At 35.6% G+C, this 113,237-nt stretch overlaps 2 protein-coding genes and 5 pseudogenes across 2 annotated transcripts; 4 read left to right on the top strand and 3 right to left on the bottom strand.

Moving 5' to 3' along the window:
• Nucleotides 1–4,516: 4,516 nt before the first annotated feature.
• Nucleotides 4,517–7,177, bottom strand: LOC143565217 (uncharacterized). The gene has a single exon (XM_077052253.1). The coding sequence runs from the start codon at nt 7,175–7,177 to the stop codon at nt 4,556–4,558; it is 2,622 nt and encodes an 873-aa protein (XP_076908368.1). The 3' UTR covers nt 4,517–4,555.
• Nucleotides 7,178–26,063: 18,886 nt separating this feature from the next.
• Nucleotides 26,064–36,565, bottom strand: LOC143565216 (uncharacterized; annotated as a pseudogene).
• Nucleotides 36,566–43,432: 6,867 nt separating this feature from the next.
• LOC143565233 (uncharacterized) lies at nt 43,433–46,383 on the top strand (annotated as a pseudogene).
• Nucleotides 46,384–60,101: 13,718 nt separating this feature from the next.
• LOC143565252 (uncharacterized) lies at nt 60,102–62,724 on the top strand (annotated as a pseudogene).
• A 12,464-nt stretch (nt 62,725–75,188) lies between these two features.
• LOC143565254 (receptor-like protein 46) lies at nt 75,189–76,084 on the top strand (annotated as a pseudogene).
• A 723-nt stretch (nt 76,085–76,807) lies between these two features.
• On the top strand, nt 76,808–78,052 carry LOC143565253 (uncharacterized). Its single transcript, XM_077052276.1, has one exon. The coding sequence runs from the start codon at nt 76,808–76,810 to the stop codon at nt 78,050–78,052; it is 1,245 nt and encodes a 414-aa protein (XP_076908391.1).
• Nucleotides 78,053–84,899: 6,847 nt separating this feature from the next.
• LOC143565251 (uncharacterized) lies at nt 84,900–88,034 on the bottom strand (annotated as a pseudogene).
• Nucleotides 88,035–113,237: the final 25,203 nt, after the last annotated feature.

The raw sequence follows: 113,237 nt of genomic DNA, 5'->3' as shown, positions 1-113,237 counted from the left end.
CAAATTCAAAAATAAGACATTAATATTTTGAGTTTTTTTCCTAACACACGCGGGTTTACTTTGACTTACGAGACATGGCGCTTGAGATGGAGCCCAGAGGTAGTTGAAATTATTGTGGTCTTAAATGTGGATTTGAAGTTGTCAATGGAAATAGAGTAAAAACTACAAGTTTGAATTTTTCTTTTTATTCATCCGTAGGTTGTTTTAGGCTTTTCACTCATTTTAATTGTATTTGTGGTTTATATGGATCGTTTCAACTAGTTTAAACTGATGGCATTCAAAATATCTTTTTATCAGTTGTTTAAATGATTTCAAAGAAGTAGTTCAAATAACCAACAAACACAGAGAAACGATACATAGAGGAATTAGAAAATTGATTAAGGGGTAACGCTCCAATGAATCGTTTGCATTAAATTTGTTTGTAAAAAAGCCATGAACACCTAATGATATTCATGTTATCGGGTCTTGATACAAGTTCCCATGCGTGACTATCTATTAGAGCTTGACATTCTTCGGGCATGGGTCGTAAGCTGATTAGTATCGAGTAAAGCTTTCAAGAGTGATACGAGAAGTGGTGAGATAGAGGTTGTGTGGATTGTTTAAAACTTGAAGTTACTAGTAAATATCTCAAATGACAAGGGTAAAGAGAGAAAGTTTTTAAAAATCTAATTGTCCGCCTTTTCCTGCTATGTTTTTCCGGCGAAAATATTCCGTCCAAGAGTTAAACACCAAATCGAGATAATTAAAGAACACCAATCTGTTTGTATCTGAATTCTAAATAAAAGCCCCATCTCCAGGTATCTCTCCGTGCATATAATTGAATGAGATACCAAGTACTTTCAGTGACCTGATACGAAAAAGTGGAGCCAAGATATAAGAAAATACGGGTGCCGGATCATCGACATCAGGAAGAGGAACGACTAAGCCGTCAAGGTGGAGCTCGGTCACAGTTTTGGTTCCGGTGCAATTTGAAGTTGGATTCCATGAATTTAGTTGTACCAACTGAAAAGAAGTATTAGAATTGGTGATGGTGGTGAGGGTGGATTTGAAATGAAGAAGTGCTTGCTTTTGATGGGAAGGGCAAGAGAATGATGGGATTGGAATGCAAGTGAGTATAAACAAGATTGATAAGGTTAGCAATGGTGTCCTTAAGGTGGTGGCCATTGTTGTTTTTGTTTTGATTCATTTGTACCATAAGGGAACGTGACGTGGGATTATTTTTCTTTCTATTTTCTTAATCTAGAATAATATACATTCTTGGATCAAGCACAAATATTTAAAAAGCATCACTATATAAAAGAAACTTAGAAAAATGATTGTGTCGTCGTGTTCCAAGTCAAGTCAACCGGTGGTGGAAACTTTAGTTCAACTTTTTGTTGTTCACGCTTCGTAACATATCTACACGATCTCTCTTTTCATCCTCCATTAACTAACCGAAAGATTAAAAACTCAATTATGTAAAAGATAACAATTTATATAATTGATTAGCAGGGTCGGCCCTAGGGTAGTGCGAGCCAGACAACCGACCGCGGCACATAAATTTTGGGGGCTTGATTTCATTTATATATATTTTTTAATTTTATTATAGTGGTAGAAGTGTTTCCGGAGGAGAGGAGTTGCAGAGACAAACCGAAGAAGATGGCTGTTGGAGAAAAATAATACCTTTTTGTTTAATCTTTGTATTCTCTTTTCTATACTGACACCAGCAGCAGTGAACAATCAATCACTTTAAATGCATACTTTTTGGGCCCGTGCTTCTTTCCCTTTAATTCAAAGTCTAAATTTATTTTAAGTTTTTATTACATACTAAGATGTAAATTTATTTTTAGTTTATATATATTATGAAATGGAGTAAATGATTTGATTGACTAATAGTTTTTTATTTTTATTTTTTTTCTAATTCTATATGATTATTTATATTTTCTATATCAAGCTATTAACTTTACCGACTATAAATTTATGCAACTTACTCTATTTTTTATTTAAAAATACATCTTTACTTCTTTGAAAATATTTCTATATGTTAAGAAAAACCCTAAACAAAAGTTGGGTTCTGTACTCCCTTTTAAACACCAATGAAATCAATACTCAAAGAAGTTAGAAAAACTTTTTAAAGAAAAAATTATTGGTGATCTTGTTTTTGCGTAAACCGGATAACGATTATTAACGCCTAATAAACAAGAGAAAGTAAGAAAGAAATACCTAATCATATCGCATCGATGTTTACATGTAGATGCAAAGAGCATTGTTGTGTTCGTGACCCTCTAGTTAACATGCTCTAGTTCCGACACTTGCCTAAATTTTAGACCATGTAGTTTCAGTATTATTATGTGTATTTAGTTGCCCAATTAGGCCTCTCATAAATCCAGAATTGAACTTGATTTTTTTTCTTTTTGGAGTTATGCTATTTATTCAGTGAATATTTTTTTATGTGCAATATTTTTCAGCCCCCTCAATTCAAATGTTCAAGTTCTGTCACAATAGGTATGGATGTTAATTATTTTAAATATATTCACCCTAAAATTTTTTTTATATCCAAACCCCTTTAAGCTATATGGGCCTTTTTTTAGCCCGGCCGGGATACATAAATCCTCGGGGCAGGCCCTGTTGATTAGTGACGATTAATACATAGCTATAACTTATATTTCATCGTCATCGGTTTACCCTACAATCCAAACAAAGTCTCTTTTGATGTTCATTTAAATGCAAGCATACACGTTTATTTTATTTTAGATCAAATACAAATTAAGTTCGTGTGCTAACTGTGAGAATCAAGTAGTATAATTATACATACATCATAGTGTAATTACACTACTTGATTCTCACAGTTAACATGTTAATTTAATTTATACGTTAACTTACCATTTCTTAGACTATTTAAATATTTCGGCTTTTTTTGTAACTTGGTATTTAATATTATAATTATAATTTGTTTACATAAAAAGGCAAACTTTCTAGAAAATTGGTACTCTCATATTTTTTGTAAACCATAAATTATGACACTTTATTATTTTTACCAACAAATGGTGGGACAATGATAAAACCCACTAAATGAAAATTAAATACAATATTCTATCTCACGTATCTTATTTTTTATTATAATTCTGATTCTTTTCAGAGGCACTCGAGTTTACTTTGACTTAGATCAAGATTTAAAGTGAATATAACAGTTTTTATTATATACCGGTATGATGTTGATATATATCGGTTGGGTTTGTCACAAAGTTTATACTAAAAGGCCGACATAGAAAAAACAAACATGCGTATGTAGCTTTTTCGAAAGTTAGTTAAACATGAAAAATGAAAATCATACTAATTTTAAATAAAAACACACATTGTTAATATTTAGCTAAACTTGCAAGTTCAAAATTGTTGTGGTCAACTCATAAAAAAAAATGAAAACTAACTAGTTTAAATAAAAAAAAAAAGAAAACAAAATCTTTGTGACCACACTTTATAACGCAAAATTTTGTGTTCAATTTCGATTTTAACAAAAAAAAAAGAGAAAAAAGAAAAAAAAAAGCCCGAAAACTTTACTTTTTATACACAAATTTCCAGTCTTCGGCCCAAGTCTTAAGTGCATCAAAACATTAAGGTTCCTTCATTTGTTGTAGGGTCTTTTTAAAGGAGACTTACATTAAAACTTTTTAAGCTTGTTGAAGGAATCCGGTCCAAAAGATGAGAAAAGTGCCGGCCAGGACCCGATCCAAAAAATGAAACACGCAAATTCGGCTTCAATTCTGAAAACCCAAAAATCTGTGGCTGAGACTTAAGAGTTGAAGATGATGCATGTCTGATTTGTATTAGTATGCAATTGTTTTTTCAACGTCCACTGTTCACTGCGTATATGATTTGTTGATTTATTGTTGCTGTTGGATTACTATATATAGTCTGCAATTATGTTTTGTGTTTAATCAGCACTTCTTTCCTACTTAGAAATCAAATTGTTTGATTATCAAGATTCTAGATTAGAGACTTGTATTTGACCACTTTCTTTGAGAGTTTATAAATATTTATATGTCATTTTTTCATTATTATTTATAAGCATTTTTATATAAAAACATCTCCGTAAGTGAAGCACTAATCTTGGTTTTCAAGTAAATGGCTGCTAATTTGGATTTCTGAAATTATTATTAACAGTTCACAAGTGTTAGCTTCTATATAACCAACACTGAATTTGGTTTATTGATAAGAGAGTTTGAGTGAGCAACACAAAGTTCCTTTTGGTTTGAAACAGCAATTTATAGGTTGAGGTTGTGGGTTACACTTGTAAAATGAATCCAATCATCAGGTAAATGCATTTAGAAATGAATCTGGACAGCTGATTTTGTGTTGACCAACTGATTAAGTACCTAACTGTTTGCAATGTTTGAACCTAATATTCTTCTTTACTAGTAATTAATAATTTATACTTTATGAACTGATAACAACTTTTTATTGATAGTGTACAATAACGTTGTATGATTACAAAAGTAACAACCTATATTGTAGGAATAATAACATGATTCTTCTGGAGAACATATTGCGAAGAATCAGACATTGAGACTAGAGGTTTTCACCAAATTTTGAAGAGTCGAAGAAAATCAAGAAAGTAGTCCATGATCAAGATAGACAAGAAGAACCCAACTGGGAAACCGACCCAAGTTCCCTCCCATAAAAACCATGATTGATTTTCATCATCATCGTTTGTTTCTTCTACCTGCTGCATATCAGGAGGACAAGTGACTCGGATCTGCATACCACATAGCCCGCTATTGTTTTCATAATAATTCAACTCAGCCATAGAGTCCATCTTCTCACCAACGGGAATCTTACCTGTCAGCCTATTGTTGCTCACATCTAAAACCGTAAGTTGGCTGAGCTTCACTAGTGATTGAGGAATCGAACCCGAGATTTCATTGTGTGACAAATCCAAGCCTTCTATGTTCTCTAGGTCACCCAAAGACATTGGAATATGCCCAGAGATCTTGTTGTAGGAAATAGTGAGCTGTTTTAGGGATCTAAGTTTTCCCAATGATGGGGGGATTTCACCAGATATATTGTTGTGTGACAAATCCAACAAAGTGTGGATGCCATAGTTACGGACTGCTAGGCCTTGAAAACATCCCTTCCAACTCACAACCAAGTCCCGGTCCCAAGAATAGATATTAGTTTGGAGACTAAAATAGCGAAATGAAAGGGTAAAGTGTGTTGCTGTGTTGAAAGTTTCCGTCATTCCTAAAAGACTTGCTATCTCTTGTGGTATACTTTGAGCTAGGTGATTATGGGAGAGATCAAGAATTCTGAGAGAACTGAGGTTAGAGATATTTCTAGGGATATATCCTTCAAGAGAATTGTTTCTCAAGACAAGAACTTCAAGTGTTGGGATTAGTGGAAGGGTCTCATGAAAATTTCCGCTAATATTATTATCATGGATATCAAGAATTTTGAGATTGACCAAATTAGTTAATTTCCAAGGCAAATTTCCACTAAACTTATTCCCCTCTAGATAAAGAAATTTGATTCCTTTAGGAAAATACATAGGGATATGGCCGGAGAAATTGTTGTAGGACAAATCTAGATAAATTAGCTCATCTCCCGCAAAAGGAAAATTGTCGTCTGGAAGATTTTGTAAGTTATCAATCTTGGATATGGACATCGGAATTTGTCCCGAAAAAATATTTTTTGACAAACAAAGAAAGTTCAGTCTTACAGCTTTTTCTATATTTTTAGGCAATTCCCCGGTAAACTTGTTCTCGGACAAATCAAGAAAATATATATACACACTTTCAAATAGATGAGGTGGGATTGGACCGACGAGATTGTTTTCTGATAGATTTATTATTTGAAGTTTCCCCTCCGTGAGAAAATCTGGGAATTTTCCTTCCAATTTGTTCTTGCTCAAATCAAGCAAAATCAACTCTTTCTGTGTTGAAAGCCATTTGGGAATTTGACCGGAAATATTACAAGAAACCAAAGAGATCATGCTTAGACTGCATGTCGGAACAATTTTAGTTTCGTTGTTCCAAAATAAGCTGTTTCCACCAATGAACAGTTTATCGAGAGTCGTGATTTTGAATAGCCAGGCTGGGATCTCCCCGGTGAGCATGGTGTTATGGACCCCAAGCGTTGCTAACTTGCTCAAGTTTTGCATTGTTAATGGAAATGGTCCAGTAAATTCATTGTAGCTCAGGTACACTCTCTCTAGTTTCTTGAGGTTAGCAAATGAAGATGGGATCTCGTTGGAGAAATAATTATTAAATAAAGAGAATTCTCTTAAGTTGGTTAAGTTTCCAATCTCTTCAGGGATTTTACCAGAAAGAAAATCAGCGGCCAAGAAAAGTGATTCAAGATTTCGAAGCTTACCAACATCAGGGCTTAAACCTCCCTTTAGATTATTATAACTCAGAGCAAGATATTGAAGATACATAAGTTCGAAAATTTGAGGAGGAATCGTACCATGGAAATTATTGTTATCTAAACAGAGTGCTGTCAAATTCCAAAGAGCCCCTAGTTCGGGCCCTAGTTTCCCATCCAGATTGTTACCACTTAGATCAAGAACTTGAAGAGAATGGAGTTTGAAAATCTGAGAAGGAATCTGACCATGGAAATGATTGCCATTTAAGCGTAATGTAGTCAAGTTTTGAAAAGACGCAATTTCTGGCCCTATTTCCTCCTCAAGCAAATTGTAGCTCATGTCCAAGTAGTGTAAATTCATCAACATAAAAAGTTGGCTGGGAATGGAGCCGTTGAAATAGTTTTGTTGCATGTCAAGGTGAACCAGTGAGGTGAGATTCCCAAACCCGTCTCCAGGGATGCCTCCATGCAAATAATTGTATGAGATATCAAGTAGTATCAGTGACCCAATATGAAAAAGCGGAGCCAAGATATCCGAATATACTGGAGCCGGATATATATCTGGAAGCGGAACAACTAAGCCATGTAGGTGGAGCTCGGTGACAGTTTTGGTTCTGGTGCAATTAACACGCTCCCAAGAACAACAATCGGAAGTCGAGTTCCATGATTTTAGTAGTATGGGCAGAAAAGAAGTAGAATTGGTGATGGTGGTGAGGGTGGATTTGAAGTGAAGAAGTGCTTGTTTTTGATATGCAGGACAGGAGAGTGATGGGATTGGAATGGAAATGAGTATGAAGAGGATTGATAACTTTAGCAGTAGTATGCTTACAGTGGAGGCCATGTTGGTTTCGAGTCGTTTTCATTTGCTTCTTTTGTACCAGCACTGATGACTATATATAAGAAATGAGATCATGCGGGGTTACATTCTCTATGAACTAAGGTAGTGTTTGGTATGTGGTAATGAAGAAAGGAATGACATGACTCATTCAAAAGTAATGAAAATAAATGTGTTTGGTTGGAGAATGGAAAGAAATCCCCCATTACCAAATGGAATCAATCACCCTCAAAAGATATGGATTTCATTCTACCGCTCCCCCCCCCCTTTTTTTTTCATTCCGCCCATAGTTATATGCGTTTCTCCATTTTTCCCTCCCACAGCGATTTCAATCCATTGTTCCTTTCTTCAATTTCTTTGTTTCAATCTAACACGGAACCGTATCAATATCAGAAAATCGATCGTCATAACTCAATCTTTGGCTCCATTGAACTTTTCACCTCATACGATGCCTTTTTTCTTCCTCACCTTCATTCCCAAATCCAAACACTCTGAATTCGTTCCAGAATTAGAAAAATAATGGAATCGAATCACAGCTCCTAGATGATATCTTGAAACAAAAATTGATTGGGTTTCTAATTGGATTGGAAACTGCACCGCCTCGGCGTTTTGCATCAATTTCAGCACCTCTCATCGCGAATTTGATGGAGATGATGATGAAGAGACCAAACTTTAAAGATCGTCCACTCAATTTCAGCACCTCTCATGACGAATTTGATGATATGAATTTGCTTCTATTTTTGGCTTTTCTTTGTACTGTATCGAACTCATGAGTCATTGATGTTTTGACAATATCAAAGTCTTGATTTTGAGATTAGTGCAACAGTTTTCATATGTCTTTTTCAATTAGCACTCATGTGGGAGAATTAAGATTTTGCAGAGACCTATATATGCATACAAGATTCATGTTGGGAATGTGTATAAAGCTGTTGAGAGGAGGTATTTGTAGCGATCTGTGTGTTCATAGAGTTTAATTTGAGAAAACAAGAGGTCACTGCAACATCTTCTGTACAATGGGGCTGTGTAAAGTAAACTGGACAATGTTATGAAAATTGGTAGTTTTTATTTGTGAAAAGTAAAAAGGTAAAAGTAATTTTATATAGTAAACTGGACAATGTTATGAAAATTGGTAGTTTTTCTTTATTTTGAGACAAGGGTATTTTTGTCATTTTAAATAACTTGTATTCCATTCACTTATAGAATGGTAATGATCTATTTCATTCTTCCGTCCATTCCATTCCCTCGTTCATTCCATTTCCACATACCAAACAGACCCTAAGTACATGTAATAATTAAAGCATTGACTAGGCTGTTTTGATTGTTTGTTTCGTCAAGGATTGGAAATAAGTACAACGTATTTTCAAATGTGCAATGTCATTATAACTAGCTGGTAGTTACTTTATTCACTTAAATGCAGGTTAAATTAATTAAATCCAATATATATGTAGCTTATGAGAGTGAACTAATAAAATATGTTTTAACCATCATCTCCATGTGAGATTGAATCAAAATCAAAATCAGTAATTTTAGCACCATGAAGTATTTATCTTAAAAGTAATGTACAATATCTGACATCATATATGTGATTTTTTTTGTGACGACTGTAGTGAAACAAAATTCGTTTATAACAATATTTTGTGTACAGTTCCAAATTTTCTTTCTAAAGCATCCGAATTTACTTGACTTAAAACTTCAAAGACACGTCGCATTAGATTGAGAACTTTGGTATTAATCGACAACTAACCCGTGTGTTTTTTAGCTTGATTGGAATTAATGTCATTTCAAGTATGTGTGGAGGACTGGAGTCTTGAGTAAACGATATTGTTTTATTATTATATAGCAAGTGGCTTTAATTAGTCCATTACGTATATCATTTTGTTTGTGTATATATGGTTCGAATAATTTGTTTTGGCTAGTTATAAGTGATCTTGTTTTATTCATCAACTAGTTGGTTTGGTCTATTCACTCATTTCCTTTGTATATGCAATCCAAATAGTTTTTTTAGTTGAATTAATTGGTTGACACTCTTTATATAAAATGTCTCTTAATTTTCTAGCAAAATTTGTGTTTCTTTAATGGACTTAATATATATTATATATAAAGTATCTAAGGTTGTCTATGGAAATAAGTAGGGGTGTTCACGGTTTGTTTCGAAACCGTGAAACCATCCAAACCAGTCATCGGTTCGGTTTTACAGTCGGTTTTTTTTTTTCAAGTTTCGGCCTGTCGGATTCATTAATTCCAAACCGTAGCGAACTGTTTGGTTTATGGTTTGTATAGAAAACCAACCGTATAAAACCGGACCGGACCGTATAATTTAATTATATTAATTTTTGGTTTGAAGGTTTCTCCAAAATGCCTTCTCGGTTGGGAGTCCGTTTCTTTACGCTTCCCTTTCGCCCTATGGCGAGGGTTTGCGTCGGTGTCGGATTCCTCCCGATCATCGTCCGAGGACTCACACTCACTGCTCATGTTGAGCCGTTGAGTGCTTCCAAATTCGTCAGCCTGTTGGACGGAACGCAAGCGTTCGTCCAACTCAGCTTGGAATTCCTTCTGACGTGCCTCCGCCCAGGCTTTAACTTGTTCAAGTGTTTGGCGGGGGAGTCTCGTCTGTTGTCTTTCCGCCTGGGTATTATTGAATCCCAGGGGATGGTTGTTTACTGCACTTGCCCCAGCTTGGGTAACTGGGGTAGTGTTCGTAAAATTTACTGCACTTGCCCCGGCTTGGGTAACCGGGGTAGTGTTCGTAAAAACTGTGTAGTCGCCGGTATTCCCCCCAGTAGCTGGGGTTGTGGTTACCGGAGTTGTTTAACCATCTTTCCAAAAGTTTGAAAAAACTGAAAAGAAATGAAGTTCTAGCTTTTATGCACGGATGGCGCCAATGAAGAAACACTTATCGGACCCCGGACAGATTACGGATAACCTGGGGGTTAAATAGATGTTTCCCACGAGGGGTTAGACCCGGCAAAGATGGTTCTTCTGATAACCTGCAAAACAGACACCGTGAGCTCGTCACTGAGAAGGGGGGGGGGGGGGGTTCCTCCTTGTGACCACCCTCCGGCGTGAGAATCAGACTAGATTGCTCTTGAATATAAATGTATATTAAGAGATTGCTAGAGCAGATATCAGGTATAATATGTAATACGAGATAGTATATGATAAGATGAGATGATCATACCATTTGGGGTATTTATAGCCGAAGGTAGGTTTCAAGAAGGTGTAGCCGGCTGAATAGTATTCATGTTCTTCCAACTGTGGCCTACGCACGTGCCATGCTGGTAGTTGGTGGGTAGGCAGCGGCTGACAGTGACCAGGCCTGCTGTGTACTATTCCTTTTCCACCAACTGCCGGCTGTGCACTTGGTATGACAGGAGTTGGTGAGTAGGCAGCGGCTAATAGTGACATACAGTACAAGAGCATGCTGCTCGCCATACTGTTGTCAATGAGCTGTCGTATCTCTGGTCAGATCTTTTGCCCATACCTCGTCAGGTACAATACAAAAGATCTTCCCGTATCGTACGGACTGGCTTATTTGGGCGGGAGTATTCCCCCTCCCGCCTTTGTGCGGGATTGTTCCCGGCTTTGCTCATTCCTTCAGGTGACAACTGAATTATTGAGAGCTAAGTGCCTTGTGCGTGTAGCCTTGCTGCGCGGGTGGCCTTCCCTGATGGCTTGTATCCGCAGCTGCGGGAACAGGCGGAGTACTTCACCATTGGGAGGCATTTCCTGCGGGAACAGCTTGCGTACTGCGCGTAAGGACGTCACGTCTCTGAGCATGGTGGGTCATGCGGATCCAGTTGGTTTCTGCGCAGACGTCTCTCTTCAAGGTGAGTCCTGCGGGTCCAACTGGGCTCTGCTGGGACCTACCTCTTCAGAGTGGTAGATGATAAATCCATTGACAGAGATAGTTTGGAAACCTCGTCGGTGACATCTGGGTCATTGTTCATCAATCATCATAAACGTTTATGATTTTCCCCTTAGACTCTACCATCAACGATTTTATGTTCTTCGACCTTAATTTTGTGTTCAGGGGAGCCTGAACACTTCGATTAAGAAATATACAAAAGGGTTGCTACCTCCTCGTCTGAAAATTAGGGGATTTGAGGTTGAAGACTTGAAGCCCTAAATTGCCGCTGTGTTTCTTTGTGAAATAAGGTGTAGAACCCTTGTCTGAAACTCGTAAAAGCATCATCGCAGCCGTCAGGTTCAATACCACCATCGTCTTCGGGTAACATACCACACCGCCAAGCACGGTAGGCGGCCGTGGTCATGGTCAGCGGTGACCGTGCGCCCGTGGTGGTGGTCGGCGGTGTTGTACTTGTGGGTAGTTGGTGATAGTTCCAGCGATTTTTCAATTAAGGTTGAAGTGGTGGAGAAGACGAAGGGGGCCATGTAAAAAGACAGAAATGCCATCGAGTTAACGGTGGAAATTAATGGAGTTAGTGATTTCGATGATATTGGCAATAAGTGAAAAACTCAATGGCCCAGTTGCAAAAAATAAATTTTTTGAACTAAAGTCGCACGTTTGACCAAACCTCAAGGACGATTTTGGCATTTTACTCAAGCCATTTAGTGGCACACATTTTTATGGCATTTAGCTTTTGTGCCACTAATTTAATTTTAATGGCACTTTGCATATGCCATTTTTGCTGATAACACATTTTTCGTGGCACTTAGTTTTAATGCCACTATTTTGTATTTTAGAGGCACTTTGCATGTGCCACTAAAGATCTAGTATCACACGGTTTTAATGACATTTAGATTTTGTGCCACTAGTTTAGGTTTTTAATGACACCTTACGTATGCATCATTGCTTATAACATATTTTTAGTGGCACTTAGTTTTAATGTCACCAACTTTTGTGTTTTAGTGGCACATTGCTTATGCCACTAGAGGTCTAATGTCATACATTTTCAATGACATTTAGCTTTTGTGCCGCTATTTTAGGTTTTTAGTGGCACTTTGCGTATCTCATCTTTGGCGATAACACATTTGTAGTGGCACTTAGTTTTGATGCCACTAATTTTGTATTTGATAGGCACTTTGCGTTAGAGGTGCACACTGTAACCGGTTACTAACCGGTCGGATCCTAACCGGTTACTAACCGATCCTAACCGCCGGTTAGTAACCGGTTTATATTCTTGATTTCAAAACCGGTTACTAACCGGTTAACCGAACCGGTTAACCGATTTTTTAAAATTTTTTTTATTAAAAACCGGTTAATAACCGACCGGTTAACCGATTTTCTTTTATTAATTTTCCAAAACCGGTTAGTACCCGACCTGATTAAGCGGTCTAACCAGTTATTTTGCGCCAAAAAAAAAACCGGTTAGAAAAAAAACCGGTTTTCGGTTAACCGGAATGTGCACCTCTACTTTGCGTATGCCACTAAAGATTAGTGTCACACGTTTTTAATGGCATTAGATTTTGTGCCACTAGTTTAGGATTTTAATGGCATTTTATGTATTTCATATTAGCTTAGCACAAAATTTTAATGGCACTTGGTTTTAGTGCCACTAATTTCATATTATAGTGGCACCTTAATGCAAAGAATGCATTGAGTAATATTTAATTCTTCAAATTTAGGTAATTGAAAAAAAAGTTAGTAATATTCTAGAGGTTATTTAACAGATTATGTTTTGTTCTGTTGTATCTGGTTATTTTTGTTGTACCGGAAATAAATAAGTGAAGACAAATCAGCCGGCAAAGTTAACTCTTTTTTTCTCAGATAAATCATTAATATCCAATTATAATAAAAGATTCCAATTACAATAGAGAAGCGGGTAAGCCGGCAACAAGTTATGCCGCCACCCCTTTTAAATGGCTAACTCTTTGACCAGAAAATTGAGGCTTCTGCTTTCATATCAATCAAAATTAATAATTTTCCAAAGTTAACCAGTAATATTCCTTTATATACTGACTAAACCTGATTAGTGGTTTAAGTTTTTCAGAATGTTTACAACATTTTTATTGATAGCTTACAACATGTTTACAACATTTCTTCAATTTATTCCCTTTTTTTTTTTCCTTTTTTCTAACGATTTGTGAAGCACAAGGGTTACTTTGCTTCAACAACACCTCATGAGATTGCGACTTGAAGTGATTAATAACCACACTCGTATCTCTTTAGAGGAATGAAAATAATGTTGTTGTAAGCATCTAAAATTTTCTACGAAAATAAGAGTTAACAACAAGTTTGGTATTGTTTTATTATTGGAAAGTTGTTCAAGTCAATTGTCTTCGTTACTTTGTATTTGTGGTTCTAATCAACCGTATCTAGTAGTGTTGAGACTAATAGTTTTAGATGCACTTAAATTAAAGTTAATTACACAAACTGTCCATCTTGTTTGGTCATACTGCAGATTAGTCCCCATTTACAAAGTTACAATTATAGTCTTTAATGTTCATTTAAACGTAACGTAAATGATACTTGTAGTAGATGAAGGTTAACTTTTGTGTCGGGCTAAATTAACAACAAAAGTTAACGGAGTTAGTTGGGTCAAGTTTAATTGTAAGTGAAAACAAAACTATTGGACAAAAACCGTAAATTTAAAACTATTGGATTAAAACCACATATTTGGTCAAACTAAAAGGACGAAAACCACAGTTCTCTCAAAAAATAGAAGAAAGAAAAAAAAAACTTAACTTTTTTTAAACCCCAATTCGGATTATTGACAATTTGGATTGTTTACGGGCAACTAACTCACCCGATCATCTCCATTCCACCCTTAGGAGGAAACCTACCAGTAGGTGAGAAAACCCCTAGCTTGACTTGAGCATCCTATTTTTTATCTCAAGTCTTTGGGTACTGTCTCAAGTGGGACTCCCAAGCCCCCTATACTTTTCATACGCAAGTTTTCATTAACCAGTATTGTAAGGCCAAAGGTTGTGACTTGCGATATCATTGTGGCGAAATCGATAATATATGTTAGGTCCCGTTTTGTATATTTAGTCTTTTGTATTGGGCTGCTTATGTATTTGGGCCTATTGGTCATTTTGTATGTATTGGCCCAAGGGAAATTGTAAAGAAGCCCATTGGGCATTAGTGAATATAAATACTTCTCATGCATGCTTCCCTATAAATAGGAAGCATGGCATGAGAAGAACAAGCTTTTGTCAATTTGTTCTTTACATTTCCTTGTTCTCTCTCTCTCACTCTTACTTTCCCTTAGCCAAAAATAAATAATTCTTAAGATCCGAGACCACAAAGGTGATTCGGTGTGATATTCCGCTAGCACCGGGTTTGGTTGATCCAAAGATAGTTGTTAGATCCACCCGCGGGGCAAACTGGTGTAGTTGTCATTTAAAGGTGGAGGTACATCAGTGTAATGTTAACCCAGCCCCGCTTTCAGCTATAATACTTCTCCCGAGGAAGAAATGGCATACGGGGTTGGTAGAATACTAAAAACTGTAACAATTGTTCCTGCTGGATCTCAAAATGCTGCTCCAGTCTCATCATCTAATAAATCTAACATCAATGTGTCTTGTGTAGCAGGTGATGTAAATGATGGTGATTGTGGGAAAGTAAACTTGGGTTGTAAGCTAAAAGGAGAGTTAGAACCACGTTTTGAATCATGTGTGGATCTAACCAAATCTATTAACAATCCAGTTTGTAATAAAGTTTGTGAATCCATGTTGGGAAGTTTAAGATCTAGGAAAAATCTTGTATTTTGTGAAAGTTCAAGTGATGATAATTGTAAAAACGATTGCAATGAAAATGAATGTTCTTCTTCTGACTCAGATTGTGAACTGTTTATGACGAAACAGTCAAAAACCAGGTTGATGAACAGATGAGTCCTAGCAGCTCATCAACTGATCATCATATTGAGAACTTGAGAAAAGAGAAAACTAGTTTTAAAAATAAAAAACCAAGCACTTCCTGTAAATATGTGCCACCGAGGAAAACTGCTTTCTCTCAAAATACAAATTTTAACAACAGTTCTCAACATCATGATCAATTTGATAGTGCCTATTACTATTCTAGACAAAAACCTAGGCATTCAAATCATTTTGTTGCTCAATGTTCAAATGGTCTTAATTATCAAACTGATAGAGATTACAGATGAGTTAAACCACCCACATCTGCCTACATATCACATCACACATATTTAAGTGATCATGATGTCTATAAATGCAACCAACAAAAGTGTTGCTAAATCCATCTCATCTTGCGAGACATTGCAAGAACTGGCACAAGTAACAAAGAGATTTACATAGTAAGTTTGGTCAGACATTTTCTAAGTTTCCTGCTAAAACTAAGGAAATGCCTCACCAAACTCACTCTTATGCCAGTGAGTCGGATTTCAAACCCAAAAGAAGCGAGAAACCAAAGAAACCTTTTTGGCTAACCCAGAGGGAAAGGAAAAGGTTAGCAAACGGTTCTGAAGTTGAAAAGCCTAAGAATCCTTCAAAAGTGTTCACAAAAGAAAATCCAGTGGATTTTGTTGTCAAGTCCAAACCGAAACGAAGGCAATCCAAAAATCTTTCAAAATCCGAGGAAGCTATAACTCAAGTTCCTCGAGGGATTGCTCTTCTGATTCCGATTCACCAAAAGATTATATTTTCAAGAATCATAAAATTAAGCTTGGTGATTTTCTGTTTAATTTTCCCGAGACAAGTGTGTCTCGGGGCCCTCTACTAACTAGTTGTTCATGTGTGTAGGGTCAGCCTGGAAGGCCTGTCAACAGTATTTGGTACTTAGACAGTGGCTGCACCGGACACATAACAGGGGATGAGTCATTGCTGTTTGACGTCAAACCTTTCAACGGCAGACATGTCTCCTTTGTTGGTGACGTAGGAGGAGAGATCACGAAACAAGGGAAGGTCTCAAATGGTACTCTAACATTTGAAGAAGTCAATCTGGTGGAACAGCTCAACCATAACCTTCTCAGCGTGTCACAGATTTGTGATAAGCATTTCTCAACCCTGTTCACAGAAAATGAATGTCTTATTCTCAAACCAGGTTATAAAGTCCTTGAAGAGTGGATTTTGATGCGTACTCCGAGACACAATGATGCTTACATTCTGGACATGAAAAGTAATTATTCAATGAGAACAGCTTCTTGTTTGATGTCCAAGGCCTCGGAGAACGATTCATCTCTATGGCATCGACGTTTGGGTAACGTGAACTTTAAGAACTTGAATAAGTTGGTTAAAGGTGACCATTTGAGGGGTTTGCATGTTAAATCCTTTCATTGTGCTAAAAAATGTTTATCTTGCTCAAAATGCAAACAGCATAAACTTCCTCACAGACCCAAGACTGTCAATTCCATAAAATCCACTCTCCAACTGTTACACATGGACCTCTTTGGTCCAATTCAACCATTGGCAAAAGTCGAAAAGCCTATTGTCTGGTTATTACTGACGATTTTTCATGTTTCAGTTGGACATTTCTTTTAGGGCACAAGGATGAGACATCTCAGTTTTCGCTAAGGTTCATTGTTTTGGTGGAGAATCAAACTGATAAGAGGGTGAAGTGTCTCAGAACTGATAACGGAACAGAATTCTGTAACAAAGTAATCAATGAATTCTGTCACAACAAGGGGATCCTTCATCAACTCAGTGCACCCTACACTCCTGAACAAAATGGGGTGGCTGAAAGGCGTAACCGTACATTGATTGAAGCTGCAAGAACAATGTTGTCATTCTCCAAACTTCCACTGATTTTCCGGGGTGAAGCCATCAACGCTGCCTGCTTTACACAGAACTGTGTGCTGTTGAAAAAAAGATTGAATAAGACTCCTTATGAAGTCTTTTACAGTACAAAGCCGAGGGTTAACTTCTTCCGAACGTTTGGATGTCCCTGCACTGTGCTCCAGAAAAATGCCGGTACAACTTCCAAGTTTGTAGAAAAGGCTGATGAGTGCTACTTTGTGGGCTATGCCGCCGAAAAAAGTGCTTATCGGGTCTACAACAAGAAAACAAGAGTGATCTTGGAATCGTTCAATATTGAATGGCAAGAGTTAAACCCTACAGACGCACACAACGGTCCTGATTGGATGTTTGACTATGAAAGTTTGTTCAAGCAGTTTCGAGGAATGTACGTAGCACCAATTGCACCACCGGTTTCCAATGTGGTTCCTGCTCCTCTTCAACCTGATAATGAGAAATCAATCTTGATGCAAGCTGTGATGAGAGGTCTGGAAGATGTTCGTGTAGTTGTTCGTGCACCTGTACTGAATGCACCACTCGTGGCTAATCAACCAGCCCCGGTAAATGAAGTACAGCCAGCTACAATCACCACCGACATGCCCACTGTCGAAGATACGCCAGATTCGGATACAGATTCTTATGTGTCAGCTGACAATGTGGAGAATGACCAGACCGATCATGTTGAGAACCCTCCAGTAGAACCTAGTGTGGTGGAATCTGTTCCCACACCTCCCTCTAAAGAAGAAAATTAAGGTATTGCTGAGGAGATTAACACAGAGGCTACTCAGGTTGAACAAGCAAACAATGAAGCTTCTGACAACACCAACTCAACATCAGTTCCCGCCATCGTTGTGCCGTTTTATGAGAACCTATGGGATGGCCCCATTGATCAAGAACATTTGGTTGATGAACCTGAAGCAACTGCTGGTCAAACAAATGTTCCTGTTAATGTGACTGATGTCTTTCATCCCATAGAGAGCTTAACAGTGGAGCTGCAAGCAATACCAGTCGAGCATGTCAGGAAAATTCCTCAATTGCCAATCCATCGACGACATCCGACTGAGAATATAATTGGAGATCCATCTACTGGCATTCAAACACGCAATACTTCTGGTAACATTAACAGTTGTCTTTTTTGCTTGTTTTATTTCACAGGTCGAGCCCAATGACTACAAGGTTGCGTTGAAAGAGAATTCTTGGGTGGAAGCCATGCAAGAGGAGTTGTTACAGTTCAAGAAGCTGAATGTTTGGAGGCTAGTAAAGAAACCAGAAAATAAAAGACCGATCGGAACGAAGTGGGTCATTCCAGAATAAAAAAGAACGACAAGGCGGTGATCATCAGAAATAAAGACCGGCTTGTTGTACAAGGTTTTTGGCAGAGAGAAGGAGTTGATTACGATGAAGTTAACTTTAACTCACCAAAAAGATTTTAAAATTTAGATTCCATTTTATATATAATATTAATTTCATCTTTACTCTTATTTAAGAAAAATCTCAGAAAATTCAAAAAGTATTATCCCGCTTAGAGGGAGCTCCTTCGTAGAGGGATTCGGATATTTAAAATTTTCAATCAAGAGCTGATCCGACCATGTGGAAAATGATAGTACATTGATATGCAATGATCTTAGTGCATGAAAAGAGTAGATCAAAAGTCTACAAATTTATTCACAGATGTGTAGATAGGCTTGACAAACAAGTAAGTATCGGGTGATATAAACCTAAATTCTTGCCGGTACTAGCGGATATAAAATTATGAAGCGGTTGTATGATTCTGTGAAGTCATATTCATGATGGCAGAAATGTAATTAAACATGTCATACCCAAGCCTCTCTTTACCTGATCACAGTTATCTTATGAAATCAATGTCAATTTTTAATTTTCATTGCGTCAAGAAAAGCGTCAAAAAGCAAGAAAAAGATAAACAAAAGAGTCAGAAAAGAAAAAGAAAAAGGGTCAGAAAAAGAGTCAGTTATTGGAATTTAAACTTCTGCTTTATTTCTTCATTTATTTTATGATTCAAGCCTTGGAATTTCTCCTGCGCGATAATATGGTATTATCTGACCTGATTGTTAAGACCCTGAGTCTTCTGCTTTGTTTTATTTTCTTTCTTTTGTTCAAGCCTTGGACTTTCTCTGCGCGATAAGATGGTATTATCCGACCTGATTGTTATGGCCTGAACTTCTGCTTTATTTTAAGTGTCTAGTGTACAAAGTACAAAGTGTCAAGTATGTCAATAAGAGTACTGTGATCAAATAAGAAAGGTTTAAGTCAAGTGGAGGTGATATGTTAACACAAAGTAGGCCCGAGATATGATGACATCAGTAACATGTCTAATTAAGTGGGAACCACATAAGCACCGTGCCTAATTGTACCTAAATTGTATCACTTTGGCATCAAAACACTTGTCAAGTTAAACAAATAGACAATATCTACCGTCGGTGATGAGTTTGTGCCACAATAATATCAAAATGGAAACGCGATCTAGGGCTTTGCAAACCAATATGATTCCATGTTGCGATCGTTCTTTGTAAATTAATCAAAGAAAAGAGCTTATGTAAATTAGTTCAACATTATCTTTAATTTTAAATATGTTTTAATTTTATTTTCTTCTATTTTGTTTTGTTTTGTTTTTATTTTCTAAAATATTATTTACTTTGGTATTTTAAATATTTTAGGTTCTATTTTTAATTTTATTTCTATTTTTATTTTTATTTTTATTTTATTTTATTCTTATTTTTATTTTTTCTGTAGCTTATTTTATTTTTATTTTAAGTTTAAATTTTATTTTAATATTATCAAGTTATTTTATTTTATTTAGTTAAAATTATAACTTATTTTTATGTTATTTTTGTTTTAGTTTAGTTTAAACTTTGTCTTATTTCATTTTGTTAAAGAGATCTTGCTTGCAAACGTTAACAGTTGCGAACCAACAAAAGAAAATTTAGAAAAATAAATAAGTGCTTGGATTAGGTGGGTAAATGTTTTTCGGGTTCGAATGTGCAAATATTTTTAAAAACCGAGGGCTGAGAGAGTATTTTCGGTGAATACTCGCGATGTTTTGACCTTATCGCGAGATAGGCTGACCCTATATATATGGGTTTCCAAAATATCTTTCGCTATTCACATAAACTTTCCACCTTCCACACACACTCTCTCTCTCTTCCCTATCCTCTCAAACCCTAACTTCATCTTTCTTTCTTCAAAATCCGGCCCTCATAACCACGTTTTGATCATGAATCCAGAACCCACACCCATGGTATAACATCACAAACATCATGAATCATCTGTTCTTCTTGTTTCTAGGTTCACATGGATCGAGACGGCGGTTCTAATGAACCGTCAGCTAGATTTGTAGATAGATCTTCAAGTACTTGTTGATTATCATGCTTGGAAACCATTATTAGGCATCTAGATCTTGATTATCATCATTAATTCTTAGTTTTAGGTTGATTTTATAAAGTTTGTAGATTTAGGGTCATAACTTCTGGGTTCGATTGACCATGTAAACCAAAAGGGTTTTATCCTAAACTCTCTAGATCATCAATTGGGGTCTAGACGACCATGTGGAAAGCAACAGGGATCAAAAATAGGGCTAAGGAATTTTTTTCGCATAGAAAGGGGTTTCGATTCGCATAACCATGCGAAGCGAAATGCTTTTCTGTTTCGCTTCGCCTGGTCATGCGAAGCGAAATGCTTTTCTGTTTCTCTTCGCCTGGTCATGCGAAGCGAAATGCGTTTCTATTTCGCTTCGCCTAGTCATGCGAAGCGAAATGCTTTTCTATTTCTCTTTGCATCCCACGCGAAGCGAAATAAGTACCTTGCGAAATTTTCCTACTTAGCAAAATTTTCAAGTTTTTGGACTAAATAGCTATTGGACTGTTTTAGGAATGATGGACTGTTTTACCCCTGGACTGTTTTGAATATATAAACCTTGTATTAATTGGTCTTATTGACTCTTTAATAGACTAAAAATTAACTTTTAATTTGTTAAAACTAAAATTTGCATAATTAATTAATCATTTATATTCAATTAAGTTAAGTAACTTGTAAATACTTAAAGACATATGTATATAACTTATCTTGTTTTAATTTTGTTTAATGATGACTCTCACAATCTTAAGGTTTGATTTCAGGGTCATAATCTTTATTGTACTCTCGAGATACCAAAGGATAAAGATGACAAGGTGTTTACATCTATGGTCAAGGGGCTCAAGCTGTCACCCCTTGAGTATGCCATAACTGCCAACCCGGCCATCTACTCTAAATGGGTCATAGACTTTTGGGGCTTTGCAAAACCTGCCGATGATGCCCTTTGTATTACAACAAAGGTTGCTGGAAAGGAGTTGATTATCATAGAAGGAGATATCAGGCGTGCTTTAAAGATAAAGGACAAGCCTAACTACACATATGAGAAAGGTGACAGGGCGAAGTTGAGCGAGTTTGTGACGAATATGGGTTACGATACAGAATGGAAGAGTCTGGAGAAGAAACACTTGCCCCCGTACTGGAGATTTATCTTTCATATTGTGACTCACTGCTTATCAGATTTGAGGGGCGGCTTTGACAGCATGAGGGTTGACTGGGTTCGTATTATGTTTTCATTGACAACTCGAGAGGAGTTCAACTATTCAAGGAGAATATTTTTGTGCATGATGGCAAACGCAAAGAATGAGTCCGCCTGGCTCATGTACCCAAGGTGATTTTGCAGGTATGATGGATGATTTCATTGAAGCTGGGAAGTGCTTGGAGCTCTTCCTTGCACCGAGTATAGAGGACGCAGTAGACAACGATGATATCAACTACTCGGCGAATCCTGACACGCCACTAGCTCAAGCTCAAGCTACTTCAGATGCCCAGCCCGAGATCCCGTTGCTGATCCAACCGCCGACTTGTCACAAGCAACACCAAAGAAGAAAAGAAAGACCCACATTGTGTCAAGTCGTGCCAGCATGCGCTATCTCAACTACCCATATCACGATGACTCACTGATCGTGTATGCAAAATACAATCAGGAGAACAGTTGTTGGGCGATCAGAAGATACAGCGGAGATCTCATCTACCTGACCCATCACGAGTTGAAGTCATTGCTAGAACTCGACATCAACTATCTAAGAAAAGCTATGGGCCGAGGAGAATATGATGATTAATTGGAAGGCTGGGTCACCACTCATCTACATCATTAATCAAAGGTGGGCTACAAAGACTTTGAAGTGAATAAAGGTCAAAAGTACAAGAACCCGAAAGAAATCGACCTAGCCATTGGAGAGCCACGAACTATGTGGAGATATAGGGCACCAAAGAACTGTCACATCATCTATCATGGTGAGCCTACATCCCTAACACTCTCCGAGACTTCATCGGTTGGGAATTCGATAACAACACTAGTGAGGCCGTCATCCACTGCAGAGACATGCATGAGATACGTGTGTTTAACGAGCATGAGCTAATGGGATTACACATGAAGGACGTGTTAAAGCTCTACCACTCACCGTTGGGAACCGTCGAGGATCCTGGTCGTCAGAACACCGAACGAATAGTTAAATCCTTCAACAAGTTCGTCAGAAGACTTGTTGAACTTCCACTATCCAAGAACGAATGCCTGGTGTACGACACCGACGGGTTCCAATACTAAAGACTAGAGGGAGATTGTTAGGTCCCGTTTTGTATATTTAGTCTTTTGTATTGGGTTACTTATGTATTTGGGCCTATTGGTCATTTTGTATGTATTGGCCCAAGGGAAATTGTAAAGAAGCCCATTGGGCATTAGTGAATGTAAACACTTCTCATGCATGCTTCCCTATAAATAGGAAGCATGGCATGAGAAGAACAAGCTTTTGTTAATTTGTTCTTTCTACATTTCCTTTTTCTCTCTATCTCTCACTCTTACTTTCCCTTAGCCGAAAATAAATAACTCAAGATCCGAGACCAAAAGGTTATTTAGTGTGATTTCCGCTAGCACCGGGTTTGGTTGATCCAAAGATAGTTGTTAGATCCACCCGCGTCGGAACCTACAATATATATTATGGTCAAGCTATTGATTAAAGTGGAAGAGAAATATGGATACGAGACGAGAGCTTCAGTCCACGTGTTTAGATTCAATGGGGAGAAAACTTCTAGATTATGTGTATTATTTTGCTATAAATTGGGACTTCATTGTATTTCATATGCGTATGTTTATCGATGGTGTAATCAACCACCCAAGGGGAGCTCTCCTTGGGTAGGATCGGTTCGTTTATTTTTACCAATATTTTAAACCGATTACAGAGTCGTTCATTATCCTTTATCTTATCTTTACATTATATGTTCAATCGTTTGATTTCATCGCACCCCGTCTCGATCGCTTATCAAGAAATGAATCCGCTTGTTTGTCGAATCCGACATTAGGGGACCTACAAGTATTAGTATAGATATAAAATATATAACTAAAAATTTATGAGCTAAATTATTCCTAGGCCAAAGTGTTAGAGGCATCAAAATATTATGGTTCATTTTGTGGGTTTGGTTATCGATTTTTTAAGAGTAAAGTGCCATTTTCATCTTTGTGGTTTGACAAATAATACGAATTTAGTCCAAAAAGTTTATTTTTTGCATATGGACCATCCACGTTTCCCAATTATTGCTAATTACATCCAAATCACTAACTCCGTTAAATTGAATTGTTAACTCAGGGGTAGACATGTCTTTTCACTCTTTCTTTATTACATGAGTACAGTTCCAAAATCGTCCCTAAAGTTTGGTCACATTTGCTAATTTCGTCCAAAATATTTTTCTTCGCAATTAGACCCTCGATGTTTCCCAACTGTTGCCAATTTCGTCCAATTTGTTAACTCGGTCTAATTTAACGTTAACTCAGAGGTGTTACTGTCCTTTTACATATTTGTTTACATTCTTATTATTATTACGCTGAGCTAAACCCCTTATATGACTAAAAATAAAGAAGAATAAACAAATGGATAATATATTGGATTCAAACATAGGAATCATGAAATGTTATATATGTTAGGGATGAGCAAAATCGGTATCGGTACCGATTGGTACCGGTACCGAAATTGGTACCGATTTGGTACCGTCGGTACAGAATTGGTACCAAGGTTTTGAGTTTTCGGGGCCGGTACGGTACCGGTATTTTCCAAATTTTACCTCAAATACCGGTACCATCCCGGTATGGGTACCGAACCCGACATTTCGGTACCGGTACCGGTGCCAAACATTTGCGATTTTTGGGATCGGGATTTTCGGTATCGGTACGGTACCAAGCTCATCCCTAATATATATCATCAAACAAACACATAATAACAATAATGTAAACAAACATGTAAAATGACAGTAACACCCATAAGTTAACGTTGAATTTAGACCGAGTTAACAATTTGGACGAAATTGGCAACGGTTGGGAAAAATCAAGGGTCTACTTGAAAAAAATTATTTTTGGACGAAATTCGCAAATATGACCAAACCTCAGGGACGATTTTGGCACTTTACTCATATAATAAAGAAATAGTGAAAAGACATATCTACCCCTGACTTAACGATTAAGGTGCTGTTTGTTTTTGAAGATAAAAACTGTCTGCAATGTGATTTCATCTGATTTCATGTCTGCAACTGAAGATGTGGTCTGAAGGTCTGCAATCTGAAAATATAATACTGTTTGTTTTATAAACCGGGTATCGTCTACATAAGCTGAAAATTAGTTACCTATTATATATATCACAGTAGATAGAAGTCATTTAACATCTGTAGACTAGTAACATAGTTGGTGGTGGGCGGTGGACAGTGGTGGTGGCGGACGGTGGGTGGTGGTGGTGATGGACGGTGATGGTGGTGGGTGGTGGACGGTGGGTGGTGGTATTGGACGATGGTTGTGGCCAACCGGTGGGTGGTAGTGGTGATGGATGGTGGTGGTGGTGGGTGGTGGTGGTGGTGATGGACGGTGGTGGTGGTGGTGGTGGGTGGTGGTGGTGGTGATGGACGATGGTGGTGGTGGGTGGTGGTGGTAGTGGACGGTGGGTGGTGGTGGTGATGGACGGTGGTGGTGGCAGACGGTGGCGGACGATGACGGTGGTGGTGGTGACGGACGGTGGGTGGTGGTGGTGGCGGCGGCGCACAATGGGTGGTGGTGGTGTTGGACATTGGGTGTTGGTAGAATGTTAAGTAGTGTGAAGATGTGTGTAAAAGTTAAACAATAGCTTCTTTTTTAGGACTATAAAAACAGTTTGCAGACCTTATTTAAAAAAAACAAATAGTCTTCAGAAGCTTATGTCTGCGCGCCTGCATACATAAACATCTTGCAGATGTTTTAAGGAGAAACAAACACTACCTAAATTTAACGAGGTTAGTGATTTGGATGTAATTGACAAAAATTGAGAAACGTGGAGGGTCCATATGCAAAAAATAAACTTTTTAGACTAAATTCGCATTATTTGCCAAACCACAAGGACGAAAATGGCACTTTACTCATTTTTAAAGGTTAGTTATATTAATTTTTTAAGCCCATTGAAGAATTCCTAAGCCCATGCGCCAGCCCTGTAAAAGATTTTTTAAGCCCAACGAACTCATCTGCAAATTGTCGAATGCTTCAGCTAATTACTTTTCCAGAATTCCAAGTCACCAAAGTTCTTGATCTGGACATCATGATCACTCTTTGACTTTACTAGCCTTGTCAATAACTATTTTCCTGTTTCTAAAAGTTATTATTATGCAGATGGGAGCTTCTTGGGCTGGAAGGCATTGTCTAACCATGAGTTCTCCCTCGGTGTCAAAGGCGTCATACCCGTATAGACAAGGAAACCGCAGTCCATAATGGTCAGCTCTCAATGAGCATAGTGGTAAATATTAAAATTATTAAGAAGAGATACAGTGACATTTTTTTTAACTGTAAAGAAAAAAAAATTGCATGTTTTTTATATGTAGTTTATAAAACCTTGGAGAAATTATTGATGGTACAGGACACAATCACACGGTTTAGAATTTAGATAAAGAACAAAAACAGAAGCATGGCTGGATGCTTTTTTTTCTTTATTATGAAAATTGCATATGAGCAAACAAGTACAGAAGCTTAAATAGAAGAAACAACAAAAGAGAAAACCATAGGTATGACAACAGAGGCATCATTTACAAACTGGATGATAAGATTTATTCAAAATAAAATGACTAAAAGTCGAGCAACTACGTGCATGTAGAAGCTTCCAAAGCCGTCCAAGAATACATGCATCTCACAGGATCGAATCATCCTCATTAATTTTCACCAAACCTTGAAGAGCCGAAGAAAATCAAGAAAGTGACCCATGACCAAAATTGATGAGAAGAACCCAACTGGATAACCAACCGAAATCCCTTCCCATGAAAACCAAGAATGTTTCTCATCTTCCTCGTATCTTCCTTCATCTCTTCCTTTGGGCCGTAGGATATCCTCAGGACACGTGACCCTAATTTGCATACCACATAACCCACTATTGTTCTCAAAATAACTCAACTCATTCATAGTGGTCATTTGCCCACCAACAGGAATCCTACCGGTCAACTATTTGTTGCTCACATCTAGAACTGAAAGTTCGCCAAGCTTCACTAGCGATTGGGGAATCGTACCTGAGATTTCATTGTGTGACAAGTCCAAGCTTTCTATGTTCTCTAGATTGCCGAAAGATGTTGGAATGTGACCAGAAATCATGTTGTGTGAAATATCAAGCTGTTTTAAGGCTTTTAGATTGCCCAACAATGGTGGGATTTCACCATATATTTTGTTGTGTGACAAATCCAACAAAGAATAGGCATCAAGGTTTCCATATGCTAGGCCTTGAAAAGATTTCTTCCAATTTACCATCAACTCCGTAGTCTCAAAAGTGACAAGATTATTGTAATGCAAAACGTTAAATGTCGTTGGAATGTTTACAATTCGGATCATCCCTTGGATTTTTGATATCTCTCTTGGAATACTTCCAGAAATGTTGTTATAATAAAGATCAAGAATTTGAAGATAACTTAAGTTGGAGATATTGCTGGGGATATGTCCTTCAAGGGAATTGTTTCTTAACACAAGAGCTTCAAGAGTAGGGATTAAAGGGAGAGTATCATGAAAATTCCCAGTAACATTGTTATCATGAATATCAAGAAGTTTAAGGTTCACCAATTTAGTCAAATTCCAAGGTAGATTGCCAGAAAACTTATTCCCACCTAAACAAAGATACTGTATTCCTTTTGGAAAACTTGTCGGTATCTTACCAGAGATATTGTTATATGACAAATCTAGTAACGCCAAATCAGATTCATCTCCAAAAACATGTAAATTGTCACCTAAAAAATTATTTCTTGACAGCTCCAAAAATACTAGACTATTAATCATGGAGATCGACATTGGAATTTGACCTGAAAGTTTATTTTCTGACAAAAAAAGAATATTGAGACTTTTGGAGTTGCCTATATTTTGTGGCAACTCCCCATAAAAATTGTTTTGGGACATATCAAGAAATCTTAAATGCACATTGTCAAATATACGTGATGGGATTGGTCCACTTAGGTTGTTTCCAGAAAGGGATAATGCTTGAATGTTCCTCTCGGCGAGCCAAACTGGAAATTTTCCTTCCAATTTATTCCCATTCAAATCAAGAAAAACTAAATCTATATGAGTTGAAACCCATTCAGGAATTTGACCTGAAATTCCACAATAAGGCATTATGATTTCTTTTAGACTACATCTTGGAACAATCTCAGCTTTGTTATTCTAGGTCAAATTACTTCCTTTTCCACCTATATGTAATGCCTTAAGAGTTCTGAATTTCAATAGCCAAGTAGGGATTTCTCCACTTAGCGTGTTCTCGAGTAGCAGAATGGCCACTAAGTTGCTCAAGTTTTGCATCGATGATGGTATTTGACCTGTAAACTTGTTGTAGCTCATGTCAAGTATCGTCATGTTAGGAAATGTTCCTGTGGATGTTGGAATTTGCATTTGAGAAAGCATTTTCAGACAAATCTAGTTCTTATTTCTAAAAGTTTACTTAGATTCTACAAGGTATAACCGAGTCAGGCTATTAAGGAGATACTTTGCTAATATCTCTAATAGGCATGGCTAGCTTAAAACATTTCGAGAATATTTAGCAAAAGAGTTAGAAGAGCTTGAGTAGGCTCGCAATTCTAAACAAGCCATATATATATATATATATAGAGAGAGAGAGAGAGAGAGAGGAGGGATATTGAGAACCATGTTGAGTTGTAAGAACTTAAAAACTTCATTTTATGCCACACATTTAATTAAATTGATTGGAATATGTGATTGAGATTAAATCTGGCAAAAAGGTCAAAGTAGGAGAGAGAATAAAGATGTAAGTGGTTACACTAACTTTTACTTCCGTTACACATGTGTAAAAAGTCGACTCGGTGCGTAAAAAATTCTGTAATTTTTTTACGTATATGTAACCTATATATATTACGCATGTGTACAAAAAATTCGAAAAAAAAATCGTTACACTGAGTTCTTAAAACTCAAAGGGGTTCTCATTTGAAATCTCCCATATATATATATATATATATATATATATATATATATATATAATCAGAATCATGTGAGAACTTTTTGAGAATTGAGAAGAATAAGAACCATTTTAGACCACAAAACACCCAAAAATAATTAAAAAAATCATAAAACAAAAAATAACAAAAAAGTAAAAAAAAAACCAAAATTCTTCTTTATCATCTCGGTTTTGTAAAAAAAATTTCTCGGTTTAGCTAAATTATACATATATGTACACACATATTTTTTTATACATATATGTTGTTATAATTTAAGGTAAATGATAATATACATATGTGTACTTACGTAACTAGCTAGATATTAAATGAAACTATACACATGTGTATATGTATAATACGAATTAAATTTTTTTTTTTGTGTTTTTTTATGAATCCGGAATGAAATATAAGAATTTTGGTTTTTTTTACTTTTTTAAAATTTTTGTTTTTTTTGTTTTTATAATTTTTTAAATATTTTTTAGAGGTTTTTTTAGTGGTTCAAAATATTTATCAAAGTTCTTAATTTGCAAAAGGTTCTCTTAGTATCCTTACCATATATATATATATATATATATATATATATATATATATATATATATATATATATATAGGATTTGGTTTATTTCAGAAGTGTTTTCAAGGAGAGAAGTACGAGAAGTCATTATAACCAATCACAATTTTTCTTTTAATTTTATCTTTAATTTATATAAAAAGGTATAGTTGTAATCTCCACAAATTTGTGTATATGGTAACTAGTAAATGTTGTAGGAAGTTTCAAATAAAAATTATTTTTATTTTCCTTAAATATTTGCAAGAGGATACTCATTAAAAAATGAAATTATTTATAAATGTTGTACATGAAAACCAACATTTTAAAATAAGTATAATACTTATCAAACTTATGCGAATCATGAAAAGTAACATAAAACGAATTTTTAATGCGAATCATGATAAGTAACATAAAACGATTAAAGTAACATAAGTATAATTTAAAACTTTTGCATCTGATATAACCTCATTGTGTTCTAACCCCTCACACATTAGATAAAACACATATCTAACATAAATCAACTTACAAATCTATGTTTTTATTACTTTTTTGTTTTTATAACAAACAAACAATCATTTTTTTAATTTCGAATTTAACCATGTTTTATTATAATATATTCATAATTCAAATTCTCATAATCGATATTGATCTATTTATAGATTATTAACAAAAAAATATACATCTATTTCATTTTATTTTAGTTTCGATATTTTTATCCAAATTACGCATACACACTTTGAAATACCACCTACACGGTTTATAAATGAACCTACACAAGATAAAAATTACGTGTACACAATTCGAATACCTCTTACACAGTATATATATGAACCTACACATGATAAAAATTACACATACATAATTTAGTATACCACATACACGATGCACTTATGAACCTACATAGTACATACATGAATGTACATACGATAAAAATTACACAAGCAATTCAAAATACCACCTATACAGTACATCAATGAACCTACATAGTATATAAATGAACCTACACACGATAAAAGTTACACATACAAAATTCAAAATATCTCTTACAAAGTACATATATGAACCTACACAAAACAAAATAATCATTTCTTTATTACATTAAACTACATATAATAAATAACGGATAATATTAATAACCTACACTTGTAAAATTTTTACATACACATTCGTGATACTGCCTACACAATACATATATAAACCCTACGTAGTATAAAATGAACTATTTTTATTTTTCACATTAAAGTACAAATAACATATCATATAATAGCTTACAATTGTAAAATTTTCACGTACACAATCGTGACTTCACCTACACAATATGTGAATCTGTGCAGGCAATACATGATTTTGATGCATTTGAATAAGTATAATTGAAGACATTATGGTATGTGATTAAAATTTATATTTGTTTAACATTAGTTTGATTAATAGTGTCAATTAAAAAATTTACATGTAACTTTCAATTAGTTAGTAATAATAACAATTAAATGATATTAATGACTTAAGTTTCACTTTAAACACTCCACAAATTAAAGACCTAACTACCCTTATTAATTAAATTTTTGGTAAATTGATATCTTCATAATTACAAGTTTACCTTAACAAATCTAATACATTGATTACACATAGCCAATGTTAATCAATGGTTCAGAATGATTTCTCGCACTTCTCCCTATAACTTGACTTCTCGCATGATCCATCCCCTATATATATATATATATATATATGGGTGATATCAAATGAAAACTTCTCTTCTAGAGAAACTTAAAATCTTCTAAAGAATTATTTTTAACTTTTAAAAAAATTCATTTATGTAGTTTCTTTTGTTTTTCTTTATTCTTATAAATTGATATTGTTCCTGTAGGGCCCGGTTTTGTGTATTAGTCTTTTGTATTTGTTTAGTCCGTTAACGTTGTATCTTGGTAGCTTGTCGGTTTTGTATGTTTAGACCTGAGACCTTGTATGCTTGAGCCCAATAGGCCGTTAATAAGATATGGATCATGGAGTGAGTTGTACTATAAATAGTGCAACCACACCATGCATACTAAGCTTTTGCAAAATAAACTATCTTATCCATTTTTACCAACTTTCTATCTACTCTCTTTCTCTCCCATAAAACCGAAAATAACCGAACACTCCAAGATCCGAGATCTTGGTTAGCTACTATTGATTTCCGCTAGCTAGTGGTCCATATTAATTCAAGAACTTAGTTGTTTGTTCCGTTTCGGGACCTACAATTGGTATTAGAGCTTTCGACTCTCTAGTTGTAGTTCTTGGGTCACAACCTTGAGTCTTGATCTTGTTTGAGTGTTTGAGACGTGCGATTTTGCAAAAATTGTGGGTTACAGCCTTGTGAAGAAGGTTACGGGTTTCCAAAGTGTCGTTGCAAGCTTAAAGATTTGTGTTAAAGGTGTGATTAAGAGTGTTCATGTGTTACTCGAGTTTGTGGGTGTACTAGTTGTAAGGCAAAAAATGTAACTTTCGATATCAAAGTACGAAACCCGTTATATATTTACAGTCAAGTTAATAATTAATGTGGTAGAGAAATCCGGATACAAGACTAGAGCTTCGCTGCACGAGTTTAGCTTCAACGGGGAGGAGATCTTCTAGATTATTTGTGTTTTTGGCTATAAATAGAACTTGTATGTTATGTTTATGTGTGTGCTGTAAGGTGTAAATCACCTACTCAAGGGGAGCTCACCTTGGGTAGGGTCGGTTCGCTTAATATATATATTGATTGTTCCTTTATTTTATCTTTATATTATTTATGTTCGGTCGTTTGATTCAACACACCCGTCTCGAAGTGCAAAAGCTGTTCACGCGTTAGATCTGACCATTTGGGACCTACAAGTGGTATCAGAGCGGGTTTGAATCAACTGATTCAACTTTGTTCTTGATATTCGGGCTCTATTTTCATGATTACCCGAACCGAGATGTTAATTTCTTGAAGACCCGTTGAAGTTTTGAAAATAAAGTTGGAAATAATCGTGCTAGGAGTTCGTCTTGGTAGATCCGGCGTTTTATGGACCATTCCGTCGTGCACCATAATTCCAGCGAGCCGGGTTCTTCTCCATTGACGATTCCATAGATTGGAGACGTAAAAATCAAACTCCGATATTTGGTGAATGTCGGTTATCTCTGATTTGTTGCAAATGTGGGATGAAGACGGTGGCCGGTGGCTGGAATCCGGTTTTTCGGCTTTGGGTTACGCCGGTGATATGTGGAATATCACTTGGCGTCTAAAGCTGTTGGGAACTGAAACTTTTTTTAGGTGAATGATTTTCCGGTGATTTTTAAGCCGCGAAGATTAACAGCGGTGGCGGTGGTGGTTGCAATGGTGGCGGTTATGGAGGAGGTGGTGGTTTATGTCAATGATGAGTGTTGTTCAGATACGGTGGCCGGCGGCTTTTAACCACATGTTACGAATGGCTGAGTACCGGATATGGAGATAGATGATTTCGGTGAATGTACCTGGTGATATCACCGAGCTCTTTTCCCGTGAATGTTTTCCGACAGGGGTGACCGGCTATTTTCTGGCGGGAGATTAAAGAGACAGCGGCTTCCAAAATGCCACTAGGGTTTGTCCTTTTCTAATGTCTCATGCTATTTTTTTTTTTGTAATTTTTGGGCTAGCCATAATATAGGCCAAGGCCATATTATAAACAATTGTTGTGGGGCTTCTAGTCCAGCCCATTGCTTCCTATTTGGGTTGCTGGGATTATTTTGTTTGAGCATGTGCTAGCGAAATAATTTTGGGCGTTGAAATTGATAATTTTCAGATTGAACAAACTGAAGAAAGTCAAATTCGATCGGGTTTTTCGTCATTGTTGGACCGTGTTCAAAGCGTATTATTTCCATTATATTTTCAAGGCGCTTAAAAGGGAAATAATAAGCTTTGTCATTTGATCGTTGTCCCTGGTATTTCATCAAGCTCGTCTTAACCAATATTGTTTAAAGATCCGAGATGGATAAAGAAACGAGAACTCTTTCATGAATGAATTAGGTGGACCATACCTTGAGGGGGTGATTGAAGAATCTCCGGTTTATCAGGTTGAGTTGCGAAAGTGCGAGACATGGTTTGACAATGTTTTGATATCATAAGTCAAGGGGGTGATTATAAGGCTAAAAATGTGACTTGCGATATTAAAGTACGAAACCCGTTATAAATTTACGGTCAAGTTAATAATAAATGTGGTACAGAAATCCGGATACGAGACTAGAGCTTTGGTGCACGAGTTTAGTTTCAACGGGGAGGAGATCTTCTAGATTATTTGTGTTTTTGGCTATAAATAGAACTTGTATGTCATGTTTATGTGTGTGTTGTAAGGTGTAAATCACCCACTCAAAGGGAGCTCACCTTGGGTGGGGTCGGTTCGTTTAATATATTTCATCACTCTTTAACCGACAACGAGATCATTCCTTTATTTTATCATTCCTTTATTTTATCTTTATATTATTTAATTCGAATCGAATCGAGTATTTTACTCGACTCGATTTAATTCGAATCGAATCGACCAGTTCACTCGACTCGATTCATTTCAGTCGAATCGACCTGTGCACCCGACTCGATTCGTTTTCAGTTGACTCGAGTCAGTCACCCGATTCGATTTGTTTACACTAGTCCAAAGCAGCCTTCTGTTCAAGAGTTGGGGTATGTTTGGCAAAACTAGTTGGTAGCTGTAGCTGGAAGCTAGTGGCTGGTGGCTTGAAGCCGGTAGCTGTAGCTTTTTAGATATATTTAGATGTTTGGCAAAGTAGCTGGAGCTTTTAATAAATTATATAAAATTACCAAAATGGGCATAACTAACAAAAAATAATATTAAATGTACTTATTTTGGAAGGTTATTTAAGTAATTAAAAAACTAAAAGCTTGTAGACTTTTCTAAACACTACTAGTAGGAGCTTCAAGATTTAAGCTTTCTATCATGACCTAAAAGTTTCAAGCTCCTTAAACCAAATAAGTCTTTTAATTGAGTATGAGATTTTTCTTAAAATCTTGAAGCTTGAAGCCCCTAAAAGCTCCTTGCCAAACATACCCTTGATCTTCCAACCTGATTTACATAATGACAAACGATTTTGAGCTGTTGAAAAGCTGTCTGTTGCTTGAAAATGAAGCAGGAACAACCACCAAACCTCCCAAACTAATGACTTTTGAAAGAAATTTTGACAATTTTAAATGGAGGTTCAAAAATTATATCAAGATGACCGATATTACTCTTCTAAGATCCCTAGAAGTTGGCCCTCATGTACCCATGACTATTCATAGAAAAAAGAAGTAGAACCATTGTGAAATCATTATACGTCTTGGGCTCTATAATGGGCCAACGCCCATAACCAGATTAGCATAAGTATTTCAGCGCCTGACAGGCGCACGTAGGCCTGTAAACGAACTGAACGGTCGGTGAACTATTTATGAAGTGTTTAGCGGAAAGTTCGTTTAGGTTCGTTTATTTAATAAAAGAACGAACATGAACCAAAAATTTGTGTACATTAAATTAAACAAACGAACATGAACACATGCTCCATTCGTTCATATATGCTCATGAACGTTTGTTTATGTATTAATAGAAAATAATTACATATTATCTGGATAGGTCATATGCTTTAAGGTTTTATATTTGTTAATTTGTGTTCATTTAAGAGTTTTCATTTAAGTTTGTTTATATTTGTGTTTATTTACACTTGTTCATGCATATTTGTTTATCTTTGTTCAGTTATGTTTATTTAGCTTTTAAACAAATGAAAATAAATGTCCATTTTTAAATAAATGAACATGAACATAAATATTCGTTCGATTAAGTGTCCGTGTTCTTTAAAAGTTAAATGAACGACCACGAACTTGCCCTTGTTTGTGTTCATTCGATTCGTTTACAGGCTTTCATTATTCACATTGATGAATACATCGGTCTTAATATCTAGGCTTTTGTTGATTATTTGTGTTCATTTGTGTTCGTGAACCGTTCGTGAATACATTAATTTCCTTAATGAACGAACACGGACATAAAATCTCGTTCGGTAAGTGTTCGTAAACTTTTCATGAACACATTATTTTCTTAATGAACGAACATGAACAAAGCCTTGTTCGTGTTTGTTTGGTTCATTTACAGCCATGGGCGCACGAGAAGGACAAACAATGAGTGTGGGGAAAAGATACTTATTTAACTTTCTTAGCCAATCAAATTAAAATACTTTACAATTTTCTTTTTATATATTTTTTCTTTAATTAAGTTTAATTCAATATGGAATCATTACACACTATAGTGGTTTTGGTCGGTGAAAGACATCTTGTCTATGTGGCGGGACATTTTTAGTCACTTTTTAGCGAGTGTGAAAAAATAAAAACACTAGCGTGACACCACTTTTCACTCATATGGTTTGAGACCATTAGACGTAGCATTAGTTGCTCCAGTGTTGCATTTTTTTAAACATAAAACTATTTTAAATAAGTGATTTAAGTAAAATATATATTAATCGTAGTCACTATTTAGTGTATTATTTAAAAACTGACCATAGTGATTCATGAGTTTGAAGCTTACCAAGAGCCGGGCTTAGAACTCCATTAAAATTGTTGTCACTTAGTCTGAGATTTTGAAGAGACTTGAGCTCGAAAAGTTGAGGAGGAATCGGACCATGGAAATGATTCATATTTAACCATAGTGCATTCAAATTTCGAAGAGACCCTAGTTCAGGTGGTAGTTCCCCTTCTAGATTGTTACCACTGAGATCAAGAACTTGAAGAGATTCGAGTTTGAAAAGCTGAGAAGGAAACGGGCCTTGTAAATTTTTACCACTTAATATTAGAGACGTCAAATTCCTAAAAGACGCTATTTCAGGTGTTAGTATCCCGTGGAGAAGGTTATTACTACGATCAAGAACTTGAAGAGATTTGAGTTTGAAAAACTGAGAAGGAATCAGATTTTGTAAATTGTTACCACCTAACATTAGCGATGTCAAATTCCTTAAAGACCCTATTTCGGGTCTAAGTATCCCTTCGAGCCAATTGTAACCGAGATCAAGAACACACAGAGATTCGAGTTTGAAAAGCTGAGAAGGAATTGGACCAACAAAACGGTTATAACTTAACCGCAGCGTGGTCAGTTTTCGGAAAGACCCAAGTTCGGGACCTAGTTTCCCTTCAAGCAGATTGTAGCTCATGTCCAAGTAGTGTAGATTCGTCAGCCCAAAAACTTGCCCGGGGATGGAGCCGTTGAACAAATTTTCATGCATGTCAAGGTGAACCAGTTTGGTGAGATTTGCAAACCCATCTCTAGGGATCTCGCCTTGCAAATAGTTGTTGGAGATATTAAGTTTTTGCAGTGACCTTATATGAAAAAGCGGAGCCAAGATATTGGAAAATACAGCATTGGGAAATACTGGATACGAAAATAAGGGAACAATCAGAATTTGGATATCTGGAGTAGAGTAAATGACTACGCCATTCAAGTGGAGTTCCGTAACAGTTTTGGCTTTGGCGCATGCAACCCGCTCCCAAGAGCAACAATCAGAATTTGGATCCCATGATTTTAGTTGTACGGGATGAAAATAAGTAGAATTGGTGACGGTAGTGAGGGTGGATTTGAAGTGAAGAAGTGCTTGTTTTTGATGGGGAGGACAAGAGCATGATGGGATTGGAATACAAATATGAAGAAGCTTGATAATATTACCAGTGATGTGCTTACAATGGTGGCCATGATGATGGTTTATGGTTTGATTCATTTGCACAAGCAACGTTCGTTATATATAGGGAATGAGAATATGTGGGGTCACTTTTCTTTGTTTTTCTTGAATCGGGAATAATATACCCTTATTCTTGAACCGAGTACAAGTTATCAAGCATTAGTCACACGAATGTTCAAATGTACTATTTTATAATATAACTAGCTTGTTAGTTTATCCATTTAAAAGTATGGATTGAATTATTTAACTATTAAAGTGTTTATTTTTTATCATAAATAATTTAAGTGTTATACACAATTTGATTTGGTACAAAAACTAATCCTATTATAAAAAATAAATTAAAAATGGTACTAATGTGGAAAGAATTTGCAAGGACGATTGTATGGCTAACATAAAACAAGTTTCATTCTTTTTCTTCTTCTTCTTCTTTTTTTTTTATTCTTTTAAATATAAATATGTTGTGAGAGATAACTGAATGTATTTTTAAGCGTTTTAAGAATTTGCATTGGAATGATATTTTAGTTTTAGGTTAGTAATTGGATTTACACTTTCACAGTGATATATAATAGATAATAGGTTAGACATCTAAAAAACTATTGATGGTAGTGATATTTTTCTCATGTAACGATATTTTGACACAATTTCATTGGAACTAAAACTAACAAGAATTTGTATGATTCACCCATTACTTTCATTTGAGAGTGAATCACTATTTACTAGCACTAGACGACGATATTCATCTTGAAAATTATGTATAACTAGGTGACTTATCCGGCGTTTTGTGCCGGACTAGTGATGTTTGGCTGTTTATACACGCGTTGCGACAATAATTCAACATGAATTCGGTTGGTATAGGGTTACACAACCGAAACTAAACAAAAAAATAATAATAATTCGTCAGTACCTAGATACATCAAATTAACATATTTAAAAAAACATGCATTGAGGCAGAGATCCGACGTGAATATGGTATAATAGCAGCATTCATATAGCTTATGATACAGAAAATAATATAATGTAAAATGATTTTTAGGTGGTTGGTAAAACTCAGACGTTGCGGCTGTGAATTGACGCAAATTGGATATGTATCGAATAGGCTCGTTGCGATATCAGAAATAAGCGTAGATAATAATTTCGACAAATAAACATATTCAAAACAGAAAAACAAAAAAAAAATAACAAAAAAAAACCAAAAAAAATTCAAAGAAAGGTCTCCATATAACCCAAAAAAGTTATAAAAAACAAATAAAATAAATAAAAAAGAAAACAAAAAAGGCAAATTGGAAATAAATAATCCAACCTTTTGTGTATTGGCCGATAATAATCTCACCTTTAAAAATCACTAACAGCGGTCCAACTTTTCAACTATTTTTTTCTCTATGGTCTTCCGTTAAAAAACACTTAACGCCGTTACGTTTTCTTTCCAAGTTTCAAATCGATACTTTAGGGATTTGATTGAAGAAGGATACGAGTCAACTAATGTTAAACTTATCTCGAAACGGTGATCCAAACGACGAAACGGTGTTTCAATTCGGGTGTTTGAATTTCCGATTAACAAAAATCAATCCATTCGATGCATCATTTCGAGACAATTTTACATCAGTTGACTAGTATCATTCTTCCGATCAAAAGCCTTAAAACATTGGTTTGAAACTTGAAAAAAAGCGTAATGGTGTTAAGTGTTTTTTTAACGGATGACCATTGAGACAAAAATAGTTGAAAGGTCGGACTGTTGGAAGTAATTTTTAAAGGTGAGATTATTATCGGCCAATACACAAAAGGTAAGATTATTTATTTCCAATTTATCTCAAAAAAATATTCAAAGAAAGAAGACATCCACATAACCCATATAAATTATAAAAAAATTGCTAGAGATTTGTCTTGAACTTGCACACCCTCCTTCTTCTAAATTCCTAAACTCTAACAACTCATCAACAACCAATATATCAAGTTATAAGAATTAGTTAAATGACAAAATGATTTATATAAAAGTAAAACTAAACTAATAAAATATTAAAAAAAGCTTTTTTAACACAAAACTTCTCAATTATATTAATTAATAGATAATATTATTTATGCTTTCTTTTCCTCTCACATGTTATGCATGAAACAAAATTAGTAACAATATATATTTTATACACAATTTTGAATTTTCTTTCTAGAACATCTAAATTAACTTGACTTCAAAATCACGTTGCATGAGATAGACACCCCAGGTAATCGACAACAATCCTTGTGGTGCTTGGCTTGAGTGTATTTAATGTCGTTGTAAGTATGTGAAGTCATGAGTAAACGATATTGTTTTATTATTTAGCAAGTTGTTTTAGTCTATTACATTATTTTGTTTGTATTTCTGGTTCAAATCAATTGTTTTGGTAAGTTATAAAAATGATCATATTTTATTCATCGACACGTTGGTTTACTCTATTCACTCATTTCCTTAGTACTTGTAATCCAAAATCGATTGTTTTGATTGAACTAAATGGTTGACACTAATTATCAGGCCCAGCCCAAGGGAAGGGCAGGGAGGGCAATGTATCTAGGCCTACTCTCTCGAGAGGCCCATATTTTATATATAATTTTGTTTTAATACAAAAACTTATAAAATGACTCTTTGGTTGAATGGAAAGTGTTATAGACAATGGAAACAAAGGTCATGGGTTTGATGCCTACAATTAGCGGGTTTTTTCATAGATATCTTTTTTTATTATAGAAAAAAACTTTTATTTAATATGTCATTTTAGTAACATTTTATTTATTTGATTGTTTTGGGTTTTTGAAAGACAATCTTATTGGTAAAATTGTAAAATTATCTATTACATAATTGAGAACCCGATTTTAGGGGTCCATTTTTTTACTCGTCGCAGGCCTCAAAATTTTAGGGTTTCTCAGAGACGGCCCTTCTAATTATATAAAAATTGTCAGTTAATTTGATAACAAAACTTGTTTCTTTTAGTGCATTGAATATATATTATTCTTTTAAGTATCTAAAAACTAATATTGCAAGATATTTAATTTGATCCCTTCCTTTGTATTTTCTGATAAATGTTAATAATCAATTGCTTGTGGTTTTAATTATATATGTGTTGAAAGCAATTATTTCTAGTAGTTTTAATTGTTGGGACTAATGTTCTCAAAAAAAACATCTTCTAAAATGCTTATATTTATCTCTAAACATGGCACGTCACATGAGATCGAGAGACGCAGTAATTGATAACATATGTGTCGTTTATTAGAATGTAAAAAATATCATAGTATATGTGATCGAAAATAAGAGTGAGCTACAAGCATGGACAATATGTTTTTGTCTATTCACTTCCTTTTGTTTATTTATTTATTTGGGTATTTGTAATTCATAATTATTTGTTTGTGGTTTTAATTCGTATATGTGGCTGAAATTTATTGTGTCTAGTAGTTTTTATCGGTGAGAGTTGAGACTAGTGACTAAATTATAAAATGTCTTATAAATGATTTATAACTTTTTTGTATTTAGTTTCTAAAGCATGAGGCCTATGTTGCTTCAACGACACATCATAAGGTCATGAGGTGAAGTCTTTGATAACAACACTTGAATCGTTTTATGGGACTGAAAATAATATTGTTGTAAGTATTATAAAATTTTTTACGAAAATAAGAGTAAACTACAAGTTTGTTCTTGTTTAATTATTGGGAAGTTGCTATAGTCAGATTTCTTATTTTTTTCATATTTGTGGTTCATAATCAAATATTTATGTTTTTAATGTATATGGGGTTCAAAACAACTATTTCTTATAGTTTTAAATTTTGAGACGAGACCAACAGTTTATAAATGTCCTTAAATTAAAGTTAATTACACTAATGGTCCATCTTGTTTGGTCATACTACAGAATAGTTACCACTTTTCTAAAGTTACACGTATCATAAATGGTTTTTGGAATGAATGACGATTGACATTTTTCTTAAATTTGAAGAAAATTACCAAAATAATCTTAATAATTAAAAAAAATAATAATAAAGAAGCAAATATTAGGAAATTAGTGGAACCTACATAAAAAAATATAATGAAAATAAAAGAAATATTAATTATGGGACCTAGGTGCCATTAAACAAGAATAAAAATATAACCCCCACCCTAAATTAATCCGACAAACCTTTGAATGCATCAAATCCTTTGAATGCATCTACTTTCAGACCAACATCTTCTCGAATTGAAGTAATCTACTTACAAATTTGGTTTGGTCGAATTGAACAAAAGGTTGGACGGGTATCTAGGATTGGTCTTTTGAGTGAAATCAAACTTGAATGATCGATATTGATGAAACCCGAAAGCAGGGGCGGGCCATGGCCAGTAAAAACAAATTAAGGCTTTAGGCCTGTTGGGTCTCGTTTTGTTTATATTAAGTCTTTTGTATTGTTTAGTATGTTTGGGCTTCTCTTGTAATAAATAAGTTGGGCCTGAGGCCTTTGTACTTAAGCCCATTGGGTATTTATGTAATTTAACCAAGTCTCACACCATGCTTGCCTATAAATAGCAAGCATGAATATGAGACATACAAGCTTTTTGACAAACAAGTTTCTAAGTCTCTCTCTCTCTCTCTCTCAAAAGGCCGAAATAACATACACCACAAGATCCGAGACCAAGGTGACTTGATGTGATATTCCGCTAGCTCCAAGTTTGGTTGATCCAAGATAAAGTTGTTAGATCCGACCCTTTCGGGACCTACAAGGCCCATACTTAATTAAGGCTTTCAAATCCAAAAAAAAGTTATATATAAATATAATATAATGGGTAAAGTAAAATTAAAGTAATGTATTGGTATGGTGGTAGGCTTAGGTATTACTAAAGTATTGGTCATTAGTTCAAAACTTGTAATAAGCAATTTTTTTCTTAACAATTATCATGAAAATGCCACAAAATCTTATTTCGTTTTAGGCCTCCAAATTCGTTGAGTCCGAGCCCGAATGAACTAGAACCGAAAGAAATTCGAATACAAAATGTACTCATAATGCGAATTTAAAGGACTTGCTGGTAAATCTCTCAAAGTAAAAGAGTGAAGAGAGAAAATTTTTAAAAAATCATGTTAGTCTTTTGAAATGAAATCGGGTCAGGTACAAGTTATTTTGCCACGTTTTGTTAAGAACCCATATTAATGGTTGTCTTTGTGTTGGTAGTGGTCTTTCTCATGTTTTAGCCGTTTAAAATATGAATAAGATTTGAACAATTAGGTGTTTTTCCCACCTGCAAAAGATATATGCCTGTTTTAGCAATTTTTGTAAGCAGCCTTTACATGTAAAAAAGCTGTAATAATTTTCCGTTTATAAAAATAAGAGTGATTATCAACTGACCAAATGATTAAGAACCTAACTATGTAGCAATGTTTGAACTTTATATTCTTCTTTACTAGTAGTTATTAAGCTTTATGAAATGATTACAACTTTTTATTGATAGTGTATATAACATTGTATGATTACAAACCTTAAGACCTTATATTTTACGACTAATAACAAGAATCCTCCAGAGAACAATTTGCAAAGAATCGATCATCGAAGAGACTAGAAATTTGCACCAAGTTATTAAGAGCCTAAGAAAATCCAAAAAGTAGCCCATGATCAAGATTGATGAGAAGAACCCAACTGGGAAACCAACCCAAGTTCCCTCCCATAAAAGCCATGATTGTTTCTCGTCTTCATCATCTGTTCCGCCTATCTGCAGCCTTGTCACCTGAGGACAAGTAACCTGGATCTGCATACCACACAAACCGCTGTTGTTTTCGAAACCAGCCATAGTGTCAAATTGCTTGCCAGTGGGAATCTTACCTGTTAGCATGTTATTGCTCACATCTAGAACTGTGAGCTGGCCGAGCTTCACTAGCGAGTGAGGAATAGAACCTGAGATTTCATTGTGTGACAAATCCAAGCTTTCAATGTTCTCTAGATCACCCAAAGACACCGGGATATGCCCAGAAATCCTGTTGTATGAGATATTAAGCAGTTTTAGGGATCTAAGTTTACCCAACGATGACAGGATTTCACCACTTATATTGTTGTATGACAAATCCAACAAAGAGTGGATGCCATAGTTACGGACTACTAGGCCTTGAAAACATCCCTTCCAATTCACAATCAAGTCCCAGCTCCAAGAATAAAAATAATCTAAATATAGATTGTTCAAGCGTGTAGATTTGTTGAAAGGTTCAATCATTCCTAAAAGATCTGCTATTTCTTTTGGAACACTTCTAGTCAAGTTGTTATGGGAGAGATCAAGAATTCGGAGAGAACTGAGGTTGGAGATATTTCTAGGGATATAGCCTTCAAGGGAATTGTTTCTTAAGACGATAACTTCAAGAGTTGGGATATGTGGAAGTGTCTCATGGAAACTCCCGGTAATATTGTTTTCAGGGATATCAAGAATTTTGAGGTTAATCAATTTAGTAAAATTCCAAGGAAGATTTCCACCAAAATTATTCCACCCTAGATAAAGAAATTCGATTCCGGTAGGAAAGTACACAGGGATCTGACCAGAAAAATTGTTGTGGGACAAATCTAGGTAAAATAGATCAATCTTGGATATGGATATCGGAATTTGTCCTAAAAAATTATTTTTTGACAGATGAAGAAAGTTCATGCTTGTAGCTTCACCTATACTTTCAGGCAACTCCCTGGAAAACTTATTCTGAGACAAATCAAGAAAACGTATATTCGCACTATTAAATAGATGAGGTGGGATTGGCCCCATGACATTGTTTTCTGATAGATTTATTATTTCAAGTTTCCCATCTGTGAGAAAATCTGGGAATCTTCCTTCAAGTTCGATCTTGCCTAGATCAAGCGCAAGCAAGTCCTTCTGTGTTGAAATCCATTTGGGAATTTGACCAGAAATATTACAAGAAGGCATATAGAGCATGTGCAGACTGCACGTCGGAACAATCTTAGCTGCGTTATTCCAAATCAAGCCGCTCCCACCAATGAACAATTCTTTGAGAGATGTGATTTTGAATAGCCAAGTTGGGATTTCAGCCCATACTATTAAAATCATGGAACTCGACTTCCGATTGTTGCTTTTGGGAGCGTGTAGATTGCACCGGAACCAAAACTGTCACAGAGCTCCACCTGGATGGCTTAGTTGTTCCGCTTCCTGATATCAATCCCACTCCGGTTTTTTCCGATATCTTGGCTCCGCTTTTTCGTATCAGGTCACTTAAGAAGCTTGATATCTCTCACAATTATTTTCACGGAGATATCCCTGGAGATGGGTTTGTGAATCTCACGGAATTGGTTTACCTTGACATGCAAGACAACAATTTCAACGGCTCCATCCCAAGCCAACTTTTTTTGTTGACGGATTTACGCTACTTGGACTTGAGCTACAATTTTCTCGAGGGGAAACTAGGACCTGCACTTGGGTCTTTTCGAAGATTGACTACATTGAATTTTAGTAAGAATTCTTTCGAGGGTCGAGTTCCTTCTCAACTTTTCGATCTTGAATATCTACGAGTTCTAGATCTGAGTTATAATTTTCTTGAGGGGAAATTAGAACCTGAATTCGGTTCTTTCCGAAACTTGTCTACACTTTGGTTAAATCTCAATAGTTTCCATGGTCTGATTCCTCCTCAATTTTATGAACTCAAATCTCTTCAAGATCTTCGTCTGATTCATAATAATCTTGAGGGGGAACTAAAACCTGAACTAGGGTCTTTTGGGAATTCGACGTCCCTATGGTTAACTAGCAATCATTTCCATGGTCTGATTCCTCCCCAACTTTTTGAACTCAAATCTCTTCAAAGTCTTCATCTAGGCAATAACAATCTTGAGGGGAAATTAGGACCCGAAATAGGGTCTCTTATCTGACGACCCTATGGTTAAATAACAATAGTTTCCATGGCCCAATTCCTCCTCAACTTTTCGAACTCAAATCTCTTCAAGATCTTGATCTAAGTGACAATAGTCTTAACGGGAGTTTAAGCCCTGAAGTTGGTAAGCTTCGAAATCTTGAAACACTTTTCTTGAACGCTGATTTTCTTTCTGGAAAAATACCTGAAGAGATTGGAAACTTAACCATGTTAAGGGCATTTTCCTTACAAAAGAATATTTTCTCTGGTGTAATCCCATCCGCAATTGTAAACCTCAAGAAACTAGAGGTTCTAGATTTGTCTGAAAATTCTTTCTCAATGCAAATTCCAAACTTCATAGGAAGAATACCGAGCATGACCGCAATTGACCTGAGCAAAAACCAGTTCACTGGGCCAATCCCATCGTCAATGCAAAACTTAAGCAAATTACGAATCCTTCGGCTCCACGACAACATGCTCATCGGAGAAATCCCAACTTGATTATTCGAAATCAGAACTCTAGATGCTCTGTTCATTGGAGGAAAGGGAAACCGCTTGTTTTGTAATAACAAAGCTAAGGTTTTCCCAAGATGTAGTCTGCGTATGTTAAGTATGTCCTGTTGTAACATTTCTGGTTGGTTTCCAGATTGGGTTACGTCACAGAAACATATGCATATGCTTGATTTGAGCAAAAATTAAGTAGAGGGCAGATTCCCATATTTTCTCATTGACACTAAAATTGAAGTAATATAAACCTATCAGAAAACAACCTCAGCGGATTACTCCCACCTCGTTTATTTGGTTCCGTGAATTTACTATCCGTTGATCTGTCTCAAAATAATTTTTCTGGGGAGTTGCCGGAAAATATAGGTAACGCCAAAAGGATTGAGCTACTTAGTTTGGCGGAACATAACTTTTCAGGACAGATTCCAGTTTCCATTTCCAATATCAATAACCTACGGCGTCTGGATTTGTCCAACAACAGATTTTTCGGTGTCAATTTTCCTAGCTGGGGGGATGAATCTAATTTGTATTTCTTAGATATTTCCTACAACAATTTATCTGGTAAGATCCCAACGAATCTTTCAAGAGGAATCGAAATTCTTTATTTGGGTGGGAACAAATTTTCTGGCAATCTGCCTTTGAATTTGACTCGGTTGGTCAAACTCAAACTTCTTGATATTCATGAAAACATTATTACAGGGAACTTACATGATACTCTCCCTCAAATCCCAACTCTTGAAGCTCTTATTCTACGAAACAATTACCTTGAAGGATATATCCCCAACAATATCGCCAACCTGAGTTCTCTCCGTATTCGTGATCTCTCCCAAAACAACCTAACCGGATGTATTCCACAAGCGATAAAAGACCTTCCAAGAATGATCAAAACTCCACTATTATCAACATCTTCTGGCTATTCACATTCCATTAGGGCATCCTCCTTTGAATATAATGTGCCTAGGGACTTGATTGTAAACTAGAAGAAATCTTTTCAAGGCCTAGCATATCGTAATCTTGAAACCTATGTTTTGTTGGATTTGTCACACAACAGAATACGTGGAGAAATTCCGTCAATGTTGGGCAATCTCAAAGCCGTAAAACTGCTCAACATTTCACACAACATGATTTCTGGGCACATTCCAGTGTCTTTTGGCAATCTAGAGAATATAGAAAGCTTAGATTTATCACACAATGATATCTCGGGTATGATTCCTCAATCGTTCGTAAATCTTCGCCAACTTACAGTTCTAGATGTGAGCAATAATAACCTAACCGGTGGGCAAATGGACACTATGACTGGTTTTGGAAACAACACCAATTTATGTGGAATGCAGGTTAACATCATTGATGTGAATCAATCTTGGTTTCTATGGGAGGGAACTTGGGTTGGTTTCCCGTTCGGGTTCTTCTCAACAGTCTTCATCATGGGCTACTTTCTGGATTTTATTTGGCTCTTCAAAATTTGGTGAAACTTTCTTCAATGATCAATTCTTCATTGATCTCCATGCATGTCATGTAAGTTATCCTACAATATTAAAGGTTTATATCTTTGTGATCATAAAGACTTAAAATAAGCCCTCTATAAAAAGTCGTAATAGGTGGTCTTAAAACAATATTTGTGAGCATACGTATTCTTGTGATGTTGATTTCTCTCCATCAACCGTGTAATCATGTATGAATAAGAACACAGTGCGCTTAAAAAAGATATACGTAAAAGTTTCGTGCATCATGCATGGGCTGAAGAGTGCCATAGATGGCCTAAAAACCCATTGAATTGGGCTTAAGCTATATAGAAAAGGGACCAAAAGCCCCCTAAGCTTTTGTCCGAAGCCCACAGAGATAGCCCAAAACATCTTCGCGCACAAATGTCATGTCTTTCGATTCTTGCATGTGTTTGAGATGGCTTAAAATATCTATATAACTATGTCCTATAAAATAGATTAGTGGAGAAACTCAATAAAAGTACGTGTTCACATTTGGTCAGTTGATAAATCAATTTCTTTTTGTTATGATTTGATTAGTGTTTTGTAGCCCGGCCCGGCCAATTGGACCGGGTCAAGGTAATGGGGCCGTTTTCTTAAAACCCGGCCTAGTGACCCAACGGGTGATGGCGAATCGGTAAAGCCCATTTTTTCATTTAATCCAACATGAAATGCATACCAAGATTCGAACTTGGGTCAGTTCCGATATAGAAACTTTAATAATTACATTATGAGCCAGCCAACTAAGCTTTATTGATGTCTTTATTGATCAAACATAAATAAAATTGAAGTTTGTTATTATTATTATTTTTGGTTTTTATAATTTTTTTATGTATATATATATATATATATATATATATATATATATATATATATATATATATGACGTCCGGGTGAATGTTCAAGCCGGGTCTGAAAACATTGGATTTGATCATTCTTAAAGCTGTTTTTTACATATTATTAGTTTTAAATTAATCAACTTGTGGCTATTAAAAATTTAAAAGTTTTTTAAAAATCAAACGAAATTTTAATTAAAGAAAATAATTATGTCTATTATAGATTTGAAGACGGAAAGAGGGTTTTCTTTCTTTCTTTTTTTATTTTTTTTAATTGGGCGGTGAACATAAAGTTGAGTATTTTCCAATGTTGAGACCGGACCGTTTCGGCCAGTCCGGTTCTATACAGTTTGCTCGGTTCCTAGAGAACCGGTTGGTCCTTACCAGTCTGACTGGAAAACCGTACCGGTTGAACCAGTTTTACTATATAAAAATATTTTTTTTTTGAGAATTTTTATTTTTAGCCCTAACCGCCCTTATTTATACGAAAGTTGTTCGGCCGGTACCTGTCCGGTTCACTGTCCGATTAGGTTATTAAAACATTGGTATTTTCCACTAGAGTTGACTTGACTTGATAAACCACATAAAGCTTTATAACCGTTGCTGGAGCATTATAAATCAAAGATATAACCATCATGTCCACCACTGTAAGCACAACCCTGCTAATGTTCTCATCTTCTTCATCCTGGTTTCTATTCCAATCCCATCATTTTTTTGTACTTCTTATGATCTAAAACCATGGAATGTGACTTCCGATTGTTGGCTTGTTGCTCTTGGGAGGATGCACTAGAACCAAAACTGTCACCGAGCTCTACTTTGATGGTTTATTCATTCCGCTTCCCGATATTGACCCGGTTATAGTATTTTCAGATATCTTGGCTCCACCTTTTCATATCAGGCCACTAAAAGTACTTGATATCTCATACAACTATTTGCATGGAGATATCCCTGGAGATGAGGTTGTAAATCTTACCAAATTGGTTCATCTTGACACGAAAGATAGTCGCTTAAATGGCTCCATCCCCTCCAACTTTTTTTTACCGATAAATTTACGCTACTTAGACTTGAGCAACAATTCGCCAGTGCATTTGGGTCTTTTTGAAGATTGACTACATTGAGGTTAAGTGGAAATTATTTCGAGGGTTTGATTCCTTCTCAACTTTTCGATCTCAAATCTCTACGAGTTCTTGATCTGAAATATAATTATTTTGAGGGGAAATTAGTACCTCAATTCATGTATTTTTAAAATTTGACTAGACTTTGGTTATATGGCAACAATTTTAGGGGCCCGCTCATTCTTTGTTAGGTTTAGCGCACATGAACCGAACACAAAACACCAAAGCAATAACGAAAACGAGGATTTACTGTGATTAAGTCTAAACTGACATACGTTCACGGTGACAACTAGGTATGCTTTATTGACTGGCAAATAATTACAAGTACATGGCGTGGTATAAATTAGAGACTGATCTAGGGTTTGTAAATTATTAAGCAAGAAATCTAAACTAGATTGGACTTGGGCTGCTGCTCACACTCATGTCCTCTTTTGATTTAATATAATAAACCAGCCTAAAACAAGGCCTACGAACCAAACAATCTTCCACTCAAAGGCCTTTAACACTTTCATTTGCGCTCCTGGTGATACTTCTATAATCTGAACATTAATCATTACAAGGCCTCGGGCCAAAACACTATTACAACAAAACGAAAGCTAAGTAAATTACATCGTGATTAATATGAAATAATACAAAAGACCATATTAACAAACGGGGCCCTACCAACTTGATGAAAGAGTCTCGACATACTCAATCCTATAAGGATATTGTAGGCCTAATATTATTGTTAGGATTGTATATGTCTTTCAGTTTGCTTATAGTTGGTTTATTATATACTCAATATGTTTATTTTGTATGGTAAAAGCCCATTGGGTAAGTCCACTTAGGCCCATGAAATGTAAACCTTGGAGAAATGGGACCTTATAAAAGGGTTACTTTCCCCCATTTCTCCATACAACTTCCTACAAAACCTCACCTTTTTCTCTCTTTTGTGTTTGCAAAACTAAGATCCGAGATCCGAGTGTTGTTAGTAATTTCTACTAACTTACAACACAGATTGATCCGAATAAAGTTGTGAGATCCATTATTTAGGACCTACAATTCATATTTTCGGTGTTTGGATATAGTGGACCCTGTTCAGTGTCGTGGCTAAGGTTGTTTGGTGTTTGGCTTAAATTTTATTTTTACTTTTTTTCGGTCTTTGGGGATGGATATTCGGTGCTCGGTATTGTGGGTGTTCGCTACAGTGTTCGGTATTTTTGATGATTGGTGTTCGGTATTATTTTTGTGTGTTCAAGTTTTCGTTATTTGATGGGTAATCGGCATTCAGTTATTCTTGTTCAGTTTCATCCAAAAGATTAATCTTCAAATCCGATGCTCTAAAGAAAGTAGATTGATTTTCCTGTCCGATTTTCAAGGTTTGATTACCTCTCCTACTCTCGATGCCCTATCAGCCTTTTGTTCATGATCAAAGCAAACTTGCAATTAGCTCACTTCAACTAGAGAAGAAAATGGAGCTGGTGATCCGAAGGTCACAGTATTAAAAGGAATATTGTCGAATATTTGTTTGGGTGGATTGTTATTTCTTTTATACTTGTGTCGTGACTTGTGACTTAGACTAAATATTTATTTAATTTTTATTATATTTTTAAGTGTTCCATTATTTTACTATAATATGCTTTTTATTTATTTGTATTAATAAAGGTATTTTGGTAATTTCCTTCTAACCGGAAAAAATTTTAACCTTCACTAACTCTAAGGTAGTGTTTATTATGGATGAATGAAAAGCAGAATGGAATGGATTATTCCAGATGAATGAAATAAATCATGTTTGGTTGACATGGATTAATGAAATGAACCATTCCATTAGTAACATAACTCTTTACATTTCTAGAATTTTCATTCATTTGATAAGAGGTGTTTTTTATCATTCCTTTTAAGGAATGGATAAAACTCAGTTCTTATTATATTATTATTATTTTTAATATATTGAGATTATTATTAATATATTATAATTATTATTACTATTTTCTCAAGATTATTATTATATTATCAATAATAACACTATAATTATTTTACTATCATCATTCTTTTTCTTTCTTACTATTATATAACTATTATTATTATATTATTAGTATTATTATTATTTAAAATTGGACGAGTTAACACTTTAAAACACGCATGATAACTATTATTATTATATTATCAGTATTATTATTATTTAAAATTGGACGAGTTAACACTTTAAAACATGCATGCGTGATTCAATTTTTTTATAAGTATTTTTGTTTGATTTAACTACCTCGCCACAGTGTGAAAGCCCTAAAACTAGTTATTATTAATTTTCATATTATTATTAATTTTATTTATTGTTATTACTATTACTAATAATAATAATATTAACAATAATAATAATAATGTTAATAATAAAGTGATGAATTAATCATTTTATTCATATATGTTAACCAAACAAGACAATGGAATGATAATGGTCCATTTCATTCCTTTGTCCATTCTATTATCCCATCCATTCCATTCATTTTTTCATTCCACTACCCCACACCAAACAAACCTAAGTATTATTTATTTTACGTTCAAATGAACAACAAAGACTATACTTAGTAAATCTACAAAAGTAGCGACTAATATGCAATATGACCAAACAAGTTGAATCGGCAGGACCAAACTTGTAGTTTACTCTTTGTAGGTCCCGAAACCGGATCCGACAACGAACGGCTTTGTTCTTGATAAGTGCTCGAGACGGGTGTGGTGAAATCAAACGACCGAACGAAAACAAATAAAGATAATATAAACGAACGATCTCGTATCGGATAAAAGATTTGTAATATTAACGAACCGACCCCACCCAAGGTGAGCTCCCCTTGGGTGGGTGATTTATACCTTACAAAACACACACTAAAATGAAGTACAAAGTTCCTATTTATAGCCTAACACATAATCTATAAGCTTTCCCGCTAAAGTTAAACGCGTGTCGAAACTCTTGTCTTGTGTCCGGTTTTATCTCAAAACATCGTCGAACCGTGTCTCGCATTTTCGCAAATCATCTAGATAACCGAAGCTTCTTCAATCACCCCCTCAAGGTATGATCCACCTAATTCATTCATAAAGACGTTCTCGCTTCTTTATCCATCTCGGATCTTAAGCAATATAGGTTCAGAAGAGCTTGACGAAATACCGAGGACAACGATCAAATGACAAAGCTTATTATTTCCGTGAATGAAATTATTTAAGTAACTCACCCCTAATAAATAAGTATCCCATATACTCATATCCCACATTTCTGGTTGAAAGGTTAAGCAATTTAATTCCCTGTTAAATCCAACTTGTTCAAAAATTATCACCGTAATAAATAAGCATCCCGGATGCTCGTATCCCACGTTTTTAAGATCCAATTATCGAACGCCTTGAAAATAACATATAAATAATATGCTTTGAACACGGTCCAATAATGACGAAACCCAAACAAATTTGACTTTCTTCAGTTTGGTTAATATGAAAAATAATTATTTCTCGGCCCAAAAACTATCTTGCAAGCATGTGGCTCGGCTCACTATTCTTGTTGTTGAACTACCTTTGTATGAGCAGGCCCAAACTTGACAGTCCAAAATAGATCTCACTTACTGATCCATTTTCAGCTCATGCACACACTAGGCTAAGCATCTAACCCAATTCCTTTACAATTCATATTAGGCCCAAAGCAGGTTTAATGAACACCCAGCCCAAGCCCATTTCCTTTTGATAGTTTTAGGGCACAAGAAAAGTAAAACATACTTCCTCCATCATTATCAACAACTCAGCCGCCACCATGTTAAGACCTGCCGAAAAATCGGTCACCGGTGATTGGCCGCCGGAAAACCGGATTCCGGCCACCACGTCCATCACCGCAGTTAACCGACATCACCAGCTCCACCCTAGACCATCATCTTTCATCAGACGATACACCGGCAATGGATGTGTCCATCAAAATCCTTTGCCGGAAAGTCGATCTACCGGCACAGCCACCACCAACATACGGCTGTAAAACCGTCGTCTTCACCAACAACTGCCAGCATCCATCACCCTCCTGCTCTTGTCACCATCATCGCTGCAATGGTCACCTCCGCCATGGCGCCCTATCACCACGGCCACCCTCTATCACCACGACCACCGCCTCTGTTCTTCTTGTTCAACTTCTAAAACTCAATAAAAACCATAAACGAAACTTTAAAGTGGCGGTGAATCCAGATCTGTGAACAAGACGAGCTTCAAACACCTTTATTTTCTCGGATCTTCAAACTTTATTTCCAAACTTCTAACTTATTTTCAAAACTTCAACGGAATTAACGTCTCGGTTTGTAATGGCGGAAATAGAACCCGAATATCAAGAACAAAGTTGAATCAGTTGATTCAAACCCGCTCTGATACCAATTGTAGGTTCCGAAACCGGTGTCACACCCCAACCTTCGACGGAATATGCTGGGGTGCAACATAATTGTATCATAGCTCAAAAGACACTAAAGTAAAATACACGTGTCAATATTTAAATTCTTTATTTCATAAATCAAGTAAACAAAATCACAACCATTATCTCGAAATAAATAAACATTACAACTAAAAATAATAGAAATAAAGTTCATCATTATTTATCATGAATCCTAAGGCCCAATCTACTCTTTAATATCTTGTTTCTTCATCCCAAAAAGCTACATGTGCCATGCGTGAAAATACATAGTTTGTGTAGGTCCCAAGGTGGCTGGATTTAACAATAGTCTTGGATCAACCGAGCTTAGTGCTAGTGGAAATCACACTAAGCCACCTAAGCGGTCTTGGATCTTGAGATGTTATTTTCGATTGGTTTGTGAGAAGGAGAGAGAGAACCGAAAGAAAGTGAAAGAGTGTTTTAATCAAAAGGTTTTTCTTTTAGACTATCAACAACAACCTACTTCTCATGGCATGCTTCCTATTTATAGGAAAGCATGCATGAGAAGTAAGTCACATCGAATGCCCAATGGGCTTTACAACATTATTTATCTTGGGCCAATTACATCCAAAACTAATAACTAGAGCCCAAAATACATAAAAACAATACGAAAGACTAAACTACCAAAATGGGACTAACAATCTCCCTCTAGTCTTTAGTATTGAAACCCGTCGGTGTCATAGACCAAACATTCGTCCTCGGATAGTGGAAGTTCAACAAGTCTACGAACGAACTTGTTGAAAGCTTTAACTATCCGGTTTGTATTCTGACGTCCCAAGTCCTCGACGGTTCCCAGTGGCTTGAGGTAGAGCTTCTTCACATCTTCAATGTGTAGACCCATAAGCTCATGCTCGTCAAACACTCGAATCTCGTGCATATCACGGCAGTGGATGACGGCCTTACCGATTTTATTATCAAACTCCTAGTCAATGAAATCTCGGAGAGTGTTGGGAAGATAAGGCTCGCCGTGATAAATCTCGTGACTGTCTTTCGGTGCCCTGTATCTCCACATGGTGCGAGGCTCTCCTGTAGCTGGATCTATCTCCTTTGGGTTCTTGTATTTGCGACCCTTATTCGGCTCGAAATCTTTGTAGCTCACTCTTGATTGACGATGGAGAGAGTCTGGGACCCAGCTTTCTAACGTACTCCCAACTGCATCGTGGCCTAGAGCTTGTCAGAGATAATTGATGTCAAGCTCTGGTAGCGACTTCAGCTCATGGTGGTTGAGATAGATTAGATCGCCGCTATATTGTCTGATGGCCCAGATACTATTCCTCTTATCATACTTTGCATAAACGATCAGCGAATCGTCATGATAAGGGTAATTGAGCAGGCGGGCACATGCACGACTTGACACAATGTGCGTCTTTCTCTTCTTCTTAGGTGGTTCCTATGTCAAGTCGGCTGTTGGATTAGAGACTAGGTCGGCAACAGGAGTTTCTGAACCTTGAACTTGAGCAGGCTGAGTGTTGGGATTGGGTGAGTAGTTGATGTAGTCATCTTCAATAAAGACATCCATAACACCTGCAAAGTCATTAGGAAATAAATCTTTATACATGTCAGTGATCTGTGTATCATGCTCCCTGACTTTGCCAGCCGAGTCGTGAGCAGCAGGGTCTTGAACTTCATATTGAGTGTGTGGAGGTGATTGAGTGTTATCTCCACCTCCACCTCCTGCTGCTCTGGCTCCTCCGTTTCCACCATCTCCGCCCTCATCATCACTATCGTCATCATCATCGAAGCTATCATGAACGTCATCATCGTTATCATCTTCTTCATCATCATCATCCTCTTTCTCATCTTCGTCATCACCATCATTTCCACCACCAACACCACTAGACTGGCCGCCCTGTTGTACTAACCGACCAACAGTCACCTCACCTTCAGATGCTACAGCGTGAACTCCTCGCATAGTCACAGATGGACCTGCGGTAAGCTATGAACCACCGACTTGAGAAGTCTCACCAGACCTTCTCCAAGCCCCAAACACTGCGTCCAACCTATTCTCCAGACCATGAAATTCATCTTCTTGAATGCTCATAAGGTCTGAGGCCGCCTGGTACTTACTCACCATGTATTCATGCGTCTTGAGTTGTAGCTCATTCAGACGATCTTGCTCCTTTATCTTTTCTTGTATAGCCTCCATCTCTGTTTGCAGTGTATCGAGAGAGGCGGATGAAGCAAGCTGATTTTCTAAACTTGTAACTCGGAAGTTTGTAGCTTCTTGTTCAACATTCCAATTCCTATTAGCATCCTCAATCTTCTTATTTAAACTTGATCTGAGGGCACTGGTACTTGGTAAGTCTCTTTCAATTGTAGCCAATCTGTCACCTAGTCTTGAATGATCTGCTCTCAAATTCGCGTTATCAGAGGCTTCACGGTTCATAAGTGCTTGCAGATTCTGGATTCGGGTGTGGAAGGTGTTGGTCAATAATCTCTGATTTTCAGCAAGTGCGTCACTTGCTTCCTTTTGCTCTTCCAACACCCTTATACTTTCCCTTAGAGCCGTTTTCTCTTCCTCATCCTCCAACACCTTCTGTTTCATTTCTTTAATAAACTTGAGGAGCACAATTTCTCGCTCCGTCCTCTTAACGTTGGATTCCTCCAGTGCGACGATCCTGTCGAGGATAGGATCGGCGTACACTGGAGGTGTCGAAGACATTCCTCGGGAAATGGGTTTGGGTGAGATAATGGTGGATGGTGGGGTGGTGGACATTGTGGGTGGTGAGGTTGTTGGCAAAGGTAGGATGATGGGTTGGGTAATTGATGTGTTACAAAACACACGTCTTTTCTGCGCCTTTTTATCTACGTATTATATTTTATTTTATATGTTTTTACTTGTTTTATATAGTTTTTACATATGTTTAATAATATTGTAGGTTATGGGTGAAAGAAAGAAACCGAGCATTCTACGAGCCTTTTACGCATACAAGTTCAAGACAAAAGCTCAAGGCCCGGTCCATATGCATCATGGAGGCCCAAAACTTACATTATATTATAATATAAAAAGAAAAAAAATAGTCCCTTGAAATTTGTTTTCTCTACGTTAAACAGGAAATGATATTATTACCGAGTAGTGGTTATTTTATAACTTCTTGGTGTTTTCAATATATATATATATATATAATAAATAAGAACAGTGCCCATTAGACCCGCACGTAATGTATGGTAACCGAACGGTTTAGACTCAGTAATCGTGTGTCGGTAGGCTCAGCCTTTAAGAATGAAATGGCGGTTTGGTTGTTGCCTAATTGAACCTTTTAAATGGCCTGACTTCAGTGGGAAACATCTTAGGGGTTTTGTTTGTTTAACTAAGCTCATGACAGGACTGGAATGAAAAGACGGGTCATACTCAAGCCTTGTGTCACATGATCGTCTGTATATTATTTGTATAATCTTTTGTATATGTGTCTATTCCTGTGAAGCTCCGTACTTTGTTGCGCGGTGGCGCAGACCTGAACGTTGATGCTAACAGAAGACAGTTTTGCTCGGCCCACTGTTGCGCGGTGGCGCAGACCTAGTCTTGATGCATTTCTGTGGTTTCGTCCAACATGGTTTAAAAAAAAAAAAAAAAAAAAAAACAAAGCTACCATGAAGGAAACTACTGTCGGTCGATCTTGACCAAGCTAGAGTTAATAGGTTGTATATGAGTAGAAATGTTTTAATCATGTGGCAATAGGTTTAAGTCAAGTTGGGGTGGCTCGGCCCGGTAAAACCATAATGGAATTGGTGAAGTGGCAGCAGGGCTTTTAGGTGTGGGTTCCACTTAGTCATACAAATTAATAAAATTGTCATGCCTTATTTGCCTCGGTAAGTATTAGGGGCATTGGTTTAAAGTGGACAGTAATACCGGCAATCGACCTGATCTAGCTTGATCACTTGTTCTAATACTTTAAAAAGAAAAATAATAATAAAAATAATAATAATAATAAATAAATAAAACCAAGAGTTGTCGGTTAAAACTCGGATATGATCCTGTGTAGTATTCTTTTTCAGGGACGAAAAAGTCTTCAGTGTGGGGATATTTGATGTGTTGCAAAACACACGTCTTTTCTGCGCCTTTTTATCTACGTATTATATTATATTTTATATGTTTTTACTTGTTTTATATATTTTTTTACATATGTTTAATAATATTGTAGGTTATGGGTGAAAGAAAGAAAGAAACCGAGCATTCTACGAGCCTTTTACGCGTACAAGTTCAAGACAAAAGCTCAAGGCCCGGTCCATATGCATCATGGAGGCCCAAACCTTACATTATATTATAATATAAAAAGAAAACAAAAAGAAAAAAAAAAAGAAAACATATAGCATCACACAAATAAAATAAGTACAAACTCTACAACTCGGGCAATCTCCCGAGTGATGCATCCATCACGTTTACGTCTCATAGAGCGAGTCAAGGTTGAAAACCTCGACCGTCTGATCAGTAATCGGCTCGCCAGTGTAGTGCATCAGTCCATCACCGTTCACCATAAATGTCCCGCCTTTATCCTTTATCTCCACAGTGCCACCCGGGAAGACCTCAATATTCATAAAAGGACCTGACCAACGGGATCTCAACTTTCCCGGGAATAAACTCAACCGGGAATTATACCATAAGACCATATCCCCACACTTAAACTGCTCAAGACCCTCTAACTTACGATCCTGCAGTTCCTTCACCTGCTGCTTATAACAATCTGAATGCGCGTAAGTATGGTCCCGTAACTCCTCCAACTCAAGCAACTGATGAACACGATGATCTCTGGTAGATAACTCAGAATCAAAGGAAGATGACTCAATGTCAGCATCAGGGGGTGTTCAATCAAGGCGACCATCTCAACCTCCAGGATCTCTCTATCTAGGATATGTGTGTCTGAGGCGGGGCCTCCACCGGGGTCACTCTGGAAAACTCCCCCACATGAGTCATGATCGTATCAATGAAGCATAGGGAGTAATCAATCGATTGGGATGCTTAGATGACTGTCGAACGTCAAACGTGACGTTCTCATCCCCGACTCGAAGGATCAGTTTGCCATCGCGAACATCGATCAACGCATGTGTGGTGGCCAGAAAAGGTCGGCCCAGAATGAGTGGAACATTATCATCCTCATTCATGTCAAGAATAACGAAGTCCACCGGGAAGATGAACTTACCAATGCGAATGAGCATGTTCTCGACAATCCCACGCGGATACTTCACGGAACGATCAACAAGCTGGATACTCATCCTGGTAGGCCTCGGTTCGCCTAAACCCAACTTGCGATACACAGGATATGGCATGAGATTGATACTGGCACCAAGATCTGCCAACGCATGAACCACTGTATCATCACTCAAGGTGCAGGGAATTGTGAAACTCCCTGGATCGGCTCTCCTTCTCTGGTAACTTCCTCTGTAAGATAGCAGAACAATTAGCACTCAAAGGGGTGGAAGCGGCCTCAGCTAACTTCTCCTTGTTCGAGAGAATATCCTTAAGGAACTTTGCGTGTTTAGACATCTGAGTGAGTGCCTCAAGGAATGGGATATTGAGGTAAAGCTGCTTCAAAAGATCAAGGAATTTGGAGTTCTGCTCCTCATCTCTATCTCTATGGACTCTCCCGTGGTATGGCAGTCGGGGTTTGTAAACTCTCGTTGGCTCGCTAGGTGACTGCTGTCTCTCGGCCTGTGCTGAACTCCCTGGGATGCTCCTCTTATGCACCTGGGCCGACGGAGACTCCATCTGAATCTCCGTGTGTAAAGTTTGATTTAGACATGAAATAGGTTGTGTTTAAGGGCTGGAAATATTGATTAATTTATTGCATGAACCCCGTGTGTTGATTGATTAGTTTTGTATTGATTGATTGGTGCATTGTTTGATTCTAGACTTGGTGTTTAGGGTTTGTTTGCGGTAGGAACAACCGTAGGGTTTTGTTGCATAATTAATTGGTTAAAATACAGCGGTTAAACACCTTCCTTGAGACCGAGAGGTGATAGGAAGTTAGGGTTGTCTCATTGCCTTTGCATGCTAGAATAAGGATTGCACGAGAGCGAGTTCGTTTCTTGTCAGGTTTAGGTGTTTGAGCGACTAGTTGATCTATTTTGGTTTAAGTTGAATTGTTCCTCTATCTATGGTTGTGTAGTATTCATTGCCATTAGGGTTGAGTGTTGGTGAGACCGAGAGGTGATCCTTCATTAGAACACGTTAGCAATTGTTTACCGGTTTGGTCGTTTTAGCCGATTTTGAGTAGTTTAGGCTTGTTGAGTGAGACCGAGAGGTAATCCAGTGAGCCCGAGTGATCATTAGTCGTGTCATCTTTAGAGACCGTTGTCTTGATATGATTCAATCCATTAGCTTGTTAGACCTACAATTTGATTTAGGTAGACGTTTTTCTCCATCCTAAGTTAACACAGTTAGTTTTCCGTTAAGTTTTCTATTTTTGGTAATTTTTGTTATTCAGTTAAGTAAAAATCAAAAATCAATTAAATATTATTCTAAGGTAGGTCTTGTCTAGGGTTAGTAATCATTAGCGTCTTACGTGTCCACGTGTTCGATACTCGGACTTCCTAGATCTATACTACTTGCGATCGGTACACTTGCCGGTTGTGTGTGGTTTTAGGATTTTCGTTTTATATTTAAAGCTTAGTTGTGAGGGTCATTATTATAGGGTCTTTAGACACACATCAAGTTTTTGGTGTCGTTGCCGGGGACACGGTTTTAGGCGTTTTGAGAGCAATCCGAGTTAGGACTTATCTTTTGTGCTACTTATAATTATTTTTGTTTTATTTTACTTATTTGTTAGAATAGTTTAGATAATCTTATTTCTAAGTACAGTTTTTATGCGACATACTCGATCTCGTGGACCACCCGACATTGAAGCATTCCCCGAGCCAGAGAGAGTTTCGTGAGAGACGTCGTCCCGTTTCACCCTCATCCACTTCTTCATCCGTTGACCAACCCGACGATAGGGATAGGATCATGGGCGACACACCACCGAGGAGGACAGTTGCGTATCGGGCCTGACCGGCCAATGCTGGAGCGAGATCCAGCATCGCACCACCCGCCATTGGAGTTGCTACGAACTGGCAGATCCCGTCGAACATTCTAAATATCATTGCTCATTCTGCTCAGTTTCACGGGTTGCTTCATGAGAACCCGAACTCTCATCTCACTCGCATCGGCGTATTTGCGACACTTTCCATCTTGTGGGCGTTTCCGAAGACGCTGTTAAGCTCCGCGTCTTTCCATTTTCATTAGCTAATCAAGCGAGTATGTGGCTCGAGTCCCTCCCAGGGCTCTATAGCTACTTGGGCTGCCATGCAGACCCAATTTCTTGAAAAATACGATCCTCCGGCTAAGGCCGCTCGTTCCCTACATATAATCACAGTTGCGCAGGTGCAAAAGAATCAAACATAAGAGCCACCATGGCCACAATCATAAGCACACCACTGCTAATACTATCAATCTTCTTCATACTCACTTCCATTCCAATCCCATCACTCTTTTGTCCGCCCCATCAAAAGGAAGCACTTATGCGCTTCAAATCCACCCTCACCACCATCACCAATTCTACTTCTTTTCTGCCCATACTACTAAAATCATGGAACTCGACTTCCGATTGTTGCTCTTGGGAGCGTGTTTATTGCACCGAAACAAAAACTGTCACGGAGCTACACCTGCATGGCTTAGTCGTTCTGCATCCTGATATCAACCCGGGTCCGGTATTTTTGGACATCTTGGCTCCGCTTTTTCGTACAAGGTCACTGAAACTACTTGATATCTCATACAATTATTTGCATGGAGGTATCCCTGGAGACGGGTTTGGGAATCTCACCTTACTGGTTCACCTTGACATGCAACAAAACTATTTCAACGACTCCATTCCCAGCCAACTTTTTATGTTGATGAATTTACACTACTTGGACATGAGCTACAATTTGCTTGAGGAGGAAATAGGGCCAGAAATTGCGTCTTTTCAAAACTTGACTACATTACGCTTAAATGGCAATCATTTCCATGGTCAGATTCCTTCTCAGATTTTCTAACTCCATTCTCTTCAAGTTCTTGATCTAAGTGGTAACAATCTGGATGGGAAACTAGGGCCCGAACTAGGGGCTCTTTGGAATTTGACAGCACTCTGTTTAGATAACAATAATTTCCATGGTACGATTCCTCCTCAAATTTTCGAACTTATGTATCTTCAATATCTTGCTCTGAGTTATAATAATCTGAAGGGAGGTTTAAGCCCTGATGTTGGTAAGCTTCGAAATCTTGAATCACTTTTCTTGGCCGCTGATTTTCTTTCTGGTAAAAATCCCTGAAGAGATTGGAAACTTAACCAACTTAAGAGAATTCTCTTTATTTAACAATTATTTCTCCAACGAGATCCCATCTTCAATTGCTAACCTCAAGAAACTAGAGAGAGTGTACCTGAGCTACAATGAATTTACTGGACCAATTCCATTAACAATGCAAAACTTGAGCAAGTTAGCAACGCTTGGGCTCCATAACACCATGCTCACCGGGGAGATCCCAGCCTGGCTATTCAAAATCACGACTCTCGATAAACTGTTCATTGGTGGAAACAGCTTATTTTGGAACAACGAAGCTAAAATTGTTCCGACATGCAGTCTAAGCATGATCTCTTTGGTTTCTTGTAATATTTCCGGTCAAATTCCCGAATGGCTTTCAACACAGAAAGAGTTGATTTTGCTTGATTTGAGCAAGAACAAATTGGAAGGAAATTTCCCAGATTTTCTCACGGAGGGGAAACTTCAAATAATAAATCTATCAGAAAACAATCTCGTCGGTCCAATCCCACCTCGTCTATTTGAAAGTGTGTATATATATTTTCTCAATTTGTCCGAGAACAAGTTTACCGGGGAATTGCCTAAAAATATAGAAAAAGCTGTAAGACTGAACTTTCTTTGTTTGTCAAAAAATATTTTTTGGGGACAAATTCCGATGTCCATATCCAAGATTGATAACTTACAAAATCTTCCAGACTACAATTTTCCTTTCGCGGGAGATGAGCTAATTTATCTAGATTTGTCCTACAACAATTTCTCCGGCCATATCCCTATGTATTTTCCTAAAGGAATCAAATTTCTTTATTTAGAGGGGAATAAGTTTAGTGGAAATTTGCCTTGGAAATTAACTAATTTGGTCAATCTCAAAATTCTTGATATCCATGATAATAATATTAGCGGAAATTTTCATGAGACCCTTCCACTAATCCCAACACTTGAAGTTCTTGTCTTAAGAAACAATTCTCTTGAAGGATATATCCCTAGAAATATCTCCAACCTCAGTTCTCTCAGAATTCTTGATCTCTCCCATAATCACCTAGCTCAAAGTATACCACAAGAGATAGCAAGTCTTTTAGGAATGACGGAAACTTTCAACACAGCAACACACTTTACCCTTTCATTTTGCGATTTTAGTCTCCAAACTAATATCTATTCTTGGGACCGGGACTTGGTTGTGAATTGGAAGGGATGTTTTCAAGGCCTAGCAGTCCGTAACTATGGCATCCACACTTTGTTGGATTTGTCACACAACAATATATCTGGTGAATTCCCCCCATCATTGGGAAAACTTAGATCCCTAAAACAGCTCACTATTTCCTACAACAAGATCTCTGGGCATATTCCAATGTCTTTGGGTGACCTAGAGAACATAGAAGGCTTGGATTTGTCACACAATGAAATCTCGGGTTCGATTCCTCAATCACTAGTGAAGCTCAGCCAACTTACGGTTTTAGATGTGAGCAACAATAGGCTGACAGGTAAGATTCCCGTTGGTGGGAAGATGGACTCTATGGCTGAGTTGAATTATTATGAAAACAATAGCGGGCTATGTGGTATGCAGATCCGAGTCACTTGTCCTCCTGATATGCAGCAGGTAGAAGAAACAAACAATGATGATGAAAATCAATCATGGTTTTTATGGGAGGGAACTTGGGTCGGTTTCCCGGTTGGGTTCTTCTTGTCTATCTTGATCATGGACTACTTTCTTGATTTTCTTCGACTCTTCAAAATTTGGTGAAAACAATGTCTGATTCTTCGCAATATGTTATCCAGAAGAATCATGTTATTATTCCTACAATATAGGTTGTTACTTTTGTAATCATACAACGTTATTGTACACTATCAATAAAAAGTTGTTATCAGTTCATAAAGTATAAATTATTAATAACTAGTAAAGAAGAATATTAGGTTCAAACATTGCAAACAGTTAGGTACTTAATCAGTTGGTCAACACAAAATCAGCTGTCCAGGTTCATTTCTAAATGTATTTACCTGACGATTGGATTCATTTTACAAGTGTATCCCATGAGCTCAACCTGTAAGTTGTTGCTTCAAACCAAAAGGAACTTTGTGTTGCTCGCTCGCACTCTCTTATCAATTAACCAAATTCAGGGTATGTTTGGCAAAACTAGCTGGAAGCTGAAAACTGGAAGCCGGTAGCTAAAAGCTGCAAGCTGGTAGCTGTAGCTGTTAGCTGTTAGCTGTAGCTTTTTAGATATATTTAAGTGTTTGGCAGAGTAGCTAGAGCTTTTTAGATATATTTAGGTATTTGGCAGAGTAGCTGGAGCTTTTAATAAAACTAATTGGGTGCCAGCGCGGTGCGGCGGAGTGCGCGCACAACCTGAGATCCACCGCATAATCAGTGTCGGTACATGATTCACTTGATATTAGTGCACGCATAACCCGAATGCAGAGGTGTACTTCGTGCAAAGGCAGCAAGCATGTAATCGTGACGGAAATCAAGAAACAAAGCTAAAATATACGTGATTTTAAATAGATAGTTTTTTAAACCAACCTCTTTTGATTTGAAACCTTTCCGACCCGACACCGTTTTTAATCTGAAACATGTCTGACGTGGCCTCTTTCGACCCAAAACCGTACCGACACGAACCGAACTAAATTAACCTTTTTTATCGACTCGTTCCGACCCTAATTTGGTCTTACACATGACCCGAGCTCGTCTGACTCGACTTGTTGCCAATCATAACCGGTAAAGAAATATATCAATATCATACTCAAATTAAAGAGAATAAAATGCTCTTTTTATGATGTAATGTGTTTAAAAAAATATTAACGTGTGAAAAAGTTATGGACTTTTAAAGTGTCATGGGGTGGTTAGTTTTGATAAGGGTAAAATATGTAACTATTATATAAATTAACAAAAGTTGATGAAAGTTCAAATACCAAAATTGTAGATTCAATTGTAAAAGCTTATAGCTTTTTCTCAAACGCTAGTAGTAGTAGCGTTTAGAAAAAGAGTTTTTTCTCCTAATACAAAAGCTTCAAGCCCATTGAACCAAACAAGGTTTTTTGTTAGGTAGGAGCTTTTTCTTAAAAGCTTGAAGTTTGAAGCCCCTAAAAGCTTCTAAAAGCTCATTGCCAAACATACCCCAGTGTTGGTTATATAGAAGCTACCACTTGTGAACCGTTAATAATAATTTCAGAAATCCAAATTTACTAACGCGAGGATACATTTACTTGAAAACCGAGATTAGTGCTTCGCTTACGTGAGATGTTTTATAAAAAAAATTATAAATAATAATGAAAAAATGACATATAAATATTTATAAACTCTAAAAGAAAGTGATCAAATACAAGTCTCATATCTAGAATCTTGATAATCAAACAATTTGATTTCTAAGTAGGAAAGAAGTGCTGATTAAACACAAAACATAATTGCAGACTATATATAGTAATCCAACAGCAACAATAAATCAACAAATCATATACGCAGTGAACAGTGGACGTTGAAAAAACAATTGCATACTAATACAAATCAGATATGCATCATCTTCAACTCTTAAGTCTCAGCCACAGATTTTTGGGTTTTCCAGAATTGAAGCCGAATTTGCGTGTTTCATTTTTTGGATCGGGTTCTGACCCGCACTTTTTTTCATCTTTTGGATCGGATTCCTTCAATGAGCTTAAAAATTTTAATTTAAGTCTCCTTTAAAAAGACCCTACACTGTCAGCAAATGAAGTAATGAACCTTAATGTTTTGATGCACTTAAGACTTGGGCCGAAGACTGGAAATTTGTGTATAAAAAGTAAAGTTTTCGGGCTATTTTTTTCCTTTTTTCTTTTTCTTTTTCTTCTTTTTTTTTTTTAAATTTGAAATTGAACACAAAAGTTTGTGTTATAAAGTTTGGTCACAAAGATTTTGTTTTCTGTTTATTTATTTATTTATTTTTATTTATACTAATTAGTTTTCATTTTTTTGTGAGTTAACCACAAGTTTAACTATTAGTATGATTTCCATTTTTCATGTTTAACTAACTTTCGAAAAAGTTACATACGCATGTCCGTTTTTTTCTATCTCGACCATCTAGTATAAACTTTGTGACAAACCCAACTGATATATATTAACATCATACTGGTATATAATTTATTTTATGTGCTTCAGCCGATGTAAGAGCATTCTCATCCCACCTTCTATCTCTAAACAAAAAATTACACTAAAACTCACTATATTTTCTCTCTCCATTTTAATTAAATAATATTTTTTATACATTTTATCATTACCTTTTCTCTTTCCGTCACTCATAAACACTTTCAAAATATATTAAAAAATTATAAGGAATGAACAGTAGCTTTTCAAATATACAGAAAAATCACTACTTTTTCTAAAATATAAAAACTTTTCACTAATAACACCCTAAATCACTCTCTAAATTATCAAAATGTCCCTCACACAAAATTAGAGGTTAGATGAGAATGCTCTTACTACTTACACAAGTAACACAACAAAACTGTTTATATTCACTTTAAATCTTGATCTAAGTCAAAGTAAACTCGAGTGCCTCTTAAAAGAATCAGAATTATAATAAAAAATAATATACGTGATGTAGAATATTATATTTAATTTTCATTTTGTGGGTTTTATCATTGTCCCAACATTTGCTGGTAAAAGAAATAATAAATAAAGTGTGTCATAATTTATGTACAAAAAATATGAGAGTACCAATTTTCTAGAAATTTTACCTTTTTATATAAACAAATTATATTTATTAATCGCATAGTATATAAGGACTGCTATATATTATCTTGATTTGAGTGGGAACAAATTGGAGGGAAATTTCCCATATTGGCTCGCTGGATGTATTATATCTATCAGAAAACAAATTCAGCGGTGCAATTCCACATCGTCTATTTGAATCTGAGCACTTACAAAGTCTTGAGTTGTCACAAAATAATTTCTCTGGAGAGTTGCCAAAAAATATAGACAAAGCCAAAAAAAGTTACGGAATAACAAATGTTAAAAATATTGAATTGAATATAGCTAACTCTTATAATTTTAACAGTTCTCTTGCTTCAACTCCTAATTTCCTGAAAAAAAAATCAGAATAGAACACAGCAATCAAAATCAGTTGAATGGCCTCTCAAATATTATTAAGTGCTACCTTCTCTCGCATATAATTTAGCAATCGGTACAAAATGGGCTAATTAGCATATGATTTACAAGACACTTGGTTTATAGCAATTTGTGGAGAACTTGGAATAGAGGGTCTTTGAGAATTGAAGAACCCCGTATTTGCGAGTTTCATATTTTGGATTGGGTCCTGACCCGCACTTTTTTTTCTGGATCGGGTCAGATCTGTAAGCATCACTTTTTTAACCCAGGCCCGGTATCAAATCGTGAATCTGTATCAAATGGTGTGTGTGTGTATATATATTGACTACTCATGATGAACAATGTGTATTATCAAGATATTATTATGAAAAAATATCTTTTTCATTGAAGAATTCAGTTACATGCTCTGATTGTACACACACAAATTCAACAAGATAAACACAAATACGATAATGAGATGTCGATGATATCGGCTTCGCTAATATCTGTTTATGCGGGTGACTTATCACATGGAGCTCACATAAGCAGAAAACTATGGCCTTATCATCATGTGAGGCAGAGTTTATGCAAACTGTACGTATTTGGTTGATAATCGGTCTAATGAGGAACCTGGTGTTCCATGGAAGGATCAAAGGAATTCACACGAGGTTCCATTTCATCCTTGAGTGTATTGAAAGAGGTCAAGAGGATGTAGAAGATGTGAAGAACAAAAAAGCTAACATATCTTGGCAAAGGCTCTTCCAACTGAGAGAAATACTAGGAGTGGAAGATCTTGGAAGTTTGGATCAGAATCAAAGAGGAGAATGTCGGGTTAATTCATGTATGTTCATCACTAATCAACCCATGCATGATTTTATGACAAATAAAAGTAAGAGTTAACAAGTTATTAGATAAAAATGGTGACTAATCTGCAATATGACCAAACAAGATGGGCCGTCTATGTAATTAGCTAAAAAAGAGACATTTATAACTATTAGTCTCAACAATTAAAACATGGACAATTAAAACAAAAATAATTGATTATGAAACATAAATACAAAGAATCAAATTGCCACTTGACTTGGAACAGTTTGTCAACAATAGAAAAGACCAAACTTGTAGTTTACTCTAATTTCCGTAGAAAAAAATAGATGATTACAAGAATACGATTTCCATTCCTACACAAGCGTTATCAATTACTTCAATTCGCGATCTCTTGACGCGTCGTTCAAGCAAAGTAACCCTTGTGCTTTAGAAGGGAAATAAAAAAGAAAGAAAAGAAGAAATAAAAAAATTTGAAGACATTTTTAAAATCATTAGTCTCAGCTCACCTATTAAAACTACTACAAACAATTGGTTTTAGTCACATACACCGATTAAAACCACAAACAATTGATTTTGCCCCTACTTATAGTTTACTCTTATTTACATATAAGACTTAGATAATACAATATTATAGTTTACTCTTATAATACAATATTATTATCAGACTCGATTTCATGTGGCATGTAGCAGAACACTAATTGTTGCGAAAAGGGTAAGAAGAGATTTATCTAATGACCACCTTCAGCAGCTCTCATACGGGCTAACAGTTTCTCAAACCTTTTAATCAAATCTCCAACACTTTCGTCCTGTCGATGATTGAACATATTAAACTCTTCTTTCAATGTGGCCCTTCTACTATTTCTAATCACAGCATTTCATTCAATTTTCTCAACTAAAGCATCCCATAAGCCTTTAGCAGTGGTGTGCTCTCTGAGTGTTTGAGTGACTTTTGTAAGGGTGAGAAAAACTCTTTCATCTTCAGCTAACATAGTTTTATCAGTTTCATCATATGCATCAATAGGCTTCGGTTAGAGTCCTGTTATTGTAGCAACCATTGGAACATGGGGTCCTACCTCAAAACATATCACCAGTGGGGAATCAGTAAACTTGATGAAGTTCTTAAATCTCCACTTAAAGTCAGTGAAGTTCCTTTCCAGGGTCATGAACTTCGAAGGCTTAGTTGTTGTTCCCGCCTCATTTTCAAGTAGCAAGTAACTCTTCAAAAGCTCGGAGTCAGTAGACATGATGCAAACTAGTTCTTAACAGTATAAGGTCTTCAAAAGTGAAAATTTTACAAGGATAGAATATTCGGATCACACGAGATGCTAATAGAAAATGATTTTCAAACAAATCACATGGGCATGCGATGCGATTGATTTCAAAATGAAACGGATAGCATAAGCATGCGATGCGATTGGGATGAGATGCGATGCGATTGAAATTCAAAATGCGATGCGATTCAAAATCCTGAGCGATGCTGTAAGGCCCCCAACCTGGGTGCCCTACTTTCTCGTTAGTTGGACTTACTCATTCACATAATTCGTAAATCAGAGTTAATTAAAACATTTCACGGAATTAAAAGTCAACCATTCATACACAGCATAAACATCTTGTCTTAAAATAACTTAACATAAGTCTTTAAACATGAAGTATAAATAACGCGTGTCTCTTCTTTTCATCAATGCCAGTCTTCCTTTATTCGCCACGTGTCTCCCTCAAGCTACCCGTCTCATCCTACTCACATGCGTGCATACTAAAAGTCAACTACGCTGAGTGAGTTCTAGTTAATTAACATACAATGCATTCACTTACTAATCGCCCAAAGATACGTATTAATACTTACCTGTTCCTATATTAATCAAACATGCATTCATACATTTATACTACTTACTAACTACATACCTCGGATACTATAAAGATTCGGTCCTCACTTACCTCGGATATTATAAGGGTCCAGACCCTACTTACCTCGGATACTATAAAGATTCGGTCCTCACTTACCTTGGATATTATAAGGGTCCAGACCCTACATACCTCGGAATTAATAAGGATCCGGTGTCCTACATACCTTGGATAACTTCAGAATCCAGTCCCTACTTACCTTGGATTTTATAAGGGTCCAGTGCCCTACATACCTCGGTTATTATTAAGGCCCGGTGCCCTCTAATATACCCTACAACTCTACCTTCGTTAACTTTTCTTTCTACTTCCTTCAATCATGACTAATTTATTAACTACTTGCATACGAGTCAATCAATCAATAACATTCACATTCATACGCAAACATATATCTAATACACACTTACCATTTTTAAGTTAAGTGTATAAATCTAAACACATCGTAGTATGCACACAGCCCCGAAAACATAACACATAAAGGGGCTAGAACTCACCTGGATCCTGTTACTTCACCGTTAATAGTAATTCCCTTCCTGAGCTATGCGGGGCTAACTGTTTAATAATGTACACGTATTAATCCTCTTTAATCACTTGTCATTCATTTTTAAAGTTAGCGGGGTTAGCTTTTAAGTTAACCGAACCGACATGTAACCCCTTTTAACCGTTCATATTCCTTTATTATATTTGTCCTTATCTTATTAATGAACCTTATTTATTAGTTCGTGTTCTCAACGACATTTATTGTTATTGTATTTAGATTTATTATTATATTAGTTCGACACTATTTGTTTTTATTACTATTATATAATTATTTATATCTGTAAGTCATCCTTCGTTTACAACCTCCTTTTACTTTCTTCACTTACAACGAACCTTTTCGTTTAAGTTTTACCAAACGAGTCCCATAAACCATTGGTTTGGCATAAGGCGGGTTACGGTTTCTAAACGAGTCGGGTCTCGGGTTACCAACGCGTTTTGGGCTTAATGGTAGTGGACGAGAGGAGAGCTCTACAGTTAAGCGTGCTCGGGTGGGAGTAGTAGCATGATGGGTGACCTCCTGGGAAGTCTCCACCCGCGCAACCAAAAACAAATTCGTGAGCTCTTCGTGAGCAAAGTGGACAATATTGGTGGTGCGAGGGGCCAGATATTACAAGTGGTATCAGAGCCACTCTTGTGCCGTTCGGGATGGTGGGGCAAACCTCATCAGAAACGGTGAGTCCCCGGGGGTGTCGCGAGGTACACCTTAGGCGAATCCCACATCTTGGATGGGATGGTGGGGCAAACCTCATCGAGGACGATGAGTCCAAAAGGGGGGGGGGGGTTTGTAACACCCTAGGCAAATCCCACACCGGCCGTGGACAATAGAGATCCTTGGTTCATAAGTAAATGCCCCGCCTCTTAAATCACCAACACGTTTTGGGCTTAATGGTAGTGGACGAGAGGAGAGATCCACAGTTAAGCGTGCTCAGGTGGGAGTAGTAGCAAGATGGGTGCCCTCCTGGGAAGTTTCCACCTAGGCAACCAAAAACAAATCCGTGAGCTCTTCGTGGGCAAAGCGGACAATATTGGTGTTGCGAGGGGCCGGACGTTACAGATGCGATTTGATTTCCAAGCGATGCGAATTGATTTTCTATGCGATGCAATTACAATTTCTGGTGCGATGCAAATCAAAGTGTCTGGTGCGATGCGATTCAGAAAGCTATGTGATGCGATTACTTGATGAAGCGATGCGATTACTTTTGTGATGCGATGCGATTTGTTGGAAACTGTTTGTACTTTCAACAACTTTTGTCAGTTTTCAACAACAAGTACAACCACTACCACCTTTGTTCATGCGATGAGAGTTTTTCAACTTAGAATGTTCAACCCGTAAGCATATACACCACAACACACACTTTGAATCTTTAGATTTCACCAAGAACACCCGTAACACGTTTTTCGTTTCTTTGAACTTGTAGACTTTGAAGATTTTCTAAAGGAATCCGTGAACACACAAACTTTGCAAACACACTTCTTCACACACTCAAACAAGATCAAAACCCAAGGCTGTGATCCAAGAACCTCAACTAATAGAGCCGAAAGCTCTGATACCAATTGTAGGTCCGACCCGTGAAGGTGGATCTAACAACAATTCTCGGATCAATCTACTTGGTGTTTAGCAGAAATCACACCAAGCCACCTAGATCTCGGATCTTGTTTGGATGTTAGTTATTTCGGCTTTTGAGAGCTTAAGAGTTAGATGCATAAGATAATAGTTTTGTCAAAAGCTTAAGCATGTTCTCTCATGCACATGCTTCCTATTTATAGAGAAGCTTGTCATGAGACAATTCTATTATAACATAGCCCAATGGGCTTTATGTACAAGTGGCCTTGGGCCCAATACATAATACAAAAGACAAGCCCACTAAACATACAATACAAAAGACTAATCATTATACAAAACGAGGCCCAACATGTTCGATCAAGTTAGACTGGAAAAAGTTTTGGTGTTTGATTGGTCAAGCATATCTAAGAGGTTGATTTTTGGTTGGAAATCAGGGAGTGGAGTCTGTTGGGTTTCAAGCTGGCAATTAGATTTAAATAATGATCCAAGGGACTGTATCAAGAGCCAAAGATGATCAATGCTAATGAACTAGAAAAATCAATTTATAGTTACGGTTATGAAATTAAGAGGGTGATTGCTGGTAATTCCGGACCGTATTCACAAGTCGATAAATATGGAAGGACCCAAGTTGACAAGTTGGTCAGTTTGTTTATTTTTCCAATTGTAATTTGATTAATATGATAATGTCTTGGTCACCAAGTTAAGAATAGTCTATATAAACCGAGTTATGGTTAGACGTTATACAACGTTTGAGATTCAACTGAGTTAGGGTTCATCAAGACAAAAACGTTTTATGTGTAATAGGTTTTTTTGAGTTATATTTTCTTAATAATATATTGAGAGTTATTCAACATTAGTTTTACGTGTGTTTATGATTTGGTGAGTTATATTAGAAGACAGGAAGTTCACAGGATTTGACATCGGAATTAAATAAAAAAAATTCAAATAATTGTCATCTTTAACCTTTCTTTAGTGGTGTGGATGGTTGGTTTTGGATCAACAAGTGTCTTTTATTAACATTGTGTGTTTTATATTAAAAAATGTTGATGTGTTTCTATTATTGATGTTTATACCAAAAATGAAATATAACACAACGATCACCATAAAACAATCAATAAAAAATAAAATATAACACAGTGACCGGCATGAATGAATCAACAAAAATGTTGATATTTGGAATGTATGCATAAATTAAACACAATGAATTTGCAATAAAAAGAAATGTATTTTTGAAATTTTATATTTTATCAATCCTAAAAAAATCGATTCCTTGTAACTATTTTGAATGTTGGTCATCATTCTTATTTCATGTGCAGCATTATAGTGTTTATGATAATATTAAAAGTGGTTTGTTAACTTCTTGTAGTGTTTTTGTTCATATATGAAAAACAAAATCTGATATAAACTTGTAACTATATATATCGATTAAAAAAACACACCGTCTTTATATAGTGTGTTTGTGCTATCAATTATTAATTATTGATTGATATTTTCCTAATTTAATTTAACAAAGTAGACAATAATGCCCTTGTAGTGTTATAAAACAAGTGAAAAATAAAACATACCAAATAAAAACACAACAATGAATCACAACCATTGGATCATCATGATCAGATCAAACGCTCCAGATCTCTTCATACACATTCTAAACACACTAATTTACTTTTTAGTATAATTTTACCTATCCACACGATACAAACACTACAATTTTCATGTCCAACTTAACAGTAATTTGAACCAATAAAATTTTAAAAAATTGAGAGGAATTTCTATGAGAAGAACATGAAAAATATATTTTTACAAAACAATTACATAAAATGAACACAGTGGAAAAAAAAAACAGAATACAGTCGAACTTAAATTGGCTCATGCTATAGCCGCACAATACAAACACAGTTTTTATGTCCAACATAGTGGTTATCGAAACTCAAAAGCTTCTAAAAAATTTGAAGGGAAATTCTGAAAACTAATAAGAATATGAAAAATAATTCTTGCAAAATAATTTCACAAAAATCAACACAGCGGAAAAAAAATAGGATACAATCTAATTTAAAATAAGCGATATCCGCACAATACAACCTGCATAATTTTCGTGTCAAACATGGTGGTTATCCGAACCAATAAAGTTTTAAAAATTGAGGGGTAATTATGAGAATTGAGAAGAATATAAAAAATACACTCCTCCAAAATATTTGGTCAATATTCTTCTGCCATTTTTTTTATAAAACCTACCAACGTAGAATTGTCTTGGTATTTCGTATGAGGTGACCCAATGGCAAAAGGGCATGGTCAGCTAGCCCAACCCAGCCGTACAGAGCCCTTAAGTGTCACCAACTTATCTCTAGTTTCAGGGAAAACCTACCCGAAGACCCATTGGTGATAAAACCCAGACGCCCTATGAGATCGAACCGGAGATTACAAAAATTCCGGTCTTCCTTCATTAAGTCACTCATGCCCTCCTCAAAATATTGTAAGTGAGAATCGAACCTGGGTCCTTCCGCCACATACTCGTTCATGCTCTCTTAATATCTTTTTTTTTCTCACTTGGAAAACATATTCCACAGTAAAAGAATGTTCAATAAATGGTTGCATGAATTACGGGATTTCCATATTCCGTATTTGCATTATATCGTGATATTGCCCCCCCACCCCCCCACCATTAATTAACTAACAAGTTACCTGTCCGAATTTGATTGGTTCCTATCATTTTGGACAAAACTTCCCTTCTATTTTATCCTACCTCTACTCTTCTTTTCATGGACTACTTACGGTACTTACAATTACGGGCGGCAATTATTGAGGGAAACACACAACAAAATAATAATAATAATAATAATAATAATAATAATAATAATAATAATAGTAATAATAAATGTTTTGGGTCAACTAAGTGACTAACACGAACTGATTAAAAATAGGTCGGGTTCAAGTTGACCCATGCTTAAGGAGGAAAACATATGTGTACGGATTTAACAATGGTTTTCACTCTAGTGAGCTTAGAAAGTAGTGGTTTCATAGCCGGTCAATCTGCTTTAAAGCTGTTTCAGGTAAGGTGACTAAGCATAAGAAGGCATGTCTTAACAATCAACATGTATTTATTCCTTTTGCTTTTGACACTTTTTGTTTCCTCACGCCTGAAGCTGTGGAGTTACTTACCCGAGTTTAACAGGTCATGCATAGTAATATTATGACTCCCAGATAAGCGAATGTGGTTTTTAAAATATTGGGTTTTGCAATTCAAAAGGGGATAGCGGCGCAGCTTGTTGCCGGCTTGCCTTCTGCTTCGATGTAATCACTAACTTGCTTAAAATTTAAGTATTTAAAAAAATTATAGTTGTATTTTTGTTTGTGTTTTTTCATTTTCCATTTTTCTGAACATACTCCAATGAATGTAAATTATATCAGTTTTGTTTTTATTAGTTTTATTTTTGATAAATAGGTGATTGATTCGAATTTATGAGTGTGCCGGTTAGGTTGAAATCTTTGACATGAAATATGAATAACAATGTGGTTTTGGTTAGGGTTGTACATTTCAACCCATCAACCAACCAACCCTTCACAATTAATTAGCACCCCTACTTACAACCACATTTATTTCATTCAACTAATTATTTTAAATTCCCTTTTGTATATATTTCAAAATTAAGCGACGTCTTCTTATTTTTCTGATACGTACGCAATTATCTTCCCATTTGGCAACTTGATGACAGCCTTCTCCTATTCTATAATCGGCATCTCCTTTTACATAATCTTACTTCTCAATTAACACCATGTGAAGAGATTTATGCTGCTTTATTTTTAGCATTGGTATTTTTTAAATTTTACTTGTTTACGGATTAGGTTGCATTATTTTTGTTCGTTAATCTTACAAGCTAGGATGATTATGTTGCTTTATTTTTAGCATTATATGTTTTTTTAATAAATTTACTGTTATACTCGTTCTGAAATTTGAATAACCGATTAACCCAAGCCGATAAAACCACAACTTGAATAACCACAAATTGATGTTTGTTGAGACTTGAGTCTGCCCTGACAATATGTTACAAGATGTTGTGAAAACAGTTTAAGAGTTCCGATTTGAGTTGATACATATCAACAACTGGTATCTAATATTAGCTAGAACGACAATTAGTGCGTTTCAGTGTAAAAAAAACACGAGTGCTTAGCTATTAGCCTTTTTTTTGTATTTTATCTTTTTAACAACTTCGTTGATTTAGTAACTAGTTGGATACTTGATCCAGATAGTTACTGGTTATTCACATATTTCTATTGATAATTCTGAGATATAGTTTAAAAACAATATCTCCGTAGTAAACGAAATTAAATTGAGGATGAAAAGAGAGATTTTAATTATGTGGTAATCATGAAGGTGAGTATTTTCCACTAGACTAGACTTGACTTGATTTCTTAATTCTGAACTAAAGCCACGTCTGTGCGTCTCATTTCCTATATAATCACAGCTGCTGGTGCATTATGAATCACAGACAGAACCAACATGGTCACTATCGTAAGCACACCACTGCGAATATTATCATTCATCTTTATACTCACTTGTATTCCAATCCCATCATTCTCTTGTCCGCCCCATCAAAAACAAGCACTTCTTCACTTCAAATCCACCCTCACCACCACCATCAATTCTACTTCTTTTCAGCCCATACAACTAAAATCATGGAATCCGACTTCCGATTGTTGCTCCTGGGATCGTGTTAATTGCACCGGAACCAAAAGTGTCACCGAGCTTCACCTCCATGGTTTAGTCGTTCCTCGTGCTAATATAAACCTGGCTCCGGTATTTTCGGATATCTTGGCTCCACTTTTTCATATTAAGTCACTGATGCTACTTGATATCTCTGACAATTACTTGAATGGAGAGATCCCTGGGGATGGGTTTGTGAACCTCACCAAACTGGTTCATTTTGATATCTCATACAACTATTTCAACGGCTACAACCCCCGCCAACTTTCATTGTTGACGAATTTAGGCTTCTTGGACATGATCCACAATTGGCTCACAGGGAAACTAGGACCTGAACTCGGGTCTTTTCGAAAATTGACTACGCTGCAGTTAGTGAGAATGGTTTCCAGGGTGAGATTCCTTCTCAACTTTTCAGTCTCGAATCTCTAAAAGTTCTTAATCTGAGTTTTAATTATCTTGAGGGGAAGCTAGGGCCCGAATTCGGGTGTTTATGAAATTTGACGGTGCTATGGTTACGTGGCAATCGTTTTCATGGCCTGATTCCTCGTCAGTTTTATGAACTCGAATCTCTTCAAAATATTGATCTGAGTTTTAATAATCTTGAGGGGGAACTAAGACCCGAACTAGGGTCTTTTCGGAATTTGACTGTCCTAGGGTTAAGGAGTAACCGTTTCTATGGTCCCATTCCTTCTCAGCTTTTCAAACTCCGTTCTCTTCAAATTCTTGACCTAAATGGTAACAAATTCGAGGGGAAACAAAGGCCCAAACTAGGGTCTCTTCAAAATTTGTCACGACTATATTTAAGTAACAATAGTTTCCATGGCCCAATTCCCCCTCAACTTTTTGAACTCAGATCACTTCAAGTTCTTGATCTAAGTGAAAATGATCTCCATGGAGTTTTAAGCCCTGAAGTTGGTAAGCTAAGAAATCTTGAACTACTTGCGCTGAAAGCTGATTTTCTTTTCGGGAAAATCCCAGAAGAGATTGGAAACTTAACAAAGTTAGTGGCATCCTCCTTGCAACGAAATCTTTTCTCTGGCGGAATTCCATCTTCAATTGTAAACCTCAAGAATCTAGAGTTGCTAGATTTGGCTGAAAATTTTTTATCAATGCAAATTCCGAACTCCATAAGAAGACTCTCAAGCCTGATTGCAATTGACCTGAGCAAGAACTAGTTTGTTGGACAGATACCATCATTCATTCAAAACTTGAGCAACTTACAAGTCCTTCAACTCAACGACAACATGTTGATCGGATATATTCCAACTTGGTTATTCGAAATCAGAACTCTAAAATCATTGTTCATTGGTGGAAAAAGAAGCAACTTGATTTGGAATAAAAAAGCTAAGATTGTTCCAACATGTAATCTACAAGAGATCTCCATGCCTTATTGTAGAATTTCAGGTCAAATTCCTGAATGGGTTTCACCACATAAATATTTGCATTATCTTGATTTGAGTGGGAACAAATTGGAGGGAAGATTTCCAGACTGGTTCAGTGAGAGGAAAATTGAAGTAATTTTCCTTTCTGATAACAACCTCAGTGGATCCGCTCCGCCAAGCCTATTTAACAATGCCATTTTACTCTTTCTTGATATGTCCCGGAATAATTTTTCTGGGGAGTTACTAGGAAATATATGCAATGCCAAAAAGATGATAGTTCTTATTTTGTCAAAAAATAATTTTTCTGGGATTTTTCCGATATCTATCTCAATGGATAATAGTCTACTAGTACTAGACTTGTCCTACAATCATTTCTCTGGTAAGATCCCGACAAACTTCCCTAAAGGAATCTTATATCTCATTTTAAGCGGTAATAGGTTTTCAGGCCTTCTCCCTTGGAATTTGACTAAGTTGGTCAACCTCATAATGCTTGATATTCATGGAAGCAGTATTACGGGAAATTTACAAGATACCCTTCCTCAAATCCCAAGTCTTGAAATTCTAGTCCTAAGAAACAATTCCCTTCAGGGATATATTCCTAGTAATATCTCCAACCTTAGGTCTCTTCAAATTCTTGACCTCTCCTATAACAACCTAACAGGGAGCATTCCAAGTGAGATAGCAGATGTTCAAAGAATGATTGACATGAAAAACATATCCATTCCCACTTCCCATCCCCTTATGGTTACCAATTTCAATGATGACTATGCGAACTTGATTATGAAATGGAAGAAATATTTTCACGTCCTAGAACTCCGTAACCTTGACATCTACACCATGCTGGATTTGTCACACAACAAAATATATGGTGAAATCCCGCCACGTTTGGGCAATCTCAAAGCCATAAAACTGCTGGATATTTCACAAAACATGATTTCTGGGCACATTCCAATGTCTTTTGGCGATCTAGAGAACATAGAAACCTTGGAATTGTCACACAATAAAATCTCCGGTTCAATTCCCGAATCGCTAGTGAAGCTTCACCAACTCGCAGTTCTAGATGTGAGCAACAACAGGTTAACAGGTAAGATTCCAGTCGGTGGATAAATGTCCACTATGGATGAGTTGAATTATTTTGAAAACAACAGTGGGTTATGTGGTATACAGATTAAGGTACCGTGTCCTGAAGATATCCTACGGCCCAAAGGAAGAGATAAAGGAAGAGATGAGGAAGATGAGAAACAATCATGGTTTTTATGGGAAGGGACTTGCGTTGGTTATCCAGTTGGGTTCTTATCGATTTTGGTCATGGGTCACTTTCTTGATTTTCTGCGGCTCTTCAAAGTTTGGTGAAATTAATTGAGAATAATTCAAATTCTGGATTATGCGAGAGGCATGCGTTCTTGAACGGCTTTGGAAAGCTTCTGCATGCAGGTAGTTCTACTTTTTAGTCTTGTTATTTTGAATAAATTTTATCATCTGGTTTGTTAGATGATGTTTGTGTCGTATGATTTGCTCGTTTGTTATTTCTTCGATTTAAGCGTCTGTACTTGTTTGCTTAATATGCAGTTTTCATAATAAACAAAAATTTGTAATTGCGTTTTTATCTAAACTGTGTAATTGCGTTCCTGTACCATCAATAATTACTCCAAGTTTCGATAAACTATAAATAGAAAGTTGTGATCTGTTCGGAAAATGTAAACTTTATAGTATACTAGTTTGAGACCCGTGTATTACACGGGGAATTAATGAAAATTACAATATTTAAACGTTAAACAAAATACAATCAATAACACAATTATCATATATTGTTAATACAATTACAACTTTCATTAAAATTACAGGAATTACAAAGCAAAACATTACGCAATGAGTTTACAAATAAGAAAAAATTTTCTTGTACACTACATTTGTGGTTGTATTGGTCAGATTACCTTGTTTATCAAGAATCAGAATCTTGAGCCCAAACCTGCTTGTAACTCTTGACAAGGCGACGTATAATAATAATAATAATAACAACGAATATGATTACCTCAACACAAGTAGGCTAGAAGTAGATGAAAAAAATAATATCCCATCACCATTAAAACCATTGTATGTGTATGCTTCCGGATATTATTGGATGTTCCTGTAAACGGTGGTCCCTGGAAGTCGTCCCAACACAGTTGCAATAATACAAATTTATAATCATTAATCATTCAGAAACATATTTTCTTATAAATAAGTATGTAAATGATAGCCTTACCAATATGCGGGTTTGCTGATTCATGGATCACAAAAGCCAGAGAAAACCAACCTGCATATCAAAATACCAGGCATTCAATTGGATTTGGTAACTTTTAGAATATGTGTGTGTTCGCGTATTGGTTGGGTGTAGCTTACCCCAACAAGGACACCGATTTCAATACCGAGGAGCAAAGTGGTTGCACAAGTGACTGGCCAAAGAAAGAATATTTCTTGTCTACTTTCCATAGAAATATAGCTTCATCATAATCCACCGTTACAAACACATAATTAAAAATTAGGATTATTTGAGTAAACAAATTGGAATACATATTCAAATAAATAAGAAGACCAGAAGGCAAAACAGAAATCCGATTATAATAAGAATACTGACCAATCAAATAGCAGCAAGAGCACACTACAGAGATTAAGAAAATACTTAATAATAATAATAATAATAATAATAATAATAATAATAATAATAATAATTTGACAATGATACCATAGTTAAGAAGTATTCCTTAGGTATAACTTCAAATAATGGTGTCATAAATTGTAGAGCACAAGCCATTATAACGCCCACGATTATTTGTTAACTATTAATCGAAAAATAAACTTATGGGCCATCTCCAAGATTACAAAATATATTCTCTCAACTTCTGGCCCACGTTTTCTAGACTGATCAACCACAATTTCATACTCCCGGAGCCTAGTATTGGCAAAATAATAATCACATTTAAGCTGAATTTATAATTCTCACCTATCTTTAATATAACTTGTATTGGCAAAATATATAGGTGAATCAATTTTATAATGCCATTGTATATGTATGCTTCCGGATATTGTTGGATGTTCCTGTAAACGGTGGTCCCCAGAAGTCGTCCCAACATAGCTTCAATAATACAAATTTATAATCATTAATCATTCAGAAACATATTTTCTTAGAAATAAATATGTAAATGATAGCCTTACCAATATGCGGGTTTGCTGATTCATGGATCACAAAAGCCAGTGAAAAACCAACTTGCATATCAAAACACCAGACAGTCAATTAGATTAAGTACTAATACTACACACAGCATAAGCCGAAATAAGTTTTGTTTTATATTAGTATTTTGGAAAAAAAGGGACCAAGGTTGACACAGAATAACTGTTTTATAAATGTATCATGTTTAGCTTGTGAACAAACAGTTTCAATCTGCCAACATGTTTACATAATCATGCTGCACGGGTATATATGTCTGAAATCTAAATTAAAGTTCAACTTTTCGGCACAAGTATGTGGACCTTCAAAAGGTTATTTGCTTTGGCCCAACTGACTTCTTACTCCCATCATAAGCTCCATAACACCTTGGCTACGAACACAGTGGAGTTGCTACAACAATTAGATTCAAGTCAAAACTAAAAATCCAGACATATACTTATATGGAGTTATGAACACAGTAGATTTGATGCCCAATAAATAGCATCAGTTAAAAAAATGCAAGCAGAAAAAAAACTCGAATAATAATAATAATAACAACAACAATGATTACGATTACCTCAACAGGAATAGGCTCGAAGTAGATGAAGAAATACTATACCATCAACATTCCAATCGTGACTCCAATTCCAAATCCAAACGTGCCGATGGTGGCGATGACAGAAGCGATGGTGGTGGCGATTTAATGCCCAATAAATAGCATCAGTTAAAAAAAATGCAAGCAGAAAAAAAAACTCGAATAATAAGAATAATAATAATAACAACAACAACAAGAAGAACAACAACGATTACGATTACCTCAACAGGAGTAGGCTCGAAGTAGATGAAGAAATAATATCCCATCAACATTCCAATCGAGACTCCAATTCCAAATCCAAACGTGCCGGCGGTGGCGATGACAGAGGCGGCGACGGTGGCGATGAAGGTAGGAGACGCTGTATCGTAGGTGGCGAATTGGAAACCACATGTATCAATTGCGATGGCAATGGAAGACATGAATGGCGGTTCCGAGAATTAGGGTTGTAGTCTTTGGTGTTGAATGAAAAGAATGAACGGCTGTTGAAAGAGTTAGGGTTTGCATCTTTGGTGTTGAATGAAAATAATGAAAGAATAACAAAAATGGATCCAGATAGTATTATTGGGCCGGGTTAACCCGAAAGAGATACCATTTCATGAAAATGGGTTAAAAATTGTGAGAGTTAAGGAGAGATTGACAAGTGACATATAGTAGTACTCATTTATTAGAATAGTAAGATGTTGATTTAAAGAAAACTGCATTTTATTTCTTAAATTATAATAAAAAAAGGATGATTTCGAATCGTTAATTCATCGTGATCAAACCAAGTTTTCATAACCTATAAATAAAAAGTTGGTCACTTTTCCTTTTTGTTTTCCAGATATATCATGTGTATAATCCAATAATCATGTTTAATTAATAGCAATTGACACAAGGTCGAAGACTCGCGCAAAAATAAACCAATTACAACTAAATAGATAGTGGTAAATGGGTGTCGAACACGAAGAGTTTGTGGAATATATGTTACCAAGTAGTTTTATAGATCAACTAAATTTAAACTAAATGAAGAAAATAAAATCTAAAATTTTGGTTGTTTTGTTTGATTAACGAAAATTAACTAAGTCACTTAACATGATTTTTCAATCAAAGATGAGAGGATATGCTCTCCCTCAGTTTCAAGTTTCAATGAATGTTGATGTAAACGTTTAATCTGAGACGAACTGTAAAAACATAATTCATGAATATGCGAATGATTTTGATAATTGAGGACTAAGTACTTGGATTAACAATTACAAGGTTATCACTCAAAAATCTATTAGATTATCCAACCCTGAATTCCACCCGATTAATCCCAATTGCCTATAACACCAAGAACTGACGGTTTAGAACCCGAATTAAACAAACTAACAACTTATCAATCAATACATAGACATCATAATTATGAAATCAATAATACTAAATTACCATCTCAATAATTGCATAAACATTCAATCAACAAACAATATGAAACCTTACAATCCGAAGGAAAATACAAAGGAAATTAGCCAAGCATGATTCGGGTCATCATTCCTTCGATTACAATGTGCATATCAATTAAAAACAAGTCTCAAATGTTTAAACAGCTCAAAATTGAGTTATAGCTCCTCCAAATCGCCTCCCCAAGTGTCTCTAATAAAAAAACCATGAAAAAGATACCCAAAAGTCATCCCAAAACGGACTTAAATGGCAGTTACAATTTCTGCGTCAGGGTCCACCGTAGCTTACGGTAGCTTTGAAAGTCGCTACGCCAGCTTACGCTAGGCTGCTACGTTGTAACACTACCGTAGCTTACCCAAGTTCTTGTTCTTCTTTGACTTATTGACTACCATTACCAACTCTCGATTTCTTTGCTCCTCTCCATTATAGTTCATTTGAATCGCCATTTTAAGCACCTGTTCCTGCAAACACGCACCATATACGGTAGTAACCTTAATCCTTGAAATAACACGTAAACGCTCATGTTTTGTTTAGAATTACTACAATTAAGGGTGGCTCTACAATCCACCCGTTAGCAATCATGCATAGTGTTTATTAACTATGATAAAGAAATTTTAATTTGTTCGATACATGAAGGTTTTGTTTGTTTTCACTTAAAAGATATGCAATGGGCTTATGTCTGCAAGCCCACAGACATAAGCTTCTGAAGACGGTTTTTTTTTTTTTTTATCTGAAAACTGTTTTTATGGTCTTAAAAAATAAGCTAATATCCAACTTCTTCACACTTCTTCACATCATACCACCACCCACCGTGCGCCACGCCACCACCACTGTCTACCGCCACCCATTGTCCGCCACCACCACCCACCACCACAGTCCACCACCACCCACCGTCGGCCACCACCACAACCACTACCGTCCACTAGTACCACCACCACCCATCTTCAGCCACCACCACTAACCACCACCCAACGTCCGCCATCACCACCAGTTGTCTGCCACCACCACCACCACCACTGTCCACCACCACCCACCATCGGCCACCACCACTACCATCCACCACTAGGCCTGTAAATGAACTGAACGGTCAGTGAACTATTTGTGAACCATTCAGCGAGAAGTTCGTTTACTTAATAAACGAACGAACATGAATGCGTGTCTCGTTCGCTCATTTATGTTCATGAACGTTCATTTATGTTCGTTTATAAATTTTAGTTTCTTTCTAAAGCACTAGGGTTTGCTTAGCCTCCATGACACGGCACATGAGATGAGACCTTAAGTAATTGATAACAACACTTGTGTTGCTTTACTAGATTGAAAGTAATATCAATGTAGTTATCTGAACTCGTCTACAAAACAAGGGTAGATTAAAAGTTTGATTTTATTTTATTTATGTGCAATTTGTATTAGTCTATATATTTTTATCTCCATATTTATGGATCATAATAATTTGTTTGGTTTGTGATCCAGATCAGTTGTTAGATTGATTATTTTAAAAATATCTTTTCAGTTACTTTTATCTTATTTTCATATACCAAATGCTTTGGGTACATACGGACCTTGTCAATCAAAATCAATGATAACACAATACATGGCATCCTATATATGTAACAAAGTGTTAAAAGAACTAAACGCACTTCATGTATGCCGAGTGTGAGTACAAGGAGAGCTAGAGATGATGTGACAAATTTAGTAACGGATGAGGCACATTCAGTAAAAAAAAAACCATGGGGTGCGAGCACGTTAGGTTGCCAATACAAGTCCGTTGTGTGAATTTTTTACAATAGATAATTGGGTAATTTTGTAAAGTCATAGTAACCACCAAGTGTTTATACTTCATTTTGTAAAGAATGCCTAAGTTTTAAAGGTGTACAAAGCGGTAAATCCCAAAACCGGTTTGACCGGTTGAGACAGCAGCAAATTGGTGCGGGCAAAAAACCGATTTTGTTTTTCCAAATCGGGTCGGGTCTAAAGCCAGTTTGAGTCTCCAAAGTCTGGGTCGGTCTGGAAATCTGTTTGGGTTTGGTATTGAGGCGGTCGAGGAACCGGTTTTTTTCTTCTCATCTCTAGTCTAATTGGTCATCTCTAGGATAAATAGGGAGAATTGAAGATGTAGAGAGGCCCAACGTTGAAATGCCTAAGCAAATGTCTGGTTTTTTTCTTGTCATCTCTTGTCACTTCAATAATTATAATTCAAGAGTGTCTTGAACTTGTTTAATTAATCTTCTAAAATAACAATCTACAAATGTTAGCTATTAATTATCGGACCAGAACAAAAGAGTGTGATTATTCTTTCATATGAGGGATAATGAAGGTAATGTAGCATATATGTTAGAGCATTCTCATCTCGTTTCCTATCCTTATATTCATATATATTATATAATTACAGTAAAAAACACTATATTTCTCTCTCCTGTTCAATTGAATAATATGTTTTTATATTTTTTTCATTACAGTTTTCTCTCTCCACCCTATAATTTACAAAAAAATCACTACATTTTTCTCAAATTTACAAAAAATAACAACATTTTCTCTCCATCCTATAATTTACACTTACAACCCACCCTATAATTTACAAGCCCTTCTCACATAATTTTAGATGATGGGTTGAGAATGCTCTTACATCCCTTTATTTATTAGAACTTCATAAATGTTTATAATTAATAAACTCGAGATAATATCTAAGGGAAAGATTCTTGTTTTCTCAAACGTGATAATCACATTTGATATCAATGACCAACACACTAATAAGTGGTTTAGATTTTCTGAAAGGGTTACAAAATTTTATTTATGGCTTATATTATAATAACAAAGATATAAACATCTTAGATTGTAGGATTACTTCCTTGATGTTTCTAGATCTCACTGTATAAAGAACAAAAGTTTCACCAAATTTTGAAGAGACGTAGAAAATTTAGAAAGTGGCCTATGATCAAGATTGACGAGAAGAACCCAACCGGGAAACCAACCCAAGTCCCTTCCCATAAAAACCATGATTGTTTCTCCTTTGCATCATCTTTTTCTTTCAACGGATGGATATCCTCAGGACACGTGACCCTGATTTGCACACCACATAATCCGGTGTTGTTTTCAAAGCCAGTCATGGTATCCATTTGCCCACCAACAGGTATCTTGCCTGTCATCATGTTGTTGCTCACATCTAGAGTTGTAAGTTCACGGAGCTTCACTAATGATTGAGGAATCATACCTGAGATTTCATTATGAGACAAATCCAAGCTTTCTATGTTCTCTAGATCACCAAAAGACACTGGAATATGCCCAGAAATCATGTTGTGTGAAATGTTGAGCACTTTTAGGGCTTTGAGATTGCCCATCAATGGAGGGATTTCACCGGATATTCTGTTACCTGACAAGTCTAACAAAGAGTAGATATTGAGGTTGTCAAGCGCTACTCCACGAAAATATTTCTTCCAGTTTAAAATTAAGTCACTGGGCAGAGGTCTTGTTCTAGGGCGAGATTGATAAATGGAATGCGGAACATTGTCAAAGGACGTTGGCAAGTTTTGAGGTTTGATCATTCCTGGAAGCTTTGTCATCTCTCGTGGAATACTTCCGGTTAAGTTGTTCCATGAGAGATCAAGAATCCGAAGAGACTTAAGGTTGAAGAAATTACCTGGGATAAATCCTTCAAAAAAATTGTTTCTTAGGATAAGAGCTTCTAGAGTTGGAATTTGAGGGAGAGTATCCTGTATATTTCCTGTTATATTGTTTTCATGGACATCAAGAAGTATGAGGTTGACCAATTTAGTCAAACTCCAAGGAAGATTGCCAGAAAACTTATTCCCGCCTAAATAAAGAACTTTGATTCCTTTAGGAAAATCCATCGGGATCTTGCCAGAAAATTTATTGTAAGATAAATCTAGGGAGATCAAACTGGAATTTTCTCCCCAAACAGAAAAACTGAGACCAGAAAATATGTTTTTGGACAAGTCTAGGATAACCAAAGTGTCACTCCTGGAGATGGACACTGGAATTTGTCCTGAAAAATTATTTTCAGACAAAGACACAAACCCAATTTTTTTGGCTTTGCCTATATTTTCTGGCAACTCTCCAGAGAAATTATTTTGTGACAACTCGAGACTTTGTAAGCGCTCAGATTCAAATAGACGATGTGGAATTTCACCGCTGAGTTTGTTTTCTGATAGATATAATACATCCAGCTTGCTCTCAGCGAGCCAATCTGGGAATTTTCCCTCCAATTTGTTCCCACTCAAATCAAGATAATACAAATCTTTTTGTGATGAAATCCATTCAGGAACTTGACCAGAAATTCCGCAATAAGCCATAGAAAGCTCATATAGATTGCATTCTGGAACAATCTTAGCTGTGTTATTCCAAATCAAGTTGTCTCCTTTTGTACTGATGTGCAGTACCCTTAGAGTTGTGATTTTAAATAGCCCTGTTGGGATCTGTCCACTGAACATGTTGTCATCAAGCCGAAGGACTTCTAACTTGCTCAAATTTTGAATCGATGACGGTATTGGACCTATAAACTTGTTCTGGCTTAGGTCAAGAGCAATCAAGTTGGGAAGTTTTACAATGGAGCTTGGAATTTGCGTGGAGAAGGAATTTTTAGACAAATCCAGTGCCTCTAGTTTCTTGAGGTTTACAATTGATGATGGATGTCGCCAGAGAAATGATTGTATTGTAAGGTGAATGCCCTTATTGGTTAAGTTTCCAATCTCTTCTGGGATATTTCCAGAAAGAAGATCAGCCATCAAAAAAAGTGATTCAAGATTTTGAAGCTTACCAACTTCTGGGCTCAAAATCCCATCGAGATCATTGTTAGTTAGATCAATATCTTGAAGAAACTTGAGATCGAAAAGTTGAGGAGGAATCGGACCATGGAAGTGATTATTATATAACCATAGGGTCGTCAAATTCTTAAGAGACCCTAGTTTGGGTCCTAGTTTCCCTTCAAGATTGTTAGTGCTTAGATCAAGACTTTGAAGAGATTTGAGTTTGAAAAGTTGAGGAGGAATCAGACCATGGAAATGATTGCTACTTAAACGTAGGGATGTCAAATTCCCTAAAGACCCTAGTTCACGTCTTAGTTCCCCCTCAAGATTATTATCACTGAGATCAAGACGTTGAAGAGATATTAGTTCATAAAATTGGCGAGGTATCATACCACGGAAACTATTGTCATTTAACCAAAGTGTAGTCAAATTTTGGAAAGACCCGAATTCAGGCCCTAGTTCCCCCCGAAAAAGTTATAACTTAGAATAAGAACTTGTAGGGATTTGAGATCGAAAAGTTGAGAAGGAATCTGACCCTCGAAATAATTCATACTTAAACTCAGTATAGTCAATCTTTGGAAAGACCCAAGTTCAGGTCCTAGTTGCCCCCCAAGCGTATTGTTGCTCAAATCCAAGTAGCGTAAATTCGTCAACAAAGAAAGTTGAAGTGGGATGGAGCCGCTGAAATAGTTGTCTTGCATGTCAAGGTATACCAGTTCTGTGAGATTCACAAACCCATCTTCAGGGATCTCACCTTGCAATGAATTGACGAGATATCAAGTGCATTCAGTGACTTGATATGAAAAAGCGGAGCCAAGATATCAGAAAACACCGGAGTTGGATTGATATCAGGAAACGGAATGACTAAGCCATGGAGGTGAAGCTCGGTGACAGTTTTGGTTCTGGTGCATATAACACGCTCCCAAGAACAACAATCGGAAGTCGAGTTCCATGAATTTAGTTGTACCGGCAGGAAAGAAGCAGAATTGGTGATGGTGGTGAGGTTGGATTTGAAGTGAAGAAGTGCTTGTTTTTGATGGAAAGGACAAGAGAGTGACGGAATTGGAATCGAATTGAGTATGAACAAGATTGATAATATTAGCAGTGGTGTGCTTACAGTGGTGACCATGTTGATTTTTGGGTGGATCTATGTCTGCTTCATTTGTATCAGCAGCAAAGAAGATGATGATGATGATGATGATGATGATGATGATGATGATGATGATGATGATTATATAAAAAATGTGAAGTGGGGGTCAATTGTTTTTGTCATTAATTCGTTTGTTCCAGAAGTAGTGGAAAATCTATGTTCACAACGCGACCAAAAAATCTCTGGTTTCATCCTCAAAAATAAAAAAATAAGGCATTATTATTTTGTGTTTCCCCCCTAACACACGCGGGTTTACTTTGACTTATTAGACATGTCGCGTGAGATGGAGCCCAGAAGTAATGATTACATCAATTGCTGGATAAAAGCTACAAGTTTGAATTTTTCTTTTTATTCATCGGTAAGTTGTTTTAGTCTTTTCACTTATTTTATTCACTTATGAAACATAATATATTTGTAGCTTATGAGAGTGAACTAATAAAAATATCATGTGAGATTGAATCAAAATTAAAATCAAAATCATTATTTTTAGTATCATGCAGTATTTATCTTAAAAAGTAACGTACAATATCTGACATCATATATATGATTTTTTTTGTCATGACTGTAGTGAAACAAAATTCGTTTATAACAATATTTGTGTATAGTTCTGAATTTTCTTTCTAAAGCATCCGAATTTAATTGACTTCAAACTTCAAAGACACGTCGCATGAGATCGAGACCTGAGGTAATCGACAACTAACCATTGTGCTTTTTAGCTTGATTGGAATTAATGTCATTGCAAGTATGTGTGGAGGACTGGAGTCTTGAGTAAACGATATTGTTTTATTATTATATAGCAAGTGGCTTTAATGAGTCTATTATGTACATCATTTTGTTTGTGTATTTGTGGTTCAAATAATTTGTTTGGCTATTTATAAGTGGTCTTGTTTTATTCATCAACTAGTTGGTTGAGTCTATTCACTCATTTCCTTTTCATATGTAATCCAAATCGTTTGTTTTAATTGAATTAAATGGTTGACACTCATTATATAAAAAATGTCACTTAATTTGCTACCAAAACTCGTGTTACTTTAGTGGGACTTAATATAAAGTATCTAACGTGTTGTCTACGGAAATAAGAGTAAACTTAATTTGTCTTATTTATTTGCACGATATTTGAGTGTGATCAGTCGTTTGTGGTTTTAAAATTTTAATTCTTATGTGTTCAAATCACTTATTTCTAGTAGTTTCGGTTGTTGAGACTAATGTTTATAATACATATATATTCTGAAATGCTGACAACTTTTTCTCTCCATGACAGGTCAAATGGGGCGATTGATTATTTTCAGTCGTGCTATTAGACTGAAAATAATATTACAGTAAGTCTTAAGTTTTATATCAAAATTAGAGTAAACTATAGGTACAGGTAAAATGTTTTAAGTCAATTAGTGTATTCACTTTTCTTCTATTTTATTTTGTAAGATAATCATGTATTTGTGGTTTTAATTCGTATATGTGGCTAAAATTTGTCGTTTCTAGTAGTTTTGATCCATTAAAGTTGAGACTAATGGTTTTAAAAGTGCTTATAAATTATTTATATATGTTTTCTTTTTTATTTCTAAAGCACAAGGGTTATATTACTTCAACAACTCATGATATCGCGACTTGGAAGTAATTGATACTATCACTTGTCTCGTTTATAGGACTGGAAACAAAAGACTTTTACAATGAAACAGTGAAGATGGGCATGAAAACATCATCGTATGGATACACGTGAGATTCCATGTGTGAAAAAAAGAATTTACAACGAAACAGTTGGTACATACTTTCTTAAGCCCACTAGAGGATTCCTAAGCCCATGACTCATATAGCAGCTCTTTAAGACCAATGAATGCTGCTAGATCATACATGGTTGATGGATCAAAGTTAACAATAAATCTAAACTGTCTAGTTTAATTGAAAAAAGAGATGTGATGATGTGTCATCCACTAAAGCTTCTCAATAACTGTTCACTTTCTTGTCCCAATGACACCTTAAAGCTACAAGCTTTAAGTGCTTAAAAAAAACACCTTCACTTTTCAAAAATTACGAATACCACCCCTAAAGTTAGTTATGTTTGTATTGAAGAAGTCAATGATTTTCTTCTTGTCAAAATTATTGTCATATACAATTTACAAAAATAAATAGGAAAGGTTGTAACAACCAAACATAGTCAAAGGGAAAAATAAGGAAACAAATGACATAATTAAGGGAGTAAATAAACGAAAATATATGATTTCTATACTCCCCCTCAAGTTGGAGCATGGAGGTCACAAGTGTCCAACTTGTTAAGTAAAGTACGAAGTTGTTGCGTTCCAAGTGCTTTTGTTAAGAGATCGGCAGGTTGCATTTTCGTGTGGATGTGTATAGGTTTGACTTCTTTAGACTGCACTCTTTCTTTCACGAAGTAGCAATCCATCTCAACATGTTTTGTTCTTTCATGAAACACGGGATTGTTGGCTATATGCTGAACCGCAAGGTTGTCACAAAATAGTGTGGTCAGGCCATTTTGAGGAATCCCAAGCTCTTTTAGGAGCCATCTCATCCATAATACTTCACTAACCGTGAAAGCCATAGCTCGGTATTCAGCTTCAGTGGATGAACGGGAAACGACAGTCTGTTTCTTCGATTTCCATGAAACTAATCCTCCTCCAAGTAAAAGAGCATAACCTGTCCGAGACCTTCTAGTGAATGGACACCCTAGCCAGTCGGAGTCACAATAAGCAACCAGGTTAGTTCCACCATTTTAGGAATAAGAATTCCTTGTCCTAGTGTACTTTTAAGATATCGTAGCACTCGAGTAACAGCATCTAAGTGAGTTTGCCTTGGGCACTAACAAACTGACTTAACACATTAACTGAATAAGCAATATCGGGTCTCGTGGCCTGCAAGTATAGTAGTCGACGGTATTGGCGAGCATCTACTCGAGGTTCTTCCTCATCCCTACCTAACTTTAGATTTTGTTCCTTTGGGAAGGGACTCGGTTTACACCCTAACATGCCACAATCTTCCAAGATCTCTAAGGTATATTTTCTTTGGCTTAAAACGAGACCATCACATGTACGAGCAACTTCAATCCCGAGGAAATACTTTAAGGACCCAAGATCTTTTATGCTAAACCTTTGGTCAAGGTAATTTTTTGTTTGTTGTATTTTATCCGAGTCATTTCCAACGAGGAGGATATCATCAACATAAATGAGAGCCGCTACATAGGATGCTTTGGTCTTGTACATGAAAAGAGAGTGATCAGCATAAGATTGTTTGAAACCAATATCAAGAATAGCGGTAGTAAATTTGTGATACCAATTTTTTGATGCTTGTTTTAGGTCATAGAGAGACTTCTTTAACTTGCAAACTTTGTTCTCGTTTCCCATTCCAAAATCTTGCGGAAGCTTCATATAAACCTCTTCATCTAAATCTCCATGGAGAAAGGCGTTCACGTCAAGTTGTTGGATTGACCACCTGATGCGCTGAAAACGGTCTATAAAAACCTAACCTAACTTAGACAATCTAGTTTTAAATTTATAAATCTAGACTCTGCTAATGCTAGACCACTAGACAGGCAAGTGTACCTATCGACTGTAGTAAAGCCTAATGAAGTCCAGATGTCGAACCCATAGGACACTAGCGACACCTAAACTAGACTCTGACTAAATTAAACTAAACTGAATTAATTGATTTTTGTGTTTTTTTTATTAAATATAAACTAAAATAATACTTAAAACTAAAACTGACACGAAAACAGAATCGGAACGAAACTTATATAGGGAAACAACTACCTAGGTAAGGAATCCTACTAGTAAACTCGTAAACTCTTGGAATTGGATTTATGACTGGTAACCGGTATCTAAAAAAATGACACTAAAAAATAACTAAGGCATGCTAGATCACCTCCCAGTCTCACCAAAAATACCTATAAAAACTCTAATGTCGTGTAAAGCTCAACGGTTTAACGATTCGGATCACCTCCCGGTCTCACCTTACCTAACTATGCTAAGGTACCCAAAGATTAAATCATCTCCCGGGCCCTCTAATCACAATATACCCTAAGGTGTAAAGGGGTATTCTTATTAAATTCGGTTATAATTCGGATCTGTAAGAATCTAAAGGAATCTAGGGCAACTCACTCCCGTGCAATCACTACCCAAACCAACAAACGACACTTAATTACCTCCCGGTCTCTCATGTGGCAGAATATAAGGTATATCTAAACTCTCAATTACCGTTCCTATGGTAAACGTTAACAATAAACCATAAACTAGTTGTAAACACACAGTAATACGCATCCATACATGAAAGACGTTCACAAAGACGCATATGGAACAATAAATTAATACCAAATACGCATATGCATCACAACCAATTATAATAAAAACTTTTACCAAAGCATAAACCAATCAATAAACAATCCAAAACCAAAAATAAAACAAGTCTAAAAAGTATTCATCAAAACCCAGGCAGTTTCACAGTCTAGCCGCTCATAATAATTAATGAAACAAATATAAGATATAAGTCATGGTTCATCGTAAAACAAATAATATTAATTGAGCTACCTGTTTGTGAGCTTAAATTAATTGAGCTGTGTGTCTGCTTCCATATTAATTCTCTTTTATACACCATAGACTTTTTGACGTGCCTGCTTGAGTGCTTGCTAGCTTTCTTCTTTTCTATTCTTGTCCGGTGACTTATTGATCTCATGCGACTTGTCTTTGAAGTTTGAAGTCAAGTAAATTCAGATGCTTTAGAAAGAAAATTCGGAACTATACACAAATATTGTTATAAGCGAATTTTGTTTCACTACAGTCATGACAAAAAAAATCATATATATGATGTCAGATATTGTACGTTACTTTTTAAGATAAATACTGCATGATACTAAAAATAATAATTTTGATTTTAATTTTAATTCAATCTCACATGATATTTTTATTAGTTCACTCTCATAAGCTACAAATATATTGGGTTTCATAAGTGAATAAAATAAGTGAAAAGACTAAAACAACTTACCGATGAATAAAAAGAAAAATTCAAACTTGTAGCTTTTATCCAGCAATTGATATAATCATTACTTCTGGGCTCCATCTCACGCGACATGTCTAATAAGTCAAAGTAAACCCGCGTGTGTTAGGGGGGAAACACAAAATAATAATGCCTTATTTTTTTATATTTGAGGATGAAACCAGAGATTTTTTGGTCGCGTTGTGAACATAAAATTATATTTGTTTTGGCTAGTTATAAGTGATCTTGTTTTATTCATCAACTAGTTGGTTTAGTCAATTCGCTGATCATTTCCTTTGTATATGCAATCCAAATCATTTTTTAATTGAATTAAATGGTTAACACTCATTATATAAAATACGTCACTTAATTTTCTAGCAAAACTTGTGTTTCTTTATTGGACTTTGTAAGCCCAAAAATGTGACTTGCGATATCAAAGTACGAAACCATTATATATTTATGGTCAAGTTAATAATTAATGTTGGCAAAAAATCCGGACACGAGACAAGAGCTTCGGTGCACGGGTTAGCTTCAACGGGGAAAATGTCTTCTAGTATGTTAGTTGTTTGGTTATAAATAGAGACTTGTTTTCTTTATTTATGTGTGTGTTAATATGGTGTAAACACCCACCCAAGGGGAGCTCACCTTGGGTGGGTCGGTTCGTTTATTATGTATTTCATCTTTTTAACCGATTACAAAGCCGTTCTTTATTATATTTTCTTATTATTACTTGTTCGGTCGATTGTTTATACCGCACCCGTCTCGAGCGTTTATCTAGAGCAAAGCCGTTCGTTATCGGATCTAGTTTCGGGACCTACAGACTTTATATATATATACACACACACACAAACACTAGGTTAGAGCCCGTGTTTCACACGGGTGAAAAATATAATAAAAATAAAAAATTGTTATGTGTAATACATTAATTATAAGTAAATTAACAATATATCATTTAGAAGTCAAGAAATTCAACACAATAACTACTTAAGTGGAGTTGGTAACCATCTTTAGTTTGAAACATGAGGTCTTGGGTTCGAAACTTGTATCAAACAATAATTTATATTTCAAAATTTTACAAAATGTTATCTTCATATATATGAAGATGGTTTTATTTGAAGAGAAACCGGGTCATGGATTATAACATAACTAAACGGATTCATGCTCCATATTGTGTTTGAAAGAATAGATGATAAAATAGGAAACTGCTCACATGGCATCCATGTGGCATCATATGTAAAGCCCTGGAATGATGCCATGTGAAAAAATGATGTTACTTTAATATATAGTTAGAAGTTAGACTATATATATATATGGGAGATATCTTTTGAGAACCACAGTTTTAAGAACTCGAATGAACTCAACCTAACAATTTTTTTACACATACGTAATATATGTAGGTTACATATACGTAAAAAAATTACAAAATTTTTTACGCACCTCGACTTTTTACATATGTATAACGGACGTTTAAATTAGTGTAATCACTGTACATATTTATTCTCTCTCATATTTTAATTTTTTAATCTAATTTAATATCTCCACACATAATCTAATTTATTTAATTAAAAATTTGGTTAATAATGAAGTTCTTAAGTTGTTAAAACTCAACAAAAAATATACCTCCCATATATATATATATATATATATATATATATATTGTAGGTCCCGAAACCGGATCCGACAACGAACGGCTTTGTTCTTGATAGGTGCTCGAGACGGGTGCGGTAAATCAAACGACCGAACATAAATAATATAAAGATAAAATAAATGAACGATCTCGTTGTCGGTTAAAAGATTTATATATTGAACTAGAACCGACCCACCCAAGGTGAGCTTTCCTTGGGTGGATGATTTACACCTTTGAAAACACACACACATATGACAACATGTGACATATATATAGCAAAATAAAAACATAATCTAGAAGCTCTCCCGTTAAACTTAAACGCGTGTCGAAGCTCTCGTCTCGTGTCCGGTTGTGCTCGCCGACATTAAATATTACTTGACCGTAAATATATATATAAGGGGTTCGTACTTTGATATCGCAAGTCACATTTTTAGCCTTACATATATATAGGGATATGTTATTGTAAAAAGACAATGTTTCTTAAGAACGGTAAGAATAATTATGGGCCATTAGATTAGGGGATCCAAGGGTTGAGATTTAAAATTACCAAAAACCGACATAGTTTCCTAGAATTACTCTTTCACATTTATAACCGACGTAGATTCCTAAAATTGTTCTTTAACCATAATTTATAATGCCACATGTCCAAAAATTATTGGTTCTTACCATTCTTAGGAAACTCTTTATTTTTATTTGAACCATTTTCTATATATATATATATATATATATATATATATATATATATATATATATATGAGAGAGATTTCAATTAAGAACCTCTTTGAGTTCTAAGAACTCGAAAGAACTCAGTGTAACGATTTTTTTTTCGATTTTTTTTACACATGCGTAATATATGTAGGTTACATACACGTAAAAAAATTACAGAATTTTTTACGCATCGATTCGACATTTTACACATGTGTAACGGACGTAAAAGTTAGTGTAACCACTTACATATTTGTTCTCTCTCCTACTTTGACTTTTTTGTCAGATTTAATCTCAACCACATATTCCAATCCATTTAATTAAATGTGTGGCCTAGAATGGGAGTTCTTAAGTTCTTAAAACTCAACATGGTTCTCAAAATATCTCTCCAACCATGTTGAGTTTTAAGAACTTAATAACTCTCATTCTAAGCCACACATTTCATTAAATGGATTGGAATATGTGGTTGAGATTAAATCTGGCAAAAAAGTCAAAGTATGAGAGAGAATAAATATGTAAGTGGTTACACTAACTTTTACGTCCGTTACACATGTGTAAAATGTCGACTCGGTACGTAAAAAAATTTGTAATTTTTTTACGTGTATGTAACCTACATATATTACGCATGTGTAAAAAAAATTCGAAAAAAAAAATCGTTACACTGAGTTCTTTCGAGTTCTTAAAACTCTAAGGGGTTCTCATTTGAAATCTTATATATATAGTATCTAAGGTTGTCTATGGAAATAAGAGTAAACTTAATTTGTCTTATTATTTGCAAGATATTGGTGTGTGATCACTTCCTTCGTATTGTATTTTCGGTTCATAATCAGTTGTTATGGTTTTAAACTTTTAAATTTTAATTCGTATATGTGTTCAAATCAATTATTTCTGGTACTTTCAGTTGTTGAGACTAATGTTTATAAAAAATATATTCTCTACTGATAATATTTTTCTCTCTCACTATTGCTGACACGTCACATGAGATCGAGACATGAAGTAATTGATTATACATATGCCGTTTTATTAATCTGAAAATAGTATCATAGTAAGTCTGAGTCGTATATAAAAATAAGAGTAAACTACAGTACGGACAAAATGTTTTAGTAATTGTGGTTTGTGGTTTTATAATTTATATATGTGGCTGAAATCAGTTGTTTCTAGTAGTTTTAGTTGGTGAGAGTTGAGACTAATGATTTTAAAAATGTCTTATAAGTGATTTATATCTTATTTTTTTTTCATTTCTAAAGCACAAGGGTTATTTTACTTCAATGACAGCTCATGAGATCAAGACTTGAAGTAATTGATAGTAACACTAGCTGGTATCGTTTAAAGGACTGGAAGCAACAGTCTTATATTTTATAACGAAACAGTTGAAGACGGACATGAAAGTATCATTAATACATGTGATGTTCATATTCTATGTGAGGAAAAGACTTTTTACAATGAATGCTGCTAGATCATGCATGGTTGTTGGATCAAAGTCCATAGCGAATCTGAACCGTCTCGTTTAATTGAAAAGAGGCGTGCGAACGTGTCCCAATAACACCATAAAGCTATAAGCTTTGAGAACTTGTACAAAGGCACCTTCACCTTTCAAAAATTGTAAGTACCACCCTAAAGTTCTGTTTGTATAACTATAAAGGGCCCAAAGAAGATGAGCCCACGCAATATTATACTAGGCCTGGGCTAATTAAAAGGGTACCGCTCATGGATCGAGCTGATCCAGAGAGAAAAACACACGGACCCTCGTAGGCCGACCCAAGAGATGAATCACGCAGATTCGGGTTCTTCAATTAATTCTCAAAAACCCCAGATTCAAAATTCGCCCCCAAACAGTTGATTGTCGTAATAAAAGTGTTGTACCAAAGAATGCATTGAATAATATTTAATTCTTCAAATTAAGGTAATTGAAAAAAAAGTTGGTAATATTATAGAGGTTATTTAACAGATTCTGTTTTCCTTCAGTTGTATTATGTTGTATTCTGGTTATTTTTGTTGTACCGGAAATAAATAAGTGAAGACAAATCAGCCGGAAAACCTCACCCTTTTTTTTTCTAAGATAAATCATTAATATCCAATTATAATAAAAGAATCCAATTACAATAGAGAGACGAGTAAGCTAGCAATAAGTTACGCCGCTACCCCATTTTGAATGGCTAACTCTTTGACCGGAAAATTGAGGCTGCTGCTTTCATATCAATCAAAATTAATAATTTTCCAAAGTTAACCAGTAATATTCCTTTATATACTGACTAAACGTAATAAGTGGTTTAACTTTTTCAGAATGTTGACATTTTTATTGATAGCTTACAACATTACAACATTTTCTTCAATATCTTGTTCCTTTTTTTTTTCTTCTTTTATGATTTATGAAGCACAAGACATTTTTATTGATAGCTTACAACATTACCACATTTTCTTCAATATCTTGTTCCTTTTTTTTTCTTCTTTTATGATTTATGAAGCACAAGGGTTCCTTTGCTTCAACAACACATCATGAGATTGCGACTTGAAAATAATATTGTTGTAAGCATCTAAAATTTTCTACGGAAATAAGAGCAAACTACAAGTTTGGTATTGTTTTATTATTTGAAAGTTGTTCAAGTCAATTGTCTTCTAACTTTGTATTTGTGGTTCGAATCAACTGTATCTAGTAGTGTTGAGACTAATAGTTTTAGATGCACTTAAATTAAAGTTAATTACACAAACTGTCCATCTTGTTTGGTCATATTGCAGATTAGTCCCCATTTACAAAGTTACAATTATAGTCTTTAATGTTTAAATTAAACGTAACATAAATGATACTTGTAGTAGATGAAGGTTAACTTTTGTGTCGGGCTAAATTAACAACAAAAGTTAACGAAGTTAGTCGGGTCAGGTTTAATTGTATGTGAAAACAAAGTTATTGAACAAAAACCACAAATTTAAAACTATTGGATTAAAACCACAGATTTGGTCAAACTAAAAGGACAAAAACCGCAGTTCTCTCAAAAAAGAAAATAAAGAAAAAAAAAACTTAACTTTTTTTTTAAACCCCAATTCGGATCACTGACAATTCGGATTGTTGACGGGCCACTAACCCACCCGACCATATCCATTCCACCCTTAGGAGGACACCTACCAGTAGATGAAGAAAAACCCCCTAGCTTGACTTGAGCATCATATTTTTTATCTCAAGTCTTTGGGTACTGTCTCAAGTGGGACTCCCAAGCTCCCTTTACTTTTATACGCAAGTTTTCACTACCCAGTATTGTAATGCCAAAGATTGTGACTTGCGATATCAATGTGGCGAAATCGATAATATATATTATGGTCAAGCTAATAATTAAAGTGGACAAGAAATACGGATAAGAGACGACAGCTTCGGTCCACGCATTTAGTTTCAACGGGGAGAAAGCTTCTAGATTATCTGTATTGTTTTGCTATAAATTGGGACTTCATTATATTTCTTATGTGTATGTTTTTCTATGGTATAATCAACCACCCAAGGGGAGCTCTCCTTGAGTGGGATCGGTTTGTTTGATTTTATCAATCTTTTAAACCGATTACGGAGTCGTTCAATATCCTTTATCTTATCTTTATATTATATGTTCGATCGTTTGATTTCACCGCACCATTCTCGATCACTTATCAAGAACAGAATCCGTTCGTTTGTTGGATCTGGCGTTAGGGGACCTACAAGTATTAATATAGATTATAAAATATATAATTAATAATTTATTAGCTAAATTATTTGTTAGGTGTTCGGCCCTAGGCCCAAGTCTTAGAGGCATCAAAATATTATGGCTCATTTTGTAGGTTTGGACGTTTGGTTACAGATTTTTTAAAGGCCAGTTAAATTAATATTTTTAAAGCGCATTGAAGAATTCCTAAGCCCATGCGTCAGCCCTGTAACAGATTCTTTAAGCCCAACGAACTCTTATCTGCAAATGTCGAATGCTTCAGCTAATTACTTTTTCAGAATTCCAAGTCAGCAAAGTTCTTGATCTGGACATCGTGATCACTCTTTGACTTTACTAGCCTTGTCAATAACTATTTTCCTGTTTCTAAAATTTAATATTATGCAGATGGGAGCTTCTTGGGCTGGAAGACATTGTCTAACCATGAGTTATCCCTCGGTGTCAAAGGGCGTCGTACCCGTATAGACAAGGAAACTAACCGTAGTCGCCTTAATGGTCAGCTGTCAATGAGCACAGTGGTATATATTAAAATCTTACAGTATATATATTTAATTGGGTTAATTAAGAACAGATGCAGTGACATTTTTTTAACTAAATAAAGAAAAATAATTGCATGCTTTTTATATATAGTTTATAAAACCTTGGAGAAATTATTGATGGTACAGGACACAATCACACGGTTTAGAATTTAGATAAAGAACAAAGACAGATGCATGGCTGGAAGCTTTTTTTTTTATTATTATGAAAATTGCATATGAGCAAACAAGAACAGATGCTTAAATAGAAGAAACAACAAAAGAGAAAACCATAGGTAAAACAACACGGACATCATTTAACAAACTAGACGATAAGATTTATTCAAAACAAAATGACTAAAAGTCGAACAACTACGTGCATGCAGAAGCTTCCAAAGCCGTCCAAGAATACATGCATCTCACAGGATCATGAATTCGAATCATCCTCAATAATTTTCACCAAACCTTGAAGAGCCGAAGAAAATCAAGAAAGTGACCCATGACCAAAATTGATGAGAAAAACCCAACTGGATAACCAACCCCCAAGTCCCTTCCCATAAAAACCATGATTGTTTCTCATCTTCCACGTATCTTCCTTCATCTCTTCCTTTGGGCCGTAGGATATCCTCAGGACACGTGACCCTAATTTGCATACCACATAACCCACTATTGTTCTCAAAATAACTCAACTCATTCATAGTGGTCATTTGCCCACCAACAGGAATCCTACTGGTCAACTTGTTGTTGCTCACATCTAGAACTGAAAGTTCGCCAAGCTTCACTACTGATTGGGGAATCGTACCTGAGATTTCATTGTGTGACAAGTCCAAGCTTTCTATGTTCTGTAGATCCCCGAAAGACCCTGGAATGTGCCCAGAAATCATGTTGTGTGAGCAAGCAGTTTTAAGGCTTTTAGTTTGCCTGGTGATGGCGGGATTTCACCATATATTTTGTTTTGTGACAAATCCAACAAAGAATAGGCGATGAGGTTACGAAATACCAGGCATTGAAAAGATTTCTTCCAATTTACCATCAACTCCCTAGTTTCAACATTGAGAAAGGTAATGTAATGGATAACATGAAATGATGTTGAAATGTTCATACTGTGGATCATCCCTAAAATGTTTGATATATATCTCTCTTGGAATACTTCCACTAAGGTTGTTATAAGAGAGATCAAGAATTTGAAGATTAACAAGGTTGGAGATATTGCTAGGGATATATCCTTCAAGAGAATTGTTTCTTAGAATAAGAACAAGAAGATTTGGGATTAGAGGGTGAGTATCATGAAAATTCCCAGTAATATTATTGTCATGAATATCAAGAAGTCTGAGGTTGACCAATTTAGTCAAATTCCAAGGTAGATTGCCTGAATAGTTATTCCCACCCAAAAAAAGACATCGTATTCCTTTTGGAAAACTTGTTGGAATATTAGCAGAGAAATTGTTATAAGACAAGTCTAGTAACTTCAAATCAGATTCATCTTCAAAAACATGTAAATTGTCACCTAAAAATTTATTTCTTGCCAGGTTCAAAATATGTGAACTGTTAATCATGGAGATCGACAATGGAATTTGACCTGAGAGTTTATTTTCTGACAATAGAAGAGTATTGAGACGTTTAGCATTTCCTATATTTTTTGGTAACTCCGCACAAAAATTGTTTTGCGACATATCATGAAAATCTAAATGCACATTGTCAAATATACGTGATGGAATTGATCCACTTAGGTTGTTTCCAGAAAGGGACAATATTTGAAAGTTCATCTCGGCGAGCCAAACCGGGAATCTTCCCTCCAATTTGTTCCCGTTCAGATCTAGATAAAAAAATCTGTATGAGACGAAACCCATTTAGGAATTTGACCTGAAATTCCACAATAAGGCATAGAGATAGCTTGTAGATTACATCTTGGAACAATCTCAGCTTTATTATTCCAGATCATATTACTTCCTTTTCTGCCGATGTATAAGTCCTTAAGATTTCTGAATTTCAATAGCCAAGTTGGGATTTCCCCACTTAGCATGTTCTCATCTAGCAGAATGGTCACTAGTTTGCTCAAGTTTTGCATCGATGATGGTATCTGACCTGTAAATTGGTTATAGCTCATGTCAAGTCTCGTCATGTTGCGTAATGTTCCTGTGGATGTTGGAATTTGCATTTGAGAAAACATTAATCTTCAGAAAAATCTTGCTCTAAAAGTTATTTGAGATCTTTTAATATGACAAATATATAATAGCGTAATATAATATGTACTTTTGCGAGTTGCAATTTTTTTCTTTCAATATTCAGAGAGATTAATAACATGTAAAAAAATGAAAAGAAGTAAAAACTATAAAAAAATAATGTTTTAAAATAAATGTTTTTAAAAATCGGTTTATACCAGCTGGTAATACCGGTTAAACCAGATACCTGCCAAATGATCAACACATTTTAGCCCGTAAATTGGGTGAACGGTTTGAAATCTGAACCGCTAGTGTAACCGGCATTACGTTTATACCCTGTGTCATTTTAAGGGCAAGGTAAATATTATTGTATAGACTTTAAACCAATGACTTTTAGCGTCCACATTTACCTTCGATTAGAAGGTTTAATCTAGTGTCCCTTTCATATACTAGGGAATCATGTAATTTTGAATCATTATTTGTCTTAAAGGTGTACTTTTATGGAATTATAGGGTTAACTAGTCAACCCAGTTGAATCATTTGATGCAACTAGTTGTACCATTTATGAGTCCAAAGTGGTAAGATTCAAAAACTAGAGGTTTTAATGAGCTTTCAGGTGTATTAGTGGGAGGATATTTTGACAATTTAATGAGTTACAAGAACTTTAAGAATCAATATATATCACATCTATCTACTTCTACTACTCTAATAAAAGAATACTTTTTCGTGTCACTTGTCACTCTCTTAGCAATTCTCCTTTTTTTAACTCATTTTCAATATATGCAATATAATTGTTCAAACTTATAATTTAGTGTCCCTATCTATCATACTTCCATAAAAAATTCAAAAAGATAAACTTATCACAATAAATTAAAACTAAAATTTCGTTAATCAAGTCAAAACATTTACCATACTTCCTTTAAAAATCTGTTTATGTTTATTTTGGAAAGCTACAATCCGTAACGTATTATTTAACGCATAATTTTTTTAATATTAAAACTTTCCAAGATGTATAGGTTATTTTCTTTTCTTATCTTTTAACTTGATGTTTATCCTTAATAATCCGTTTGCTTCATCCAGTCAAATCATTTACCAAGCTTAATTATATGTAAATCCGAATACTTTGATTATTTGGAAAGCTGCAATCACGTTTTCTTAGTTCTTTAAATAATTATAGAGATTAAGATATATCAAATTAATTAAATATTATAACAGCTTCCTATAATATTCATTAATCACACTGGATAAGTATTCAAAATTTCAACATTCTTTATCTAATATTTTCAAGTTTTATATATAAGGCATCACATTTTCTGGTACTCTGCTATGCTTACTTAGAATAATCAAAAGTTTCACAACTATGGCAAACAGGTTAGAATGTCTTTTTTATATGCCTGGCAGTCGCATTTCTTATCTAATATTTTCAAGTTTCAACTATTTCATTTGTTGCTTGATTATACGACTTTTAATTGTAATATATTAAAAAAAGTCGAAATATTTCATATACAAATCGGTTTGTGAGAACAAATTTATCATACTCAATTAACTTCCAAGTTCCTAAGGATGACTCTCTCATAAAAGTTCGTGTAATACAGTTTTGGGATAATCATGTTTTGGATAAACTTGAGCAAATCATCTCAAATGACATGATATTAATTTTTAAACAGGTATAATTTATTATGTTTGTCAATATATACTACTTTCATGGTCAATGTCACCTATATTGTGGTTTTTTTAACATGTTGAATTTTTAATTATTTTTAAATGTGAGGGAAACATAGTTCATGGGAGCATATTAAAAAAGTTTGTATACAGATTTGAGAGATACACATCTAAAGATGTTATATTATAAAGAATGTTTCTGTTTGTGACTACAGTACTAAATACAAGTATATAAATAATGACAAAGAAACTCAATCTCTTTCTGAAGTCAACTGTTACACCTTGTGAGGATTCTGGTGGTGATTTACAAGAATTCAAGTTTCATGACATTGATGCACTTATTAACAAGGTTACTGAAACAGACACCATTGTTGGTAAGTATTATCTTAAATATTAATACTTTTTATTTCTGTTACTACGTTATTATTAAAAATGGGAAATTTATAGTTGAAACTATTTGCTCATCATATTTTCTAAACTAAAAAGTTGTACATCGCTTTTGATATAAGTTCAGTTTAAATCATTATCCATTGTTTTTATCCTTTGTTTTGTGTCTTCTATTCAGTTCTACTCTCATGTAACAATAACATATGAATCACTATCACATTCTTCACAGTTCTGCTAAAACCTAACTGTTACAAAATTGTTAAATTTGCAACCGAACTTAAATCTTAGCATCTATGAATATATTTTAGATTAACAACTTTATTATACATTTTTGTGATAGATTTGCTATAAATTAATGATTTCTCATCAATAAATCTTAGCATCTATAAGTTGTTTATAAGTTTGGATATCACTTTATTAGTCACAATTTTATGATGACTTAAATTTTATACTTTTAAATATTTTTTTTCATATAAATGGTAATTTGTTAATTCTTTTTTATATAATAACAGAAGTATTTGACTTTTATTGCCATATGGGGATCCAATTCGATGCATATAATTAGTAGATAGTTTCATGTCTTTGTTTAAATTATATTGTTCCTTTATAGTTTCGTATCTTTGATTAAATTATGTTCTTAATATTTTTTTATGATTCTCTACAAATAAGTGTTAATTTCCTTTCTAGAGTTTGAACAAAGATTAATTTATATGAATTGACATGGTCTCCATTTTAGTCTACGTTTTATTCTTTTATCTTCACTTATTTCTGATGTATTCTTGTCAAAGTATATGTTATTCGTGTTGTTGCTAATTGTTCACCAATCGAGAACTTTACAAAATCTAATGGAGTTCAAAGCAGCTATATGTATATTAGGTTAAAGGGTTTGAAGTAACTTTATTTTGAGTTTCATTTTATGTTATATGTTAACTTTGTAAATGATGTATATTGCTAACATGTTTTATAAAGTAACAAAGAATTACCTTTAACTCTATAGGGATCGTATGTGGTTGGCATGTCAACTTACATTCTGTCAAATTCTGATCAAGCCCCCGTAGTTATCGTATTACAATTTGGCTTATTCAAGATTCATGAAGGTTTGATACATTGATTTCTTCTTATTGGTAATGTTAAATTTAGATACCTTTATAACTTATTTTAAATTTGACTACTTTATTATTTTTGTTAATCAAGGTCATCCGTTTCCAGTTCAATTAATGTTAGTAAGATATATATATATATAACGAAGACATGCATGAAATCGACGAATTCAAGAAGAGGTTTTGTTTTCATATATATTGCTTTCCAGTTGTTTTTATGTGCCTTATAGTTTTTTCTTTAATTTATTTTACATTTATATAATATTATTTTCTATGTAATTTAAAATTTATTTTTTTAATATAAAATTTTTTATTTCACATTTGTATAATATTTATATTAAAAAATTTACATTAAAAAATTTACATTAAGTCGTGTGATTTGCAAGCATACTTTTGCAGCAATGGCATACATTGCAGAAGTGTTTATTTTCTTCTATGTTGATATGGACTTGAATGTTGAATAATAGAGATTTAATAATGGCAGGTAACCGTTGTAAACAAACTTTTTTTAACTAGGATTATTTTTTTTCAATTATTATTATTTTTTAAATTTTTCATCCCGGAAAAATCAATCTGGCCAAGTGTTATACTGCTTTTGCTTATTATGATTTGAAGAGATGAGCCATATCGATTGCACATGCATATAAGAAGGTAAACTCGGTAGAAAAATCAATAAACTTTAAAGAACCCGTATTCTCATACAGACAACTATACGTCACGTTATCAAGTGTTACAAGCAGACATAGACTAAAGATTTTGAATCTTGATAAACGGGGGTAAATTGACTAATACAACCATAAATGTAGTGTACAAAGAAATTTTTACTTATTTGTAAAATGTTTGTGTAATCCCCATTTTGTAATTCATGTATTTATAATGTAAATTATAATTGTATCAACAATATATGATAAATGTATAGTTGATTGTATTTCGCTTAATGTTTAAAGTTTAAAATTTTCATCAATTCTTCGTGTATTACGCGGGTCTCAAACTAGTAATCAATTAAATAGGTATCAAATTTATGGCTTATATTAAATTTGATTAAAAAGTAAACTAGGAGAGGGAAAAGAATATTTTATATATGTGTAATTATTATGGTAATATGAAAAAAATAGTGAGGTGAGGTTTTATGTTGTTTGAATCTACACTTACTCTCGCCAGTCGCCACCACGTTGTTGCTAGCTTGAACATGACCCCGCTCACACCGCCAAGGGCGGCCTTACACACCTTAAGAACCTATGTGGCAGGCCACTCAGGCCCAAATAAAAGTTTAAGCCATTTTAGTGTTACAGCTAAAACGGTTATTGTAAAAAGCAATAGTTTCGTATAAAACATAATAATAGATTTAGGATTTTGGATTTAAAGGTTGAGATTAATAGTCTCCAAAGAAAATATATTACTTGGTATGTTTTATTTTAAAGACTTCTCATAAAAAATAGTGTTTTTTATTTGAATCCTCTTATCATATTATAAAGATAATAAATCATCATCATCATCGTTATCGTACTCAGTAAATCCCACAAATAGCAAAGCTATGATAGGGTCTGAGGTGAGTAAGATATAGACAGTCTTATCTCTATCCCATAGGAATAGAGAGGCTGCTTTCAGTAAGACCCCGACTTGATAGTGGTTTTGCATCAAGCCTTGGACACAAGGCACATAACACTCAACCATCGAGACACGGCCGATTGGTGCATGTACCTTTGTCTTTCGGCTATCAACGTCACCACATGATGCATGATTAACCTTCCGTCATTTTTAACGCTATTTTCACAAAATCAGTCTAATAACGTCAAAATTAATACAATTTCACTTTTTCCCACCTAAGGGCCCACGCATATATAGGAAAAATAAGCAAAGATGATAAAAATAACTAAATCAAAAATAGGAAAAGTTTCACCAAATAATAAGCAACCATCCCACTAAAATGGCTTAACCTTTTTCCTATATTTCCAAGGTTACTTAAGTTTTATTTGGAGGGAAAATTCTAAAACAACCCATTCATAAAGAATCCCTAAAATAGTTCAAAAGTCTTGATTATTTTCAAATAATATGGATTGAGAAGACATATTGGAAGAAAATCTTTATTATGAGGGAGCAAGCCAAATTCTTAAAAATATGAAGAAGGCAGACCAAATATGGAAATAATGTTGATGGACAATGCCAAATTTTTGAAAATATTGAGGGAGCAGGCCATATTTATTTGTTAACTTTTCTTATTAAAAGACAGTCTCCCAGACGGTTTATGATATTTCCTACTTGAACCATAAAAATTTTCAAATTCTTGGAAAATGTACCTTTTTAATTTCGTCATGCATTTCAGAGGAATTTGTTTTAAGGAGACGAGATTTTTCTTTTCTTCAAAATTATCATCTTCTTCTTCCATTCTTCATGTTATATATATATATATATAAATATTGCCGGAGTGGACGGAATTGAATAAATCCAACTTAAATAAATATTACTGGAGTTGACGGAATTTGAATAAATCCAACTTATAAGAAGAAAAAAAAATCTCGTCTACTTATAACAAATTTCTTTGAAATGCGTCTTCACATACGAAATTAAAAAGACACATTTTCCAAGAATTTGAATGTACGGCCCATGTAGGAAACATAATAAAACGTATGGGGGACTGTATTTTGATAAGAAAAGTTAAGAAAGAAATATGGCATGCTCCGTTAATATTTTCAAAATATGGCATGCTCCGTCAATATTTTCAAGAAAGAATTCTCATATTTGGTCTGTTCCCTCTATATTTTAAGTGTTTGGTCTACTCTCTTATAATAAAGATCTTCTTCCAATATGTTTCCTCAGTCTAAATTCTTTAAAAATAATCAAGACTTCTAGGCTATTTTGAGAATTCTCTCGGTAGAATGGACTATTTTAAAAATTTTCCCATTATTTGGGCGTGAGTGGCATGCCACATAGGCTCTTAAGGTGTGGAACACCAGTCGGAGTGAGGGCATGCTGAAGCTAGCAACAACGTGGTGGTGAGGGTGAGTGTGGATCAAACAATATAAAACCTCCACCTCACTGTCCTTTAAAAAAAATTAAAATAAAAGTGAAACACTTGTGAGACCGTTATACACCTTATGCTATCTTTAATGGTTCCTATAAGTAAATGAGCTGACAACGATAATTGACATGCCTTTGGGATTTTAAATATTTATTTACTAGGATAGAGCCCGTGTGATACACGGGTGATAAAATAAAATGAAAGGTTGTGAATCTATATCAATTAAGAAAAAATAAAAGCTAACATCAATTCATCTTAGTTGAGTTGGTAAGTCACAAACACTTTAAAAGCATGGTAGTGAGTTCTATTCTCACCAACAACATATTTTTCATTTTATTATTCATGAAGGGGAAATTGTAAAAATAGAAACTTGTACACTTAATAGCTTATATGAAGGGTCTAAATGAATGAGATGTGAAAAATTGTGTTGTTTTAATAGTATAGTTAAATTTTTTTACATGATATCGGCACATGACTAGTGTGGGTAGAGATTTTTACTTCTTTAACTTTCTTAGTGATTCTATTTAGTCAAAGTTAATTTCAATGTGATTATATATATATATATATATATATATTAATATTAATTTCAATGTGAAACTATTAATTTCAATTTAGTGATTGTATATATATATATATATATATAATATTAATATTAATTTCAATGTGAAACTATTATTCTCTTTAGTGATTCTATTTAGTCAAAGTTCTCGTGACTACGTGTAAGTGATGTGAAAAGCGAAACCACTTATGCCTAAATGACATTGAAATGCCAACACTTTTCAATCACATGGGTGAAATCATTACACACAGCCTTTATTGCTCAAATCCGTGTAAGTGATGTGAAAAGCGAAACCACTTATGCCTAAATGACATTGAAATGCCAACACTTTTCAATCACATGGGTGAAATCATTACACACAGCCTTTATTGCTCAAATGTTGTGAATTTTTTTAAACATTCAAATAATTTAAACAAGTGATCTAAGTGAAATATATCTCAACTTTTGTTACAATTTAGTGATTGTAAACAGGGTTCAGCGTGTCGTTCATGGTACTTTGTCGTCTCCTACGACCCAACGCTTTGTTTTTAGTAGAATTGGTTTTGCTATTCAAAAGGGGGCTGCGACGCAGCTTGTTGCTCGTTTGCCTGCCACTTTATTATAATCGTTTTGATTTTAATAATATTTGGAAGATCTTGTTATCTTAAAAAAAAAAATTTAGTGATTCTTTTTCAATTGACTTAAAATGACAATATATAGTGATTCAAAGCTTACCAATAGCCGGGCTTAGAACACCATTAAAGTCATTTTCACTTAGTCGGAGAACTTGAAGAGATTTGAGCTGGAAACGTTGAGGAGGAATCGGACCATGAAAGTGATTCATATCTAACCATAGTTCGTTCAAATTTCGAAGAGACCTTAGTTCAGGTGGTAGTTCCCCATCTAGGCTGTTATTACTTAGATCAAGAAATTGAAGAGATTCAAGTTTGAAAAGCTGAGAAGGAAATGAACCTTGTAAATTGTTACCACATAATATTAGAGACGTCAAATTCCTAAAAGACGCTATTTCGGGTGTTAGTATCCCCTGGAGACGGTTATAACTAAGATCAAGAACTTGAAGTGACTTGAGTTTGAAACACTGAGAAGGAATCAGACCTTGGAAATTGTTACCACTTAATATTAGAGACGTCAAATTCCTAAAAGACGCTATTTCAAGTGTTAGTATCCCCTGGAGACGGTTATCACTAAGATCAAGAACACACAGAGATTCTAGTTTGAAAAGTGGAGCAGGAATTGGACCCCGGAAACGATTCATACTTAACCGCAGCGTATTCAGTTTTCGAAAGGACTCGAGTTCAGCTCCTAGTTTCCCCTCGAATCAATTGTAGCTCATGTCCAAGTAGCGTAAATTCGTCAGCCCATAAACTTGCCCAGGGATGGAGCCGTTGAACAAATTTTAATGCATGTCTAAGTGAACCAGTTTGGTGAGATTTACAAACCCATCTCTAGGGATCTCGCCTTGCAAATAGTTGTTGGAGATATCAAGTGTTTTTAGGGACCTTATATGAAAAAGCGGAGCTAAGATATTGGAAAATACAAGATCGGGAAATACAGGATAGAAAATTAAGGAATCAGTCAAAATTTGGATATCTGGAGTAGAATAAATGACGAGGCCATCCAAGTGGAGCTCTGCGACTGTTTTGTCTTTGGCGCAAACAACCCGCTCCAAAAAGCAACAATCTGAAGTTGGATCCCATGATTTTAGTTGTGTGGGATCAAAATAAGTAGAATTGGTGACGGTTGTGAGGGTGGATTTGAAGTGAAAAGTGCTTGTTTTTGATGGGGAGGACAAGAGCATGATGGGATTGGAATAAAAATGAGTATGAAGAAGATTGATAACATTACCAGTGTGACACTCCGCCAAAAAAGGACATTTTCCGTACAATTTCTAGAACATAATTTCTTTACGTTAATTCCCACTAATTATGTTTTTTTAATTTAATCATCACGAGTTTAGCATAGGCCATAACATGCGTCATGAGCATCTAACTAATATTTTTGTTAAATCACTCAAATACTCAGAATGACCTGTCAAATACGACCTTTGGTGATAAAAACAATGGCATTACACGCGACAACAATACAAAAATATATTTAGGTATTCGGTTACGAGATTAAAATAATATTAAGCTTGCATAATAAATATTTATACTCAAATAAAAGCATGTCTCATAAATAATTAGTTACGAGTAACGAGCTACATATATATATATATATATATATATTTAAATGTGTTATATACATATAAACACACGAGTATGTAAAATTTCACACTAAGAATAGGTGAGCTCTTTTTAGTTCACAAAAAGTTCTAAATAAAGCGAACATCTTAATTCATTTAATTAGGAAATCGTATTAACCAGTAACTGGTTTATGCTCCACATTTTGCTAATGCTAATCATCATCTGCTAAAACCCCTACCCAACCGTTCATTTATTACTATTATTAATGGCAAACAAACACACACACACACACACACACACACACACCCCTTACTCCACATACTTAGTTTGTTTAAAGTCCAAGAAATTATGCAAGAGTTGCCAAAATTCAACCACCACATCCAAGTAGTCAAGGCTTGAGCAAAAACTCATCATTGCACTTTGACTTCGGTCCAGCTGGCCTACACCTTACTCGACCCATTCTTTCTTAGGCTGAGGGGTGTGGGGGGGCGCGAGAGGGGGCGCGAGTGGGGGCTCCAGCCAATAATATTGTGACGTGTGGCAGAGAGAGAAACTTGATAAGATGGGTGTTGGTTGTGGTGCTCGCGCCCCTGGCCCTGGTGTGGAGGGGCGCGAGAGGGGACGCGAGCGGTTTATTTTTTTATTTTTTTATAAATGTATTAAAAAAACGTATTATTAAAAAAACAAGAAATTATTTAAAAAAACACACATTTTTTTGAAAATTCATAATTAAAAAAAACATACTAAAAATTAAACAAACAATAATATTTAATAATAAAACTAATCTAATACAAGATCATCTGGTCGCCTCGCCCACAAATGTTCAACCAACTCACGTCGAAGACCCCCGTGTATCTCACGGCTCTTGATATTTGCTATGTTATGAAGTTTTTGTTGATCACTGATTGTGGACGGTTGTGGCGGAATGTCACCTTGGTAGTTTTGGCATATAGCTTTGCCCTCGTCTTCTAACGTCATGTTGTGTAGGATAAGACACGTGTAGACGACGTCCATTATCCTCTCCCGAATCCAATAACGTATCGGGTTCGCCAGAACATAATATTGTTTTTTTATAGCTCCAAAAGCTCTTTCAATATCTTTTCTAGCAGACTCTTGCTTCTTCGTAAAATACTTTCGTTTGTCGGCGATTGGATCTGTAAAAGCTTGAACTAACACAGCCCATTCGTTGTAAATACCATCGACCAGATAGTACCCGTACTTGAAGAGGTCTCCATTTGCAACAAAAGATTGAGGTGGTTCAACCCCGTCGATAAGGTCGTTGATCAAATGTGACTGATCGATAACATTAAGGTCGTTATTTGACCCAGCAACAACAAAAAAAGCATGCCAAAACCAAAGATCCTGTGACACCGCCGCCTCAAGTATGAGGGTCGGCCCTTCATGATCACCACGGTGGAACTGACCTCGCCAGGCCGTTGGACACATAGCCCATCCAACATGCGTACAATCGATGCTACCTAGCATCCCAGGAAAACCATGTTTTTCTGCGTGCACCTCATATATGCGTTGGACGTCATACATTGTAGGTTTACGCAGATATCTCCGAGCGTAAGTCGATATGACTCCTACATACAATATACATTACAAAATGTAATAAATATTTAACAAAAAGTAAAATTAATGTTTTTTACCTTGGCAGAAAAAATGAAGGGATTCACGTGCAACCCTTTTCGACATCTGTAAATACTCATCCAAAGCGTCCGACGAGATGCCGTACGCTAATTGACGGATAGCAGCCGTGCATTTTTGAAGAGGGGTAAAACCGGGAAGACCCCTAGCATCCTCCCTTTGTTGAAAAAAGGGATACCGTGCCTCTAAATCACTCGCTATACGCGTGAACAATTGCCTGCTCATTCGAAAACGAGTTCGAAAATCCGACTCCGCGTATACCGGTTGAGGGCTAAAATAATGCCTCATCAAAGTATCGTTAGCACCCGATCGATCACGATCACGAGGTGGTGCTCTAACCCTCGGGAGTCGGGGTTGATGGGCTTGATTTTGCAAGAGATTGACCACGGTTGCGGTCAAAACTCCCCCTACATGAAGAAACAAATCATCCTCTTCGGAGGAGTCGGAATCAGACGAGTACGACGACATTATTTTTAAAAAAAAAAATTGGGACGATGGGTTGTTTTTGGATTTTTTTTTGAAGTTGTGGTAATTGATTTATATGAAATGGGTTATATATAGGAAAAAAATTTTGGGTTTTATAAAGGAGTTTGGGATATTATATATGAGTTTGGAGATTGAAGTTGTGCTTGATATGGTTAAAATGGGTTGATTTAGGGGTATTATATAGGATTTTGTAAAGGTTTTTTAAAAAAAAAACCCGAGCTCAACGGCTCTTTTGGGTGGGCCCACCAGCTTTTCCTCTCTCTTCTCCCGCGATCACCCTTGCGCTCGCCTGGAAATCCGCGCTCGCGCCCCTCTCTCACCTCGGTGGTGTGGTGCTCGCGCCCCAGGGCGCGAGCGGATGGCCTCACGCGCCCTTTCTCGCCCTCCACACCCCTCAGCCTTAGGCTGAGGGGTGTGGGGGGCGCGAGAGGGGGCGCGAGTGGGGGCTCCAGCCAATAATATTGTGACGTGT

This window comes from Bidens hawaiensis, unplaced genomic scaffold (assembly GCF_021521415.1).
Source record: "Bidens hawaiensis isolate Kalapana, Puna unplaced genomic scaffold, B.hawaiensis_p1.1 tig00022310_1, whole genome shotgun sequence".
Classification (NCBI taxonomy): Eukaryota; Viridiplantae; Streptophyta; class Magnoliopsida; order Asterales; family Asteraceae; genus Bidens; species Bidens hawaiensis.
Note: the sequence above shows the minus strand (reverse complement) of the source record. Positions and strands in the feature narration are given on the sequence as shown.

Excerpts from the sequence above, each read along its gene's own strand:
- LOC143565217 (XM_077052253.1), bottom strand. The coding sequence starts at position 7,177 with ATGGCCTCCACTGTAAGCATACTACTGCTAAAGTTATCAATCCTCTTC.
- LOC143565253 (XM_077052276.1), top strand. The coding sequence starts at position 76,808 with ATGTTGATCGGATATATTCCAACTTGGTTATTCGAAATCAGAACTCTA.